Source organism: Taudactylus pleione, unplaced genomic scaffold (genome assembly GCF_031769625.1).
Source record: "Taudactylus pleione unplaced genomic scaffold, aTauple2 ptg000006l, whole genome shotgun sequence".
Lineage (NCBI taxonomy): Eukaryota > Metazoa > Chordata > Amphibia > Anura > Myobatrachidae > Taudactylus > Taudactylus pleione.
The window spans coordinates 5,630,420-5,774,598 of record NW_028284409.1 but is presented as its reverse complement, the minus strand read 5'-3'; positions in this window follow the sequence as shown (position 1 = coordinate 5,774,598).

Below are 144,179 nucleotides of genomic sequence, written 5' to 3'. Positions count from 1 at the left end.
TAAAAATTATTTTTTTTAAATATATTATCATAAGTGACATGTTAAAAACTGTAGGAATTTCTGTAGAATAACTAAACTTATACATTGCCAATGTTGTCTGTATTTTTTACATACTAACTTAAAAAAAAATATTATGTTATTATCTTTTGTAGTTATATTTAAATTTATTTTAAAAATAAGTTTTTTATAAAAGAAATTTGTCCTCTCACTAGATAGTATGGCTCAGTATGGGCATGCTGACTTTCAGATTCCAAGAACTGTGCAGTTGCACCATTATGGTTTAAGGTATTGGAAATCTGGTATTATAGCTAAATTTGTGTGTGGAAACAATTTTTGGAAATATTTTGGTGGCTATTCAATATAGAGAGTCAAGAGAAGTATGACTGGACCTAGAAAAGACTGCCAATAGAAGTACAGTAGGTCCTGGCTGTGGCTATAATGAGGCCTTTCAGAAAGTCCAATCAGAGAATCTTGTATGACCTTTGTCTAGGGTGCTAGTGTCAGCCTCAGGGGGAGGAAAAAATGGGTTTATCATTGTCAATAAGGTTAGAGCTTGTCGAAGATTTATAAGGCTGGTTTTCCTTCTGGTTGGGCCAATCGATTCTGGGAAAGCTGGCTGATATAACAGACAGATAGCCTGTGTTAGGTCAGTTCTAGATATTGCAAAGGGGAAATTGTTATGTTTATATGAAAGTTGTTTAACATCTTTATAAATCAAGCAGATGGTTATACTTAAAATACATGTCAACTGAAGATGCCAGTGTCACAATATAATATGTGTATCTATCACTTGATCAGTATGTGTGTGTGTGAACCAAATTGCAGAAAAATTTTTAGCTTATTTGTTTAGTTATGTTTCCGTGGTTCAATATGTTCCTCATTGCCATTGGTTATTCCTGAAGTCCTCCAGAAGGAAGGTATGGATTGTATGAAATAACACATCTCCATTGACTACAAAAGAATGTATGTTAGAAAAATAAAATCATAAAACAATATTTTATTCAGATAATTCTATTTATTTTGGTGCCAAACTGCATGTTATTTATTAGTTTGGCAACCTAATTGTAGAATTATGTGTAATTGTAGCTTATATGAATTTATGTGTGGTCCTCTGTGTCCATTTGTAATCTTGCCAGGCTGAAAGAGAAGTTAAGTACACAAAAACTACATATCGTTGTAATTTAAAATTGATTGCATAATAAAAGAAGAAAAGAGAGCATATCTGAAATATGTAATAGTGCCAGCCTGTACTTGGATCTCACTTCCTTAGAGGTCCTGGGATAAAAGTTTGTCCATTGTAAATGTCCAAAGTGCTTGAACTTCATAAGGGAGGAAGTTACCAAAGAATGGAGAAGTGGACAAATGAAGAAGTTGCCCATAGCAACCAATCACCTGCTACCTATCATTTTATAGAATGTTCTTGATAAATGATATCTAGCAGCTGATTAGTTGCTATGGGCAACGTCTCCATTCTTTAGAAAGTTTTATACATTCCCACTAAGTCCAGTAGTAGCAATAAGGTGCACAATCCCTATACATTGCATCTATAACAACACTTAATCAGTGAACTAAATGTATCTGTATATTTTCTTAGTGGTTCTCAATTCCAGTCCTCAAGTACTCCCAACAGGTCATGTTTTGTGGATTTCATTTATTCATGCACAGGTGAGTAAATCTATTTTGCTGTCAGTAATTACACCACCTGCTTCCACAGACAGAAATCATCAACACATTACCTATTGGGGGTACTTGAGGGTTGGAGTTGAGAACCCCTGGCCTAGATAACACAAATAACTTTTATGCACCCTTACCATAATGACCGTAGTGCTCATGAATCACTTAGAAATCACAGAGAAAAGGCACTCATCACAATAAAGTTTTATGAATAGTGCATGCGCACTTATATGTTTAACATATTATGGGACATATTATTGGTGAACAGTATGGACCATTGTCTGAAAACAAAAAAATATATAGAACCGAATGGAAAATTAAACAGAAAGCAACAGTGAAAATGCAATTTGTAATGCAATGAAATTAAACTAAAGATAGGATTATGATTATTATTGATAATAAAATCAAATAATGTTTTTAAGTTTTCAGTATTACCATTCCAATTAAAAATATATTTATAATCCCAGCTTTTAACCAATGAAATATCATAGCTTGGGCCAAATATTGTGCCCATAGTTGTTCCGCATGTTTGTAGCTAAAAGCTGTCTAAAAATGTTACGTAACTATGAGTCAGGATAAAATACTTATTCTGTTCTGTCAATGCGTTGTCTATTAGTAAAATAATTTGCAAGCTGATATTCCTTTATGATACTAAACTGGATGTGTACAGTGAATGAACATTGATGTCCACGTAAACTTATTTTGCTTTGTTATATATTTGCTTATTTTCAGTATGCTGGTTGTGTCTTTCAATCAGGGAATGATTAAGGTTCCAGCTACCCTAGGCTAAAACATTAGTAGCTTTTTTGCTGCTGTACAAAACCTCCTGATGGTAATACATAAACTTCAAACAATTAAAGGCAGGAGACACGATTCATAGACATGAATAATAAATAAAATGTATGCACAAATTAATGAATTGCTGCCCAATTAATGGATAAAATGTAAATAGAGATGTAGAAAGGGAGCAAAAAAAGTTTCAGATTAATTGATGTATTATAGAAAGATATATGCAATACTGGATACTTCTACTTATGATTCTGGAGAAAAAATAATTGTGATGATATGCCACATCGGCAAAACGCACGTCGGACCCAGACCTTAGGGTACCCCACAGCTGCGCAGTGCTGGGACACTCCTACTCCCAGGTTGTGTGCCAAATGTATGCTTTTTAGAGAGCATTTATATGATGAAGCAATGTTCTATATGAACTAACTTTAATACTAGCCAATAGATGAGTGATGTCTCTTTTGTGGTCAAATAAGAGACTGAACATTTGATGTAAATAAAAGTCATTATAAGCTGATTCCTGTTAGGTTCTAAATGACTACAGATGATTAATTAAATGTTGTGGCCATTTTTCTGATACTGAAACTGTTTAACTTTTATGAGACAGCAAAGCATGATATACAAGCAAAGGCAAGATGTGTATATTCTGTGTAATTTAATATTTCATCAATACTGACATATCAAATGCCACTGTTTTGATACTGCACGGGCCCTTTTTTCTGCACTTTGCACTTTACTAGGGACTTCTCATTTTCAAATGGTTTCTATTTGCTGATATAAGTAATTGACATATCCTCACAATTAATTGTTCTCCGAAATAATACTGTATGTAGCAAGTAATCAGTATTGCATATATCATTCTATAAAACATCAATTATTCTGAAGCTTTTTTTGCTGCCTTTCTACATCTCTACTTACGTTTTATCCATAAATTGGGCAGCAAACCATTAAATTGTGCATACATTTTATTTATTATTCATGTCTATGAATTGTGTCTCCTGACTTTAATTGTTTGAAGTTTATGTATAACCATCAGGAGGTTTTGTAAAGCAGCAAAAATTGGAACAAGGATAAATTTGTTTGAGTGAATATTCTCTATTCAAACTAATCCTATGATGTGAATCTTAAAGGATTATTATTTACGTGAACAATGATTATGTTTATATTTTGATTGATTTATTATTTATTTTTCTTTCCAATTTCCTATCAGTCCCCACAACAGCTTAGTAACTCTCTCATCAATTGTCCTATGGGCACGACAGTTGAAATCAGAAGTGAACAGCTGTACAGCAATACTGATACTAGCTGTTGTGTCTAGGGGTTAATGTATAACAGGGGTCTCTCACTCCCTATCCAATACCTTGGAAAGATAGGAAGCAGAAGAATCTCCTATACAACAGCTCTCAATTTCCTTGACCTTACTCTAATCTCACTAACAATTAGGAGTGGAATTCATACTGATGTATGTATCTTGATTATTTCTAATTAATGAGTTTGAGATTAAATTAACCCTTATTTTCCGGACCCTGGGTGTATTTTATTTCTTATTGTATGTAACAATTGTGTGTGATTTTTATAGTATTTTTTCTAATATTTTGCCACTTCAGAGGTACTTAGCAACCTACTCTATATGGTCCTTTTACCTTCATATTTCTGCACTCAACCATACCTCCATTTTTGTATATTTGTTAGTCTATTTTAATTGCATCGTAATTGTAATTGTAATAAAGGTTATATTTTAACTACTTCATTAATTTTGCAATAGAGTGCTCTCCTTATAGAGCCTTTGGTGGTCTCCAAGACCTCCTTCTCTTTTCTTTCTAAGAAATATTATTACAAGTGATCATTCTAAAAAAATAAAATGATTAATCAGTTTACTAATTTTGCAGTAGCATCTTTATCTGCTGGAATGCACATATTACCTGAAATATATGATGAGAATAAAACATAGTTTGGGGCAGATTCAAATAAAGCAGGATCTGCAGCTGCACAGATTTTCAGCCTTTGCAGTATGGATAGCTCACTTGTTCTTGCTTGCACCTTTCTGGGGCTGGGGTGCGAGCTGAAACAAGCAAGATATCCCTGAACTGAAATCCAGCAATATGTTGGTCTTAATTGAATTCCTCACTTTGAAACTGAGGGCCTGATTCAGGGCCGGACGCTCTGAACGAGCGCTCGCTCTGAATCAGGGCGGGTTTTTTTTGTGCGGCCTCCTGGCTGCTCGCATAGCTGTGGGTGACCACCCACAGCTATTGCGAGCGGCCAGGTTGATGATCGCGATGGTCAAGACCATCGCGACCATCGGGCTTGCAACGAGACCCTTGTGGTAGGGTCTCGTGGCCGCAAGCCCCAGAGAGCTTCTGGCTCTTATAGAGCCGGAAGCTCTCCCACTAACATCACTGGTGATGTCAGTGGGGCCGCCCCCAAATGGCAGACATTCCTTCGGGAACGCCTCCATTTGGCCACCCAGCCCCCCTGCCCGCCTACCAAACGGGGCGAGCTGTCAATCACCATCGACAGCTCGCCCCCTTTGGTGCAAGACCCGGAGTGACGGAGCACCCATCGCTAGCTGGGTCTCGCGCATGCGCACGTCGGAGCCGGCTCTGTCATGCGCATGCCCAGTGGGCAAACATAGACCTGGTTGCGAGCGCTTAGCGCTTGCGACCGGGTCTGAATCAGGCTCTGAGAGCACATGAAAAATCTTAAAAACATTTTATTATGCATCACAACTCAGACTCAAAAGAAACCTAAATGTCAAAGCCACTGAATACATACAAACTAATGAAAGAGGTTGGGACATCCAAAATAAATGATCACAGCAAGAAATATACTGTATTAGATATTTGTGGGTATATTTACAAAGGTTTGATTTTGATTTTAGTTTGATTTCACATTCAATTTTCATTTGATTTTGCATTTGGAGATTTACTAAAGGCAAAATCGAATGTCACTCAAACCCTACTCAAAAGTGAACATCGGAAGAACATCGGTACTTTTACTTAGACCAATACACAAATCCCTTATTTACTATTATTTGATTTGAAATCGAACATAAAATCGAACTTCAAATCGAACTTCAAATCCCCAAATGAATAGACCTGCTTTTTGCTTTCGATCATAGCATGAGCAGTTCGGATTGACACAGATACATGCATACATCTGTGAGATGCATGCATATATCTTACTGTAAAAAGCTTAGAAAGAGTTAAAGTTAAAAAAAATGATGTGGGGTCCCCCCCTAAATACACAACCAACCCCGAACATTTCATAGCCAGTCCTGGTTGTGTAAGTACAGAAATTTTTTTTCTTAGGGTTCCACTGAACTTAGCACAACCAGCATCAGGCTCTGATCTGGTCCTGGTTCTGGAATTACAGGGAAAAAAATGTGCAGGGTTCCCCTGTAATTTCCACAACCAGCACCCGACCCTTTCTAACGGGGGGGGGGAGTAATGTCAAAGCCAGGGAAACCCTAAACATTACTCCCAATAAAGGGGTTCCCCTCTCCAGGGCACCCCAGGCCAAGGCTGATAGCCCGAGGCTATCCCTGCCACCCCTGGGCGGTGGGTTGATAGTGTAAGTGTAGTACAAAAAAAGCTAAGTGTAAACATTGTCTTTACGAGTAGAACTGCAGGTCCCAGCAAGCCTCCCCCGCATGCTGGTACTTGGAGAACCATAAGTACCAGCATGCAGGGCATTAAGGGCCCGCTAGTACCTGTAGTTAACTTGTTTAGAAATGTTTAAATTAACACAATACACACACACCATGATAATATAGCTTTAACACATACATACGCACACACTCACACATACTCACCTACATTACCTGGACTGGTCCTCTTCTCCCTGTAGGCATCCATGGTCTTAGTAAAATAAAAATATGAAAATACCAACCCACGCAACAGGTAACAACCATGATGGTTGTTACCTCCCAAATGAAGCTCTAAGATGCGGCTTTTCTCTTTGAAGGGTCGTATCTGAGCGTTCATTGGCTGAAAGAGGTCAGCTCCAGAATCACCAGAACCGCAGAATCACCTTTAGTAACTCGCGGCTCTTTATTGACTTCAATGAAGGGAGCCGTTCATTGGCTGAGAGAGGCGGGGCTGACCTCTCTCAGCCAATGAACGCTCAGACATGGCCCAAATCGAATTTTAGTAAATGTGAGATTTGAAGAGGGATTTGTACATTCGTTTTGATTAGATTTGAGGTGAGCTAAATCGAACATCAATCCGAAAGTAAAACCGAACTTTGATAAATATACCCCATGAAGTCTAAGTGATACATGCGCACTAGAGCAGTAGTGGAAATAGTGCATGCATAGAATAAGTGTTGTTATTATTATCTATAGTATCATTAGAAGTATAAAAAATATGAAAAGAAGCCATATTGAGCTTCCTAATTTACTCCTTTAATTAAGTCTTTTGATAGAAGAAATGTGTAGGGAGAGAGCAAATTATTGTTACTACTGGACTAAGATTGGTAATCCCCTCCCTAGTGCTGTTCATGTACCTTGGAGATTTATTCAGGACAAACCTTTATCCCGACATTTCTAAGGGAATGAGATAAGCCATTTGTTTTGTATGTATTTTATGTTGTTACTGTATATTTTCAAGACCGTTTAAAATACAACTCTATGTAGATTTTCTGTCATTATCTCTCCATGATCCTGGCAAGATTAGACAGGCTAATTCAGACCACAAGTAATTTCAGATATATATGGTTACACTTCATTCTGGACTGCAGTTTTGCAGAATAATAATAAATAGACACACATTGTCATTAACAATATTATGCTGTAGTTTGCTTTTATTTTTCAAATGAACCTTCTTCTGAAGGTAATGGGGAATTCTTGCTCCAAACAATACACATTTGCCTTCTAGAAGTCTAAAGGAATAACAGGTAGAACCATGGAAATATAACTAAATAGGTAAGCTTTATATTTTTTCACAATTTGGTACGCAAGCACTTGGCTCCTTATTAGTATCCTAAATAACTATTATTTCTAAAATAATGCTACTGACTTTTATCACTTTACACTTTCCAGATCCATTCCACCTCATGTACCACCTGATTCACCAATGCATGGTAGTCACTTAGATGTTAACGGGAGTGTGTTTTATATAGTATACTGTTATGTATATATTGTTTTATTCCGCTAATGTTGATTTAATCACTAAATGTATTATTTATCCTGACATCACATACAAATTGTCATATATGCTTGAACAATATGTAGCAAATCAGACCATTAAGGTTAAGAGGAATTACATAAACAATTTGTTCCCAAGATGTATGGGATGTCTACTGCAATCACAACCTAACACCCTCCATGTGTACATTGTCATGGACCAGGTTGGGGTTTCCGAATAAGTAACACAACAGTAATGTCTAATGCTTTTTACTTTTTTTAGGGGGATGCTGTGCTCTCCAGAATGACTTCACTATAATGTTTGCTATGGAGTATGCCTAAGATTACAAGGTAAGAGGCATCTGATGCCTCTCAGCCCATCTGGCACTTAGAATTTGACACCTATTCCAGATGTACATGTATGACTTGGTTAAAAAGGTTTTTATAGTACATCTGTATTTCAAGCCATATGTAATAATAAAAGAATTTAAGTAACAGAAACAAAAGACTGATTGAGATAGAAAAGTAATAATATCAGAAAACTGTAGCCAGATATGCTGTTTATTGCATTTTAAATTAATATCTTATTATTTAATCTTCTGAAAAGAAAATGTAGCATTAGTATATGCTACTGTGCTTTACCTTTGCTATTGCTAGCTCATGACAATATCTGGTCTAAAGATTTGCTCTAGTTGTTACATTTGTTTTTCCAGGCTACAAATACCATTTAATTGGTCTTTCCTAAATTAGTCACCATGACTGAAATGTCCTTTCCAGAATCTTTATGCAGACTGGTAAAAGTCTATTATCATAAAATATATTTATAAAAACTGTTCTTATGAGTTCACGCATCATTTTAGGACACATAGTCCATCAGTAGGGGCAAACATCCCTATGCTAATCTACATATGTATAATGCCAAGTACTTCATGTGCAGAAGCTGATTAAGTTTTGATTTGGATTCAGAACTATACAAGTATAGAATGTTTGACTAGGGTCAGGTTTGGTTCCCTGTAAAATTTGAAAGGTGGTTCTATAACTTATTCCAGTTAAGCATACTGTTAAGAGCCCTTGGTTACAAGCTTTAGATTGATTTTCAGCTTCTACCATACACCAGATTGAGTGATCATTGATTTATGATACAAAAATAAATATTTTACCAAATTGAAGCACAGAGCTAATATTCCATTAAAGTGTATTTTATATCTGATTTTACACTATTTTAGGGTAACTTCAGTTCCCATTTTGTATTGTTTACAGAGCCTCACCCATTAGAGTAGCTTGGATAGTAAATGAGTAAAGAAAAATTAGGAAAACTGCATATGCAAATATGTTCTTTCTATGGGAAGTGAATGTTGAGATGGAAGCTCCTACAGGTGGTGTATACATATACGTTTGTATCTTCTGATGGGCAGAGTATGGAGATCAGTGTGTTCCCAACCATAAAGAACCCAAATACGCTAACACAATTTTGTTTTCAGGAAACAAGGCTGTAGGATGAATAAAAAAAAACATTCTAACTAACAAAAGTGGTACTCTGATTAATTTAAGACACAAATAACGCTTGTCTAAGCAGTTTTTTAGGTGCAAACCAAATGCTTGCAATATACCCTTTAGCTGCCAGATGTATGATGATATTTGCATCTCAAGTGACTGGGCCAATTTTCAAGATTTTGTCATACCTCAGCTTAGGCATCATATCGGAGAATGGATTCCTGTTTACACATTACAAATATAATACAAAATACAATAAATTGGGAGTTTATTTGGGGAGAAATTCATCGTTCTAATAGTATCCCACATAGGGGGAGATGTGCTAAGCCTTGGAGAGTGATAAAGTGAGAAAGTACCAGCTGACCAGCTCCTAACTGCCATGTTACAGGCTTTGTTTAGAAAATTACAGCTAGGAGCTGATTGATTGGTACTTTATCTCTCTCCACTTTATCACTCTATATTCCCCTTAAACTGAATTTCACATTCTACTTATATACAAATGAATAAAGAAAAAACAATAAAATTATCTCATATTAAGTTGAACACAATGAAACAAATTACATCTACTGGATAAAGCTAACGTTTTAGAACATTGGACAGTTCTGAGTAAATCAATACCAGACAAGTGTAGCGCCCATAACATGTGTGACCAGCATAGCCACTGTCAGGGAAATATCATATCACATGGGAATGCCACAAGTAAATCTGTGTATTTACTTGATTGTTTTTCAAATGTATTGTTTCTCTCCCCTTACCTGCTTGGAAACAGGAGGGCAGGAAGATATAGGGAGATGCTCAGACCAGGAGAGATATAACAGTTTATGGGGAGGTCATAAAGTTTTGTATGGAGACTCTTGTCACTAATATGTCAATGTTCACATGACATGTTACCCTACTCCACAAATTCCTCACAGACCCTGACCCTATAGCAAAGACCCCTCTAGCTATGACCAAAATTCAATTTAGGCAGAAGGAGTAAATGAGTAATATTATAACTTTTGAAACCCCCCCCATATAATATATCCACATATCCAGTTTATTTGTTGGTAATGGTATGCTGTATTATATGAATCCGATCTTCTCATTCCCTGTAGAGGGATGATGGGTTTAACCATGCTCTGAACAAGGGGCCAATAAAACCTAATTAGCATCTATCCAAGCCAGTGACACAGTAGAAGGGGAGCAACCTGACACCCAGATAGGGATAAATACAGTACCATATCCCACATGCAGAACATTATACAATTCTTGGGAGCCAATCTGACATTGGGAATTGCTCCATCTTCCTCGGTCTCCCCGTAAACAGATTCATATAAGTGAGACTGTTCTGTTAATTTTTTCTTTAAGGAGAAAATTATTTGCCTAAGACTATCTTTGTAATTCATTCTTATTAAGTGTTTTTGTACGGTATGTACTTTAAGCATTGTGTCTTTTTCATATTAAATTTAATTTAATAAGATTGATCTCTGTGATTCTTATTAGATCCATTTTGCCTGTGTACTACAGGTTATTATTTGGGTAATGGTAACTTGGATTTAATTGTAATTTTATATGGAGATCAAAAACTTCCAACTTGGCATGTGGTGCTCCTAAACCAACTTCTGTGGGGGCAATTATAAGGACATTAATAGTGAATGGGAGAGATACTGAGGAGTGTAAGTTTTTCTGTAGACAGAGCAGATGTTTTTTTTGGGGGGTTTTGCTCTGTTTTTTTTGTTTTTTGTTTTTTTATTAACTGTGTCAGACCCACAACACAAAGACTCAAGTGAGTACTGATCTTGATGAAGTTATGGAGAGAGATTAGAGATTTCAGTATCTGGGAATAGGGTCCATGACAGCCACTAAGCACAACACTGCTTACATGCACAATGGAGCCTGATTCAGATTGGACTGCAATGCTGAATTTGCATGCAACCGGCCACTGCGAAAATATGCTAATGAATGCATTCACACTGCCATCGCAGCACAAGATGCAGACGCACAGAACTACATTATGCCACCTTCTAACTCTCTTCACACATCCGTACTAATGTGCAAGTATGCAAAATCATACGTAACATCGAGTAACATCAGAGCTGCACGCACACGTGTGGTTGACATGACCCTGCCGCAGAAGTTGCTAAACTTCCTGCAGGCAGTGAGTACTCAGGCTGGGTATGGGTTCACTGTGAATAATTTATGCACGCCCCTGTAACGGCATTAAAACGTACTGACATGCCGGCGTTCGCATGACCACCCCCGTCACCACCCACAAACGGCACTTCCTGTCAATCACTGAGTGATGGGTCTGTGTAGTGCCTGCGATCGCATTCTCAATCGTAGCACCTGGTTTCCGCATGTGCACTGTATCTTATACGCATGCGCAGATTGCAAACATCGGCCGGCATTGCAATCCAACCTGAATCAGGCCCAAAATCCGCAAATAATCCACTAGAATAAAAGATTAAAACTACAACTCTAGAACTCTTATCACCATAGCCCCACTGCACAAAGCTGTGATTTGTCATGGTAACACAAAACACACTATCATGTCTTCTGCACTTGCCCCTGGACCTCTCCTTCATGGGAGGTACAGAATGTCAGAAAGTATGAATATATGTGGTTGGATATTTACTTCAAACCCTTTGTACAAACAAAAAAACCCACAAAATATAAAAACCTCAGATCCTAATAAGTACAAAAATTGGTTATCTATCTTGATATATATGGACAAAACTGGAAATATCACTTAGGGATTGGTATCAATCGCAATGATTTATAGAATATAGTAGTTTGTGGTGGACATCAAGGATGGGAAGACAAAATTCATTGTATACAGGGACAATTTAGTGCACTATGCTAAGATATGGAGAAAGAATATATTTTAGGCATAATCAGCTTGTGCCTCTCACCACTGAATATCCTGCAGGCCACTGGTTAGCTACCACTGATTTTAAGGCCCATTGCAGAAATAGTCAAGCTGTGGTCTTATCTGCAAAACCCAGGAGATGCCCTCAGCTGATTGAGATCTGCAACTAGTGGTGATCACTGGAATAAGAAAAAAAGATATATTGGTCCTACACACCATCTATGTTTCTTATATGGGCACAGCAGTCTGAATACTGGGATTTCACCCTACCAAGTTAACAACACATATTTTAACAAGTGGTTCCACAATAATTGAATTTTTTGCTAATTCAAAAATCAGAATCAGAATCAACTTTATTGGCCAAGTATACAAATATATACAAGGCATTTGACTCCGGTAGCCTCTCACTTAGCACATCAGACATACATTCACAATATACAAAACCACAATAATTGACACAATAAAAACATTTAAATAGAACAATATTGCACAGTATGTCCTTTGATTTTATAATTAGGATTTTAGCAGCGAAATCACTTGCGGAAAAAACTCTTGAGCTGTCTGGTGGTCTTAACAGGACATGATCTATATCGCCTACCCGACAGGAACAGTTGAAACAGATCAAGACCAGGATGAGCTTCATCCGCCACGATGTTACCAGACCGCTTTCTAACCCTAGACAGGTATAACTTTTGAATAGAAGAAAGTTTAACTCCAATTATCCTTTCTGCAATCCTAACTACTCTCTGTACTCTGGCCTTGTCTCATGCACTAACTGCACCAAACCACACAATTATCGAGGTACATAGGACAGACTCATTTATTGCCGAATAAAAGAGTCATCAATTTCCTTGAGAGGTCAAATTTCCTGAGTTGCCGTAGGAAGTACAACCTCTGATGAGCCCTCTTAACAATCGCATCAACTTTTTTTTCCCATTTCAAATCTCGGGAAATTATAGAACCCAAGAATCCACTACCGATATGGTAACATCAGCAATAATCACAGGAGATACACTGATAGAGTGTATTCTAAAGTCACTAATCATCTCGATAGTCTTGGATGGATTTAGTTATAAATTATTCTGGATGCACCACTTCGCCAACCGGTCCACCTCTCTCATATAAGCAGACTCCCCATTTTTAATCAGACCAATGACCGTTGTGTCATCTGCAAATTTCAGGAGTTTGACCGATGGATCCCCAGAGGAGCAGTCATTTGTATAAAGGGTAAAAAGCAGTGGAGAAAGAGCCTTGGTGAGCCCCATCATTAATCTTCCGTACACTTGAGGTAAACTCCCCCATTTCTACATACTGCTTACTGTCCAACACAAAATCAACAGTCCAACGACAGGTGGATACCGGAACCCCCAAAAACAAAATTTCTGGAATGATTGTGTTGAATGTGGAGCTGAAGTACATGAACAGGACCCTCACATAAGTACCTGGCAGATCAAGGTGCTGTAGAGTATAGTGGAACCCCATATTGACCGCATCCTCCACCAGATAGGCAAACTGCAGTGGTTCCAAAAGGGTACCTGCCGACCTCTTCAGATGGTTCAACACCAATCAGTCAAATGCTTCCATGACTACAGACGTCAGAGCAATCGGTCTGTAGTCATATAGACCCATAATAACCCATAACACACCATCTGGACCAGGTGCCTTCCTTGGCCTCAACCCTTTGAACAACCCAGCCACCTCATCCTGACTAATCTGCAACCCTGGTAAAATACTCCTGGGTCCAGGTATAACAGTTTGAGGGGGTTCTTCCGCATTAAAGGAGTAGTCAGAACCAGTACGAAGAACAGGATCTACTTTTACAAACCTACAATAAAAGACATTCAAATCATCGGCCAATTTCCGACTCATGACAGATTGGACAGGTGCTGGCGTATAAAAGTAGTAGCCTGCATACCCCTGCATACTGACACAGAATTAGTAGTCGAGAATTTCTTAGTCAGCTTACCTGAGAAACCTTTCTTTGCAGCTCGGATCTCTTTGGTTAATGTATTCCTGATCTGCTTATACCAAATTTTGTCTCTGCTTCCATATGCCTCCTCCTTGACATAACGAAGCTGCCTAAGCCTCACACTGAACCATGGTTTGTTGTTATTAAATGAGCAGAATGTCTTTGTTGGCACACACAATTCCTCACAAAAGCTAACATACGATGTCACAATGTCAGTTAGATCATCAAGTCAGAGGCTACAGACTCAAAAACACTCCAATCGATACATTCGAAGCAGGCCTAGAGATCCGATTTAGCCTCATTGGTCCATCTCCTCATAGTCTTAACCTTGGGCTTAATGGCCTTCAGCTTCTGCCTATAGGTCGGGAGAAGGTGGTCAAAACAGTGATCAGAGAGCCCCAGCGCTGCACGAGGAATGGAAAGATAAGTCCTTTAGAGTGGTATAACAGTAATTTAGTGTGTGTTCATCCTTAGTTTGACACTAAACATGCTGTCTATACCTGGGTACTTCTCTACTCAAATTTGTTCTATTGAAGACACCCAGCACAATTAACAATGAATCTGGGAATTTAGACTTCAGATCATATATCTGAGTAGCCATATGATGCAATGTTTCATTAACACATGCTTGAGGGGGAATATATACCTCAACCAAGATAAATGAGACAAACTCACGTGGGGATAAATAGGGTTACAATTAATGATAAATAACTCCAGATCTGAACTACAAAATCTGTGCAGCACTGTAACATCCTTACACCAACCTTCATTTATATAAAAACAGATCTCCCCCTCCTTTTGTTTTCCCAGAAAGTTCCAATATGCAATCTGCTCTATACAAACAAAAACCTTGCAGGTACACTGAGTCATCAGAAATAAGCTCTGAGAGCAAGGTCCTGGTAAAACACAGGACATATGATCCAGAAATACCAGAGCTAGCTCTTTCCAGAAGCAATGAGAGTTTGTCCATATTATTGACCAAGGAGCGGACATTTGATAACTGCACCGCTGAGAGAGCAGACCGGTGCCCCATCAGTCTCCAGCTTACCAGCGCACCGGCTCTCTTACCCCACCTCCGATTCCCTTCAGGACAAGCCACAGCTTGGTACACTCTTTCACATTCAAAGATTCACTTATTATGTCCAAACTGTCAGGATAAGTGGTGCTCGTACTTCATTGTTGTAGCTGTGACTGGAGTAAAATGTAAAGTTTGCAAATATTATAGCAGTGTTTTACATTTTATTAACATTTCTGTTTTGTAGTTCAATATTCAAGGTTTGTTGTTCTTCATTTGCATTGGAGGGTTAGTGTTCATGGCTTACAATAAAAAAACACTAAAATAATTTCCAGTCATATGTAGAGATGTGCAGTTCATTTTACCAGAAAACCAAACACACCAGAACTTTGGGGTTCTGAGTCGAATCAAGTCCCAGCTCAGATCACTTTTGGGGTTTTGAGTAGAACCAAGACCTGGCTTGGGTCTGCTGTACTTACGAAACTCGGATTTAAAAAAATGTATCTTGGATTTGGATTGCAGGTTAACAGGTCCAAATGACATGATTTTAACTGTTTTTATCAATTTTAAAGAAATCCAAAATCGAATCCGATCCAAAACACTTGAGGGTGTTTTTTTTCAAAACTAAAAACAAAACATGGGGTTCCGCACACATCTCTACTCATATGTGATTAAGTGTATAAATTTGATGAGAATCATACACTGTTGAATGGTATTACTTTTTTAACTGGTTGGAATATTAGACACATTCAGATTTGATTTAGATTTTTTAAACCAATTCAGAGTGACTGGCGTGAGCCACCTACTTACTATTATAGAAATATGAAAATCAATAAATAGATTACAGCTTATCAATTAATTCTTCTTTAAATTCAAATATACTATGTGTTTATAAAATGTGTATTTGAAACATAGTAGTGATTCCCCTCTGATGGATAGAAGGACATGTAGGGCCGGCTTCAGGTAGAAAAGCGCAGTGTGCAAAAATTTATGTTGCCCCCAACTCTAGCAGAGGGTGAAGGACTGCGGGGACCAGGAGGGAAAAGGCACAGTTCAGATGGGAAGTGGAAGGCTGTGGGGACCCAGAGGGAGAAGGCACAGTGCAGGCAGGGAGCGGAGGGCTGTGGGGACTGAGAGGAAGAAAGCGCAGCGCAGACAGGCAGTGCAGTGCTGTGGGGACCGCTGGGAGATAGAAGGCGCAGGCGAGCAGCGAAGGGCTGTGGGGACCCCCAGGAGGGAGAAGGTGTAGTGCAGGCGGGCCGCAGAGGGCTATGGGGACTGGGAGGGAAAGTGGGTGGAGAAGAGCTAGGCGGGTGGAAGAAGGCTGGCTGTAGGCATGCCTGGCATGCCCAGTGCTGCCCGGTCTGTCACTCAGTGTAGTGGGTGTGTCTGTGTGTACACTACACTACACTACGTCTAGGAATCAGGGTGGGCGCCGGGCAGAGGGAAATCTGCAGCTAGCTAGTAGTAAGGGTTGGTGCGCCCATATAGGGTGGTGCCCTCCTGCAGCCGTACTGGTGGAACAAAAGAACATTCATTGTGCAAAGAGCACTAGAAAAATGATTGATACACATTTCAGCAGCCACAGCTATGGAAAAAGTTCATTTTTGTAAAGCTCTGAAATGTATTTTCTATACTGAGCTAGATTTACTTGTTGCATCATTATTGACTGACTGTTAAAAATATAGCTAAGCAGCTGGGAATGGCGTTTTTAGTCACTTTTCACTTGCCAAGTAAATGAATTCGAACCAGACCTCAAAACTCTTAGTTCAATGTGAGCTGAGTCACAGCAAGCAATAGACTGATATTGTCTAATTAGAAGTGTGTCTTCAATAATATCTAAGCTGAGTTGTCTTGCTAGAAATGATATATAGCCATAGATTCCTGCAATCTGAAAAGGTTAAGCTGTTGTTACTGAGATTTTACCCGTTTTTGATATTTCTTCAGAAAACAGCCATGGATAACACATGCAGACATTTGCTTTCTAATTGCTACAGCAGGCTACCACTGTGAAGAACAAAGGGAATATTTAGCACATCGTAAATTCTTTTGGAGCCCTGCAGAGTGACTTGAGTTCAGATTACACGTTTATAACCAGCATTTGAGAGTAATTTCAAGTTAACTTTGAAAAAGTGGGTGGGTAGCTGCTGAATGCTTTTTTTCCCCAATTCCTACTTTCTAAGGTACTATTGTGTTTAGTCCCATAGTCTTCCCTCTCTGATTACAAAACTTTTGCCCATTGTATTTCAAATTCTTGTAACTGTGACAGCACATATTTGAAATTGCAGAAAAATAACAGACTTGCATAATGTAAAATTTTCTTAAATTATATCACCTATGATGCTCACAGATGAGTGAAGTATAATTCAACAACAGGAAAAATCAAGACTGACTATTATATGTCATATCCAATGTCTCCCTGTGGTACTGATGGAAAATGTAGTTCAGGAGCAGCTGGATAAAGAAGGCTGCCATTAGTATGCTAAACATATCTTTGGTGGTGTGTCCAGGGGTGTAGCGAGGGCAGTGCCTCATGCTCCGGGCGCATTATGCTCCTGTCCAGGTTGAATTTATTATTTTTTTGCCCCTCATAGCTACTACTGCCACTACTGCCCGCCATTGACAATTCCTCTCTAAATCCGTCCCTCATCCTTCTGGTCCATTCCTCCTTCCCCCTGACTCTGTCCCTCCTCTTTCTGGTCCATTCCATCTTCCCCCTAGCTCTATCCCTCCTCCTTCTGACCCATTCAACCTTCCCCCTGGCTCTCTCCCTCCTCCTTCTGCTCTGTTCCGCCTTTCCCCTGACTCTGTCCCTTCTGCTCTCTTCTGCCTTGGTTCCTCCTCTCTTCTGCTGCATTCCACCTCCCCCTGCCAACCAGCGATGCATTTATCAGGCAGTGGCTGGACTGGTGACTGGAGAGTAGAATAGTATCGACATAATCAATGTCCATAATATGTGGCTGGGGGGACGCAGTAAGAGATGCATGCATGGTAAGTGTTTGTAGTGATCCCCTAGCAGTGGGTGAATGGAGGTTGGGGGCTGTAGTGCATGCACAGTGGTGGTGAACAGGGCTGAGTGAGCCCACTAAAGAAGGGGTGCCTGCCCAGTTGGCATACCACAGTGGAGGGAAGGGTAGGCTGCAGCACATACATGAGGAATGGGATGTAAGTGTGCCTGGCACACATACACAGTGAAATGTGAGTGTGCCCAGTAGTGGGGAGTGATGGCCAGTGTGTCCTGTAGGAGTGAGAAAAAAGTATGCCCAGTAGGAGTGGGAAGTAAGTGTGCCCAGTGGGGGGGGATTAAATTTGCTCTGTAAAGGGTGGTTAAGTGTGTTCAGTGTGTGCGTGTGTGTGTGGGGGTGGGGTGGGGGGTCTTTTCAAATTATTGTTCCGGGTGCCGTGGATCCATTCTACACCTCTGGGTGTGCCGGGTGGGTTTTTTTTTATCCAATTACTGGCAGTACTCTCAGAAAAATACTTACCCTATCTTGCATGATCCTAGGTGTGGATTCCCGGCATCTCATTACATCACAGCAGGAGTGGCCAACCTGGTTAACGAGGACCCCTAACAGTTTACATTTACTAGACCACCTAGCTAGTGCACAGGTGTAGTCATTATGTAACCCTTATTCTCTTCTTGCAAGGCACATGAATATATATGCACCAACAGTATGCATTTGAAATGATCTGCAGGTATTTGGATCTCCGTTTCGGTGCAACTTAGTGCCTCCAAAAATTATAAATTATTCTCGTAATTAGTGCCAAGGATTGACTTGGGTAACCCTCATAATGGGTTGTGTATGGGATTGGTGGTCAGATTCCCAATGTCGGCATCCTGACAGGGATAGGATACCGAAACCTGTTGGTTGGTATCCGAAGCCCTCCCCCTCTCCCTACCCTAACCCTAACACTCCCTCACTAGTGTCTGAACCTAACCTGCCCTACTAGTACTTAAGTCTAACCTTTCCCTCCCCACACCCTAAACCTAATCCTCCCCTCTTAGTGTAACCCTCCCCTTAGTGCCTATGCCTAACCTTTATGCTAACCCTCCCCCTAAACCCACTACTTATCTGAGGGATTCCGGTGACCGGGATGCCGGCGCCAAGATTCTGACAGGTGTCGGGATTCTGGCACCGGCATTCTGAGCAACGGAATCCCACCAGTCAGGATTATGACCACATCCCCCTAATAACCTATATGGCAGGTTAGCAAAATTACTTCCCCATAGACCAAACCCAGTAGTTTACAACACACAATGGAATTACCCAAATAGAGTATATACTTTATTAAGCAAGAAAATTTTTAGAAATATATAAGTAAACCATGGCTTCAATGGATTACATAGTCAGCAACGGTAATGTATATATTGCAGCACAGATGGTGTAATGGTTAGCACTGAGGTCATGGGTTTGATTTCCACCACGGCCCTAACCGTGTGGAGTTCTCGTAGTGGTTGCGTGGGTTTCCTTCACATACACCAGCTTCCTCCCACAATCCAAAAATATACTGGTAGGTTAATTTGTTCCTGACTACATATTAACCCTAGTGTGTATGTGTGCATACATGTAGTAGAGAATATAGATTGTAAGCTTCACTTGGGCAGGTACTGATGTGAATGGACAAATATTCTCTGTAAACTGCTCCAGAATATGTGTGCCCGGGTAATAGGGGGCGTGGCCTAATCGCGCCAGCGTGGTCACGTCCCCTTCCCGGTAACAAAAAAAAAACCCATTTTGCAGTGCCGCATGCTGGGGAGGGTGGGGGGGCGTTCTGAGCTCCCTCAGCCCTGCTCAAAGCAAGGGGGGCGTGATCAGTGTGATCGCTCCCCCCCCACAGGCATAGGAGACTGATGTGGCAGCCACGAGCAGTCTCCACTGCAGCTCAGCACACGCTGTGTGCTGGGCTGCCGTGAGGGAGGGGGGGGGGGTGCGGCGCCGGGCCCCTCAGGAAGCCCGGGTCCGGGTAATCTGTACCTGCACCCCCCCCTCTTGGCGCCCCTTTCTATATAAAGACTGGTAATAAATAAATAAAGTATAGCTTAATGACATATAAATATATACATTCAGTATATCTAAATTAAAACATTTTACTCTAAATTGATACTACTCCATTGATCTACAACTAGAGATGTGCGGGTTTGGATTCCTGGAATACGAACACACCTGAACTTAGGAGTTATGAGTCAAACAGAGCCCAGGCTTGGGTCTTCCCACCAACTTGGGATCTCAAAACGAGGCAAAATGTCATCTTCCTGGTGCAAGGTCTCGCATGTTCTGGATTGCGTCATGTTCCCGGGATCAGATCTCACATTCTTTTAATTGAATATAAAAGTCCCTCCCTATTTCACACAGGAGATTGGAGGAACAGGGTGAGGAATGTAGGCTGCAGAACTTTGAGGCACTGTCCTTTCACTGTCAGGCACTAAAAAAGCCATTAGGAGCACTGTGTTAAAGAGGCACTGTGCTATTTAAAGAATGGCCAAAGGAACACTGTGAGGCACTGTGTTGTGTGTTCAGTGCTTCAGATGCTGTGTTAAAAAACACTGTTGTGCGTTCAGGCACTGTGTTAAGAAAAACACTGTGTTGTGTGTAAAGAGAGGCACTGTGTTAAAAAAAGCCATTAGGACACTGTGTTAAAGGGACACTGTGTTAGCTAAAACAAAAAATTATAAAAACGCCATAGGGTGCCACTGCCATAGGAGCACCGTGAGGCACTGTGTTTATGTTCAGGCACTGTGTTAAGAAAAAAGTCAGGGCACTGTGTTATCTAAATAAAAAGGATAATGTCATTAGGGTGCCATTACTAGAAGCACTGTAAAGCCTTGTGTTGTGTGTTCAGGCACTGTGTTCAAAAAAATAACGTTAATAGGGTGCCATTACTATGAGTGCTGTGAGGCACTGTGTTATGTGTTCAGGCACTGTATTAAAAAATAACGTCATAAGGGTGTCATTACTAGGAGCGCTGTGTGGCACTATGTTGTGTGATCAGGCACTGTGTTCAAATATTACATCATTAAGGTGCCATTAATAGAAGCGCTGTAAAGCACTGTGTTGCGTGTTCAGTCACTGTGTTAAAAAATAACATCATTAGGGTGCTATTACTAGGAGCGCTATGTGACACTGTGTTGTGTGTGTTAAAAAATAACATCATTAGGGTACCTTTACAAGGAGTGCTGTGAGACAGTTTTAAAACAGCCAGGATCCAGAGGTGCGTGAACCATAAAGAGTGGAACTTTTGTTTTTAACCAAAATCTTCTTAGTACAATTCTTCTATTAATTTTAATGGACCTTTATTACCTATTTTTAACCCTTAACAACACCAGCTACTGTGCCAATTAGGCTCTATCTCAACTGTCTATCTATTTTATATGATATGTTTTTATTATATTGTGTGAAATAAATGTTTTATTAAAATTATATTTTATCTACCGCATTAGTAGAATTAAGTTTTATCACTTGCTGCGCCAAGATTAGCACATTGCACCTTTTTACTATAGTTCTATATTGATGGTAAGGGAAAGACCACCAATGCTAGAAACCACATAACATATTTACCAACTTCCTCTTGTCAGCATTTATAACTACTAAGGAGCACAATAAACCACTTCACAACTCTCCACTGTGAGGCACTGTTTTGTATGTTCAGGCACTGTATTAAAAATAACATCATTAGGGAACCATTACTAGAAGCTCTGTGAGGCACAGTGTTGTTTGTTAAGGCACTGTGTTAAAAAATATATATAAAAAAAACTGTTGTGTGGTCAGGCACTGTTAAAAAATTACTCCATTAGGGTGCTACCACTAGAAGCGCTGTGAGGCACTGTGTTGCATGTTCAGGCACTGTATTAATAAATAAAGTCATTAGGATGCCATTACTAGGAGCGCTATGAGGCACTGTGTTGTGTGTTTAGGCACTGTGTTAAAAAAATCTTGAAATAAAACTGTTGCGTCTCTTATGGGTTGTTTGGGGCATTGGTGACAATTTCTTTGCATAGACAACATTTTTATTGGTTAATGCTCTAGCACAATTTGCCACACATTTTTAACCAGAAATAATGTGGGTCCTCATAAAATATAAAAAATTAACAGAATTATGGAGCATATTAAGTAATATTTGGTAATACGAACAAGAAGATACAATTTTGATTTTATTATTCAATCAATGAATCAATCGGTTGATCAATCAATCATTTTCCTCTCTTCCACTACATACATATATACATACTCCACTTCCATTTCCCTTTACTGCCCTCGGGCCTCTGAGCTATTTCCCCTTATACTCAGTCTCCCTGGTGCACCTCCTAAGTGTACTACAGGTTTGTGTTACCCAATTATAAAGGAGGGAGGAGGGGGCATTATGGCCAGCTTCTCTTGCAACCATGTCAGGAATACTTGGCTGTTAACATTGTATTCTTTTATGGCCTTTTCTCTTCTCAAAAACAGCTTTCGCAAGGCCACATCTCAATTAAACTTTTGTTAATTCATCAATAAATCGAACAATCGATCATTCCTTTGTACCTGCCTTTGACTACATACTCCGCCTTAATTTCCCAGTACTGCTCTCGTGCCTATTTCTGATCTAGTTCTTGATTAATGAAAACATTCTTTCTGTGGGGTCGTATAGTTTATTAAACTGCCATTTGGTCTGCCACTGCTGTATCTCAATGTTTCATAGATGTGCTATATTCTTTTAAACAGCCGTGTGTTTGAGCTGCTGGTCTGTTGCATAGTTTAGCCAGCCAGCCTTTGGCCAATATTGGTGAACAATATTATGAGCTGTGAGGTGGTCAAAATTGACTACAAATGACTGGAAATTAATGTTATAGTAAAAAAAACAGGCCCAAATAATATACTTTTATCTGTTTTTATCATTTAAAGAAAAAAAATCCAGATCCAAAACATGTGAGGGTGGTTTTGGCAAAAATCAAAACACAATGATGCATTAGAACCAAAAGTAAAAAGCAAAACATGGGGTCCGCGCACATCTCTACCTACAACATTGGTTGTTTGTTTTACATAAGATACACTCCAAATACTACACAATGGAACTGATTCAGCAAGGATTGCAACTGCAATTATGCACGCATGCAATTGGCCGATTGATGCGTTCTGCGCATGCACATGCATCGCAGCCTGTGTGCATGAAGATTCCACTGCAATTGGGACTGTGATCGCAGTGACTACACAGACCCATCGCAGAGTGATTGACAAGAAGCACCATTTGGAGTGGTGACGGGGGGGGGGTTAGTCAGCGTAACGCAAGTATGCCAGTGCATTTGAATGCCGTTACAGGGACGTGCATAAATTAGCCACTGCGATGCCATAGGCAGCTTGGGCTTTCACTGCGTGCGATGAGGTTAGCAATTCCTGAGTAAGATCAGACCTTGTGCAAGCGTGCATGAGGCTGGTCCTCAATGTTACCGATGGTTTCCCAGCCTTGCTAAGTATTACGGATGTGTATGGAGGTAAAAGTGGGCGTCCTTATGTTAGGTTGCGTATGGATTTGCTATTGCAATCATTAGCATATATTCGCAGTGAGACTGCGTGCGTAATTGCTATTCGCAATAGCGATACTTACTAAATCAGGCCCAATATCCCTCAGGATATTATACAGTTAGGATAAATATTACTAGAAGCCAAATTTCCTCCTCATAATCCAATCCCTTTCCAAAAACACTGAACAAATACACTATCACACTAACAAAACTAAGCCTTAAATTCAATATTTTATGAAAAAAATATAAATATAATATTCCTTCAGAACAAGCATAAATCCATGGTTTGGTTTAAGGCCCTTTTGGTGCACATTAAAATGAGTTGCAAACCCAGGTTTGATTGTAGTATAGCCTTAGTAAAGTCAAATATCTGTTATAGTGTTTACATTCTTATTAGTATAGCTCACTAAGTTAACTGAGTTATAGCAGTGAGTAAAGTTATGTGCAGGGTAGATGAGGACACTTCCACTATTTGGTATCCCCTAACCTCCTAGTTAGGATTCTCATAAAGTGAAGAATTATTATTAGTCCAAATGAGCTTGAGGCTCCATATAATGGGTTTTACTCCACACCTGTTTAATTTCAGTATGTATGCATGTTTGTATGTATATATATATATATATATATATATATATATAATCAGTCCAATTAGCTGCACTCACTGTTCTAATCCTTCAGTGCGGGGTGGTGCTCCATTAAAGACACTATAGTCCAACTAATAAGTCCAAAAAAGGAAGGGCACTCACCAATCTGTATTATAATGAAGCATGGTGTTAATTACTCACAGCCATCAATACAAGTGGTCCACTTGTATTGATGGCTGTGAGCAATTAAAACTTTGCTTCATATTAATACTGATTGCTGAGTACCCTCCCTTTTTTGGACATATAGGAAGCCCCAGAACAGGCTCCCCGGGTCAAAGTTCTGCTCAGCGTACACCAATGGGAGGTCTGACCAAGACTTAATCTTCAAGTTATTAAGCAAGGCATCCCAGACCAATTGGCATGCATCTCAGACCAATTGACACCCCTCTGTGAAGTTTTCATCCAAATCCATCCAGTGGAAGGCCCAGAACAGGCTCCTGGGTCAAAGTTCTACTCAGCACACACCAATGGGAGGTCTGACCGAGACCTATTCTTCAAGTTATTAAGTTAGGCATACCAGACCATTTGCAGTCACCCCAGACAAATTGCCACCCCTCTGTGAAATTTTCAGACAAGTTCATACAGTGGAAGGCCCAGAACAGGCTCCCTGGGTCAAATTTCTGCCCAGCATACACCAACGGGAGGTCCAACTGGGACCCTAATCCCCCTAAAACCTGGCCAGGATCAAACTGAACCACCTCACATTGGTTTAACCTCTGTGAAGTTTTCATCCAAATCCATCAAGTGGATGGCCCAGAACAGGTCCCACGGGTCAAAGTTCTGCCCAGCATACACCAACAGGAGGTCCGACCAGGACATAATCTTCAAGTTATTAATTTAGGAATCCCAGACTAATTGCCAGCATCCCAGACCAATTACCACCCATCTGTGAAGTTTTCATCCAAATCCATCCAGTAGAAGGCCCAGAACAGGCTCCCCGGGTAAAATATCTGCCCAGTGTACACCAATGGGAGGTCCAACCAGGATCTTAATCCTCTAATATGTCTTCTGGGATCCAATGTTACCACTCTGTGAAGTTCTCGTCAAAATTATGTGATGTCATCCAAATCCATCCAGTGGAAGGCACAGAACAGGCTCCCTGGGTCAAAGTTCTGCCTGGTGCACTCCGCCGTGAGGTCCGACTAGGACCCCAATCACTTCATTAGGAATCTCAGACCAATTGCCATCTCCCTGTGAAGTTTTCATCCATATCCATCCAGTGGAAGTCCCAGAACAGGCTCTCCAGGTCAAAGTTCTGCCCAGCATCCCTGGGTCAAACTTCTGCCCAGTGTACACCAATGGGAGGTCCAACTGGGACCTTAACCCTCCAATATGTCTTCTGTGATACAATGTTACCACTCTGTGAAGTTTTCGTCCAAATCCATCCAGTCGAAGGCACAGAACAGGCTCCCTGGGTCAAAGTTGTACCCAGCGTACAGTAATGGGAGGTCCAAACAGAACCTCAACCCCCTAGTATGTCTTCTGGGATCCAATGTTACCATTCTGTTATGTTTTCATCCAAACTATTTGATGATGTCCAAATCCATCCGGTGGAAAACCCATAATAGGCTCCCTGGGTCAAAGTTCTGCTTGTCGCACTCCACTGTGATGTCCGACCAGAATCCCAACTATTCCATTAGGCATCCCTGACTAATATCCACTCCTCTGTGGAGTTTTCATCCAAATTTATCCAGTGGAAGGCCCAGAAAGGGCTCCCCAGGTCAAGTTCTACCCAGTGTCCCCAGGTCAAAGTTCTACCCAGCGTACACCAATGGGAGTTCTGACCAGGACCTCAACCCCCTTCTGGAATCCAATGTTACCACTATCTTTGATACTACCCTATATTCTGTTATCATATTGTGTTGGAACTCAAACTCCCACTACAAGTGTTGCACAACAACAAATTGGCATCATTGTCCCCTGTATCTAAAGATTGTCTTTTGCGCAATTGTTGGGCCTTATATTGCATATATTGTTATTTGTTTATCACACTTTTTTGTTTAGATGCATTTACACTGCAATATAAATAGTCAGTCATACTTTTGTTTAGCTAAATACTTGGTAATGTACAATTTTTTGGCTAAATAGTTGTTAGAGTGTGTATATTAATACAACCATTTGTAGACTAATAATCTATCAATATAGATAATATGAATGACTTATTTTATATACAGCTGTGGTCACATGGTGGGATGACTTGCTTGTCCCAGAGCCCAGAACTGGTTTGGCCAGATAGTTTAACATATCCTTAGATGGAGCCAGATCTCACACAGCAATCTAATTACCGTTCAAATGCTGTGGTCAGAAGGCCTTGACTTTTTTTGTAAGTCCATTAGTTTCAACTGACCAAAAGTGTCCTCTGGGCATGAGATCCTTGCAGGCAAGTACAAATGCCCTTTTATAGGCAAGACGACATGTGGACATAAGGCCTGGTTCCTGTTGTAACACAATAAGATGTTCACTGCATACACTGCACAAGAGGCTATTTCCTCTTGAAGCCACTCCTCACAGGTGACAGGATGGGAAAAATAGCAGATCCTGGGAACACGGGCAGAGACAAACACACTTGCAGAGGAACACAGAGAAGGGCAGATGTCCTCTCAGGAGGCTGCAAGGATGCAGCTTCAAACGCCAGGAGAAAGTCTAAGGGCTCTATTTATTATCATTATTTTTACAAAAATAAAGTGAAAAATGGTGTTTTCACACCCATTTCACATTATTTTAGTATCACCTATAGTCATTACAGGGCAATTGGAGTAGAATTCGTAAAATTCTACTCCAACCCCTAAGTATCACTTATTTTTAGTAATCAGATCGCATTTCCCATAATTGTAATGGGAAATGTGATCTGCCTGGTAGTTACTAAAAATAAATAGTGAAAAAAATACCTAGGGAGGCCCTTTGATAATAACGCCACCTGGAGGTAGCGTTATCCAGGGTCTCCCCAGGTTACCGGGCTCCTACTCTGCTGTAAAAAATTTACTTACCTGACTCCAGGGACCGGTGGTCAGGGCTCCGGTGATGTTCTCCCTCCGGTCAGCTGGTCTCCCATAGTGCACTGCGGCCCGGTTATCAGGTGACCACGTCCCAGTGCAGTATGGGATGTCAGCTGACCGGAGGCATGGAAGTCATCACCGGAGCACCAATGACTGCAGGTAAGTGCTATTAAGGGAGGGGGAGGGTCACGGGGTGGTCCGCGATCACGGTGCTTAGCGCCAGGGAGCGGGGCTTAGCACAGGGGGGTAGCAGCAATGCTTGGTCGGCGCATGCGTCGGCACTTTGTCACAGTATTTTTTGCGAATATACCATGACTAGTGTGCGGTGGGGATTCGCAGGGACAGAGCTTTATCACAAGCTCTGTCCCTGCAAGGGATTTGTAGTAAATCCCTGTGATATTGCCTGAATTCGCAATGCGAATTCACTCGGTAATATCACACTACAATCTGCATTACAAATGCGGATTGTAGTAAATAGAGCCCTAAGTATCAAGCTATGTAGAAGCATACAAATGGCTTAAATGGCATGGTTAAGGATTGATTTTATAATGGATTTCATGCTTGGTTTGTGCTCTGACATGCACTGTCAAGTGTGGGACCTTATATAGACAGGTGTAACAGGTGTATGCCTTTCAAAATCTTGTCCAATCAACTGAATTTACCACAGGTAGACTCCAATTAAGCTGTAGGAACATCTCAAGGATGATCAGTGGAAACAGGATGCACCTGAGCTCAATTTTAAGCTTCATGGCAAAGGCTGTGAATACTTATGTACATGTGAACTTTTTACACATTGTCATTATGGGGTATTGTGTGTAGATGCAATGTTTGCCTGATGATATCACACAGTTATGGTGTGTAAGAATGATCAAAAATAGTTTTCAAGGTGAAATAAGTTCCACATCTCACTAATAGGTATCATATCTGCGAAAGAGCATTGTAAAGTCAAATTATGTTGTGGCAAGCGGCATACAATATTCAGTTTGCATATTTATAATAGTGGTAGGAATTTCTGATGAAGTTTTTGTAAGGAAGGAGTTGTATGGATAGATGTGTGAATTACTAGATGCATTACGTTGGTATTACAGAATTATAGCATTATGGTAGTTTTCTATGGGAGTTTCAAAATGGAGTTTGTCTAGGGACCATGAAGCTTAGACAAAAGCACATGTACCCTCCCATCCCCCCACAATCCCATACACACTCTCTCTCTCTCTCTCTCTGTTGTCTTTTCCTCTGTCTTCCGCTCTCTCATAATCTCTGCCAATCAGCTCCCAACTGTCATTTTTCTAACACTTGACAGTTGGGAGCTGATTGGCTGGAGCACCATTTATCATACACAGTGAAATTGATCACTTGTTTTGGTGATAAAACTCGTTAGTAAATGAGGCCGCTAGTGTGCAATGTCCTTATTCAAATTAAATTATACTAATGATCCAAAAAGGTATATAATCCTGGGCAACACTTTGCGAGTTCTTATATATTAATAATAACCTGATGTTAGTTGAAAAAAAATAGAATATTTGCTTCCGATATATGAGGAATTGCCTGCATGTACAAACAGATGGAACAAGCAAGGGAAAAGGAATTAACCACCCCTTATCAATAGTCATATCCAAAAACATATTTCCTGCACTAAATTGTTCGAGGTATTAAAATTATTACGCCAGGTACCAGACATTACTCTGCTTCAAATTGCTCCAAATACCAAAGTAAAGGAACAATCATTATAGTCAGCGGCGGCTCCGTCCTTTTTTCTCCAGGGGGGCTGCCCGTGCTGCCGTCCAAAGCCCCTGCTGTGCGGCTGTCCTCATGCAATGCGCGTGCGCATTAAGAAAGATCCACACCAAAAGAGAAACAGCGCATGAGCAGAATAAGGTCATTGGCTAGGAGCTGCATCTTCTGTAGCCCCAATAAGACAAATAAGATTGCCGTAATAAATGCAGAAGTGCTTAATATTGAAAGCGCTCTCTGCTAATAACAGTCCGGACTGGCAGTCTCAGGGGGAGGAAACACCTCCCTGTGGGACTACCTGTCTGACGTGATTAGCAGAGAGCGCTTACAATAGGAAGCGCTTCTGCATTTATTATGGCTGCAGTGCTAATTCACATGCAGGGAGACTTGGGGGTATCACAGGAAAGTGTTGAATTTGACTGGTGGGGCTCGGTGCCCTCACTAGACGTTTTGGTGCCCTGAGCATAGGTGCCCAAAGGATAGAGATTATATACAAAGAAAAAAAAAGCAGTGCACAACACCCACCTGGCCAATGTGACCAAATTGACAATGTTCACCCCCCCTCACCGGGGACATCTGTCACAGATGAAAAGCACAGCACTCACCATTTGTCAACACTGACAAGAAACTGTGATCTCTCAGCACCATAGCTAGCCGCCGCTTTCCCGCGCCCAACAGCTCCTCAATCCATGCACTGGGTCACTGGAGAGATGTCATGACATCTCCCTACAGCCAGTGTGCCGTGCAGGAGTCGGGGGAGGTGGAGCTCACAGCAGTCAGGAAAGTCGGGCGCACCGCTGCTAATATATATCGCAGCGGGTGCCTGGCAAATGCAAATAGAGATTACAGCTGTGGCTGGGGCTGTCCCAGATCACCCTGCACTCTGTGCAACGGCACCGGCCACACTATCCTCATTAAACCCCTGCTGCAGCCCCTAGGTAAAATCCGACACTGATTATAGTGTATGTAAAGAAAACCTGCACCATTGTGGGTTCACGTCTTTGTGATTTAAATCCTTTTATTGCGGCATTATAATTACAGGAGATTCAATCACACAATCCTAATGAAATGTATCACTAATTCCTTAGAAAAATGATTACATTGTATGATTGAGGATTATATAGACATTAAAAATATATATATTTCACCTACTTCTTGCTAAAATACTGGGCCTGATTCAGAGCCGGACGCTCTGACCAGAGCGCTCGCTCTGAATCAGGGCTGGGCTACCTAAAATTGGAGCGGCCTTTTGGACGCTCGCATAGCTGTGGGTTACCACCCACAGCTTATGCGAGCGTCCATGATGATGGTTGCGATGGTCAAGACCATCGCGACCATCGGGTTTGTGATGAGACCCTGCGGTAGGGTCTCATTGCCGCAAGCCCTGGAGTGATTTTGGCTCTATCAGAGCCAAAATCACTCCCTCTGACATCACTAGTGATGTCAGTGGGGCTGGACCCAGACGGTAGGCGTTCCCATGGGAACGCCTCCGTCTGGCAGCCACGCCCCCGGCATGCCCACCAAAGGGGGCGTGCTGTCAGTCACCATCGACAGCACGCCCCCTTTGGTTTCGAGACCCCGAGCGACGGCTACCCCGTCGCTCACCGGGTCTCGCGCATGCGCACGACGGAGCTCCCTCCGTCTTGCGCATGCGCATTTGGGTACCATCGACCCGCTTGCGAGTGTCCTGCGCTCGCGAGCGGGTCTGAATGAGACCCTCAGTCTTGATATTCGTGAAGGGGATGCAGGTCCTGACAGTGTAATCCCAGCAAGGGATCTAACATAGGCGTCAAAATACCAACGCCTATGTGAATCCCAATCTCGGGACCTCGACAGGACGCTGGACTGATCGTACAACGCCGGGGGTAAGTATCCACGTAGCTGGGTATGGGGGGTTAGGTTTAGGGACCATCGGGGGGACATAGGGTTAGGCACCCCCCTGGGGAGGTTAAGGGTTAGGCTAGGGGAGGAGGGGTTATGGTTAGGCACCCCCGGGGGGAGGTTAGGGTTAGGCACCAGAGCCATAACTAGACTTTTTGGTGCCCTGTGCCAGACAGAGCATTGGCACCCCTCCCCTACACAATTTTTAAATAAGGACATAAGATAGTCACCTGAAAAGGGGCCGTGGCCTCATGGGGAAGGGCCAGGGAAGAGTTGGAGAGGCCTGGAGGTGCTGGGGATAAAAGAAGAAGAGGAAGTTACAAATGACAATGATAATAAACAAGAAAATTGTCAGGCCCAAACAGCTCCCCCTGCCCTGCGGTGCCCTGTGCCCTGCCCTACCCTAGTTACGGCCCTGTTAGGTACCCCCCCGGGAGGGTTAGGTTTAGGGCGCTGGGAGGGGGGGGTTAGGTTTAGGCATCCCTAAAGGAGGGTTATGGTTAGGGGGTGGAGAGGTGAGGGTTAAGTAATGTACTTACCTCCGTCGGGATCTGTTGATTCTTTGTGAAGGATATCTCCTTCTCACTGAGTAATTTATTTTCCCTGTTATAATTACTTTCATGGCAATTACTTTATCAGTGACTTATTTATTCTTTTTTATAAAAATAATTTTCAATAAATGTTTGTGTTATGATGTTTGACACTAACTCTCAGGATACTAATAATAACTAATTAATAAAAGTTACATTGTAATTACACATATATGATTTAAAGAGTGCCCCAGCAAAAAGAGTCTACTTTTCACTCTCGACTTGCATTAAAGTACACAATGCATCAGTGAGGTCAGAGGTACACAAGTCACAGGAGGAATCAGTTACTGCAATACTTCTGATACATAGCAGCCCTATCATTTCCTGTATCATTGAGATAAACAGTGATGAAGGATGTATCTTAGTGCTTAAATAACTCAGTTCTTGATACCTTTACCCCTTAATCTAAATGCTGTTCACTATGGGGCTGATGCACAATCTTATACAAGTTGCCCCTAATTGCACCCACATTGAAAGCATGGATCAAAATGTGTCAAATCACCCATAATGTATGTATAGTTGTATGCATCTATGTAAACGCACTACCCTTTTCCATACATTCGGTGTCATTGTCATTATCATTATCTGCGTACACTAGCAACAGCACTAACCTTGGAACAATAGATACATCTTAAAACAGGTGTACATTTGCATACACTCAACTCTGAATAGCCCACACTTGTGTCATTATGCCCTAGCTAAACTGTGTATTACTGTTTCCTAGGTTGTAAACCTCTATAACCCAGGCTAGCAAGGTCTTCTGCCACTAACAGCCACCCACTGTTCCCTTAGAACTGGAAGACGTTCCCGGTACTTAAGTGGCCGCATGGACTTAACACTCAAAGTAGTAGAGGTTTACACTGGTTACCTTCGGAAACCAGAGAATAGCAGAAGGTACTGGAAACTGGGAAAAATGTAGTACGGCTGAGAAGCCGATGGTGTGACTAAGAGTGCCGATGGTGTGGCTAAAATCTGGTAGTACAATTTGAAGAGTTGATGCAGTGGCTTGGAGGCCAGTGATGCAGCTTTGGGAGCTGGTAGTGTGGCTGGACAGCCGGTGGTGAGATGTGACTTTGAGCCGGAAGTGTGGCTGGAGAGCCGGTGGTGAGATGCGGATTTGAGAGCTGGTAGTGTGGCTGGCGAGCCGGTGGTGACATGCGGCTTAAAGCTGGTAGTGCAGCTAGTGAACTAGTGGTGATATGCGGCTTAGAGCCGATAGTGCAGCTTGTGAGCCGGTAGTGTGGATTGTGAGCCGGTGGTGAGATGCGGCTTTGAGAGACGGTAGTGTGGCTGGAGAGCCGGTGATGTGGCAACGAAGCTGGAAGCAGCTTGGGAGCTGATGGTGTGGCTGGGAAGCCGATGGAGCGGCAATGAAACCGGTAGCAGCTTGGGAGTTGACGGTGCGGCTCGGAAACTGATGGAGCGGTAACAAAGCCGGTAGCAGCTTGGGAGCTGATGGTGCGGCTAGGAAGCCAATAACGCTGGATACAAAGCAAAGGAAAAAGCTACAGGAGTGCTGACCATGAAGCCGAGCCGAGAGATCCACAGGGAACGCTATAGTCGGTGAGACGGCAAAGGGTCAGCGCGCACAAATATTCGAATAAACCAATCATGCCGTGTTGTGGATAACACGTGACATCCTGCGGCATCCAGATCGTGTAGCACACAACGAAACTAGATCAACACTGCCATAAGGAGGTTAATCACTGGAAGGCAACAAACGATGACATTGTAATTCTTTGCTTACCATGAATCTCCAAATAACAATTAGTTATGCCCCTTAAGCTGCAAGTGGAGTTGCATATGTGCTAGGAAAGCACACAAGGGGTTAAATGTAATAGGTTGCGATTTTCTTTTTTTTTGCAAGTTTGACATTTAATTTGCATTATTTCGGAACTCTCATATGTAATAGAGTGTAAGAACAGGCTTTTTCGCATGTTTCTCTTCTTTTTCAATTTTGAAACTCGCATCCAGATGTTTTCCAATGGGAAAGATACAACTCTCCAAATGTAATAGAGTGCGAGTTATGAAATCGCAATCCAAACTTAACTAAAAATCGCAAAAACTTTAGACCAGGTTCAGATAGGCGAGCTTAAAGTCAATTTCCTAAATTATAAAAATCTGAGCCAAATTAACCCATGTGAAATCCATAAAACGTAATCACATCCCTATATAATCCACACCTACAGCCAATGCACCTGTGAGGGTTTGAGAAATGGAGTTTGTACAGTCTTCTTTGGAGCTGTATGCTTGTGGCATGTTTTCTATGGAGGAGCTGCACAGGAGGAGGGTGCAGGAGTATCACCAGATTCAGGTCCTTATTCTGTTTTGTGCCAGGCGAGGATATTGACTAAGGATGGACCTGGACTCCCTCTCAGGTCATGACGTGGTTCAGTTATTTAGATTGAACTGCACAAACCTCATGACCCTATATGAGCAGGTGAGAGATGATTTGGAGCCTTTGGCTAGTAGTAACTATGCAGTGCCTGGGCAGCATAAATTAATGTGTGCCCTGCATTTTATGGCACTGGCTCATTTCAGTCAGTGAGAACTAGAGTGCTGGGGATTACATAAGCCACTTTCTCTAGGCATTTATGTGCCCTGAAGAAGTTGTGGCGAACATATATCTCATTCCCTCGTTGTGAGTCTGAGCGGCAGGACCTTAATGTAGCTTTCTATAGGCTTTCAGCATTGTCTAATGTGCTAGGAGCATTGCCTAATGTGCTGGGAGCCATAGACTGCACCCACATTGGCATCAGGTCACCGCACTTGAGGAGGTATGTCTATGTAAATAGACATGGCTACCACTCCCTCAATGTGCAGGTTACCTGTGATGCTAACCTCAAGATTCTCAGTGTGGTTGCATGATGTCTATATCCTGCGCCAGTCAGCCCTGTGGGGGAGGTTTCAAGAAGGACACATGCCGGAGGGCTGGCTACTTGGTATGCTATTTTATCAAGTTACAAATAGTTTACATTTAATTTGGAATATTGTGTGTTTCTCTCTATTGCTGTACTGTTTTTTGTTTTTTTGGCATTGATTTTTATATTACAAAATGCCAGGATTGCAATTAGTACTAAATCTATCTTTACATGTAATTAAAGCATTTGCATTTTAAAAATACTATTTGAGTAGGTTTAATTTAAGTTTTTAAACACCCTCTTCATCATTTAGGTGACTCAGGATATGGCTGTCAGACTTGGCTCATGACACCTCTGTTGCGACCACGAGTCCCTGGTACAACAGCGCACATATTGCTACAAGGTCAGTAATAGAGTGTACCTTTGGGGTTTTGAAAAGCAGGTTTCGTTGTTTGGACAGGTCGGCTGGCATCCTATTTTACAATGTGTGTAAAGTGTGCGACTTCATCCAGTCATGCTGCATGCTCCATAACATAGCCCTTGGGCAAGGCCATGATGACCTTGGGGACATTGCAGCAGCTGTGGAGGACCTGGATCCTTTTCCATCAAAGGGCGTTGTCAATATAGAGGGCGGGAATGAGGTTCGGCAGAGGATCATACAGCAGTATTTTTCATGTATTTGTGACACAATGTAACAGAATGTGTATGTGTATAAGTGTTCAAGTAGCATGCCTACAAATAGATTACTTTAAATGTATGAATATTACACAGGAGACTGGGCTGTAACCATGAAAGATGCTGCATGATATATATAAGTATTGAACACATCAACATTTTTCTCAGTAAATATAATTTTAATGGGGCTATTGTAATGAAATATTTACCAAATATCAGCAACAACCCATGCAATCCACACATGCAAGGAAATCAGACCATAGATGTCCATAAATTAAGTTATGTGTAATAATGTGAAATGACAAAGGGAAAAAGTATTGAACACATGAAGAAAGGGAGGTGCAAAAAGGCATGGAAAGCCAAGACACCAGCTGAAGTCTATCAGTAATTAGAAAGCAATCCTGCCCCTTGTCAGTGCAAATTAATATAAGATGGTTCAGTCCAACTGATGGTCTATATAAAGGTGTCTCATTATTAAGGTGTCACACAAGAAACATCTCATGATGGGTAAAAGCAAAGAGCTCTCTCAAGACCTTCGCAACCTTATTGTTGCAAAACATACTGATGGCATTGTTTACAGAAGGATTTCTAAACTTCTGAATGTTCCAGGGAGCACTGTTGGGGCCATAATCCGAAAGTGGAAAGAACATCTTTTCACCATAAACCGGCCACGAGCAGGTACTCCTCGCAAGATTTCTGACAGAGGAGTGAAAGAATTATCAAAAGAGTTGTCCAAGAGCCAGAACCACTTGTGGAGAGCCTCAGAAAGACCTGGAATTAGTAGGTACAATTGTTTCAAAGAAAAAAATAAGTAATGCACTTAACCGCCATGGCCTATATGCACGCTCACCATGCAAGACTCCATTGCTGAAGAATAAGCATGTTAAAGCTCATTTAAAGTTTGCTGCACAACATTTGGACAAGCCTGTGAAATACTGGGAGAGTATTGTCTGGTCAGATGAGACCAAAATGTAACTCTTTGGATGCCATAATACACATAATACACACAAGGAGAAATGGCACTGCACATCACCCCAAAAACACCAGTGAAGTTTGGAGGTGGGAACATCATGGTGTGGGGCTGTTTTTCAGCATACGATACTGGCATACTTCATATAGCTGAAGGAAGGATGAATGGAAAAATGTAGACATTCTTCATAAAAATCTGCTGCCATCTACCAGGATGCTGAAGATAAAATGAGGGAGGACATTTCAGCAAGACAATGATACCAAACACACAGCCAAGGACACTCTCAATTGGTTTCAGAGAAAGAAAATTAAGATGCTAGAATGCAGTGGCAAATGCAGGATTTTGAAAGAGGGGTTTCCAAACACCGAATACAGAGCCAATGAAAAAAATCCACAGACATATATATATATATACAGACCTATATATACAGTATTGTATATATACACAGTATACATGCCAATAGCCTGGCATTCGCACAATCTTACTAAATGTCCAACGGTGCCCTCTGGACAGATTTGATATAAAACCAGATGAAAACAAGCAGCAGCACTCGTTGTTTGAAATATATATATATATATATTAGGGGTGAGCGGGTTCGGATTTCTGAAATCCGAACCCCCCCGAGCCCCCCCGATCCGAGTCCGATCCGAGTCAGGCTCGACTTTTCCCGCCTGACTCGGATCTGACATCGAGGCAAAACGTCATCATCCCGCCTTCCGAGTCTCGCGGGTTTTGGATCCTATATAAGGTACCCGCGTCGGCGCCATTTTCTCACTCGGCTGTGGACAGTGAAGAGGGAGGGTGGGAGTTAGTGCTGTGTAGTGTAGTGTAGTGTAGTGCTGCTGTTGTCCACTACTTCAAAGTCCATAGGGGCTGGCTGTGTTGTGCTGTGCTGCTGTTGTTAATAGGGGCTGTGTCCACTACTTCAAAGTCCATAGGGGCTGGCTGGACTGTGTTGTGCAGTCAGTTCTCCATAGGGGCTGTGTCCACTCCAAAGTCCTGTGCAGTGTCCCAGTCCTAAAGGGGTGCTGTAGTGTTGTCCAGGGGGTGCTCTGTCCATCAGGGGTGCTCCCCCCAAGTGCTAAAAAAATAATATATTTTCTGTGTTTGTGAATTGTGTGCGCAGTAGCCGCACGTGCATCAACAAAGTAGTGCCAAGCGTGCGCCTGTGTCATAAGTAAAGGGCCGGCTGGCTTGACCGTTAAGGGTGCTGTAACCCCCGAAAGTACACTCCAGTCCAAACCTAAAAAAAAATTATTTTCTGTGTTTGTGAATTGTGTGCGCAGTAGCCGCACGTGCATCAACAAAGTAGTGCCAAGCGTGCGCCTGTGTCATAAGTAAAGGGCCGGCTGGCTTGACCGTTAAAGGGTGCTGTAACCCCCGAAAGTACACTCCAGTCCAAACCAAAAAAAAATTATTTTCTGTGTTTGTGAATTGTGTGCGCAGTAGCCGCACGTGCATCAACAAAGTAGTGCCAAGCGTGCGCCTGTGTCATAAGTAAAGGGCCGGCTGGCTTGACCGTTAAGGGTGCTGTAACCCCCGAAAGTACACTCCAGTCCAAACCTAAAAAAAAATTATTTTCTGTGTTTGTGAATTGTGTGCGCAGTAGCCGCACGTGCATCAACAAAGTAGTGCCAAGAGTGCCCCTGTGTCATAAGTAAAGGGCCGGCTGGCTTGACCGTTAAAGGGTGCTGTAACCCCCGAAAGTACACTCCAGTCCAAACCAAAAAAAAATTATTTTCTGTGTTTGTGAATTGTGTGCGCAGTAGCCGCACGTGCATCAACAAAGTAGTGCCAAGCGTGCGCCTGTGTCATAAGTAAAGGGCCGGCTGGCTTGACCGTTAAAGGGTGCTGTAACCCCTGAAAGTACACTCCAGTCCAAACCAAAAAAAAATTATTTTCTGTGTTTGTGAATTGTGTGCGCAGTAGCCGCACGTGCATCAACAAAGTAGTGTCAAGCGTGCGCCTGTGTCATAAGTAAAGGGCCGGCTGGCTTGACCGTTAAGGGTGCTGTAACCCCCGAAAGTACACTCCAGTCCAAACCAAAAAAAAAATTATTTTCTGTGTTTGTGAATTGTGTGCGCAGTAGCCGCACGTGCATCAACAAAGTAGTGCCAAGCGTGCGCCTGTGTCATAAGTAAAGGGCCGGCTGGCTTGACCGTTAAGGGTGCTGTAACCCCCGAAAGTACACTCCAGTCCAAACCAAAAAAAAAATTATTTTCTGTGTTTGTGAATTGTGTGCGCAGTAGCCGCACGTGCATCAACAAAGTAGTGCCAAGCGTGCGCCTGTGTCATAAGTAAAGGGCCGGCTGGCTTGACCGTTAAGGGTGCTGTAACCCCCGAAAGTACACTCCAGTCCAAACCTAAAAAAAAATTATTTTCTGTGTTTGTGAATTGTGTGCGCAGTAGCCGCACGTGCATCAACAAAGTAGTGCCAAGCGTGCGCCTGTGTCATAAGTAAAGGGCCGGCTGGCTTGACCGTTAAAGGGTGCTGTAACCCCCGAAAGTACACTCCAGTCCAAACCAAAAAAAAATTATTTTCTGTGTTTGTGAATTGTGTGCGCAGTAGCCGCACGTGCATCAACAAAGTAGTGCCAAGCGTGCGCCTGTGTCATAAGTAAAGGGCCGGCTGGCTTGACCGTTAAGGGTGCTGTAACCCCCGAAAGTACACTCCAGTCCAAACCAAAAAAAAATTATTTTCTGTGTTTGTGAATTGTGTGCGCAGTAGCCGCACGTGCATCAACAAAGTAGTGCCAAGCGTGCGCCTGTGTCATAAGTAAAGGGCCGGCTGGCTTGACCGTTAAAGGGTGCTGTAACCCCCAAAGTACACTCCAGTCCAAACCAAAAAAAAATTATTTTCTGTGTTTGTGAATTGTGTGCGCAGTAGCCGCACGTGCATCAACAAAGTAGTGCCAAGAGTGCGCCTGTGTCATAAGTAAAGGGCCGGCTGGCTTGACCGTTAAAGGGTGCTGTAACCCACAAAGTACACTCCAGTCCGAACCAAAAAAAAATTTATTTTCTGTGTTTAGCCGCACGTATATATCAAATCGATATAACATAAATGGAGGACCAAACTTTCTCCGATAAAAATAAAATAGAGAAAGATCAAGAACCACTTCCTCCTAGTGCTGAAGCTGCTGCCACTAGTCATGACATAGACGATAACATGCCATCAACGTCGTCTGCCAAGGCCGATGCCCAATGTCATAGTAGAGGGCACATACAATCCCAAATGGCAAAGTTCAGGAAAATGACCTTGAAAAAGACATTTAAATCAGCTGAAGAGAAACGTAAACTTGCCAATATGCCATTTACGACACGGAGTGGCAAGGAACGGCTAAGGTCGATCCCTAGTATGTTCATGACTAGTGGTTCAGCTTCACATGACGATGGAAGCACTCCTCCCACTAAAAAAATCAAAAGAGTTAAGCTGGCAAAAGCACAGCGAAGAACTGTGCTTTCTAAGAAGATATCACAAATCCCCAAAGAGAGTCCAAGTGTGGTGGTGGTTGCGATGCCTGACCTTCCCAGCACTGGACGGGAAGAGGTGGCTCTTTCCACCATTTGCACGCCCCCTGCAAGTGCTGAAAGGAGCACCCACAGTCCACTTGCTGATATGCAAATTGAAGATGTCACTGTTGAAGTACAACAGGATGAGGATACTGGTGTAGCTGGCGCTGAGGAGGAAGTTGGCGAGGAGGATTCTGATGGTGATGTGGTTTGTTTAAATCAGGCTCCGGGGGAGACAGTTGTTGTCCGTGGGATGAAAAAGCCCATCACGGTCATGCCTGGGCAGAAGACCAAACATTCCACCTCTTTGGTCTGGCAATATTTCTATCCAAATCCGGACAACAACTGTCTTGCCATATGTACCATATGTAAAGGTGAAATAAGTAGGGGTAGGGACGTCAACCACCTAGGAACATCCTCCCTTATACGGCACCTGCAGCGCGTTCATAAAAAGTTACTGTCAAGTTCAGAAACTTTGGCTCAGACCGTAAGCAGTCCAGGGACACCTAAATCCCGTTGTCCTGTTGTATCCAAGCGCCTGCAAACCACACCGTCAACTCCCTCCTCGTCAATTTCCTCCTTAGTCAGGATCGGAAGTAGTCCTGCAGGCCATATCACTGGCATGACTGACTCTCCTATCCGGGATTCCTCCGGAGGATCCTGCATTGCTACGCCTACTGCTGCCGCTGCTGCTGTTGCTGCTGCTGCTGGGAGTCGTTCATCATCCCAGAGAGGAAGTAGGAACACCACTACTTTTACTAAACAATTGACCCTCCAACAGTCCTTAGCGAGGAGGATGAAGTACGACAGCAGTCATCCTGAAGCAAAACGTATAACTGAGGCCTTGACTGCTATGTTGGTGTTAGACGTGCGTCCGGTATCCGCCATTAGTGCAGTGGGATTTAGACAATTGATGGAGGTAGTGTGTCCCCGGTTCCAAATCCCGTCTAGATTCCACTTCACTAGGCAGGCGATACCGAGACTGTACAGAAACGTCAGAAAAAGTGTCCTCAGTGTCCTGAAAAATGCCGTTGTACACAATGTCCACTTAACCACGGACATGTGGACAAGTGGAACAGGGCAGACTAAGGACTATATGACTGTGACAGCCCACTGGGTAGATGTATCACCTTACGCAGCAACAGCAGCAGCGTCACCAGTAGCAGCATCTCAGAAACGCCAGCTTGTTACAAGGCAGGCTACGCTGTGTATCACCGGTTTCAGTAAGAGGCACACCGCCGACAACCTCTTAGAGAAACTGAGGGAAATCATCGCCCAGTGGCTTACCCCACTTAGACTCTCCTGGGGATTTGTGATATCTGACAACGCCACCAATATTGTGCGGGCATTACATCTGGGCAAATTCCAGCACGTCCCATGTTTTGCTCACACAATAAACTTGGTGGTGCAGAATTTTCTGAAAAGCGACAGGGGCGTGCAGGAGACGCTTTGGGTGGCCCGAAAAATTTCTGGCCACTTTCGCCATTCAGCGACTGCGTGCCGAAGACTGGAGCGCCAGCAAACACTCTTGAACCTGCCCCGCCATCACCTGAAGCAAGAGGTTGTGACGCGGTGGAACTCAACCCTCTATATGCTTCAGAGGATGGAGGAGCAGCAAAAGGCCATACAAGCCTATACATCCACCTATGACATAGGCAAAGGAGGGGGTATGCACCTGACTCAAGCGCAGTGGAGAATGATTTCCGTGTTGTGCAAGGTTCTTCAGCCCTTCGAACTTGCCACACGTGAAGTCAGTTCAGACACTGCCAGCTTGAGTCAGGTCATTCCCCTCATCAGGCTTTTGCAGAAGCAGCTGGAGAAAGTGAAGGAGGAGCTAAGACGGAGCGATTCCGCTCGGCATGTGGGACTTGTGGATGAAGCCCTTCATTCGCTTTGCCAGGATTCCAGGGTGGTCAATCTGTTGAAATCAGACCACTACATTTTGGCCACCGTGCTCGATCCTAGGTTTAAAGCCTATGTGGTGTCTCTCTTTCCGGCCGACACAAGCCTGCAGAGGTGCAAAGACCTGCTGGTGAACACACTGTCAGCTGAAGCGGAACGTGACACGTCAACGGCTCCTTCTTCATTTTCTCCCGCAACTGGGGCTGCCAGGAAAAAACTTAGGTATCCTAAGCAACCCGCTGGCGGTGATGCAGGGCAGGCAGGACCAAGTTTGGACATCTGGTCCGGACTGAAGGACCTGGCAACAATTTCTGACATGTCTACTGTCACTGCATATGATACTGTCACCATTGACAGAATGGTGGAGGATTACATCGGTGACAGCATCCAAGTAGGCATGTCAGACAGTCCATACCTGTACTGGCAGGAAAAAGAGGCAATTTGGAGGCCCCTGTACAAACTGGCTCTATTTTACCTGAGTTGCCCCCCCTCCAGTGTGTACTCCGAAAGAGTGTTTAGTGCAGCCGGGAACCTTGTCAGCGAAAGGCGTAGGAGGTTGCTTCCACAGAATGTGGAGAAGATGATGTTCATCAAAATGAATTATCAGCTCTTCCAGGGAGACCAGCCTCCAGAAGGTACAGAGGGACCTGTGGTGGTGGATTCAAGTGGGGACGAGTTAATACTTTGTGAGGATGAGGATGTACACACTGAAGAGGGTGAGGAATCGGTGGATGAGGAGGATGAGGATGACATCTTGCCTCCGTAGAGCCAGTTTGTGCAGGGACACATTAATTGCCAGCTTGTTTTGTGGGGGCCCAAACGAACCAATCATTTCAGCCACAGTTGTGTGGCAGACCCTGGCGCTGAAATGATTGATTTGTTAAAGTGTGCATGTCCTGTTTATACAACATAAGGGTGGGTGGGAGGGCCCAAGGACAATTCCATCTTGCACCTCTTTTTTTCTTTGCATTATGTACAGTTTGGGGCCTAGTTTTTCTAACTGCCATCCTGCCTGCCACTGCAGTGTCACTCCTAGATGGGTCACGTGTTTGTGCCGCCCACTCGTGTCGCTTAGCATAGTCATCCAGCTACCTCGGTGCAACCTTTTGGACATAAAAACACTATTGTGAGGTGTGAGGTGTTCAGAATAGACTGGAAATGAGTGGAAATTAAGGTTATTGAGGTTAATAATAGCATAGGAGCAGAAAAACCTACAAATTCTGTGATTTTAGCTGTTTTTATGCTTTTTTTCAAAAAAATACAGATCCAAAACACAAAACCCAGAACCCAAAACACGGAAGGGTGGTTTTGGCAAAACCAATCCAGATCCAAAACACGAAGAAAGATCCAGATCCAAAACCAAAACACAAAACACGAAAAGTGGCCGGTGCACACCCCTAATATATATATTAGGGGTGTGCACCGGCCACTTTTCGTGTTTTGTGTTTTGGTTTTGGATCTGGATCTTTCTTCGTGTTTTGGATCTGGATTGGTTTTGCCAAAACCACCCTTCCGTGTTTTGGGTTCTGGGTTTTGTGTTTTGGATCTGTATTTTTTTTTTAAAAAGCATAAAAACAGCTAAAATCACAGAATTTGTTGGTTTCTCTGCTCCTATGCTATTATTAACCTCAATAACCTTAATTTCCACTCATTTCCAGTCTATTCTGAACACCTCACACCTCACAATAGTGTTTTCATGTCCAAAAGGTTGCACCGAGGTAGCTGGATGACTATGCTAAGCGACACGAGTGGGCGGCACAAACACGTGACCCATCTAGGAGTGACACTGCAGTGGCAGACAGGATGGCAGTTAGAAAAACTAGGCCCCAAACTGTACATAATGCAAAGAAAAAAAAGAAGTGCAAGATGGAATTGTCCTTGGGCCCTCCCACCCACCCTTATGTTGTATAAACAGGACATGCACACTTTAACAAATCAATCATTTCAGCGCCAGGGTCTGCCACACAACTGTGGCTGAAATGATTGGTTCGTTTGGGCCCCCACAAAACAAGCTGGCAATTAATGTGTCCCTGCACAAACTGGCTCTACGGAGGCAAGATGTCATCCTCATCCTCCTCATCCACCGATTCCTCATCCTCATCCTCACAAAGTATTAACTCGTCCCCACTTGAATCCACCACCACAGGTCCCTCTGTACCTTCTGGAGGCTGGTCTCCCTGGAAGAGCTGATAATTCATTTTGATGAACATCATCTTCTCCACATTCTGTGGAAGCAACCTCCTACGCCTTTCGCTGACAAGGTTCCCGGCTGCACTAAACACTCTTTCGGAGTACACACTGGAGGGGGGGCAACTCAGGTAAAATAGAGCCAGCTTGTACAGGGGCCTCCAAATTGCCTCTTTTTCCTGCCAGTACAGGTATGGACTGTCTGACATGCCTACTTGGATGCTGTCACCGATGTAATCCTCCACCATTCTGTCAATGGTGACAGTATCATATGCAGTGACAGTAGACATGTCAGAAATTGTTGCCAGGTCCTTCAGTCCGGACCAGATGTCCAAACTTGGTCCTGCCTGCCCTGCATCACCGCCAGCGGGTTGCTTAGGATACCTAAGTTTTTTCCTGGCAGCCCCAGTTGCGGGAGAAAATGAAGACGGAGCCGTTGACGTGTCACGTTCCGCTTCAGCTGACAGTGTGTTCACCAGCAGGTCTTTGCACCTCTGCAGGCTTGTGTCGGCCGGAAAGAGAGACACCACATAGGCTTTAAACCTAGGATCAAGCACGGTGGCCAAAATGTAGTGGTCTGATTTCAACAGATTGACCACCCTGGAATCCTGGCAAAGCAAATGAAGGGCTTCATCCACAAGTCCCACATGCCGAGCGGAATCGCTCCGTCTTAGCTCCTCCTTCACTTTCTCCAGCTGCTTCTGCAAAAGCCTGATGAGGGGAATGACCTGACTCAAGCTGGCTGTGTCTGAACTGACTTCACGTGTGGCAAGTTCGAAGGGCTGGAGAACCTTGCACAACACGGAAATCATTCTCCACTGCGCTTGAGTCAGGTGCATACCCCCTCCTTTGCCTATGTCATAGGTGGATGTATAGGCTTGTATGGCCTTTTGCTGCTCCTCCATCCTCTGAAGCATATAGAGGGTTGAGTTCCACCGCGTCACAACCTCTTGCTTCAGGTGATGGCGGGGCAGGTTCAAGAGTGTTTGCTGGCGCTCCAGTCTTCGGCACGCAGTCGCTGAATGGCGAAAGTGGCCAGAAATTTTTCGGGCCACCCAAAGCGTCTCCTGCACGCCCCTGTCGCTTTTCAGAAAATTCTGCACCACCAAGTTTATTGTGTGAGCAAAACATGGGACGTGCTGGAATTTGCCCAGATGTAATGCCCGCACAATATTGGTGGCGTTGTCAGATATCACAAATCCCCAGGAGAGTCTAAGTGGGGTAAGCCACTGGGCGATGATTTCCCTCAGTTTCTCTAAGAGGTTGTCGGCGGTGTGCCTCTTACTGAAACCGGTGATACACAGCGTAGCCTGCCTTGTAACGAGCTGGCGTTTCTGAGATGCTGCTACTGGTGACGCTGCTGCTGTTGCTGCGTAAGGTGATACATCTACCCAGTGGGCTGTCACAGTCATATTGTCCTTAGTCTGCCCTGTTCCACTTGTCCACATGTCCGTGGTTAAGTGGACATTGTGTACAACAGCATTTTTCAGGACACTGAGGACACTTTTTCTGACGTTTCTGTACAGTCTCGGTATCGCCTGCCTAGTGAAGTGGAATCTAGACGGGATTTGGAACCGGGGACACACTACCTCCATCAATTGTCTAAATCCCACTGCACTAATGGCGGATACCGGACGCACGTCTAACACCAACATAGCAGTCAAGGCCTCAGTTATACGTTTTGCTTCAGGATGACTGCTGTCGTACTTCATCCTCCTCGCTAAGGACTGTTGGAGGGTCAATTGTTTAGTAAAAGTAGTGGTGTTCCTACTTCCTCTCTGGGATGATGAACGACTCCCAGCAGCAGCAACAGCAGCAGCGGCAGCAGTAGGCGTAGCAATGCAGGATCCTCCAGAGGAATCCCGGATAGGAGAGTCAGTCATGCCAGTGACATGGCCTGCAGGACTACTTCCGATCCTGACTAAGGAGGAAATTGACGAGGAGGGAGTTGACGGTGTGGTTTGCAGGCGCTTGGATACAACAGGACAACGGGATTTAGGTGTCCCTGGACTGCTTACGGTCTTAGCCAAAGTTTCTGAACTTGACAGTAACTTTTTATGAATGCGCTGCAGGTGCCGTATAAGGGAGGATGTTCCTAGGTGGTTGACGTCCCTACCCCTACTTATTTCACCTTTACATATGGTACATATGGCAAGACAGTTGTTGTCCGGATTTGGATAGAAATATTGCCAGACCAAAGAGGTGGAATGTTTGGTCTTCTGCCCAGGCATGACCGTGATGGGCTTTTTCATCCCACGGACAACTGTCTCCCCCGGAGCCTGATTTAAACAAACCACATCACCATCAGAATCCTCCTCGCCAACTTCCTCCTCAGCGCCAGCTACACCAGTATCTTCATCCTGTTGTACTTCAACAGTGACATCTTCAATTTGCATATCAGCAAGTGGACTGTGGGTGCTCCTTTCAGCACTTGCAGGGGGCATGCAAATGGTGGAAAGAGCCACCTCTTCCCGTCCAGTGCTGGGAAGGTCAGGCATCGCAACCACCACCACACTTGGACTCTCCTTGGGGATTTGTGATATCTTCTTAGAAAGCACAGTTCTTCACTGTGCTTTTGCCAGCTTAACTCTTTTGATTTTTTTAGTGGGAGGAGGGCTTCCATCGTCATGTGAAGCTGAACCACTAGTCATGAACATACTAGGGATCGACCTTAGCCGTTCCTTGCCACTCCGTGTCGTAAATGGCATATTGGCAAGTTTACGTTTCTCTTCAGCTGATTTAAATGTCTTTTTCAAGGTCATTTTCCTGAACTTTGCCATTTGGGATTGTATGTGCCCTCTACTATGACATTGGGCATCGGCCTTGGCAGACGACGTTGATGGCATGTTATCGTCTATGTCATGACTAGTGGCAGCAGCTTCAGCACTAGGAGGAAGTGGTTCTTGATCTTTCTCTATTTTATTTTTATCGGAGAAAGTTTGGTCCTCCATTTATGTTATATCGATTTGATATATACGTGCGGCTAAACACAGAAAATAATTTATTTTTTGGTTTGGACTGGAGTGTACTTTGTGGGTTACAGCACCCTTTAACGGTCAAGTCAGCCGGCCCTTTACTTATGACACAGGCGCACTCTTGGCACTACTTTGTTGATGCACGTGCGGCTACTGCGCACACAATTCACAAACACAGAAAATAATTTTTTTTTGGTTTGGACTGGAGTGTACTTTCGGGGGTTACAGCACCCTTAACGGTCAAGCCAGCCGGCCCTTTACTTATGACACAGGCGCACGCTTGGCACTACTTTGTTGATGCACGTGCGGCTACTGCGCACACAATTCACAAACACAGAAAATAATTTTTTTTTGGTTTGGACTGGAGTGTACTTTCGGGGGTTACAGCACCCTTTAACGGTCAAGCCAGCCGGCCCTTTACTTATGACACAGGCGCACGCTTGGCACTACTTTGTTGATGCACGTGCGGCTACTGCGCACACAATTCACAAACACAGAAAATAATTTTTTTTTTGGTTTGGACTGGAGTGTACTTTGGGGGTTACAGCACCCTTTAACGGTCAAGCCAGCTGGCCCTTTACTTATGACACAGGCGCACGCTTGGCACTACTTTGTTGATGCACGTGCGGCTACTGCACACACAATTCACAAACACAGAAAATAATTTTTTTTTGGTTTGGACTGGAGTGTACTTTCGGGGGTTACAGCACCCTTTAACGGTCAAGCCAGCCGGCCCTTTACTTATGACACAGGCGCACGCTTGGCACTACTTTGTTGATGCACGTGCGCCTACTGCGCACACAATTCACAAACACAGAAAATAATTTTTTTTTGGTTTGGACTGGAGTGTACTTTGGGGGTTACAGCACCCTTTAACGGTCAAGCCAGCCGGCCCTTTACTTATGACACAGGCGCACGCTTGGCACTACTTTGTTGATGCACGTGCAGCTACTGCGCACACAATTCACAAACACAGAAAATAATTTTTTTGGGGTTTGGACTGGAGTGTACTTTCGGGGGTTACAGCACCCTTTAACGGTCAAGCCAGCTGGCCCTTTACTTATGACACAGGCGCACGCTTGGCACTACTTTGTTGATGCACGTGCGGCTACTGCGCACACAATTCACAAACACAGAAAATAATTTTTTTTTTGGTTTGGACTGGAGTGTACTTTGGGGGTTACAGCACCCTTTAACGGTCAAGCCAGCTGGCCCTTTACTTATGACACAGGCGCACGCTTGGCACTACTTTGTTGATGCACGTGCGGCTACTGCGCACACAATTCACAAACACAGAAAATATTTTTTTTTTTGGTTTGGACTGGAGTGTACTTTGGGGGTTACAGCACCCTTTAACGGTCAAGCCAGCCGGCCCTTTACTTATGACACAAGCGCACGCTTGGCACTACTTTGTTGATGCACGTGCGGCTACTGCGCACACAATTCACAAACACAGAAAATAATTTTTTTTTTGGTTTGGACTGGAGTGTACTTTGGGGGTTACAGCACCCTTTAACGGTCAAGCCAGCCGGCCCTTTACTTATGACACAGGCGCACGCTTGGCACTACTTTGTTGATGCACGTGCGGCTACTGCGCACACAATTCACAAACACAGAAAATAATTTTTTTTTTGGTTTGGACTGGAGTGTACTTTGGGGGTTACAGCACCCTTTAACGGTCAAGCCAGCCGGCCCTTTACTTATGACACAGGCGCACGCTTGGCACTACTTTGTTGATGCACGTGCGGCTACTGCGCACACAATTCACAAACACAGAAAATAATTTTTTTTGGGTTTGGACTGGAGTGTACTTTCGGGGGTTACAGCACCCTTTAACGGTCAAGCCAGCCGGCCCTTTACTTATGACACAGGCGCACGCTTGGCACTACTTTGTTGATGCACGTGCGGCTACTGCGCACACAATTCACAAACACAGAAAATAATTTTTTTTTTGGTTTGGACTGGAGTGTACTTTGGGGGTTACAGCACCCTTTAACGGTCAAGCCAGCCGGCCCTTTACTTATGAAACAGGCGCACGCTTGGCACTACTTTGTTGATGCACGTGCGGCTACTGCGCACACAATTCACAAACACAGAAAATAATTTTTTTTTTGGTTTGGACTGGAGTGTACTTTCGGGGGTTACAGCACCCTTAACGGTCAAGCCAGCCGGCCCTTTACTTATGACACAGGTGCACGCTTGGCACTACTTTGTTGATGCATGTGCGGCTACTGCGCACACAATTCACAAACACAGAAAATAATTTTTTTTTTGGTTTGGACTGGAGTGTACTTTCGGGGGTTACAGCACCCTTAACGGTCAAGCCAGCCGGCCCTTTACTTATGACACAGGCGCACGCTTGGCACTACTTTGTTGATGCACGTGCGGCTACTGCGCACACAATTCACAAACACAGAAAATAATTTTTTTTTTGGTTTGGACTGGAGTGTACTTTCGGGGGTTACAGCACCCTTAACGGTCAAGCCAGCCGGCCCTTTACTTATGACACAGGCGCACGCTTGGCACTACTTTGTTGATGCACGTGCGGCTACTGCGCACACAATTCACAAACACAGAAAATAATTTTTTTTTGGTTTGGACTGGTGTGTACTTTCGGGGGTTACAGCACCCTTTAACGGTCAAGCCAGCCGGCCCTTTACTTATGACACAGGCGCACGCTTGGCACTACTTTGTTGATGCACGTGCGGCTACTGCGCACACAATTCACAAACACAGAAAATATATTATTTTTTTAGCACTTGGGGGGAGCACCCCTGATGGACAGAGCACCCCCTGGACAACACTACAGCACTCCTTTAGGACTGGGACACTGCACAGGCCTTTGGAGTGGACACAGCCCCTATGGAGAACTGACTGCACAACACAGTCCAGCCAGCCCCTATGGACTTTGAAGTAGTGGACACAGCCCCTATTAACAACAGCAGCACAGCACAACACAGCCAGCCCCTATGGACTTCGAAGTAGTGGACAACAGCAGCACTACACTACACTACACTACACAGCCCTAACTCCCACCTTCCCTCTTCACTGTCCACAGCCGAGTGAGAAAATGGCGCCGACGCGGGTACCTTATATAGGATCCAAAACCCGCGAGACTCGGAAGGCGGGATGATGACGTTTTGCCTCGATTTCAGATCCGAGTCAGGCGGGAAAAGTCGAGCCTGACTCGGATCGGACTCGGATCGGGGGGGCTCGGGGGGGTTCGGATTTCAGAAATCCGAACCCGCTCTCCCCTAATATATATATATATATATATATATTTGATCAACTGTTCAGCACTACACACACACTGACACAGTGACAGACACACTCACAGACTACACACACATACTGACACAGACTACACACACACATGCAGACACACAGGGCTGCCATCACAAATTGTGGGGCCCAGTATAAACAAAAAAAGCAGGGCCCCCCACCTCCTCTACCCACTGAGATACCCCCTATATTAATTACACATATATATATATATATATCTATACACTATAGAGTTGCCAAACAGCGTCAACATCTCCTGAAAGAACATAGGATATAACCCGCCATATTAATATAACACACAGCACAAAATACTACTACACAACCACCCAGATATACTACACCCCTTAACCCATTTCAATTCCCAAAAAAACTATTAGTATACGACAGCCCCACAATACAATACTACACACCCTAACCTTCCTTCCCTACCAGATAAAATAGGTATATACACCCCTTGAAATATTACATCCTTAAGTCTATCTCAATTCACAGATAATATATAAGTGTTCACCCCCAGATACATTACTATATCTCTCATCCCCCCTCCCATCCCTGAAGCATAACTATATACCCCAGATACATTTACCTCACCCCCTTCATACATTACTATACCCCCAACTAGGGGTGAGCGGGTTCGGATTTCTGAAATCCGAACCCCCCGAGCCCCCCCGATCCGAGGCAGATCCGAGTCAGGCTCGACTTTTCCCGCCTGACTCGGATCTGAAATCGAGGCAAAACGTCATCATCCCGCCTTCCGGGTCTCGCGGGTTTTGGATCCTATATAAGGTGCCTGCATCGGCGCCATTTTCTCACTCGGCTGTGGACAGTGAAGAGGGAGGGTGGGAGTTAGGGCTGGCTGGGCTGTGTAGTGTAGTGTAGTGTAGTGAAGAGTAGTGTTGTGCTGTGCTGTGCTGTGCTGCGCTGTGCTGCTGTTGTCCATAGGGGCTGTGTCCACTACTTCAAAGTCCATAGGGGCTGGCTGTGTTGTGCTGTGCTGCTGTTGTTAATAGGGGCTGTGTCCACTACTTCAAAGTCCATAGGGGCTGGCTGGACTGTGTTGTGCAGTCAGTTCTCCATAGGGGCTGTGTCCACTCCAAAGCCCTGTGCAGTGTCCCAGTCCTAAAGGGGTGCTGTAGTGTTGTCCAGGGGGTGCTCTGTCCATCAGGGGTGCTCCCCCCAAGTGCTAAAAAAATTATATTTTTTCTGTGTTTGTGAATTGTGTGCGCAGTAGCCGCACGTGCATCAACAAAGTAGTGCCAAGCGTGCGCCTGTGTCATAAGTAAAGGGCCGGCTGGCTTGACCGTTAAAGGGTGCTGTAACCCCCAAAGTACACTCCAGTCCAAACCAAAAAAAAAAATATTTTCTGTGTTTGTGAATTGTGTGCGCAGTAGCCGCACGTGCATCAACAAAGTAGTGCCAAGCGTGCGCCTGTGTCATAAGTAAAGGGCCGGCTGGCTTGACCGTTAAAGGGTGCTGTAACCCCCAAAGTACACTCCAAACCAAATAACAAAATATTTTTTCTGTGTTTGTGAGTTGTGTGCGCAGTAGCTGCACATGCATCAACAAAGTAGCGCCAAGCGTGCGCCTGTGTCATAAGTAAAGGGCCAGCAGGCTTGACCGTTAAAGGGTGCTGTAACCCCCAAAGTACACTCCAAACCAAATAACAAAATATTTTTTCTGTGTTTGTGAATTGTGTGCGCAGTAGCTGCATGTGCATCAACAAAGTAGTGCCAAGCGTGCGCCTGTGTCATAAGTAAAGGGCCGGCTGGCTTGACCGTTAAAGGGTGTTGTAACCCCCAAAGTACACTCCAGTCCAAACCAAAAGAAAAATTATTTTCTGTGTTTGTGAATTGTGTGCGCAGTAGCCGCACGTGCATCAACAAAGTAGTGCCAAGCGTGTGCCTGTGTCATAAGTAAAGGGCCGGCTGGCTTGACCGTTAAAGGGTGCTGTAACCCCCAAAGTACACTCCAGTCCAAACCAAAAAAAAAAATATTTTCTGTGTTTGTGAATTGTGTGCGCAGTAGCCGCACATGCATCAACAAAGTAGTGCCAAGCGTGCGCCTGTGTCATAAGTAAAGGGCCGGCTGGCTTGACCGTTAAAGGGTGCTGTAACCCCCAAAGTACACTCCAAACCAAATAACAAAATATTTTTTCTGTGTTTGTGAATTGTGTGCGCAGTAGCTGCATGTGCATCAACAAAGTAATGCCAAGCGTGCGCCTGTGTCATAAGTAAAGGGCCGGCTGGCTTGACCGTTAAAGGGTGTTGTAACCCCCAAAGTACACTCCAGTCCAAACCAAAAGAAAAATTATTTTCTGTGTTTGTGAATTGTGAGCGCAGTAGCCGCACGTGCATCAACAAAGTAGTGCCAAGCGTGCGCCTGTGTCATAAGTAAAGGGCCGGCTGGCTTGACCGTTAAAGGGTGCTGTAACCCCCAAAGTACACTCCAGTCCAAACCAAAAAAAAAAATATTTTCTGTGTTTGTGAATTGTGTGCGCTGTAGCCGCACGTGCATCAACAAAGTAGTGCCAAGTGTGCGCCTGTGTCATAAGTAAAGGGCCGGCTGGCTTGACCGTTAAAGGGTGCTGTAACCCCAAAGTACACTCCAAACCAAATAAAATATTTTTTGTGTGTTTGTGAATTGTGTGCGCAGTAGCCGCACATGCATCAACAATGTAGTGCCAAGCGTGCGCCTGTGTCATAAGTAAAGGGCCGGCTGGCTTGACCGTTAAAGGGTGCTGTAACCCCCAAAGTACACTCCAAACCAAATAACAAAATATTTTTTCTGTGTTTGTGAATTGTGTGCGCAGTAGCTGCACGTGCATCAACAAAGTAGTGCCAAGCGTGCGCCTGTGTCATAAGTAAAGGGCCAGCTGGCTTGACCGTTAAAGGGTGCTGTAACCCCCAAAGTACACTCCAAACCAAATAACAAAATATTTTTTCTGTGTTTGTGAATTGTGTGCGCAGTAGCCGCACGTGCATCAACAAAGTAGTGCCAAGCGTGCGCCTGTGTCATAAGTAAAGGGCCGGCTGGCTTGACCGTTAAACTGTGCTGTAACCCCCAAAGTACACTCCAAACCAAATAACAAAATATTTTTTCTGTGTTTGTGAATTGTGTGCGCAGTAGCCGCACGTGCATCAACAAAGTAGTGCCAAGCGTGCGCCTGTGTCATAAGTAAATTGCCGGCTGGCTTGACCGTTAAAGGGTGCTGTATCCCCCAAAGTACACTCCAGTCCAAACCAAAAAAAAAAATATTTTCTGTGTTTGTGAATTGTGTGCGCAGTAGCCGCACGTGCATCAACAAAGTAGTGCCAAGCGTGCGCCTGTGTCATAAGTAAAGGGCCAGCTGGCTTGACCGTTAAAGGGTGCTGTAACCCACAAAGTACACTCCAAACCAAATAACAAAATATTTTTTCTGTGTTTGTGAATTGTGTGCGCAGTAGCCGCACGTGCATCAACAAAGTAGTGCCAAGCGTGCGCCTGTGTCATAAGTAAAGGGCCGGCTGGCTTGACCAATAAAGGGTGCTGTAACCCCCAAAGTACACTCCAGTCCAAACCAAAAAAAAAAATATTTTCTGTGTTTGTGAATTGTGTGCGCAGTAGCCGCACGTGCATCAACAAAGTAGTGCCAAGCGTGCGCCTGTGTCATAAGTAAAGGGCCGGCTGGCTTGACCGTTAAAGGGTGCTGTAACCCCCAAAGTACACTCCAAACCAAATAACAAAATATTTTTTCTGTGTTTGTGAGTTGTGTGTGCAGTAGCCGCACATGCATCAACAAAGTAGTGCCAAGCGTGCGCCTGTGTCATAAGTAAAGGGCCGGCTGGCTTGACCGTTAAAGGGTGCTGTAACCCCCAAAGTACACTCCAAACCAAATAACAAAATATTTTTTCTGTGTTTGTGAATTGTGTGCGCAGTAGCTGCACGTGCATCAACAAAGTAGTGCCAAGCGTGCGCCTGTGTCATAAGTAAAGGGCCGGCTGGCTTGACCGTTAAAGGGTGTTGTAGCCCCCAAAGTACACTCCAGTCCAAACCAAAAGAAAAAATATTTTCTGTGTTTGTGAATTGTGTGCGCAGTAGCCGCACGTGTATCAACAAAGTAGTGCCAAGCGTGCGCCTGTGTCATAAGTAAAGGGCCGGCTGGCTTGACCATTAAAGGGTGCTGTAACCCCCAATGTACACTCCAGTCCAAACCAAAAAAAAAAATATTTTCTGTGTTTGTGAATTGTGTGCGCAGTAGCCGCACGTGCATCAACAAAGTAGTGCCAAGCGTGCGCCTGTGTCATAAGTAAAGGGCCGGCTGGCTTGACCATTAAAGGGTGCTGTAACCCCCAAAGTACACTCCAAACCAAATAACAAAATATTTTTTCTGTGTTTGTGAATTGTGTGCGCAGTAGCTGCACGTGCATCAACAAAGTAGTGCCAAGCGTGTGCCTGTGTCATAAGTAAAGGGCCGGCTGGCTTGACCGTTAAAGGGTGTTGTAACCCCCAAAGTACACTCCAGTCCAAACCAAAAAAAAAATGTTTTCTGTGTTTGTGAATTGTGTGCGCAGTAGCCGCACGTGTATCAACAAAGTAGTGCCAAGCGTGCGCCTGTGTCATAAGTAAAGGGCTGGCTGGCTTGACCGTTAAAGGGTGCTGTAACCCCCAAAGTACACTCCAAACCAAATAACAAAATATTTTTTCTGTGTTTATGAATTGTGTGCGCAGTAGCTGCACGTGCATCAACAAAGTAGTGCCAAGCGTGCGCCTGTGTCATAAGTAAAGGGCCGGCTGGCTTGACCGTTAAAGGGTGCTGTAATCCCCAAAGTACACTCCAAACCAAATAACAAAATATTTTTTCTGTGTTTGTGAATTGTGTGCGCAGTAGCCGCACGTGCATCAACAAAGTAGTGCCAAGCGTGCGCCTGTGTCATAAGTAAATTGCCAGCTGGCTTGACCGTTAAAGGGTGTTGTAACCCCCAAAGTACACTCCAGTCCAAACCAAAAAAAAAAATATTTTCTGTGTTTGTGAATTGTGTGCGCAGTAGCCTCACGTGCATCAACAAAGTAGTGCCAAGCGTGCGCCTGTGTCATAAGTAAAGGGCCGGCTGGCTTGACCGTTAAAGGGTGCTGTAACCCACAAAGTACACTCCAAACCAAATAACAAAATATTTTTTCTGTTTGTGAATTGTGTGCTCAGTAGCCGCACGTGCATCAACAAAGTAGGGCCAAGCGTGCGCCTGTGTCATAAGTAAAGGGCCGGCTGGCTTGACCGTTAAAGGGTGTTGTAACCCCCAAAGTACACTCCAAACCAAAAAAAAATATATTTTCTGTGTTTGTGAATTGTGTGCGCAGTAGCCGCACGTGCATCAACAAAGTAGTGCCAAGCGTGCGCCTGTGTCATAAGTAAAGGGCCGGCTGGCTTGACCATTAAAGGGTGTTGTAACCCCCAAAGTACACTCCAAACCAAAAAAAAATATATTTTCTGTGTTTGTGAATTGTGTGCGCAGTAGCCGCACGTGCATCAACAAAGTAGTGCCAAGCGTGCGCCTGTGTCATAAGTAAAGGGCCGGCTGGCTTGACCGTTTAAGGGTGCTGTAACCCCCAAAGTACACTCCAGTCCAAACCAAAAAAATATATATTTTCTGTGTTTGTGTGCGCCTTAGCCGCACATATATATCAATATAACATAAATGGAGGACCAAACTTTCTCCGATAAAAATAAAATAGGGAAAGATCAAGAACCACTTCCTCCTAGTGCTGTTGCTGCTGCTGGGAGTTGTTCATCATGCCAGAGAGGAAGTAGGAACACCACTACTTTTACTAAACAATTGACCCTCCAACAGTCCCTAGCGATGAGGATGAAGTACGACAGTCATCCTGAAGCAAAACGTATAACTGAGGCCTTGACTGCTATTTTGGTGTTAGACGTGCGTCCGGTATCCGCCATTAGTGCAGTGGGATTTAGACAATTGATGGAGGTAGTGTGTCCCCGGTTCCAAATCCCGTCTAGATTCCACCTGCATCCTCAAAGCAGCAGTGACAAGCGTGCGTCTGTCTGTTAAAGGGTGGTGTAACCCTCAAAGTGCGCTCCACAAACAATAAAAAAATTCTTCTTTTTTTTCTGTCTTTGTAAATTGTGTGGGCTGTAGCCGCACTTGCATCCTCAAAGCAGTAGCGACAAGCGTGCGTCTGTCTGTTAAAGGGTGGTGTAACCCTCAAAGTGCGCTCCACAAACAATAAAAATATTCTTCTTTCTTTTTCTGTCTTTATTTATTTATTTATTTATTTATTAACAGTTTCTTATATAGCGCAGCATATTCCGTTGCGCTTTACAATTGTAAACATTAATAGAACAAAACTGGGTCATAACAGACAGATATATAGGTAGGAAGGCCCTACTCGCAAGCTTACAAACTATAGGGAAATAGGCATTGATACACAAGGATAGGTGCTATATATTGCATTTGGTCCAGCCAGAATGCACAGTTTCTTGGTTGGCTGCATGATCCAGTCACACAGGAATGTCAACCAAATGTCATGAGGATGTGAGAGAAAGACAATGTGTGAGATTGTGTGTGGACTGTAAAAAGGGGATGTAATTAGATATGGAAGCTATGAAGGTTATGTGGGAGGTTCTGGAATTTGATAAGCTTGCCTGAAGAGGTGAGTTTTCAGGGATCGCTTGAAGGATTGGAGACTAGATGAAAGTCTTATTGTGCGAGGTAGTTCATTCCATAGAGTGGGTGCAGCGCGAAGAAAGTCCTGTAACCGTGAATGGGAGCAAGTAATGCATGGGGATGAGAGATGCAGATCTTGTGCTGAGTGGAGAGGTCGGGTTGGGAGATATTTTGAGATGAGTGAAGAGATGTATGTTGGTGTGGTTTGGTTAATAGCCTTATGTGTAAGTGAAAGTATTTTGTATTGAATACGGTAGAAAACCGGCAACCAATGGAGGGACTGACAGAGCGGGGCAGAAGAAGAAGAACGTTTTGCAACAAAGATAAGACTTGCAGCTGCATTCATAATGGATTGTAATGGTGATAGCCTGTTTTTGGGAAGACCAATAAGGAGGCAATTGCAATAGTCAATGCGGGAAATAATAAGTGCATGGATTCGAGTTTTTGCAGTGTCTTGTGTGAGATATGGTCGAATTTTGAATATGTTTTTTAAGTGTATGTAACATGATTTTGAGATGGATTGAATGTGGGGAACAAAGGACAGTTCAGAGTCAAGGATGACACCAAGGCAGCGAGCTTGTGGGGCGGGGTGGATGGTCGAGGTATCAACAGTGATAGAGAGATCAGGTTGGTAACTGTTATTGGCCGGTGGAAATATAATTAATTCTGTTTTAGAAATATTAAGTTTCAGGTGGCGAGATGACATCCAAGATGAAATGGCAGAAAGACATTCAGTGACACGGACCAATACAGATGGAGATAAATCTGGAGAGGATAGGTAGATTTGAGTATCATCCGCATACAGATGGTACTGAAATCCAAAAGAGCAGATTAGTTTGCCAAGAGAGGTGGTATAGATTGAGAATAGCAGAGGACCTAAGACAGAGCCTTGCGGTACTCCAACTGATAGAGGTAGCGAAGAGGAGGCAGAATCAGAAAAATGAACAGTAAAAGAGCGATCAGATAGGTAGGAAGAAAACCAAGAAAGAGCTGTGCCCTTAAGACCTATGGATTGTAGTGTTTGTATGAGAAGAGAGTGGTCAACAGTGTCAAAAGCAGCAGAGAGATCTAGAAGAATTAGGAGTGAGTAATGGCCTTTAGCCTTGGCAGTGACAAGATCATTTACTACCTTAGTCAGTGCTGTCTCTGTGGAGTGTTGGGAACGAAAGCCGGATTGAAGTGGGTCCAATAAGTTGTGTGAGTTAAGAAAGTGTGTGAGGCGGGTGTAGACAAGTCTCTCAAGTAGCTTGGAGGGGCATGGGAGCTGGGAGATAGGAGAGAGTACTAGGGTCAGAATTTTGTTTTTTCAGAATGGGAGTAATCACTGCGTGCTTGAACAGTGATGTAAGGTTGCCAGTAGAGAGAGAGAGATTACAGATTTTAGTTAGGGTTGGGATAAGCACAGGAAACAAAGCTTTACTGATTTGTGACGGTATAGGATCTAGAGGAGAGGTAATAGAGTAGGAGGATGAGAAGAGTGTAGATACTTCATCTTCGTTTGTGAGATCAAATGAGGAGAATGTGCCAGAGGGTTCAGGTAGGGAATTGAGCAGGTCACTAGCTGAGGAAGAGCCTACTATTTCATTTCGGATCTTATCAATCTTGTCCCCGCAAGGTCTTTGTGAATTGTGTGGGCTGTAGCCGCACTTGCATCCTCAAAGCAGCAGCGACAAGCGTGCGTCTGTCTGTTAAAGGGTGGTGTAACCCTCAAAGTGCTCCAAAAAATAAAAAACTATTTTTTTTATGTGTTTGTGACTTGTGTGCGATGTAGCCGCTCGTGCATCAACACAGTAGCAGCGCCAAGCGTGCGCCTGTGTGATAAGTCAAGGGCCGTTTTGGACATCTGGTCTGGACTGAAGGACGTGCCAACAATTTCTGACAAGTCTTCTGTCACAGCATATGATACTGTCCTCAAAGCAGCAGCGACAAACGTGCGTCTGTCTGTTAAAGGGTGGTGTAACCCTCAAAGTGCGCTCCACAAACAATAAAAATATTCTTCTTTTTTTTCTGTCTTTGTGAAATGTGTGGGCTGTAGCCGCACCTGCATCCTTAAAGCAGCAGTGACAAGCATGCGTCTGTCTGTTAAAGGGTGGTGACACCCTCAAAGTGTGCTCCACAAACAATAAAAATATTCTTCTTTTTTTTCTGTCTTTGTGAAATGTGTGGGCTGTAGCCGCACCTGCATCCTTAAAGCAGCAGCGACAAGCGTGCGTCTGTCTGTTAAAGGGTGGTGACACCCTCAAAGTGTGCTCCACAAACAATAAAAATATTCTTCTTTTTTTTCTGTCTTTGTGAAATGTGTGGGCTGTAGCCACACCTGCATCCTTAAAGCAGCAGCGACAAGCGTGCGTCTGTCTGTTAAAGGGTGGTGTAACCCTCAAAGTGCGCTCCACAAACAATAAAAAAATTCTTCTTTTTATTCTGTCTTTGTGAAATGTGTGGGCTGTAGCCACACCTGCATCCTTAAAGCAGCAGCGACAAGCTTGCGTCTGTCTGTTAAAGGATTACATCGGTGACAGCATCCAAGTAAGCATGTCAGACAGTCCGTACCTGTACTGGCAGGAAAAAGAAGCAATTTGGAGGTCCCTGTACAAACTGGCTCTATTTTACCTGAGTTGCCCCCCCTCCAGTGTGTACTCCGAAAGAGTGTTTAGTGCAGCCGGGAACCTTGTCAGCGAAAGGCGTAGGAGGTTGCTTCCACAAAATGTGGAGAAGATGATGTTCATAAAATGAATTATCAACTCTTCCAGGGAGACCAGCCTCCAGAACGTACAGAGGGACCTGTGGTTGTGGATTCCAGCGGGGACGAATTAATACTCTGTGAGTATGAGGATGTACACAACACTGAAGAGGGTGAGGAATCGGTGGATGAGGAGGATGAGGACGACATCTTGCCTCCGTAGAGCCAGTTTGTGCAGGGACACATTAATTGCCAGCTTGTTTTGTGGGGGCCCAAACGAACCAATCATTTCAGCCACAGTCGTGTGGCATACCCTGGCGCTGAAATGTTTGGTTTGTTAAAGTGTGCATGTCCTGTTTATACAAAATAAGGGTGGGTGGGAGGGCCCAAGGACAATTCCATCTTACACCTCTTTTTTTCTTTGAATTATGTTCTGTTTGGGGCCTAGTTTTTCAAACTGCCATCCTGTCTGCCACTGCAGTGTCACTCCTAGATGGACCACGTGTTTGTGCCGCCCACTCGTATCTCTTAGCATAGTCATCCAGCTACCTTGGTGCAACCTTTTGGATATAAAAACACTATTGTGAGGTGTGAGGTGTTCAGAATAGACTGGAAATGAGTGGAAATTAAGGTTATTGAGGTTAATAATAGCATAGGAGCAGAAAAACCCACAAATTCTGTGATTTTAGCTGTTTTTATGCTTTTTTTAAAAAAAAATACAGATCCAAAACACAAAACCCAGAACCCAAAACACGGAAGGGTGGTTTTGGCAAAACCAATCCAGATCCAAAACATGAAGAAAGATCCAGATCCAAAACCAAAACACAAAACACGAAAAGTGGCCGGTGCACACCCCTACCCCCAACCCACTTCACCCCCCCAGACAATGTTTACCCCCCATACATTACACCCATTAACCCCCAGACAATATCTTTAGCCCCCATACATTACACCCCTCAACCCACCTCACTCTCCAGGTAATATAAGTATATACCCCCACTTCACCTACATAACATGAATAAGTACATCACCCTAAGGTACTTAACTCTGATTGCAGCATTATGTGTCCCTCACACACCGGCTCCTGCTTTCATGGGACATGGACAGGCCCGTCATAGCAGGAGGGGGTGGGGCCTTGTAGAGGGGAGTATACTCTGGAAGAAGCAGGGAGAAGGGACCTCACACTTCACCTGCCATAGAGACAGACAGGCCAGGCAGAGCAGGGGAGAGGAGGGGGCTGGACTCAGTTAGGGGGCAGGGAGAGGGGACTTAACTCATCCCCTGCAGGGGAGAAAGAAGAACAGGTGGCCTTGCATAGACGCATTATCGCAGATTGTAAATGAAGCAGTGCTGGAGCCTTTGCTCTGCCCTTCTATGAGAAGGGTGCCGGCAGCTGCCTGCATGCCGCTAGTCACAGTAACAGGGGGCCTGCAGGGCGCCGCTGATACTAATAGCAAACTGCTCTGTACTTACTGGCAGACATCTGCCTGTAGCAGTTCACAGGCAGGATCATCTGCACTGTGCGGGGCCCCCTCTGAGCCCGGTACATAAGTTCCGGCTGTACCCCCATGGCAGCAGTGACACAGGCTACACACACACACTGACAGACACTCACAAAGACTACACACACACACCGGCACAGACTACACACACACATACAGGCAAACAATGACAGCATCATTTATTAAAGAGACCCCCCGCACTCTCTCACCTGCGGATAGAGTGCCGGGAATGGAGATCCTCTCACCATGCCGCATCGGAACTGCCTGGGAGGAGCAGTGCACTGCTGCTACAGCGCACCCTACATTCAGCCAGCAGCCCAGCCCTAGCCAGTTGCAAGTTAGCTGAATTCCGGCTGCTCCTTCTCTTTAGAAAAAAAAAATTCATTCAGCTGCGTGGCAATGGAGCAGCGGCCAGAGGGAGTTTCTAGGTACCCGGGAACCCCCCTGTGTGCGCGTATGGAATGACCCAGCCAATTACCTGACTTGAATCCAATTGAAAATCTACGGAAAGAACTAAAGATCAGAGTTCATAGAAGAGGCCCATGGAACCTTTAAGATTTGAAGACTGTTTGTGTGGAAGAATGTTCCAAAATCGCACCTGAGCAATGCATGCGACTAGTTTCTCCATACAGGAGGCGTCCTAAAGCTGTCATTACCAACAAAGGCTTTTGTACGAAGTATTAAATACATTTCTGTAAGCGTGTTCAATACTTTTTCCCTGTGTCATTTCACATTATTACACATAACTTAATTTATGGACATCTATGGTTTGATTTCTTTGCATGGGTGGATTGCATGGGTTGTTGCTGACATTTGGTAAAAATTTCATTACGATAGCCCCATTACAGATATATTTACTGAGAAAAATCTTGATGTGTTCAATACTTATTTTATCCGCTGTATATTTGGGACCATGAAAGTGTCTGGTGAGTTTTTTAAGAACAAAAATAAAAACACGCTTCAATTAAATATTGTATAAAGATACTTAGGAAAACAATTGAACCAAATCACAAATGTATCCTTTGTCACAGTTACTGCACTGTAACATGTTTTTATTTCAAAATAAAGCAATACTCCAACATTGGAATAATATGAATGAACATGTCATATATCTATATATGCTGCATTCAAATGTGCAAAACAATCCAAAAGTGCTGTAATAACATTTTCAACATAGTGTAACATGTGTAACATTTAGTTTTTGTCCGCTGAACCTACTCTACCTCTAACTATGGCTTTAAGCACAACACCACGTGTGCGTAGACTGCGCCGTGGTCAAGTGGTAGGTGATGGACTTAGTGAAGTTGTACACACACTACTAATAGTAGATGATGATGTTGCCTTTATTAGGCCCATCTGCCTACTAACTCTCTGTGAAGGTTTATAAGTGCCTCAGTCTGTGCCCGAATAACCTGAGTGAGGTCAAGCAGCCTTAAATCAATATTGTTAGCCATTCTAATTCGTGTAACATAGAGACATAGAAAACTTTGAATTTGACAGCAGATAAGAACCACTTGGCCCATCTAGTCTGCCCCATTTTAAACATGTTGTTACCTCAACCCTTATTGAGCCTTACTTCTTCTGAAGGATATCTTTATGTCTATCCCATACATGTTTAAATTGCTCTACTGTCTTAGCCTCTACCACCTCTGATGGGAGGCTATTCCACTTGTTCAGTACCCTTTCTGTGAAGTAATTTTTCCTCAAATTTCCCCTGAACCTACCACCCTCCAGTTTCAAAACATGTCCTCTTGTTCTAATACCTCTCTTTCTTTGAAGAATGTCTCCTTCCTTGTTAAATCCCTTTATATATTTGAACATTTCTATCATGTCCCCCCTTTCCCTTCTCTGCTCCAAACTACACATATTTAGATCTTTTAGTCTTTCCTGGTACGTTTTGTGGTGTAGACCTTGCACCATTTTAGTTACCCTTCTTTGTACAGTCTCTAATGTATTAATATCCTTTTGGAGATATGGCCTCCAGAACTGAACACAGTATTCGAGACGAGGACGTACTAATGACCTATGCAGTGGTATTATCACTTCTTTCTTTCTACTACTGATTCCTCTCCCTATGCAACCAAGCATCTGAATTGACTTCCTCATTGCTTTGTTACAATGTTTGCTTGCCTTTAAGTCACCTGAAATAGTGAATCCTAGATCCCTTTCCTCTTCAGTAGTTTCCAGTATAGTGCCATTAATACTATATTTAGCCTTTGGATTTCTGAGACCCAAGTGCATGATCTTGCCTTTTTGGCAGTAAACTGTAGTTGCCACATTCTTGACCATTCCTCTAGTCTACCTAGATCATATATCATTTGTTTTACCCCTCCTGGTGTGTCTACCCTGTTGCATACCTTTGTGTCATCTGCAAAAAGGCATAGTTTCCCTTCAATACCATTTGCAATGTCACAAATAAAGATATTAGAAAGCACTGGTCCAAGTACAGATCCCTGAGGTACTCCACTGGTAACATTTACCTCTTGAGACTGCACTCCGGTTACTACAACTCTCTGTTTCCTATCCTGCAGCCATGATCTTATCCATTCAACTATCTTTGTATCCAATCCAATGCATTCCAGTTTATTTAACAGTCTGCAATGTGGAACAGTGTCAAAAGCCTTACTAAAGTCTAGATAAGCTATATCTATGGCCCCCCTATATCTATTTCCGTAGTCACCCAGTCAAAAAAGTCAATAAGATTTGTTTGATATGATTTCCCCCCAGTAAATCCATGCTGTTTGGGATCCTGCAAATTGCTGGATTTGAGATAATCTACGACTTTCTTTTAAGAGTGTTTCCATCAATTTCCCTACTACTGATGTAAGGCTCACTGGTCGGTAGTTGCTTGCCTCTTCCTTGCTTCCACTTTTGTGCAGTGGGACAACGTTTGCTTTTTCCAGTCCTCTGGAATTACTCCAGTAGCTAGTGACTGGTTGAATAATTCTGTTAATGGTGTTACCAGCACCCTTTTAAGCTCATTTAGTATCCTTGGATGTTTCCCATCAGGCCCCATTGATTTATCCACTTTCAGTTTTGAGAGTTCTGTTAGGATCTTCTCCTCTGTAAATGTGCTTGTTCCTACCTAATTTTTCTGGTTACACCTGCAACTTAACTGTGGCCCCTTGACCTCTCTCTCAGTAGTGAATACTGAACAAAAATAATTATTAAGATGATCAGCTATTACATTGTCTCCCTCAACAAGACTCCCTCTTTCTGTCTTTAGTCTTTTTATTCCACCTTTTGTTTTTCTCCTTTCACTTATATACTTAAAAAAAGTTTTGCCCCCTTTACCCACTGACTGTGCCATTTTCTCCTCAGCTTTTGCCTTTGCACATCTGATTACTTTCTTAGCCTCCTTCTGTTTTACAAGATACTTCTCTTTGTCTTCATTATTTTGTGTCTGCTTGTATTTCCTAAAGGCCATCCCTTTTGTATTCACAATACTTGCTACCTCTTTCCCAAACCACACTGGCTTCATTTTCCTTGTGGTTTTCCTAACCCTTTTGCTACAAAGGTCTGTTGCCTTTAATATTGCACTTTTTAAATTTCCCACCTCTCCTGCACTCCTTTCAAGTTCCTCCACTCTGCCAAAGATTCGCTTACACATCTTCCCATCCCTGCAAAATCAGCCTTCCTAAAATCTAACACCTTTGTTTTTGTATGGGGTGAGTCAGTATCTGTCTTTATTCTGAACCATACTGCTTGATGATCACTGGATCCCAGGTTTTCACCCACTTTTACATCCGATATTCTGGACCTCATTTAGAGTTGGTCGAAGCGGCCACACGGTCGTACGGGAAAAGGGGCCGGATATGAAAATGATTCCCTCGCAAGTTGCGTCCCTAAGTTCGGATCGGCTGCTGGCCGACCAAGGGGAGGAAGCGGCCGGAAGACAAAAAAATACGCCCCCTTCTCGTACGCATTACACGTCATCTCCGGGCATATAAGGATCAATCGAGACCATCGGGAACCATCGGAACTGGTCGTAGAGGTTGACCATACCCTCTCTTAACTTCTACGATCATGTCAGTGTAAAAACCTCCCATGTCACATGTGCCATGACGCTACTTTGTTAATTATGCACTCCCATAAACCGTATGCACTCCCATAAAACGTCGTTCGCATAATTAGGCACGCCTGCGTTCGGATCTCTACTCCCCCGTTTTCAAGCACCTTCCCCTGTTACCACCCACAAACGCCTCAATCTGTCACTCAAACTACCGACCTGGCTGTGTTCAAGGAGAGAGAAATTTCTGATCGTAGTGGCTAGTTTGCACATGCGCATTGCGAACTTTACGCATGCGCAGTATAGCGAACATCGGTGGCGTACGACCGTGCGGCCACTTCGACCGACTCTGAATGAGGTCCTCTGTCTCCATTTGTAAGTATTAAGTCTAATATTGCGTCTTTCTGAGTGGGCTCCCTCATCAATTGCTGGAGGGAGGCTCAGTGCAATGAATTCAGGATGTCCCTACTTCTAGTGGAACTTGCCACAGACACCTCCCAGTTTATATCGGGTAGATTAAAATCTCCCATGATTATAACCTCTCCTTTTAATGCCATTTTAGTGATGTCCTGCAATAGTTTATTGTCCAGTTCCCCCTCCTGACCTGGTGGTCTGCAGATCACCCCAATACGAAGAATCACTTTCTCCCCTGTTTCTATAGTCACCCATAGGGACTTGTTTTTTTTTTTCAATACTATGTATTAATGTAGTATTTATGCTTTCCTTGACATACATTTCTACTCCTCCTATTCTTCCCATTCTGTCCTTCCTAAATAAAGTATATCCCGGTATATTATTATTATTACTATTGTTTATTTATATGGCGCCACAAGTGTTCCGCAGCGCCTTACAAAGTCCCACTCATGATTTTCATTGCGCCATTACTCCGTAATAGCCACAATATCCAGATCATCCCTTGTCATTATTGCAATTAGTTCAGGGATTTTATTTCCTAAACTCCCAGCATTTGCAAACATTGCTCTTATAGTTTTATTTGTTTGCTTATTTCCCCTGTTCCTAGGTATGTTCATCTCTCTGCCTGTGTACCCTCTGCCACTCTGTTAGCACTTGATATTTTTTAACAGATGATTTAAGGAGTGTAGGCTCTGGTGATGTGCGGTTCAGTTGCTGGTTGTTGTTAGTAACCACTTCTGAATTGTCATCCACAGCCATGCCAGGATCTACTGCGACTTAAGCTGGCCACACACATAGCAATTTTTTACCCGATTTGGCCGATTTCGACGAATCCTGAGGACAAATCATGTAAAATATGCCCAAATCGTGAGTTTCTACTCACGATCATGATACCAATGCGTATCCCCACTCGTCGTACCTCGCATCTCCAAATCTGCCATGCTGTAGGGCAGATTTGCCATCTGGGACACAATCCACTGGATGCGCAATAGATCTTAAGTCAGAATGGACATTTTTTGCTCCAATTCATGACCACGAGCTGCCTGGCTAGAGTTCAGGGGAAATCGTACACATCGTGGGATTGAGAACACATCACTACGTGTGTGGGCACCTTAAGACGATGTCGTGATCATCATCTTCCGGACGATGGAGTTGTGGAGTTGGTGGATGTGGACGTGATGGACCTAAAAAAGGTAAGGATTATTATTTTTACTTTTTTAATTCTGGGGGGAAGGCCAGACAGTTTTAATGCTTCTGCATTGTTTGCAGATTGTGACCACATTAAATTATTCTAAAGTTATGTGTATTAAAATGTAAGGGTAATGGCCCTCATTCAGAGCCGTACGCTCTGAATGAGGGCCGTCCTCCATAACTATGGAGCGTCCCCCTGGACGCTCGTATAGCTGTGGGTCACCACCCACAGCCTATACGAGCGTGCAGTTTGATGGCTGCGATGGTCGTGACCATCGCGACCATCGAAACTGCGAGCCGGAGCCTGTGGTTGAGGTTTTCAACGGCAAGGCCCGGAGTGATTTTGGCTCTATCAGAGCCAAAATCACTCCCACTGACATCACTAGTGATGTCAGTGGGCCGGGTTCTGACGGGAGGCGTTCCCTTGGGAACGCCCCCGTTAGGGAGGCACGCCCCCGGCACGCCCACCAAAGGGGGCGTGCTGTCAATCAACATCGACAGCACGCCCCCTTTGATCAAACACAACGAGTGAAGGACTTTCCTTCGCTCGTCGCGTCTGGCGCATGCGCACGACGGAGCTCCCGCCGTCGTGCGCATGCGCAGTGCACAACATCGACTCACTTGCGAGCGGACAGCCGCTTGCGAGTGGGTCTGAATCAGGGCCAATGTCCTCATTAAAGCATGTTTGCCTTGGGTCTATTTCGTCATTAAATGTTCATGTACATACTAATTTATTGTTTTTCCTACATTTCTAATTTAGCACATACCTGCACCATATTCTCCCACACGTGGACGAGCCCTTTTTGCCATTGAATTCTTCCTCCCTGGTGCAGCTGCGGAACAATTCCAGACATTATTATTTGCCCCATTACATGTGTTTACAAATTATTTGGAGCAGTGACCAAATAAAATAAAAAACATAGTGCAACAAAAAAAAGACTGTGGGTTTTAAGCTAACAGTGCAATGGTCTTTCTGTGCTAGCTTATCCCAAAAAACATATTAGTGTTGAGTTCAATTGTATTTTACTTGCTAACATTATTCTTTACACAAACCCAAAAAAAGTGCTGTAGCACAACACATCCCAGCATGCCCAAACATTGGAATCTTTGTACTCTGTGCAATCTAGGACACAGCATACTTGTATGTGTAGTTGTACAGCAGCAGCTTAATGTATAGTAATAGAGCAGTACTAACACCCCTGAAACTTAGGCTAATACAAATATGTAATAAGAGTATTGTTATGTTACTCACCAATAGGGGCCAGGTTGGGAGGTCTGGGCCTGATTCAGAGCTGAACGCTCTGACCAGAGCGCTCGCTCTGAATCAGGGCCCTCCTACCTAAAAATGGAGCGGCCTCTTGGACGCTCGCATAGCTGTGAATTACCGCCCACAGCTTATGCGAGCGTCCATGATGATGGTCGCGATGGTCAAGACCATCGCGACCATTGGGCTTGCGACGAGACCCTGCGGTAGGGTCTCGTGGCCGCAAGCCCTGGAGTGATTTTGGCTCTATCAGAGCCAAAATCACTCCCACTGACATCACTAGTGATGTCAGTGGGGCCGGACCCAGACGGTAGGCGTTCCCATGGGAACGCCTCCATCTGGCAGCCGCGCCCCCGGCACGCCCACCAAAGGGGGCGTGCTGTCAGTCACCATCGACAGCACGCCCCCTTTGGTGCGAGACCCGGAGCGACAGCTTGGCTGTCGCTATGCGGGTCTCGCGCATGCGCACAACGGAGCTCCCTCCGTCGTGCGCATGTGCATTAGGGCACCATTGACCCGCTTGCGAGCGTCCTACGCTCGCGAACGGGTCTGAATTAGGCCCTCTGTCTGTATCCACAATCTGAGTTCCAGGTAGGATATCTGGTGGAATGATCTGTTTGAGCTCTTGTTCATAAGTTGCATAGTGTATGGGGATGTGACGCCCACCACCGGTCTTGCGGGACTGCTTAACTTCATCCGCCATTTTCCCCTTTAACACACGTTTGATATCGCTGAAACATTTTTTAACGTTGTAAACGTCACGTCTGCAGCTACTAACAGCATTAACAGCTCCTGTGATGCCAGCCCACATTTGTTTCTTTCTGGCCAGGAGGGAACAGCGTGCGTGTTCTCCCAGGAGACGTGTGAACACTGGTACCATAGCATGTACCAGTGCAGAATTTTCTTCATAGGTGAAACACATATTGCGCCCACATCACGTCTTCCCAGGCAAAGGACCAGCAGACTCAGCCTCCTCCACCTCCTCCTCTTCATCCTCCCCCTCATCTTCATTTTCCTCCATCACCTGTGTATCATCAGCCTCTTCCTGCGCTTCCTGGTCAGACAAACCTTCCTCCTCCTGATGACTGTGCTCTGCCTGACAAACACCTCCAGATCCTCCTCCTCCTCCAGCCTCTGCTGAGTTCCCCCAGCTCTCCTGCTTGCCATGCTGCCTCACTGTCTCTGCAGACCACACCTCTGCTCTCATTCACTCAGCACCTCACTCCCTATCAAAGCACAAAATGGTGGCTCAGGGGTTTATATAGTGTGTGTGATGCCTAAGTCATGGGACTTTGCCCTGCCAATGGGTGATTCTCTTTGTGTCAGTATGCTTGCTGAAATGAATTTCGGATAAGGTTGGTCTAAAATTTGAGTGTTTTCCTGGGAGTTTCCACGTGAAACATCTCATGCGAGCAGTGTATGCGGCTGAAATATTGTGACCTATTACATACGCGATTTGAGAGTGATACTCGCAACTAAAAATCATGCGATTAGGTGCAAATCCATATCTGCGAATAAACTCACACCCTATTACATTTACTCCCAGATCTTTACACAAAACTGACATGCGTTCAACTTTACCCCCATTTGTATGTACAGTACCTTGGGCATGATCTGTGCTACCACATGGCAAAATTAGGTGGTTACCTAGTGCGCTAGGGTGTAAGGGGCAGCATGTTTCACGTAAATTTATAAAACAGGTTTTTCTGCAGTGGTTCAGAAATATCTTATGAGTTTTAATCTGTGACCACCTGCTTGTTTTTTTTACATATTCTTTTTTAATCAGTTATATTAATCTTATGGAATCTCCGAGCCAGTATTCTAATGGGACACTGAACTTTAATATGCAGCATTACTGTGCAAAAAAACCAACAACTAATACCCCTTTCAGACAGAGAAAACAACCCGGTATTTCCCGGTTCTAGCCGGGTCGACCCGGGTCCTTTTTCTGTCTGATAGGGTCAACCCGGGTCCAAATTCCCAGGACCTTAGTTTTTCCCGGGGCCTACATGGGTTGATAGATGTCTTAAATGCTCCGACACAGGTTTTTCAACTCAGGTCACAGTAAACAGCGCTTATTGGCTGAGATGGTGGGGCACTGGCTGATTGGCTGAGCGGCAGGATCTCCCTGAATGGCTGAGTGCGCGGGGCAGTGGGCTGGCATCTGATGTCACAATTGTGCTGCAGAAAAACAAAGAAAGGCATGTCGCACTGGAAAGAGGAGGAGATCCACAAACAGATCACTGGCACAGTCAAGGATGCGACAGTCTACACAAACATTGCCAAGATACTCACCTGAAGGGGCATTGTGCGGACCCAGCAGCAGCTAGTGAATAAACTGAAAGCTCTCCAAAAGTACTACAACAAAGTTCACAACCATAACCAGCGGAAAAGCAGTGCTGCCAAAATGGATTGGGTTTACTATGATCAGTGTAATTAAGTATTTGGCAATTCTGCACTGGTTAATCCCATTGCCATATCATCATCCAGTTGTGCATCCTCACGAAGCATTACCCCGGAGAACAACCAATCAAGCCCACTGACACCACCAATGCTTTTTGATGACTTCACAGAGATCAGTGACACCGATTCGATGGCTGCCATGGGTGTCTCAGTCACCAGTACAATTGAGGGTGTGGTCAAGGCGAGTGGAAGCAGTGCAGGGACACCGATTGGGATACTAACTCCTGCACAGACTGAGACCCCGCCGTTGCGTAGGAACAGTACGTTTTTTTATTTACTATACACCCACTTATTTTTTTATACATAAAATCCAATTATACATTATGACCCATATTGCACAATATTATTGTTAATTGCACTTGTTATTAATTGTAAATGCTGCTGTAAACATACAGTTTCTGCCTGTCATGTCTTTGAACAATGTCAGTAGGCCACATTAGAAAAATGGTAGGCCACCATTTATGACTAATAATGAATGCTAATAACAACGTTGGCCGGATACACACCTCCATGGTAATAGCACCAATGGTCCGTGATGAAGGGATTTCGACGTGACCATAGTGCTGTTTGCCTGTCATTATAGTGTGTACTCGGACTCACTCTACAGACTCATAATATATCTATTGCAGTGTCAAGCTATGAAGGAGAGAGAAGGTCTCAAGCACATACAGTATATGCTGACATTACTGCTATTTGATTTGTCATTTTTTGTTTTCTTTTCCTCTATTTCTAGTCTTTTGGTGCATACACACAGTAATATTTTCCTTGCATTATGATTTTTCTGTAAAAAACACAAGAAACAAAAGAGATCAATTTACCTCTCCAGGGAACAACCAGCCATCTTGCTTCTCCTCCACAATCTGGAACAAGTCCGAATTGGCAAGTACCCATGAGTCGTGAGCACGACCAGGCCAGCCGATAAATACATCTGTGAAACTAAATAGTAGACATATTAGCTGTGTTTAACAATACACATTATGGGCCCAGCATATCACTCACATTAAAACACAACATACCACTTACCAATATTTATAGTCCACTGCAGCCTGCAGGATGATGGAGTGCCAGCCTTTACGGGTGTGGTAATCCACTGGGTTCTCTGTGGGGACAATAATGGGTATATGGGTCCCATCTATGGCCCTACCACACTGGGGATATCCACGTCACAGGAAACCTTTTATGGTGTCATCCAGCCGGTCACCTTGCGGTAACGAAATGAAGCAGTGGTAAAGGGTCTCCAACAATACCTGTGTCACTTCCTGCACTAGCACACACACCATTGAAATTCCAACACTGAACAAACAGAAGATGTTACGGTATTTCCCCGTGGTTTCGTTCCACCACAACACAATTCCCAGTCTCCTGCATGGCTCGATGGTCTTGCGGTAGTTGGTGTGTCCCCTGGTGAGTGCTGGCGTGAAAAACTCCAGCAGATAGTTGAAGGTACTACACAGCATACAAAAGTGTGCCATTCACTGCTCCGGCGTAAAAGCTTCCATGGTCGCCTAGAAAGCTTCTCCACGCCTATGGTCTCTGGTCCACAACGAGCGATTTGTCGCACTGGTAAAACTAAATAAGACTGTGCCAGGTTGCACAATGTAAGCACCTGCATCAGCAGGGCTGACCTGGGTCCAGTGTGAAAGGGGTTGACACGGTATTACCCGGGTCTACTGTGCTGTGTGAAAGGGGGTTAGGCGCAAATACCTGTGTCATTCCCAGGTTGAAAAATATGGAAAAAACACAGGTTTTAGTGATTTTTCTGTCTGAATGTGGTATAAAATAGTTTTCTGCAAATCTGAACTGTACTGAGCACATTGTTGTGGTTATTTTGAGCTATTTTTTAAGTAAGATATTTCAGCCTCAGCGCTCAAAAAAGGCATGCTGCCTCAATGAATGTCTTACCACATATATAACTTAATGAGAACAACTTGTACTGTACGTGCCAAACTGATTTTTTATTTGTTGCCTGTTATTCAATTTTCTATTTAAAGATGTTAGATTAAATAAACAAACAACTTTTCAAACTGAAAATAGACAGACAGTGTACTGTGGGGATTAACATACTTCTTGTCACACTTCTGCAGTGCAGCCTTGGGCACATGACATTTGCCAACCATTTAGCTGTATAACTCATCAGGTTTGAAGAATCTCAGGTTTGAAGAATGTCAGTAAAAAATATGTTTTTCAATTTACTGATGCACGTCACTAAGCCCAACCGTTTTGTAAGAGCCATGCCCAAATATTTATATTGTATAGTCCTACACTACACTATCCACCATTCTTACTATTATTACAAGTACAGATTTGCTGTCTCTTTGTGTACTGTACACTGTAATTGTGTGTATATATATATATATATATATATATATATACTGTGTATATATACACAATACACACAAAGTACGCGGGCATGCTTTACCCATTTACAGTGGGTCTCAATTATTAAATTGATCAGCTCACTTTTATTATTATTCGAGTATATTGCTCTTTTCACAATTATTAAACCAATAAGAACTAAATTAAACCAATGAACTAAACTGTAAGTGGACATCAGAGCTACGCATCAATTGTTTATTACAAGTGACATATGTCTATCTTTAAATATAAAATATATTCCCATGTAGTGCAAATATAATGGACATGCAACACTGCACTAAACATACAGTATCTGCTCATAGTCAGACAGGGTAGACTATAGTAAAGGTTCTTACATTTAAATTGTCTCCTCCCTTAGTATCATGACAATTTAGTACCTGTATGTAATAAATAGTTTATAACATTTTACAGCTAACTTAGAGGAAAGAACATGTGGTATATGAACTAAAGATCGGCTTACCTTTTTTGGTAATTTTTGCATTGGGTTTACAATTTATTAATTTACTGTCAACATAGTTCAAACTGTTGCAAGGCAACATGTTGACATCCCCAAAATGTCTACATTGTTGACATTGAAACTGTTGGCATGTGAAATGTTGACATACTGAGGATGGCAATGGTTAGGATTAGCCGCTTCTGGGAGGGTAAGGGTTAGACTGTGGTGGGAGGATAGAATTAGACTAGGTGGAGGGTTGGGGATTAGGGTTAGGAGTAAAGGGAGAAATACTTACCAGAACGCTGGAGCATCACAGATCCATGTTGGAAGTGACTGTCACATGGCCGTCGGGACATGGAAGAAAGTGCTGGAGCTGCCGCTGTCATCGGGAGAAGGTAAGCAACCACTTGGCTATGTCTACATTATCATGTCAACCTGCTATGGGCAACACCTCCACTTCTATAAACCTGCACTTTAGTAAATATACCCCATGACCTGGATCATGCAGGTGAACTTTTTGAGGGCCTCATAAAATTGCCAAAACAATTAATAGGTAGGGTGAAAGTATATTTCTCAACAACATATACAATAACATAAATGGTATTAAAGTCATCAAATTTGTGTAAAAATGCTAATAAAACTTACCATCCTTATCGTACAGGCCGAGGACCAGTAAGCTTTCTTTCCTCCGCAACATCATCGTTACAGATTGGGAAGGATGATTGACTGGTCCCAAGTTGCTACATAGTTTTTACTGACGACCACATACTCATTGCCAATATGTCTGGCTGCACTCTTTTTTTATAACGTAGTGCTTTGCTGGCCAGATAACAAAAACAGATTTCAAGAAGTGGAATCAGATCTGGGAGCAAAGGATTTAGTCCCAAATACATAGGTGATCTTAAAATTTCGTTTGACATTAAAGAAAATGTTGTGCTGTGGAATAAAATGCCTGACTTGTATTTGAAATGACACATGTGCTGGCAAACATGTTTGTTTTTTTCACTTTCTCATAAGGTCTCTTTATGTTGTGGCTTTTTGTTGCCATTCATTCCCCCTCCTACTCATTTGCAATATTTTATCTAAATATAACACTGTGGATAGCTCCAGTGGGTTATGCAATTCAGAGTACGGTGAAGAAATCAAATGTATCTTTTAAAGGCTATTCTACTGAATTGACTGGGTTAACAATAACCTTGGTTACCAATACATTAAAAACTACTTCCTAAGGAAGAAATCTCAGTCCTTTCAATTATTTTTCGATAAAAGAACCTATTGTCCCTTTTATTTGGCTTTGTGGTTTTTAACGAGTTGTTTATGTATCTGAATGGTCTGAAAAGACAGATGTATTTTATGTAACTCTCTGTGAGCTTTTTTCATTTCCTTTATAAATTACTTTTCCATATTTTCAGGCAGTTATGTTTTCAAAAAATATTACCCATGAGCCATTTTTACCAGGCCACCATGAATTATTCATATAGTTTATACTGTATATATGTTATATATGTAAGAACACATACAGACTTGCAGGAACATTGTAAAGAAACGGTTGTCCACATTGTGTTGTCTACATTTTATCATAGCACAATCAAACATGCTGGGATTATAAATGAACAACAGCTAGTAAACAGATTGAATATTCTAATTCCCATAGCACAAGTTAATTTTACAGTGACTTGTGCTATGGACCTTTTTGCACAAACAGATTTATCGCTATTACCAGTATTGTTTAGTAGTAGACGTAGTGTGCCACATGTTTAATTCCCCTGTTGCGGAGATAAGTATAATTTTACCGGGAAGGGTATGGGATGCTGGCGCTCGGGATCCCGGTGGTCAGAATCCTGACACCGACATTTCGACAGGGTTAGGGTACCGACACTTGTCGGTAAGTATCCTAACCCTCACTAACCCTAAACCTAACCTCCCCCTAGTGCCTAATCCTAACCCTACCACCCAGTGCATAACCCTACCCACCCCCTAATTCCTAGCCCTAGTCCCTAACCCTCCCCATAAACCCACTACTTACTGTTGGGATGCCAGCAATCTGGATGCTGGTGCCAGGATTCTGATACCGCTTTTGTACCTAAATTCTGGGTCTGACCCGGAGGTTGGAACAGGGTTCCAAATCGGATCAGACCCGGAATTTAGCCAGCGCCAACCCAGGATATTTCTGAGTCGGCGCTGTTCACACTGTAGCCGGGTCTGCAGTGACATGGCTCTTCCGGCATCATCTCCAAGCACCACTGAAGCCGGCCAACCAGCCGGCATGCGTCATGCGTCATGAGTTTCATGGGTCATTCCCGTGTTAAACCCTGCAAGTTACCTGGATTGGATTGCCGGGTAACTCGACCCGGGAATCCAACCCTGTCCCCTTTTACACCAAGGAGCTATCTGGGTTAGCCCTGCAATAACCCGGGTTTTAGCTCTGGTGTAAAAGGGGTACAACTGGTGTCGGGATTCTGGCGCCAACATTCTGAGCGCCGGCATCCCGACAGCCGGGATTTCAACTACCTCCCCATTTATCATGGTGATAACTATTTTTCTCTGGTAATACTGGGCTGAAGCAATAATATTTAACATAATGCATTGCTGTTCAGTCTGCATTGTATTATATGCGTAAAGGAACTGATGGCCTGATTCAGAGCCGGACGCTCTATCAGAGCGCTCGCTCTGAATCAGGGCCAGCCCTCTGGTTTTTTAGAACAGCCTCCTGGTCGCTCGCATAGCGAGCGGCCATGATGATGGTCGCAATGGTCAAGACCATCGCGACCATCGGGCTTGCAACATTTGTGATGTCCCATGGGAACGCCTCCGTCTGGGCAGCCACGCCTCCAACCCGGCCACCAAAGGAGGCGTGCTGTCACTCAACATGGACAGCACACTCCCTTTGGTACGAGACCCGGAGCGACGGTTTGCCCGTCGCTATCCGGGTCTCGCGCATGCGCACGACGGAGTCGGCTCCGTCATGCGCATGCGCACTGGGCCACCATCGGTCTAAATCAGGCCCTGAAACCCATGTTTGAGTTCAGTTCCATTTGTTAAAAATCAATTTTGACCACCTTACAGCTCACAATATTGTTTTCAATAAATATTGGCCAAAGTCTGCAGTGACCTGGCTGCCTAAATTTAGTGACAGAGCTATCATTTATCTAGTACACTCTACAAAATGATAGCTAGAATCTGATTGGTTGCTATGGTCAAGTTAGGGATTTTTTTTGTCTATTTTTATAACTTCATATGTATTTGGAGCTGATTACCCATTGTTGAAATGGCAGAAGCTTAATTTACAGGTTCTCATTTTCATAATATATGGCCATAGCTGCTTTTGCTTTACACATGTGCAGTTTAGATGCACCCATTAATTTTATGGCGTTCCATATACTTCTGGTTCTGGTGATTTATGCTGCGCATGTGCAATTAGAATGCTGTTTTCCAGGGCAATACAGACTAGTTTACTTAATAATGAGATCTGCATTAATTTTAGGGTTTAAAGAAGACTTTCAGATAAGGTCAGACTATACCTTCTGTTTCCCAGTAACTACAGTGGACTTTCTATTTCTGAAAGTCAGATAAGCTCTATTGTTTTTCATCTAAATTATTCATATTACCATAAATGTTGATTTGATAATATGTGTATGTTTAATAATATACTATGATGTGTCTTTGTATTGTTCGCTTCCTTGGCGAATATAAAGAGTTCTTATCGAAAAGAAGACCAGAGCTGTACAGGTAAGCCTTAATTACTTGTATTTTGGTATAGAGGCATTTTTTATTCCCTTTCACTATTTGGATTATTCTGAAAACAATATTACACTGTATGCTGTTTACTTCTTTTTGGTTTTGGATTTTCATGGTTGGTTCACATTCACGGGAGATACCTACGACATTCATGATAAGAGATTATTTGGGGTTAAATTGGTGTGTAGGCATTTTTTGGTGATGGGCTCACACAGATGTATATACAGTATATTATCCTAAGATCTACACTATTATCTTTGTATTTTGTTTACCTCCATACTGGATTGAGTAAATGGAAAGGAATTATAGGATAATTTAGCAATTTCCAATTAAACAGTTTATGATGAGCAAGTCTTTTATTTGGCATATGGTTTGCATGTTCATATAAGATGATTTTAAACCTATAGAATATTACAGTAGCTGGATAGAGGAATTGATTTGTTGCAACACTTTGCTCCAACTGAGCAATTTGCCATTTTTGTCCACCACCCTGTGTAATACCTAAGGAGATTGTGAACTGTCACCTCGAAAAACTGGAGTTCATAGAGCTAGAGCTGTAGCTTTAGTAGGGTCTGATTTTTTCACTGAGGCATAGGCTATCTCCCTGAGCAGAAGCCTACTTCTCAGATATAGAACCGGGTGTTCTCTTTTTTTATGTACCTAAATGAAGACAGCACATAGGCCATAGGCACTGGTGTCCAAATGCACCTCAAAGTGACAGCCTAAATCAGGTGCCTGCAAGATGGGAGAGCTAGTCAAAGCAGCTTTAGGAGCTCAAAGTCTGTGGTCCTGTTCACTATTTAATGCTGTTTCTTCTTTGTCAGTTCTATCACTGGCTTCCCTAGAGTGCTGTGTTACGGCACAAACTTACTGTAATACCCTGCTGTTCAGACTATTGCTGCTCAAACTAAGTTACCTCAATAGATTTTTTTCCCGTGACCTGCATCTACTAACTTTACTAGGGGGTAACTGTCCCCTTCAGATGTCAGGTGGGAAATAATTGATTGACAGTCCTATGTGCTGGGAATTAATAATGTAATGCTGGTATTATTTTAATATTAATATTAATACACTGAAGTTAAGAAAATCTGAAGAAACACTACAGCTTATGGACAGATAATGGTGTCAGTAAACCTCATGTAGTACTTTTGGCTGAAAGTGTGATCCGTGCTGCTGATGGAATTGTAGCTGAAAAGTACAATCAGTTATTCATTAAAAATTGTGAATTTGTTGTGATTTTAGAAAAATGAACCAATAATGGATAACTCCAATAATGGACTGGAGCACGAAGGGCCCACAGGGGAACGTAATAATAGAGGCCAATGAAGGGGTGTGGCCAGTCACTGGAGGGGTGTGGCCAACTATAATGGGGAAAAGTATAGGTAGAATTTATGACTCCTTTATATTCTAAAAATAGAATACTGTAAAACTCTATTTTATGGTCATGTACAGCAGAATTTATGACTCCTTTATATTCTAAAAATAGAATACTGTAAAACTCTATTTTATGGTCATGTACAGCAGAGTGTTTGGTATGGAAGGGTCAAGGGAATAGTGCAGTTAGGTAGCGGTGAGTATGGAGGGGTCAGGGATGAAGTGCAGAGAGACAGTGTTTGGTAGGGAGGGGTCAGGGGGTAGTGCATATAGGTAGTTGTGATTATGGAGGAGTCAGGGAGGTAGTGCAGAGAGATAGTGTTCAGTAAGGAGGGGTCAGTGGTGTAGTACAGATAGGTAGTGGTGAGTATGGAGGAGTCAGGGATGAAGTGCAGTGAGATAGTGTTTGGTAGGGAGGGGTCAGGGGGTAGTACAGATAGGTAGTGGTGAGTATGGAGGGGTCAGGGAGGTAATGGTAAGCCACCCAATAACCCTTGCAATGCTGGTCAGTTGTGGATAAATGAGACCACTACATGTGTACTAACATTATGCCACACTGTAGTGTCCCTCATATTATACCACAGTGTAGTGCATCTACATTATGCCACTCTGTAGTGCCCACACATTATACCACTGTAGTGCTCACACATTATGCCACCAATAGTGCCCATACAATATGCCACACAATAGTGTCCTCCACATTATACACACTGTAGTACCCCCACATTATACCACACTGTAGAACCCACATATGTCACATGTAGCACCCACACATTATGCCACCTGTAATACCCACACATTACACTACTATACACTGTAGTGCCAACACATTATCCCACCTGTAGCACCCACACATTATGCTACACTGTAGTGCCAACACATTATGCCACCTGTAGCACCCACACCTTATGCCACTTGTAATGCCCACACATTATGCTACACTGTAGTGCAAACACATTGTGACACCTGTAGTGCCCACACATTATGCCACCTGTAGCACCCACACATTATGCTACACTGTAGCGCCAATACATTATGACACCTGTAGTGCCCCCCACATTATACCACACTGTAGAATCCACATATAATGCCACCTGTAGCACCCACACATTATGCCACATGTAGTGCCCACGCATTATACTACACTGTAGTGCCAATACATTATGCCACCTGTAGTGCCCACCCCTGCGTGTCTGTCACAGCTTTGATAACTGCCTGGCAAGCAGCTGCACTGCACCTGCTATGAACAAATGGTGCCATAGATAGAGGGCATGGCTACAAATTCCCGGGGCCTGGATAACCCCTAAATTCATCCAAAAGCAAAAGAAAGTCCCAATAACAAAATGTTACTGTACCATTCTACAGTAGGTATAACATTACATTTTGGTTTTGCTGAAAACTGAACACACTATTTTGGATTGCATTTACTTCCCTCCCTTGTGATTTCAGGTGCTGTGGGGTGGTTAAAATTGACTGGAAATGATATATTGTATATGTTATTGATGTTAATAATACAATAGGAACAAAAACAGGTCAAAGGCCCTCATTCAGAGCCGTTCGCTATTTGTGGTCGCTCGTTTAAAAACAAGGGGTGGCTATTCAAATGATCCGTACGCACATTGCAGTCTGTTCACACCTCTAAGTCTGAACGAGCGAGCAAAACATACGCTCGTTTATTTGTTAAAAACGCCCCCTGGCCGCTCGCATCCTACGTCATGTCCGCTATTTATTAGATTAATCGAGTACATCGACCAGCGTATGAACTGCTCGCTATTCTTGTGGTTGGTGTTTGCTACCACAAATTTGTGAGCAGTTCTGGCTATAAAATAACCCAGTGACGTGGTCAATGACGCTGCTGTTTTAAATATGCACACCCATAAAACGCCCGTTTTGACCTTTAAGCACGCCTGCGTTCGGATCTCCACTCCCCATTTTCATGCACCTTCCCCTGTTACCACCCACATACGCCTCATTCTGTCACTCAAAATAGCAGGCCCTCGCTATATTGCGTACCAACGATTTTCGGCCGCACTGACTGGTTCGCGCATGCGTACTAAAAACCGTACGCATGCGCAGATGTGCAAACATCGCTCGGAACGAGCGTACTGCCGCTAACGAGCGGCTCTGAATGAGGGCCAAAGTTACATGATTTTAGCTGTTTTTAATTATCAATTTTTAAAGAATTTCAAAACCAAACTGAACCAAAACACTTGAGGGTGAGTTTGACAAAACCAAAGCACGACGATGTTTTTGAATCAAAACCAAAACATGGGGGTCAGCGAACATCTCTAAATTAAACATTCTGAATCAAGTAGAATCTAATTTCTGTAAGACATTACAATGCAACACTGTTGAAGCAATTTCTATTTTCAGTAGACCCATTTGCACTTAACACATTTGAAGTCATTTTTGACCCCTGGAACTGTCCTAGAGCTGTGCAAAGTATTTAGTGACATCATGTACTTCCTTTTATGCTGGTGTGCCTAGTTTGCAGTAGTTTTCCCATAAGTCAATGGGCTTTCAGCACCTGCAAAGGTGCAACATTAGAAACAGATGATGGGAGGAGTTGGGCAGAAGGTGTTCCATGCTAATTGCAAACTATCGGCACAGTTCTCAAATTAAACTTTGGGCATGATTCAGCTTTGAAAATAGAGTGACATATAGCACTTAACTGATCATGTTGGTGAAACCATGTTGCACTGCAGGTGGGGCAGATTTAAAATGTATACAACAAGTAAAACACTGTGCACTGGAGTTACAACTGTGAGGTGGGATGTGCTGCTGAATGGGGGGGGGTGTCTGCCCTCCCTCGATAGCAGGTAAACAACAAACACAATGTATTCAGCGCACTATCCCTCTATGCAAAATGACTGAAAAGCAAGTGTATAATGTAGTCAAAAAAATTTCATTTATTGTATTTGACACTAATAAATAGCATGCATGAATAAAAATAGAGCTTGGCTGTTAATTCTCCCTGGGTGGGTGAGAAATATATGGCCTGTGGTAGGGCTTGCTGTCTTCAAGATAAATGGGAGGTTTGTGTGGATGGGACTGTCTCTTATAGACAACGCGGCGTCCCGCTGTTGTCTGAGTGAATATAGTCACTGGGTGGCCGGATGGGTCGGTGCCCAGGTGGTCTTCAGTGCAGGTGGGAGACCACTGGGGCCGTGGGGCTAGGCACTGGACCAGTAGGTCAGAGCTAGATCCGGACCCAGGTGTCCTCTGGTGAGAGAGGAGACACCGGGGTCACAGTGTGTAGCCTGTCACTGACGACTGTGGGGAGGCTAGAGCCGGTCTGCGACTGTTGCTGGTCTCAACCAGGCTGACCCCTCCACTCCAGATTGTTATGTTCTGGGTTGTTTGTGGACCCAGGGGGGTAGCAGGAGCGATCACAGAAGCAGATTTGAAAATAAAACTAGGATTTTTAATAAGTGCTTGAGCAGGCATATAATGTGGCAGTAAACAAAAGTCCAGGAATATATAAATGTGCACAAGAGTTCTGTGGTGGGAGTAAAAGGGTTAATGTCCAAGTAGAAACAATTAGAGCTGTCCAGGTGTGCAGGTAGAGAAACTGAAAATAATCAAACCTGGTATGCAGGTAGTGAACTGAAAATAAACAAGCCAGGTATGCAGGTAGTGAACTGAAGCGCAGGATGTCAACAGGCTCAGGCACTCAGGTATGGGCAAGGGTGATGGAGGAAGCGGGGTAGTCCAGTGGGAGCTAGGAGCTGACAGGCAGACTGGCAGACAGCGAATTCACAGGTACAGGATAAGCACAGAGAACTCCCTCTCAGCTAGGCTGAGATACACGTTGCACTGGCAAAGAAGAAAGGCACTGACCCTTCCTAAATACCCCATGCCGTGCTGTTACTGGCCGGAGGGAACATGTGACTCACCAGGATTGGCCAGCCGCATCACATGGCCAGAAGGCAAGATGGCGGCGCCCATGCCAAATGGAACGGAGACGACGCCAGGCCTCACCAGCGCAGAGTGACAACAGGGCCGCACAACAACGTATGCAGCCAAAGCCCCCCGCCAGACACCAGCTCCGCCACCAGACAGCCCGCGCCACAATGACCTCACAGGTAACACCCGCCTAGCGCCATGCTGAAATACCCTGGCCGTGACAGTACCCCCCCTTTTGGGGTGGCCTCAGGACACTCACCAGGCTTCTCCGGATGGGCAGAATGGAATCTCCTGATGAGCGTGGGAGCGTGGACATCACGAGCATCGGTCCAGCAACGTTCCTCTGGACAGTAACCTTTCCAGTCCAACAAATACTGAAGATGACCTCTGCGCAGACAAGAGTCCAAGATCTGGGCGACTTCAAACTCAACTCCTCTCTCCGTCTGGACTTGAGGAGAAGCAGGTAGAGCATTATGGAACTTATTCAGGACTAGGGGCTTTAATAAGGAAACATGGAAAGAACTGGGAATTTTTAGATATGGGGGTAACTGTAAACGGTAGGCACTGGATTAATGACTTCTGTTATGGTGAAGGGACCGATGAAGCGGGGTGCGAATTTCATAGACGGAACTCTTAGATGAAGGTTCCAAGTAGACAACCAGACCTGGTTTCCTAGTTTCATGCATGGAACTATTCTATGCTTTCTATTGGCCTGGGTCTTATAGCGAGAGGATGCCTTCAACAAATCAGACCGTACTTGAGTCCAGATGGCAGCAAAATTCCGCACCGTGTCCTCCACGGCCGGATCATCGAAAACAGGCAGGCTTCGAAATTCGGGAACATGAGGATGAAGGCCATATACAACCTGAAATGGCGTTTGGTTAGTTGACGAGTGGTAGGAAGCATTATGTGCAAACTCAACCCACGGCAGCAAGGCAGCCCAATTGTCCTGGGAAGATGACATAAAAATACTTAAGAAAGTCTCTAGGTCTTGATTAACTCTCTCGGTGGAGCCGTTGCTTTGCAGATGGTAGGCCGTGGAAAAGTTTAACTTCACTTGAAGAACAGAACACAAAGGCCCTCATTCAGAGCCGTACGCTCTGAGCAGAGCGCACGCTCTGAATGAGGGCCGTCCTCCATAATTATGGAGCGTCCTCCTGGACGCTCGTATAGCTGTGGGTCACCACCCACAGCCTGTACGAGCGTGCAGGTTGATGGCCGTGATGGTCTTGACCATCGCGACCATCGCCACTGCGAGCCGGAGCCTGCGGTTGAGTTTTTCAACCACAAGGCCCGGAGTGATTTTGGCTCTATCAGAGCCAAAACCACTCCCACTGACATCCCTAGTGATGTCAGTGGGCCGGCTTCTGATGGTAGGCGTTCCCTTGGGAACGCTCCCGTCAGGGAGGCACGCCCCCGGCACGCCCACCAAAGGTGGCATGCTGTCAATCAACATCGACAGCACGCCCCCTTTGATCAGACACAACGAGCGAAGGAAAGTCCTTCTCTCATCGCGTCTGGCGCATGCGCACGACGGAGCTCCCGCCATCGTGCGCATGCGCAGTGCACAACATCGACCCACTTGCGAGCGGACAGCCGCTTGCGAGTGGGTCTGAATCAGGCCCAAAGCCCTCCAGAATTTTGCAGTAAACTGCACACCACGGTCAGAGACAATTTCAGCAGGAAGGCCATGTAGACAAAATATATGTTGGACAAACAACTGTGCCTGGTCAGGGGCAGAAGGTAACTTCTTCAATGGTATATAGTGGACCATCTTAGAAAATCAGTCTATTACAACCCAGATAGTGTTGAAACCTTGAGAGACTGGCAGGTCTGTGACGAAATCCATGGAGAGATGCGTCCATGGACGTGATGGAGTAGGTAATGGAAGCAATTCCCCAGCTGGAGCTTGTTGTGATGATTTATGCTAGGCACAGGTGGAGCAGGAAGAGATGAACTCCATTATATCTGCCTTCATAGAAGGCCACCAATAGTGTATTTTCAGGAACTCCAAGGTCTTCCGAGTGCCTGAGTCCCCTGCGAAGCAAGAGGAATGTGCCCAAGTGCGAAGCTGCTTCCTTAATTCCGGGGCCACAAATGATTTTCCCATAGGAGGCTGAACTTGTAATGTGGCGAAAACTCTTGATTCCAAGACAGGGGTATTGCTTTGATTTTCAGATTGATCATCACAGAGGAGAGATCTCGATAGGGCATTAGCCTTCTGATTAAGTGCTCCAGACCGGAAGGTCAGGGTGAACTGAAATCTGGCAAAGAATATTGCCCAGCGGGCCAAACGAGGACTCACACATTGGAGGTTTTTGAGAAATAGGAGATTTCTATGGTCCGTAAATACAGTAAATGGAAACTTGGCGCCTTCTAGCAAATATCTCCACTCCTTCAACGCCAACTTTACCGCTAGTAGTTCTTGCTCACCTATGGCGTAGTTCCTTTCGGCAGGTGAGAATTTTTTAGAAAAGAACCCACACGGATGGACTCGGTTGTCCTCATAACGTTGAGACAAGACTGCTCCCACAGCTTCAGATGATGCGTCCACTTCCAACAAAAACGGCCTGTCCAAATCTGGTTGTCGAAGAACTGGTGCTGAGATAAAGGCCTGTTTTAGAAGATGAAAGGCAGACTCTGCCTCAGGTGACCATTGGGCAGGATTAGCACCTTTGCGGGTCAAGGCTGTAATGAGAGCCAGCAGTGTAGAAAATCCCTTAATGAAGCTTCTATAATAATTGGCGAAGCCCAACAATCTCTGGATGGCCTTCAGTGTCTGAGGTCGGGTCCAATCCAGAATTGCTTGTACCTTCTTGGGGTCCATTTCTAAACTGGAGCCAGATATTACATAGCCGAGAAAAGGTACACTGGGCACTCCAAAGACGCACTTCTCCAGTTTGCAGTAAAGGTGGTTTTCTCTCAAACGGGTCAGAACTTCTTTAACATGTTCTTGATGTTTAGCCACAGAGGGTGAAAAAATCAGTATGTCATCCAGATAGACAACAACCGAAACATATAACAGATCCCGGAAAATCTCATTAACGAAACTTTGAAAGACAGCAGGGGCGTTACACAATCCAAAAGGCATTGCTAAATACTCTAAATGTCCATCTCTGGTATTAAAAGCGGTCTTCCATTCATCGCCAGCTCGGATATGAATGAGGTTGTAAGCCCCTCTCAGATCTAATTTAGAAAAAATGACAGAGCCCTTGACCCTATCAAACAACTCAGTAATCAGGGAAAGAGGGTGTCAATTCTTTACAGTAATGTCATTAAGTCCTCGATAATCGATACATGGTCTTAGACCACCGTCCTTCTTGCCAACGAAGAAAAACCCAGCTCCGGCAGGTGAAGTAGAGGGGCAAATGAACCCCTTTGCCAGGTTGTCCCGGATGTACTCCGTCATGGCTTGAGTCTCAGACAAGGACAGTGGATAGGTACGACCACAAGGTGGTATCTTATCAGGTATCAATTCAATTGGACAGTCCCATTCCCTATGAGGAGGTAAGGTATTTGCTTGCTGCTCAGAGAACACGTCGGCGAACATCTGATATTCCTTGGGATTGGCAGAAGAAACTAATGGAACTGTCTTTCTCACAGGTCGAATTTTTGAAAGACAGGATTTCTGACAGTCCATACCCCATGACAGAATCTGCATAGAACTCCAATCAATCATGGGATTATGTTGACGTAACCAGGGTAGACCAAGAACAATTTCTTGAGAGGCCTCTGATATCACCAGGAATTTTAAGGACTCAGAATGAAGTGCCCCAATTCGGACCAATACTGGTTGAGTCTCTTTGGTGACTATCCCATTAGTTAGTGGGCATCCGTCTATAGAGGTAAGGGAGATGGCATGATTGAGAGACAAACAAGGAATCTGAAATTTATCTATGAAACTAGACGTTATGAAATTTCCGGCTGCTCCCGAGTCAAGTAGAGCAGTAGCAAAGACAGGTTTGGGTTTAAAATCCAAGGCTAGGGTAATCATGAAATCTTTAATTTTTGGAGACGGGTTCATAACTCCTAACTTGATGTCTCCAGGGTCAGTTAGGATTTGGCATTTCCCGGTTTACGGGGGCAGGAGATCAGCAAGTGACCGGACTCTCCGCAGTACAGACAGAGTTTCTTTTGCATTCTTCTCTGATGCTCTTCTTTGGAGAGGTGTGTATGATTCACCTGCATAGGCTCCTCTTCAGTAGGAGAAGGAATGGGTCAGGTAGAAATGGAGGGGGTAAATGACCTTTGCCGGTCAGTTCTGTTTTTTTCAGCCTGACGTTCCCTGAAGCATAGGTCAACTTTGATACACAACGAAATCATGTCATTCAGATTAGTAGGAAGCTCTCGAGTGACTAGATCATCCTTTAGTCGGTCTGACAACCCATGCCAGAAGGCCGAGGTGAGGGCTTCCTCATTCCACTTGAGCTCTGATGCTAAAATTTGAAATTGCACGGCATATTGACTGACAGGACGGACCCCTTGTCTCAGTGTCATGATGTTTGATGATGCTGATACAGTACGCCCAGGTTCATCGAAAATCCTCCTGAAGGATGACACAAAGCCTGTGTAATGATCCAGCAGCGGATCTGAGTGCTCCCAGAGTGGGGAAGCCCATTCCAAGGCCTGGCCGGATAACAGAGAGACTATATAAGCCACTTTAGTTCTTGCAGTTAGAAAGTTGTCAGGCTGCAGGGTAAAATGTATGTCACACTGATTTAGGAATCCTCAGCAGAGTTTAGGATTGTCGTCAAATTTACTTGGTAAAGGAAGATGTAAGCGGGGAGATGATCTGCCTCCTGTATTCCCAGACGCTGATGCAGATGTAGATGCTGGTACTTCAGGGGTAGAAAAGGAAGTTTGCAAACTATCCTGTCGCTTGGACATCTCTTGCAGAAATTGAGCCATCTGATGCTGCATGTTTTCCAGATTTTCTAAACGACCAGAAATGCACCGGAACAAATCCACTCCTGACTCCTGATCCGTGGCCGGCTCCATGGGGCCAGTGCAAACTGTTATGTTCTGGGTTGTTTGTGGAACCGGGGGGGTAGCAGGAGCGATCACAGAAGCAGATTTGAAAATAAAACTAGGATTTTTAATAAGTGCTTGAGCAGACATATAATGTGGCAGTAAATAAAAGTCCAGGAATATATAAATGACGGAACATGTGACTCACCAGGATTGGCCAGCCGCATCACATGGCCAGAAGGCAAGATGGCGACGCCCATGCCAAATGGAACGGAGACGCCGCCAGGCCTCACCAGCGCAGAGTGACAACAGGGCCGCACAACAACGCGCGCAAGCCAAAGCCCCCCGCCAGACACCAGCTCCGCCACCAGACAGCCCGCGCCACAATGACCTCACAGGTAACACCCGCCTAGCGCCATGCTGAAATACCCCCTGGCCGTGACACAGATGCCTCACCTCTCACTCGCCACCTGACGTGGCTGGATTCCTCCCAGACCTGTCCTCTTTGTCCGCGCTTCCTGCTGGGCGTTCTCAGGCTGTGTGGCTGGCATGTCTGATCTCCATCCTTGTGCTGCTACTTCCGCATCAGGTGATGCTGTGGACGTCACGTGACTGAATCCGTCTATGGCAGGCTAGAAGGATGTTAGCGAGGCAATGACATTGGGCTGTTGTAACATTATGGGTCTGTAGGATGATATTTTTTTGCTTACCCAGTTTAAAAATTATTCTTTTTTTTAGCGCTAGTTTCCTTGAAGTGAGTATTTATGTATTAAGCCCCTTCAAGTTCTAACTCTGGTGAAAATGGCAGCTTTCGCTGGAATTAGTCTCCTTTATTATTTATTAAGGGCTGCAACCTTCACTGGCTATATTACAGGTGCTAGCCCTTTTGGTGATAGTTTCTTCATTTTTTTGGTGGGGAAACTAGATATTGTTAATTTAACAAGTAATAATACTAATAATAATAATAATAATAATAATAATAATAAGCATAATGTGGTATCTTATGTATAATATTTACTTTGTTTTGTTATTTTACTGTAAGTAAATAATGTCTTGTTCCAGTGTGCTCTCTTAAGGTGCGTACACACTGGGCGATAAAGTGGACGACTGAGCGATAACGATATCGTTATCGTTCAGTCGTCCACTTTATCGTCCATTTTTAACATCAAAACGATGAACGATGACGACGACGCGCATTCCCGCGGGTCGTTCGTCATCATCGTTCATCGAGCTGACATGCAGGCCAACCTGACGATCTCGTCAGGTTGCTGCATGTCGGAATGGGGGAGAGAGCCCGGCGCTGAACGATATCGTTAATGATATCGTTCAGCGGCTGTGCTCAATGACATGAACGACATTGAGCACAGCCTGCTGGGGACAACACTACACGATATCGCTCAGGGAGCATATCGTGTAGTGTGTACCCACCATAAGGGGTCTATTTACTAAGCCTTGGAGAGAGATAAAGTAGAGAAAGATAAGTCCCAGCCATCCAGTTGGAGCATACACACGGTCAGATTTGTCAGATGAACAATTGAACGATTTGAACGATTTTACCAAAGTTTTGAACGATTTGAATGATTTGAGCGATTGAACGATTTTTGACTGCATTAAAATGAATGGAATCGTCCAAGTCTGACTGAAAACACATCAGATGTCAGATATCATTATCTGACAAACGGGAACGCGCATCATTCATCGTCCATCGTTCAGGCATGTCTGATATTGGAGCATACACACGGTCAGATTTGTCAGATTTGTCAGATGAAAGATTTGAACGATTTTACCAAAGTTTTGAACGATTTGAACGATTTTTGACTGCATTAAAATGAATGGAATCGTCCAAGTCTGACTGCAGATGTCAGATATCGTTATCTGACAAAGGGGAACGTGCATCATTCATCGTCCATCATTCAGGCATGTCACATATGTCAGATTTTCCTTCAGATATGAACGACTGAACGATTTTTAAATCGTTATCGTTCAGATCTGAAGGAAAAATCTGACCGTGTGTATGCACCATTACTGTCATTTTTCAAACACAGCCTGTAAACTGACAGTTAGGAACTGATTGGCTGGGACTAATCTTTCTCCACTTTAGTCTCTCCCCAAGGTTTAGTATATAGGCCACATAGGGGTTTAAGTATCCAGCAGTGAAAAACATGGATAAGTGGACTAGTGGAGAAGTTACCCATAGTAACCAATCAGCTTTGAAGTAGCATTTATCAAGTACTGTCTATAAAATAATAGGTAGGAGCTGATTGGTTGCTATGGGCCACTGGTCTACTTCTCCACGCTTTTCACTGCTTGATATATAAACCCCTTAGTATTTTGTATTTGCCTACTGAAACCCTTCCTCCCTGTCCAAGGAATCACAACGTGAAAAAATATTGTTCAATTTGGCAGGTTTTTATGCACAGAAATACTTGGACTCGCGCAGCTGTGCCATGAAGGACCAAGCATCTAGTGTCCAATAAGCAGGGAAAGTTAAAGGAAATTGCACTCTGTCTCTGATTTATGTTACAAACAGAGCAAATCAGTTATTTTTCATATGCAAGGGATTTAAGAATAAAACCCACAGAGAGCTCTCAAGTTGTTCATTCAAATAAGGGTTAGTTATTGACTGCTGTACTTGGAAGGATGCTAATAAGACTGTGTATTTGCAAAGCCTATTTATAGTATAACTTATGAGCAGTTATCCCTATTGAGTTTGTCACCAAAAGAGGTGTCACAGACAGTTTGGATTTAATCCAAGTGGCTAAGCCACTGTCACATTTATTTTTCATAAAAATGAGAGTACATAATATTTGTTTCTGGCTCTGAGACCTGTAATAAATGTATCAATCCACATGGTATATGGATGCTGCTTTTGGTCTTAAGAACATAGGCCCTGATTCAGACCCACTCACAAGTGGGCGTACATACGTTCGGCGTACGTAAAATAATATTTAAATTCAAGCACTCGCTCGTATTTTCGTACGCAGCTAAAAATCCGCCCCAAACTCAGGCGACCCCTCCACTAACTAACGAGCGTGCCAAATAGCGAGCGTACATCCCCGAAATGGCTTGAAGGGAACGCACACACAAGTACAAACCGGAAGTGGGCCTGTCAGATTCCGATTACCTGCTCATTTATTCTGCCTACCTCCCTCAATCGTATCATGGCAATCAATGTATCAATTAGCTTAATTGTTGTTTTTTTTCAACACAATGCAAAAAACTTTAATCTTGTTCGTGTTTGTGTTTACTCGCAGAATACGTACGGCTTAAACATTCGCTTTTATTGTTCAAAAGACATGTTAGCCCCAATTAAACAATTGTTCTATTTGTTTGGATCCCCGCAAATTTTCTGTGGTTCATTTCTTTATTTTAATTTGCTTACGCATGTCACTGCATCAAGCCTATCATAACTCTCAAGAGATTTGTGGCCCTGTCGAACACATGACTCATACACTAACCAATAGAATTTGTCCTGTTAATTTCCCAAATACATTAGCCAATCAAATTTTTTTTAGGTGCTTTATTAAAATTAATTTTCTAAAAATACACCATTGCCATCATGAGATCCGCCGCATTCACCAGGCGCGAACTGCTTGTGCTCACGGAGGTGATCTACAGGCGGATCACCAGTCAGCCTCCACCCATCTCAAATAGCAGAAAGCGTTCCGCATATGCGGAGGTACGTCGCCGCCTGCGCTCCTTCGGCTCACGCCGACATATTGGCCAGCTGGAGCGCAGGTGGTCGGACCTGCACCGGCGTACGCCCCGCTTGCTGGCATGCTTTCGCATGCAGATCGAGGAAAGTAAGTTTTATGGACTGTGGTTTTAAAGTTTATCTTGTGGGCCCTAACTGCGTGTGCATGTTTTCATGTCTGTCCTATTTCTTCATTGTAGTCATATCTGCATGTGCATGTTTTCATGTCTGTCCTATTTCTTCATTGTACTCATATCTGCATGTGCATGTTTTCATGTCTGTCCTATTTCTTCATTGTAGTCATATCTGCATGTGCATGTTTTCATGTCTGTCCTATTTCTTCATTGTACTCATATCTGCATGTGCATGTTTTCATGTCTGTCCTATTTCTTCATTGTACTCATATCTGCATGTGCATGTTTTCATGTCTGTCCTATTTCTTCATTGTAGACATATCTGCATGTACATGTTTTCATGTCTGTACTATTTCTTCATTGTACTCATATCTAGATGTGCATGTTTTTTTTTTTTTGTATTTGGATTCCTGTTGAAACTAACCACAATATTTTTTACATCTTTTAGGGGCACAGCAAAGACTACGGCGTCATCGGCAGACAAGACGCCGGTCCCGGCCCCTCTCTCCAACCCCCAATTCCTCTATTACACCCTCCTCCCCAGACCCTGTGGCCGAGATTTCGGGTCTACTTCCCCTCCAGTCCAATTCCCCCTCTCCTCCAACCGCCCCTCCTCCAAATACCCCCTCCCAGGATTCTGCCCACACCCTGCCCCTAGGTTTGGGGAATGTAGCCACCTCCGAGGTGGTCGAGGGAGTGGCTTCTCGCTCTGGCGTTTTGCAGAACGGTATGTTTTTTGTTTTGTTTTTTTGGGCACCACAAACTGTTTGTATGTAATCATGTGTCGTCCCCATTTTTGTGGGCTTTCTTTCACCTTTGGGAATTTTTGGGGGTTGTCTTTACCTGTTCCTGCTGATTTCACCATACACATATCACACCTGTGTGCATTTTTTTTGGGCCCTTGTATTTTTGGCCTACGACATTTTGGGCTTCTGGGTTTTATCCGTGTAATGTTGTTTTTTGGCACAAGCTTGTACGTTTTGTTTTGCTTTTTTTGTGTTGTTTTTGAATGTTGCTTCATTATTGATGTATTAATCCCCAAACTTTTGTCACCCACAGAGGAACAGAGGCGTCGGGCAGAAATCTGTCAGTGTGTGGCCCGTATGCGGGAGCAAGTCACCGGGCTGCTGCAGGGCCTTGACCATCTGGCGGGCCTCCTTAGGAATTAGATTTTTTTTAATTTTATTTACAAATTGTTTACAAATAAATCAGTTTTAATTCACGCTCTGTCTCATGCGTTTTTAGTAAATCCAAGATTCTTTACACTGACATAAGTAGACTCTTCAAGCAAGGATTGCCAATTAATCTCACTACAGATTGTGTGTTGTATTTTGAAGGCAAACAGGCACAAGAAACACCTACCAGTACCAATGTCATTTTCCTTTTTTGGGGCGGACAACATGATAGTTTACAACATTTTACAGGTTCCTATTTGGTGGGCAATCTTCTTACGAAGTCAACTGATTGTACAGGATTCCTTGGTGTGTTGGTTAGTACCCCGAAAACATATTACATTTTTGCTCCACTTGCTTCATTACTGGGTTACCCCTTAGGTAAATTTAACGTTTGTGAGTTTGGTTACACTTGCTTCTAACGTGCCCAAAAAGGAAACAAATTACACTCTCCAAATATTTATTCACAACAGAAATCAAAAAACAAAGTGGTCACTCAAAAACAAAACACACAGTGATAATCAGAAATACACCACATACCAAGAACAGGAAACAAACACACAACAAATCAAGAACTGGTTGACGAAGGTCCATGCCCACATGATTTCAAAAATATGGCGTTGCAATATGGGTGTCATAATATATTCCAGAAGTTTCCACATAAATGTTTTTGAAGGGTAGCAGGAAGTAGTCATCGTGGGAGTGCCAAAGATTATGCAAACAAACAGAAGATGCGGCAAAAATGAATTTAAAAAAAGATGAACGCAAACAAACTGTAACACATTGGGTATAAACACTGTTGTTTGGTCAATAATTACCTAAAATATCGGGCCACCACATCATCGCGTATGGCCCCCCCACATACTGACCTCCGACCAACCTCGGGGGGGCCATCCTCAGGTAAGGCATCCTATGGCTGCATTGGGACACCACTCCTTATGGCGATTTTGTGAAATATCCCACACAGGACCACAATTTTCGAAACCATATCCGGCAAATACATGAGCTCGCCACCAGAGCGGTGGAGGCATCTGAATCGGCCTTTTAAAAGGCCGATACAGTGCTCCACCACATGCCTGGTGGCTGTAAGTGCGGTATTAAACTCACTTTGTGGGCCTGGTGTGGGAGCCAAATAAGGAGTGAGCAGCCAGGGCATGCAAGGGTAGCCACTGTCTCCTGTGAAAAAGAATAGACAACATCAGGATCACTGTGTATCAAGCTTAACATTGTTATGTACTAAAGGTCTCCACTTACCCAGAAGCCACGCATCACCAGCTTGTAGGTTGGTTAATTTGTGCCATATCCCTGATTGCCGGATGACGAAGGAGTCATGTGCACTTCCTGGTAATTTTGCATTCAGGGACAGGATCTGGAGGGAGGCATCACATACCACCATTACATTCAGGGAGTGATAGTGTTTACGGTTGTGAAATATTGCCTCCAGCCGTGCTGGAGGCTGAAGTGGTATGTGAGTACCATCCACAACCCCTATGATGTGTGGGAAGCCAGCTATTTGGTAAAAATTGGCCTTGGCCACACTAAGGGCACCCATATCCAAAGGAATTTTAATAAAATGATGGAGGTGCTTGAAAAGTGCCTCCATCACTGCCCTCAGGATCCTGGAAAAGGAGGATTGTGAGATGCCCGCCACTATTCCCACCGTTGATTGAAACGATCCTGAGGCACAGAAATGTAACACCGCCATAAATTGCGTAAGTGGTGGTATTGCTGTTGGACTGTCAATTTGTCGCTCAAGATCACTCTCTATTAATGAGAGAGTGTCTATGATGATTTTGGGAGGAAGACGGTAGCGTCTTAAAACCTCATCATCGGGCATTCCAAAAAGGGTGACACGTGTTCGAAATATCTGTGGCCTTGCACGCCTACGATGCCTACGCCGGGGACGAGATTGAGGTTGGTCGGCTTCCGGGAGCATGGCCAGAACAATCCGCCCCAGATCAACCTGAAATGGCAAGATTTGAATGTAAGGCTTTGGACCCACCCCAAAGAAAAATTAAACCAACTTAGCTTGATGATACCATCCATTGCTGCTTACATGCCGGGGTATTGTCATGATACGTCCAAACTGAAAATATTCCCAATATTAATTTTAAAAAGTTTAGTCTTTGCATTTATGTTTCTAAATTTGGTGCAAGACAAAACATAAAATAGGCGAAACACACATTTGGGCAACGAGCAAAACGACATTGCACACAGTACGTCAAATTAGGGTCAAATGTCAGCCAAAAATGCTAAAGGGAAACCACAAACAATTTTACAGGATGAATAAGCATTTAAAAATGCGCTAAGTAGTTCGCAAATACAAGTCACTCTACAGAGAAAAATGCGCTAATTAGTTCGCAAATACAAGTCACTCTACAAACAGAGAAAAATGCGCTAATTAGTTCGCAAATACAAGTCACTCTACAAACAGAGAAAAATGCGCTAATTAGTTCGCAAATAAAAGTCACTCTACAAACAGAGAAAAATGCGCTAATTAGTTCGCAAATAAAAGTCACTCTACAAACAGAGAAAAATGCGCTAATTAGTTCGCAAATACAAGTTAAAAAATGGACTTACCAAGAGCAAATATATAATATTCCCAAACAAAAGGTCTTTGGGGCCGAAAGAAAAAAAAACCTAAAATAGATGAAATTATGGTTAAAAAAATTAAGAACAATAACAAACAGAAGGAGACACCAATTGAACCAAAGTTAGACTTCACAAAACTTACCGAATCAAGAAACGAGGCCAAAAAAATATCCACAAAAAAAGCGACCGGAAAAAAAACCCGCAACTCTAGCAAACAAAATAAACTCCAAACGCCAACTCCTTAATCCGCAAACAAGAAACTCCAACCAAGGTAACCTCCAACAATCCAAAAACGCCACCTCGACTCGAGACATACCAAGCCATAAATAGTGTTTCGTTTCCCGCAAAAATTAAAGAGGGATCATAGGAACGCACAATCAATGATGCGGCCGCAAAATAAGGACGCATGTATAAATACGTCACGAAACAACATTTAAATTCTGGTGTATTTCTTGTTTGGAGCACAGACATGGCTACAGACCAGGGAAACAATGGACAAGAGTCAGGCGGTAAGTCTTTCATGCATTTTGTCTCAATGATTAATTTGAAACATAATATTGGGCAAGTTGTGAAACTGAGAAATCTGCATATTTACACAAATAGGTGAGGAGGATGACATGGAAGAGGTTGCTGGGCCCAGTATTCCGGCCAAAGCTGCCAAAAAGAAAAGGCAGCCACATTTCACAAGAAAGGAGATGGAGATTTTGATTCAGAAGTGTGTGGACATCCTGCCACAGGCAGACAGGAATATGAGTACAAGCCAGAAGTGGAGAATGTGGGAAGAGGTAGCCGTTGCTGTCAATAGGGTGGGTGATTATGTCCGTCTAGCCCGGGATGTCAAACGGCGGTAAGTAAACACTTGCCCCCCTATAAACAAACCCCATTTTAAACAAAAGGATAATGGTTCCATTTTTATCCAACAGATGGGGTGACTTCAAATATCGCCTAAAGCAAAAACTGGCGGACAGGGCTAGGCATGCAAGGGGGACAGGTGGGGGTCCCACCCCTGTGTCATTGGAGTTGATGGATTTAGAAGAGCTGGCACAGGGGTGTGTGCAGCCTGTGGAGGTGTTTGGCGTGTCCAACATGGATACGGACATGCCAGACTTTGCGGCTCCTCATGTTGTCCCAGGTAAATCTTGTGATGTCACCAACTCTGAAATGTTCTTGTGCCAATATGTAGATTCTAATGTGAGTCTTTTCTCATTTTTCCAAACAGAGACACAGGCGGATGAGTCTGCTCCAGAGGGGAGCCTTGGCCACAGAATTTCTGCTGGCTCTGCAGGGGAGGAACCAGTACATCCGGCTGAGGACCCTGCTGAAGCCAGTCCAGGGCAATCCCCCTCGCAGGCAGTGGCCCTCCTCACAGAACTCAATTTCAAATTGGATTCCCATACGGAGATTCTGCAGAGGATGGACGCCAGTCTGATACGGGTGGCTGAGGCCCTGGAGCAAAAAGCTGCGGCCAGCATGACCATTGGTCAGGCCCTGGCGGAAAATACCAGGGCCAACATCCGCATCGCCAATGCCCTGGAGCAGCTCGTTCGCCAGCACATGGTGGAGCCGACCTCCCTTCCTGCCGGAACATCAGGATCCTCCACCTCTGGCACAACATCAGCCAATCCTCCAAATGTGCCTAGCCCTGTGCCTAGTCCAGAGGCCACAACATCTGCCTCTGTGCAGGCCAGCCCGATGACATCCCGGACCCGGTCTGGCGCCCTCCCTCCCCCAGCCAAACGGGTAAAAAAACGGTGACAGCAATGGCGACTTTTCCCACACTCCTTCTGTGCTTGGCTCATATTCCTTTCTGGTCAAAACTTCCCTCTCCTTTCTTGTGAATTGTTTTTAATTTTGTGTTCTACATTTCATAAATCTTTTATGTTGGCCCAATTATTGTAACTTTGGGAATGAACCCTGCAAAAAATGTTTGCCACAAATCGGTTAATTATTTTAGTTTTTGTTTGAGCAATAAAAAAAAAAAAAAAAACTGACATTGTATTCTTACATTATTGTCAAAATGGATTACATTTAATCCTGGGCCAAAAGGCACAAACTGGCAAAAACCACATTTTACATGCCAAGAAAAAAAAGGGCCCTTTAAGGAACGTTTAAAATTTAAAATAACGATGCAAATTCAACAGGCCAAAAGAAAAAGGTAAAAACAAAAAAAACATGATGACATTATTGTTACAATAGGCCCTAACCAAAAAATTGAGCCCAAAAGAAACACCCACAAATGTACGTAAATTGATTGTGTAATCATCACATTAGCAGCTATGATTTCCACCTGCGTACGCTTTTGTGCTAACCCGAAAAACTGCTTTCAAAACACATACCAAGCCGGTTTTCAGTCCAACACTAATTGCTGTTCTGACCACCCGCCATTAATCGCTGCAACATCGTGGAGTGCTGGGATGGAGGAGAAGGCCATCGCCAATGTGGTCGACTAATCCAGACCCTAAGCTGTGCGAGCATTTTGAAGGGAAAGAGGATCATCCAGTGACGTATGAGTCGGTCCGTACACATTTTATGCTCGCATCTGCTAATGCATGTACGCCCCAAAAACGCCTCGCCACGCCTGCGTTTTTCCATCTCCACCCCTGTCAACACCCAAAAACGCCCTGTTCTGTCAATCACATTTGACATGTCACTTCCTGTACGCTATTTGACGAACGAGACAAAAAAAGCTCGCAATCTGCCGTACGCACATGCGCAGTGTTACACCGACGCATGCGCGGTTAGTCAACATCGGAACGCAACGAGCGTACTGCTGTTTGCGTACGGCTCTGAATGAGGGCCATAGTGATCAAATCAAACATATTCGTGTACAGATTCACCAGCAGAAATAAATCTGCCATGATGAATAACATGAAGAGCGTGCCCTATCATCATACAGTATCATCTATTTATAAACAATATGAATCTGAATACATGTTAACAGTAGAGATGAGTAGGTTCGGATCTCTGAGATCTGGACCCACCCAAATTTAGCACATCCGAGTCTGATCCAAGCAGGCTCGATTTTTCCCGCCTGACGGATCTCAAACCGAGGCAAAACTATAGAGTATGAAATCTCGAGGTTCGCGAGCTTTCATCTCTATGATCAATGTAGTATATAAGGGACCACGCGACGGACGCCACTTCACTCCGGCTGTGGAGACTGAACAGGGAGGGTGGGTAGTGTAGGGCTGGTAGAGGTGCTGGTGCTGTCTGCTGTGTCCTGGGCTGGTGCTGATCCATTCTGGGCTGGTGCTGTGCTGTCTGCTGTGTCCATCTGGGCTGTTGTTGATCCATCTGGGCTGTCTGTGCTGTCTTCTGTGTCCTATACTGGTGCTGCTGATCCATTCTGGGCTGGTGCTGTGTCCATCTGGGCCCAAGTTCTGGACTCAAAAAAAAATATATAGTGAAAACATAAATCAACGTGTCTTTTATATATTTCTGTGTGTGTGCTTGTTAGGCTTAACTGCAGTACCGCACAAGATCCAGCCAGCAACGCAATTTGCAACCTAGTGCTGCCCGACTCCAGTCATGCTAAAAAAAAACAAAAAACAATAAAAGTATCTTTTATATTTTTCGGTGTGTGTGTGTGCATGCTTGTTAGGCTTAACTGCAGAACCGCACAAGATGCAGCCAGCAACGCAAGTTGCAACCTAGTGATGCACGAATCCAGTCCTGCTAAAAAAAAAAAAAATCGATCAAAGTGTCTTTTATATTTTTCTGTGTGTGTGTGTTTGCGTGCGTGTTAGGCTTAACCGCAGTACCGCATAAGATCCAGCCAGCAACGCAATTTGCAACCTAGTGCTGCCCGACTCCAGTCATGCTAAAAAAAAACAAAAAACAATAAAAGTATCTTTTATATTTTTCGGTGTGTGTGTGTGCATGCTTGTTAGGCTTAACTGCAGAACCGCACAAGATCCAGCCAGCAACGCAAGTTGCAACCTAGTGATGCACGAATCCAGTCCTGCTAAAAAAAAAAAAAATCAATCAAAGTGTCTTTTATATTTTTCTGTGTGTGTGTGTTTGCATGCGTGTTAGGCTTAACCGCAGTACTGCACAAGATCCAGCCAGCAACGCAAGTTGCAACCTAGTGCTGCCCGACTCCAGTCGTGCTAAAAAAATATTCAATAAAAGTGTCTTTTCTATTTTTCTGTGTATGCGTGTACGTGCGTGTTAGGCTTAACTGCAGAACCGCACAAGATCCAGCCAGCAACCCAAGTTGCAACCTAGTGCTGCCCGACTCCAGTTGTGCTAAAACAAAAAAAATCAATAAAAGTGTCTTTTATATTTTTCTGTGTGTGCATGCATGTTAGGCTTAACCACAGTACCGCACAAGATCCAGCCACCAACGCAATTTACAACGTAGTGCTGCCCGACTCCAGTCGTGCAAAAATAAAATCAATAAAAGTGTCTTTTATATTTTTCTGTGTGTGTGTGTGTGTGTGCGTGCGTGTTAGGCGTAACTGCAGTACCGCACAGGATCCAGCCAGCAACGCAAGTTTCAACCTAGTGCTGCCCGACTCCAGTCGTGCTAAAAAAAAAAAAATCAATAAAAGTGTCTTTTATATATTTCTGTGTGTGAGTGCGTGTGCATGCGTGTTAGGCTTAACCGCAGTACCGCACAAGATCCAGCCAGCAACGCAATTTGCAACATAGTGCTGCCCGACTCCAGTCGTGCAAAAACAAAATCAATAAAAGTGTCTTTTATATTTTTCTGTGTGTGTGTGTGTGCATGCGTGTTAGGCGTAACTGCAGTACGCAACAGGATCCAGCCAGCAACGCAAGTTTCAACCTAGTGCTGCCCGACTCCAGTCGTGGTAAAACAAAAAAAATCAATAAAAGTGTCTTTTATATATTTCTGTGTGAGAGTGTGTGTGCATGCGTGTTAGGCTTAACCGCTGTACCGCACAAGATCCAGCCAGCAATGCAAGTTGCAACCTAGTGCTGCCTGACTCCAGTCGTGCTAAAACAAAAAAAATCAATAAAAGTGTCTTTTATATTTTTCTGTGTGTGTGTGTGTGCATGCATGTTAGGCTTAACCACAGTACCGCACAAGATCCAGCCAGCAACACAAGTTGCAACCTAGTGCTGCCCGACTCCAGTCGTGCTAAAAAAAAAATCAATCAAAGTGTCTTTTATATTTTTCTGTGTGTGTGCGTGTTAGGCTTAACTGCAGTACCGCACAAGATCGAGCCAGCAACACAAGTTGCAACCTAGTGCTGCACGACTCCAGTCGTGCTAAAACAAAAAAAATCAATAAAAGTGTCTTTTAGATTTTTCTGTGTGTGTGTGCATGCATGTGTGTTAGGCTTAACCATGGCATGTATGGCATGTGGTGTACAACTGGGAGGACTTCTCCATTATGTCCCATGACAGCGAGGGGGACAACTACACCAGCTCCGCTGAGTACCTCCTTACTATGTCCCATGGTGCTAAATGTTTCCACGTGAGGAGGCTACTCTTTATACAGGACCTCTCTAAGGGCCATTGCAATGCATACCTGCCACTGGAACCTCAAGAGGTGTCCACCACGCCACCCATACCTTAGCCTGTCTCTGCCTCTCAACTCTTACAGTCTTCACCTCTTCCTGTCCACAAGAAGGCTCTTGCCAAACGTACTGTAAGATACGTGGACATCAAAATGAGGAATCAACTTTAGAATGCGGCAAGAAAATATGCGCATAGTAATCCTGCAGCGCACCGTGCTGCAGTAGCCATGTACTATTAAATAACCTTGAGGTGGCCAGGTACTAGCAAGATCATGCTGGTCAACTGCTTAGTCCCAGCCCGATGTCTGCCAGTAATTAAGTAGCAGTTTGCAGAAGGCATTATTGGTGCCGGTTTGGCTATAGGGCCCAGCGGCACCCTGTGCAGCGCCGCCCTTATGTAGCTCTGTCCCAAAGGTGATCTAGTAGAGTCACCAGTAGCAGGAGAGGAGAGCTGGCAAGCCTGTGATTGGTTCTAATTGTGTGGCCAGTGCTGCAGCCACTTCCTTACTTATTGTGCACTTTGTGACTGCGTTTACAGCTGTCTCTGTAATATTGCCTCCACTGAATAAGGTGAGCTGGGTGCAGGGGTGCAGGTCCTGAAGGTAGTCCGGTTCCCACTGAGCACATGCATGGTGAGAGATGAGGGGCCCGCATGGAGGCTGCACATGGGCTGTCCCTTCTCTTGAACCGCCCCTGCTGTAAACTTTTTAAAAATACAGTTGTTGATAGTATTTGTAGTTCACTTGTGGATAAAGGAGTAGAGAAAAGATGTAGCAATAGCAATAATGCAATTCTGCCACAGCTATCTCAAAGGCAAGAATATGTAAGTAATATACAGTTGTGTCCTCATACACTGTGGCTCAAGTCACCCCAAATAGCCCCTACCATTGCACCAAGATTGATACAACTGTGTCAAGTGTCATTCTCTCAAAATGTTAATCTTATTTGCACTTCTAAAACACCCAGAAATGACAAAGTTACATGTTAGCATGCACTGACCACTGGGGTTTGCAATACTTTGTACATCTGTGGATGACTAAGGGCCTGAATGACTTGGGAATAGAGTAAGATAGAGCAAGTAACTGTGGGAATGGGTATGTAATACAGACAGTCAGGATGCCTCCTGTCAAAATACCAACAATGGCATCCTGATGGTCAGTATCCCGACAGGGGTTGGGTAAGTAGACTTCCCCCCTACTCCCCCTAACCCTCCCTTCTTGTAGCCAAACCCTAACCCGTTAGTGCTTAAACCTAAGTCTCCCCCCTTTGTGACTAAACCTGTCTCCCCCCTTCGTGTCTAAACCTAACCCTCCCCCTTAGTGCCTAACCCCCCCACAGTGGTGCCTAACCCTAACCCTCCACCATAGGGGTGCCTAACCCTAACCCCCCCAAAACTTAACCCTAACCCCGCTACACTGCCTAAACCTAACACTCCATCCCGTGGCTATCATATAAGATGCCTTGGAGTTACTTCATTCGGGATGGCGTCCTTCTGGATTCCGGCATCAGGATTAAGATTGTGGCGGGATTTCGATACCTATCTTAAGTCCCGTGTTGTGCTTCTTCCATCAGGATTTAGACCGGCTAACTACATCTCTGACTGTGTACCTGGACAAACCATGCTGCAATTCAAGGGGTGCAAATACATACATGTTTTTGCATGTGGGATAAATACTGCCTGCTTTTACATGTAGCCCTCAAATAGGGCCGGCTCTAGGTCTACTAGCACCCTGTTTGAGAAATGTTGGAGTGCCCCCCCACCCGGTATTACTTTTGTTAACTGAACAAAAATAAAATATTCCCTATGTTTTAATTAAAGAAATGTAAAAAAAGAATACAAAGTAGTAAATTGAAACAAAATGTTAAAATGAATTGGCCCTCACAGTGTAAAAAAAACACACATTGGCCTCTACAGGACAAAAACACACACACACATAGGCCTCCACATGATAAAAAACACACAACCCCACCAGGACAAAAAAACTACACACTGGCCCCTACAGGACAAACAAACTACACATAGGCCTCCTCAGGGTATTAAAAAAAACAAAACTCATTGATGAAATGAACTATGAATACACCTACAGAAAAAATAAATTTTAAACACACATTGATGCAATTAATGCCCCCACAGGAAAAAACAAACAAACGACATTGTCCTCTAAATTCAATTGCATGTATTCCTTGCTGATCATGGAACATATTTTAATCTGAAATATAGATGTGACCAGGTAGGGTCAATGGGTCACAACTATATTTCACCTTAAGCTGGGTACACACTGACAGATATACTGGGTGATCAATTGATCGGCCAATATATCTGCTGCCCATCAGCCAGTGTGTACCCGCGATATGTCTGTGAACGACCTCGTTAACAGACAAATCACATCTGCTGTGCTGTACAGCCGGTGGACAGACATACCTGCAGATATATCTGGCCATCGGCCAGTGCGTATGGGCAGTCCGCTGACTGCACATACACATGCAGCAGAGGCCACAGGGAGGGGACGGGCATGCCCCCGACCCCCCCCAGCCGCCGAGACCCACAGCTAGAAGTAGATGATTGCCGTTCAGTGTGTATGAATGACCATCATCTGCAGATATATCTGCAGATCACTCGATCTACAGATATATCTGTAAAATGTGTACCCTGCATTACACACCATCACACACACTCCACCTGCTCACTGCAGTCACACACAGTGCTCCTCAGCCAGCCCTGCCTCAGCCACTCTTCAACCCCCTACCTTCAGACTCAGCAAATTCCCACTGCAGTCAGTCATAGACAGTGCTCTTCAGCTAGCCCCCCTCCCCCATCAGCACCATCAGCTCACTGTTATCAGTGTGCACCATACATCCTCTGCCACTGTTCAACCCCATTTCCCCCTCTCAGACTCAGCACCTGACTCACTCCTGGTCCCTCTACAGCTGGGCTCCAGCATCTTTGGCTGTCAGTCACAGTCACAGTCAGTCAGGCGCTTGGCTAAGACTCACTACTCACCAGTCCGTCCTCTGGTCCACCAAAGTCTCCCGGGCCACTAGGTGCCATAGCCTGATTCAGAAGAGAGACAGCACCCACTGCCGCTGGTACAGTGACACTGTCACTGACACTATCTGTCCTCCTGCCCACAACTTCCATGCCTCAGGTGGATTGGACTCAGTGTGTGTGGGCAGGGACAGCTTATGATGTCACATGCTATTTCTTTAAGTGGTCAAGCTCGGCCACCCAAAGCTGCCCAATCCTGGCTGGCTGACAGTACTGTGGGTGTGTCGTCAAACCAGAAAGCAGGGTGGGCAACAGGCAGATTCAGACAGCAGCACACTTAAGTTAAAGGGTAAGTAAGGGGGAAAATGGTGGTGGGAAACCAGCGCGTCCACTGTGGGTGGAGCCTTACCTGGCTGCTCAGGTTGAACATGCCTAAAGCCGGCCCTGCCCACAAATGCTGGACAGCTTTATTTTTACACTGTAATTTAGATTGCCGATTGAACACACCCCTCCCACATCTAAATCTCTCTTCACATTTTACATCTGCCCCACCCGCAGTGCAGCATGGTTTCACCAAGATGCACAGTTACTTGCTCTTTCTTACTCTATTCCTAATTCTAAATTAGGCCCTAAGTCTCAAATCTATGTAAAAAGGGTTATTATATGAGTGGTTCAGGATATCCCTATTGTTACATTCCATTATGCTTCATCTGCAACTTAATACTAATACTAAAATACTAATACTAAATACTAATACTAATACTTAATACTTAATACTGCGAGAAAAAGTCACAGCCTAGATTTTCTGGTACACTGTGAGCGGCTGTGTCTATGGTTGCGATGCGACTATGATGCAAAATTTGGAAAAAGTTTTTAATATGCTTCCCATGTTGGAGCATCAAAGTTGCCCTGGGCGTCTTGCACCGTATGGCACAAAGATCTCACTAGAATCCTTCAAAAACAGACTCAAGACTCTCACACATTTCACTAATGTCCCTTCACAAATGTTTATTTTTTCTATTAAGCTTTCCTTGTGTTTTATGTGCAAAAATAAAGCATGTCCTATTGGGAAAAGTGCTATACAAAAAACATTAATAATAATAATAATAATAATAATAATAATAACCTTTGTTTTATATAGAGCAACTTTCAGTTTTTCAGGTCCTTTCTTTTCTATTCACTTGTGCTTCTTGTATATTTCTGGATGTGATCATCTCCATGGTCTCTGAGCTACTACAAGTTATCAATTTAAATTTAACTTTATGATTAATACACTGTGGAGTCATCTTACACACTTTATAAGTCCCTTGAGTTTTTAAAAAAGATTCATTTATGATTTTAAAAGAATCTCATAAACATTGATTGGCACTTTTGATTACATATACAGATGTTCTTCTTACAAACATTTCCCTCTTTTGGTTTGAGGTAGAGATGAGAACAATTTTCCAATATATTTGCTAAATATTGTCCTCATTCCAAATTTTTCCATAAAATGTTTCAAATCTTTCCAGGGAGGTTGTTACATTTATTTTGTTTGATCTAAACTATACCACGCAGAAAAATAAGATTAACGCCTCCTTTCTATTAATAGTCAAAGGGTGGTATCCAATTAGCCCAAAACATTGTTCAGGTGCTAATGGATCACCCGGGGCTATCCAATTAGCCTCGAAGTCCAGTCCTGCCTAATACCGGCACTTATCGTGGATTTTTTGTTGTGACCTTGTGTGTCCCGAAAAATGATCCCTGAAAAGTGCCATTTTTTCTGTGAGTGCAATGGTGAAAACACATAGGAGCTGATTCAGAACAGGCAGTGCAATCTCACATCAATCTATTAGCACGCCCAGTATTTCTTAGACAGCGATCACATATTGTATGCAGACACCCACCAGCCTGTTTTAAGACGCCCACTTGTGCACGTAATCTCCAGGAAGTGTATGCAACCATCGGTACATTGGGTAACATCGGATGCGATCGCAGCACTTGAGGTTAACCATACCCTGCCGCAAGCACTGCGAGCACTTCAGTGTAAAAACAAGCCAGGTGACGTGTACTATGAGGCTGTCTTATAATTATGCACACCTCTAAAATGCTGTTGAGATGCTCAGGCACGCCTGCATTTGCTCCTCCACTCCCCCGTTTTAAAGGCCAGCCCCTGGCACCACCTACAAATGGCTTCTCCTGTCATTCACTCTGCTGGGCTGTATATGCGCAGAGAGCGAACGCTAAGGTATGCGCACGCGCACTGCGATGCATATGCATGCGCACAATGCATACACACTGCATACCATCGACAGCAGAGAGAGTTTGCATCTTAGCGAGCGGGTCTGAATGAGCTCCATAGGTCCGTGAATTTATTACGGCAAATTATCCTATTTGTTAGCCCAAAAGAAATAGGATAGAAATGAAAAAAAGGAATTATTGGTGAAAAATCCATGTTTTTGCCCTCAAAATAATATTGGGGCTAGTTGGATACCGCCCTGTGAATTCCACAAAATTCAAACTTACACTTGAAGTTCATAATGGTTAATTAAAAATGGAATTTATAGATTACAGTAGGTGAAGATATATTAAGCCTTGGAGTGAGATAAAGTATCAACAAATCAGCTTCTAGCTCTAATTTTTCAAACACAGCCTTCAAAATGACAATTAGAGCTCATTGGTTTGTACTTTATCTCTCTCCATTTTATGTCTCTCCAAGGCTTGATACGTCTCCTCCTACAGTATATTACAGAACTGTGCACCTCTGCGAAGGCCTGTTCTAAAGCTAAACTTGATTTGAGCAAAATTGCATTGTAACTGTACACGTCTCCAATGTTTTTTTTGAGAGGTGTATTGAAATTAATTTATTAATTTAGTTCAAACAGATGTCTTCAACAAAAATAACCATTACAGTATACAGCATATATGCTACATTAAAGCAATAGCACTTCTACTGTAAATTCATATTTTAGTCTCCACAGTGTCTCATAAAAGAATAATGTGGATTTTTACACTCACAAAGATTTGATTTTCAGAGACTTAGGGGTAAATTTACTAAGAGAGAGTTTTTAGAAATTAGTTTTAGAAGAGATGTTGCCCATAGCAACCAATCAGATTCTAGCTATTATCTTCTAGAAGGTGCTAGTTAAATGTTAAGTAGAATCTGATTGGTTACTAAGGGCAACATCTCTTCTAAATCTCACTTCTAAAAACTCTCACTTTAGTAAATTTACCCCTTAAAATGAGTATATCCAATGTGAGTATGCTTCCAACAGTTTTCGTCAAGAATGTTTTTAATAGCCAGTTTTGTCTGCTCCACTTAACATAAATATGGCCTATAGTTACCGTAACTCCTTTAGGGGACATGTTAATATTCCCAATATTGTATAGAGGACCCACCCTGTGACATAAAAAAATTGTGAAAGCATGACCTTGTAAACATTATTACATACTCAACATTATAAAATCAGGAATGGGGACTTCTGTATTGCTAGACCATGCACAACCTCCCACACAGGGCCGGCAGGGCCGATGGCCTCAGGGCCGGTTCAAGGAGTGCGCCTGCTGCTGCACAGTGCAGAAATCACCTGCCCGACTTCGGAGGTGCCCCTGCCCTCCAACCCCTCCTCCTCCCTCCTCCACTGGAGTTCATGGTATGAGCTCAGGAGGCCGATCTGGTCTTAAATGCTAAATGCAAAAAAATAAAAAATACAATGCAATATGGTTTGACCAACAGCAAAATATGTCCCCAGCAAAACATTTGTATCGAAAAGCCTAAAAAAATGCTCCATTCTTATAATTGCTATTTTAAAAAAATATATATATTTTTTTTTACTAAATTAGACAATTTTTAAACGTCATTTATATTTTTTTGTATTTTAATGGAACAAAAAGCCAAAATCTGACAAACTGAATCCTGTGAACATCTGCAGAGGCCAGCCCGGGGAAGTGACATGTTATTGTTAATATTACTATACTACATCGGTGACATTTTCTTTTATAGATGGTGGGGAAAAAGGATTTTAGTTGGATGACTTAAGCATCAATAACAAATTAACCTTAGTGCTGTGATGGCGCTGCAATTCATAAATGTCATTTGAAAAAAAAAAGGAAAAGCCAAGCATCTGTAGATCTTCTTCGCCATACATATGGCAGCCTCTTTTAATAACGTAAAATTATTAGCCTCTTAGTTTTCAATAATTAATTGAGAATTATTTGCTTTTACAGTAATCAAAATTGAAGTTTGTTTAATTATTCTCTTTCACTATTTTGTCCGTTTTACACAGTTACTTTTTCTAAACAAAAATTCTGAAATAAAAATGGGCCAGATTGGCTTCTTTAACATACTGTAGCCTCAGCTTAATTTTTTGAGGGGAGGTTTAGGAAGAACCCACAGACTTAAGGTGACTCTTATTAGAGCGATATATTCATGATCAGTGATATAAAATGCTACTTTAAAAAAAGAGCATTATATCCATGTAACTTTTTTTATTTTTTATTTTCTGCCATTTAATTCATAGAGAGATTTCATCTAGTATAATATCTACACTGTGTGCCACACACATATGCTACGCCAGTACATAGTGAGAAGCAAAGTCAGTTCCCCATAAGTTATATATTTGTATGTCATATATTTCAAACTTTTAGGAGTGCCCAGTAAATTTAATTCAGCTGTTCTCAACACACGAGTAGCTGTGCTAAAGAGTCCTGCAAGTAGAAAGTATGAGTAACAGTCAACTGTAAGTGCCCTGACAGACGTTATAAAGGCTTTGGTGTTAAGTGCCTTTTTCAGGATATTAAACCAACATTACAACAAGTGAAAAAATGAATTGTCACTGACATTATGTTGGCCTATTTGGAGACCCTTTCTGTTTCTTTTTGCAGTCTGGGAACCATTACATTCCATAGATCAATATTCTCCACTGTGCTGGAATTTAAATAATGATTTCCAATAAAATCTATTTCAGACTGTTCTGGCTGAAGGACAGAGACAAGCCACAAAACATAATGCACTTAAAGCTTTTTTAAAGACCTGAATAATGGAAAAGAGATCTAGAGATAAGGCACAGAAAAAGCATTTTGGACTTCACCAATCTGTATAGCTAATGGCTGTAAACTGACACCCCTAATGAAATAAAAATGTCTATGTACAAGTGCACATATTGTTCCCAGCAACAAACTTGTTTGGTAATGGGTGCTAGAAGAGACACTAACAATTTATGTTGCTTGTTTTAGAACATTTTTTTGCGTAGGTAGAAAACACACACACACACACATATATACATATATATATATATATATATATATATATATATTACATTATATGTATGACCTGAAAAATTGTATAATAGTGTGTGCTATTGTATGTAAGAATTAATATTAAATACATACTTTCTGGGAAAATATTTTATAAGGTATGCATGTGCCACTAAAGTTGAGGTCATAAATATCACGCTAAAGATTTTGCTTTCTATACAAATAAGCCTTGTGTTAAACATAACACGATATTTTCTATTTTAACATGCTTTTTAGATACAAATGTGCAACTGTCATATTGAGAATTGAACCAGAGTTTAAAAATTACAGTTCACTTCAAGAAGAGTGTACAGTCTAAAATATATAAATGTACAGATAAATGCCTACAACCCCACTCTCCATAATAAAAGGATGCAGCGCTAGACCCCCTCTCAAAATTCTATTTTATAGGCAGGCATAACTGTGTTTAAGTGGAAGGCTTGTCATATGTCAAAATTTGCTGTCTATTGATATATGTACAATCATTACACATATGTATAGAGCATGAAAAAGGGTGATGGCAGTTAAGAAATTTCTAGATGCAGATCAAAATGAATGTCTTTGCTATAAAGAATGTTAATAGCCTTCAACCTTAGTTTTGGAAGACTTTTCACGGGAGACTTCGAAAATGAATATATACTGTAGTAAAGAATGATAATTCTAAAAGTAAGATTATTTTATGCAAAAGATACAGTATATAGATGGCATTACAATTATATAGACTTGAACTATAGAATAATTCTATTAATTTATGAATTATATACATGAAAATTATTCAAAAGTGAAATATACAAGTAGCATCATAACAATAAAATACATTCACTTGATCTAGTGCTATAGGTAGTCTTAAATTATTATTAATATAATATATGGAAAATCATTACATTTTCTTAATTTTGTGCAATAAAAATAAATTTCAATACTAATAAGCGTGTGACCAACAACTGGAAATGTATTCAAAATATTTATAGAAAGAGGACATTGCTATGACATTGTAAATAGATTTCTAGAGAATGTAGGAATCAATTAAAGAAACAATCTCTTAAAATATAAATATAAGGAATCTAAGAGTAAGTTTATTTAATTTATTCCTGAGTTTTTAAAAACATACAGTATGTGTAGAACATTACAAAAACATTGGGAATTATTATTAATTGTTCCTTTATTAGAAATTAACCTTGTTACAACCCCAAACACACAAGGGAATTAACAAATCACAGATTGTCTGCAATTTTTGCTGTTTTATTCAAATTGGAAATCGTAATTATGGAAATGAAATAAAATTGCCCCTTCAAATTAATTTGATTCAAGGAACCTATGCAGCTGGGGAAGTTTTATTTTGCTTGATAATGGTATGAATTTGCCATTGAGTGATGAAAGGATGTTTTTATTGTGGTTTCTGAGGCCACTGGATGAAAAAATACCCAGAATTGGAAAGATCTGAATCATTAGGGAACTGTTTTGCTCATCTCACCACAAGGCAATACTGGTGAACATTTGGCAATTCTTTCTCTACATTACTTTCCGCAATTTAAGATGTCAATCACTCTCTGCTGGGGGCTTTCTCTGTAGACACTGAGGCCTTCTTGGATTCCAGAAACAGGCAGAATTTCATATAGGTGAACTTTGCCCATGAGATTGAACTAGCTGTGAATATATGAACCACAACACAAGCATTGGTAACCTACAAGTATAGCTAAATGGTTTATGCTTGTTGATTAAAGTTATTGGAACTTACACTTTGTCATCCACATCTCGAAGAGCTCATCCATTTTGGGTTATCTTTAGCTCCAAACACATAAATCAGTGATTGATTACAAAGCTGAAAAGATCGAAAAAAGATACAAATAATGCCAGACTACTTGACTACATATTTTACAGTGAAAGCATCTGCTTATGTGCAGGAATGCTGCCTAGGGAGCCCAAAGGTTTCAGACAGGCATTTGATCAAAAGGAAGTATCACCCCATAGAGATTGGCACTGCCAAATGAAGCTGCAACCAGTCACATGCCATGAAAGTGTAGGAAATAACATGTGTGGTATGTAATGTCGACATGGTCTGAATGTCGTCATGGATGTTATGTTCACATGTGCAATGTCAACATGTTCCAATTGTAAAGCGCAACGGAATATGCTGCGCTATATAAGAAACTGTTAATAAATAAATAAATAAATAAATGATCATAATGTTAACAATATGCTTTTTGACAGTCGGCATGTTGATATAGCATTTTTCCAGTAATAGAGCTCTAATCCTAACTGTAGCCTACCCTAACCTAAATCTAACAGTGATATGTACTGTTTACATTTACAATGTTGACATAATGACCATGTCACTGTTTACTGTTGACATTTTGACAATGTCAACAGTAGTCATTATGTCAACATTCTAAATTTCGACTACATGTCAAAAATAACCACTCTCCAGGGTCTGAGACAAGGATCATAACACTTACATACAGGACATCTTGGAGTATATCTACATCATGGATTCCTGTACCCCAGCCAGTGCAGGGTGGCAAAGAAATTAAGTTCTCTTAGACCCTGCATTGACTTATGAGGGCCCAATTAAATGACTATGAAAAATCTACATCCCATCACACTGAACTCTGAGCACTTCACAATGCTCCAATTGGCCATGGTCTTCCACAAACTGGACCTGACAGGGGTGTTTTACATGATCTATGTCCAGTACAAATGGAAGACAGCATTCAACACATAGGATGGCTACAGTACTTTAAATGCCAGGTCATGATATTTGGCATGTGCAATGTCCTAGCTGTCTTCCAAGTACATGTGAATTCCCTCTTTAGGGAACGACTGAAGACATCTGTCCTCATCCATCTGGATGATATTCCATTAACTCTTGTACACTACGGGAACATCAGAACTACATGTGATAGGTATTGTGGAGGCTCCTTGATAATCAACTATTTGCCAAAATAGAGCATTGTTCTCTCAACTAATTTACAGTGAACTGTCTAGGACACATCATTTCAGCACTGAGAATAAAAATAGAAAAAAGGAATCTCCCACTCAGCTCAATAATCCCGTGACCAGAGGGATAAAATCAATCTATGTTACTTCAAAATCCACCCAGTGTTTAACATCGACCTTCTACCTTCTAAAACTATTGGTGAAAGAAAGTTTTCCAAGATGAAAGATGGGTCCTCCTTTGACACTAGAAATAGAAAGCCACTAGTAATCATAAATTGATAATTGACTCTTGCAGATCAGAGGTGTTGTTATGACCCACGGTTAGAGTTACTGTCTGTCAGTCCTGTGGGTGTCAGAATACAGTAGGGATTCATAGTTTGATAACTATCTTTGAAAGTTCAATATGTATTTAAATACAGTCATACATTGGCACTCTCTTTGATTACATACACTTAAAAAACATGGACACCCAATATGAACATACAATAAAGATTGTGACAGTCCCACCTCCTGAAGAAAAAGAGTACAATAACCTTTTGCAGTGTTATTGGTAGATGCTTGAATAAGTTCACCACCCAATGACTCTTTCAGTTTGTATCTGATGTTAAAAATCTTAGTAGTAAATAAAAGATGTGTCTCAGAATGCTAGGCTGTGAATCTCCATTATCTGCCAGCCTAAATGCCAACTGAGAGGCATTCATTAGTGCTTAGATCCATTCCTTGTAGAATGTCACAAGACGTTCTCTATGATGTTCCCTATGATCAGCTAGTCTTCTAGCATGGATCCCAACTGTATAGCATAAAAAAATTACTTCTCCCAGCCCCAGTATTGCTTCTTTATCCACAAGTCTTTTGTTGATGTATATTATATCATAGATGGTTGACTGCTTCAATATAACTTATTAAGTAACTTGGACAATGAATCTTCCACCTAATTTGGTTAGGGCTGCTTTCAGAGTGGAATATTACACATGCTGTATCATAGTGAAACAACAGAACCAATGTTTGTTTGTTGTGACCAAACCTAATGCACTTAACCAGAGTGTCTGGTCAATAGAAACACAGACATTTAGTTACAGGTTGTGTCTCCCATATCCAAATATTCCGAAATACGGAATATTTCGAAATACGGAATTATTTTGGCATGACAAGAGATAATGAAACCTTTCATTTTTGATGGTTCAATGTACACAACCTTTGTCTAAGGCACAAATGATTAAAAATATTGTATAAAATTACCTTCAGACTGTGTGTGTAAGGGTTATATAACACATAAATGCATTCTGTGTGTATATTTGGGCCCCATTCCCAAGATATTTCATTATGATATGCAAATATTCGAAAATACGGATAATTCCATTATCAAAAATACCCCTGTTCCCAAGCATTTTGGATATGGGAGACTCAACCTGTACTATAACCTAAAAACTTTGAAAACATGAACAGAATGGCACATCTCAATAATAAATTAGGAGCTCTAAATTGCATGATTGAAATGAGTGGAAGCACCTACCTTAATATACTATAAAATAACTAGACATGAATTAATCTATGATGAATAATAGCAGGTAATAACTGAATGGAGTTTGACATGACAATTTGTTCTGGTGAAAGGTTGTCCCCTGGCAGTCATGACCTTTTATACGCTGCTAGGTACACTGCTATTATCACAGGTGTGAAGTACCATACTGGTGCATTTGCTGGGATCAGTCCTAAGGAAGAGAAGGACATTTTTGAAAAAGTTTTATTTTTTTGAGCAGTTGGGTAAAAGGAATTAATGTGTCCAATCATATTTTCTTTTTCTGAAACACCAAATACCACTGATGGTGCCCTGGCAATGTTAGATAACAATCCACTATTTGTTGCAAATGATAAGAATATAACTCAATACTGCATGGTACACTGACTTGCACTTGCATCAAAAACTTTACCAGGGAGTTTTAAACCATTTTTTTTATCTACTGCAGTAAATGTAGTGGCCAGGTGCTTAGTATTCTTCTATGCTTTTTGCAAACAAAGTGGTTCTGCTCATACCCTATTTATTTACAACATGGATGGGATTCATGCTAATTAGAGTTTTGGGAATTAGCAAAGAAATTATTTGGTTTTTCAACGCAGTATTTAGTGCATAACATTGAAAGAAGATTTTTAATAGTTTGATTGGCTTAGTTAGTTGATATGTTTACTCAAAAAAGAGAACTAGAGGAAAGAAACTTTAACCACTATTAAATTATGTAGCTATTTGATATCCCTAATACTGATACATTAAATACATTTATCTAGGACTTACCTTTAAATGTGAATATTGCAATGTAAAGGAAGATGAGCTAGCACTCTTGTGCTAGCACTCCTCCAACCTGCCCCAGGTGATTTGATTGGTATGTGTACATTGCAGTACAAACATTTAAATGGGCTCTATTAAAGGTAAATCCTAGATAAATTTATTTAATGTGTCAGTTTAAGAGATGTTAAGGACCCACTTTTATAAGGTTCACTGTGACGTGGTAGGTGGCAAACATCTTTGGCAAAAACATATACTAAAAAACCTTACTTAAAAAAACCATGCTAATTGTTGGAGTATATTCTAAATATTTTGATCATTAAAATTCTTAGTGCTTGTAGAGTGCACCTGCATCTCCGCCCTTTTTCTGCTGTAGAACTACAGGTCTCAGCATAGTAGCACCTATTATTATGTTTAAGATTAGGATGTGCAGCCCAGCCACCCATTTTTCCTCTATGATAGAGACATTCTAAAACAATGTTTGAATTCAACACAGAAATACTATTATATTCACCTATATTCATTAGTGACAAAAAGTAAAAAAACATTTTGTTAACTAGTTTAATTTGCATGAACTCACTGCAATTGACATAACAAGAAAGAGATGCCTATATGGTTAATGTCTACTTACTTTGACCTCACAAATTGTAAAGATGCCTTGACTCTAAAGACTTTTTTTTGGTCTTTTTCCCAGACATGACAATGTTCTTAATAGTCTTATAACTGACAAGAACTACTGCCACAGGTGGCTGACTTAATTTGACACAAACAACATTCTGCTTCTGAATTTTATCAACTTCTTCTTGTCCAACACATTCATAATCAACATCCTCATTAGCATCACATATACAAATATCCCCCTCATACTGTTGCACTGCCATAGTAGCATCCTCAATTTCTATGTCACCATCATTACTTTTACTACTACTCATCCTCATATTTGCAGAGGGTTCAGAAAAGTTGGATGGATGCTCCTCTATGATTACAGAGTCAGGAATGTCAGACTCACACACAGTACTTGTGTACACCTTTAGACTCACCTCAGAAATCTGTGAAGTTTGTGAACACACAGTTTGTTCTTCAGCCTTAGTGTTCTTTTTTAATGGTGCCACATCTAGACTCATAGTGAGAGGGTATTGCATGCACAGTTAGAGCAGATGTCTGACTGTGTTTGGCCCCAGATTCCGAAATAGGCATTCTAGTGCATGAAACAGCAGTCGCAAGACCATAACTCAGAAAAAAATGCCATGGTCTAAGCCTTTCATTTCCACTGTGTGTGGTGTGTGGCATTTTAGCAATTTTACGTTTAATGGCAGTAAATTTTCCTTTAATAGTTAGAGCCGAGGTAATGTGTTTTTTTTATTATTGTGAAATACTGTGTAGATTGAGATGCCCTTTTTACTTGACCTCCTTTATGTTGATGTTGAAGAAGTTCTATGACTGGCAGCAGCTGCAGCACTAGCACTGGGTTGCTCCTGCTCTTCTTTCAGCTGATCCATGATTGGTTTTATTTTTTATTCCAGGACAGGTGTAAAGCTACTGTTATTGAACTTAACTGCCACCACAGCAAGTGAACATACAATGAGATAGTGAAAGAAAGAACTGTTATCAGTGATGTGTGGTGAGGTAAATGACTGGGGAGGCCCTGGCTAGTATCAGAGCCAGATTTACAGATACATATATGAACCCAAGTGTTCATGTGGGCATTATACAACAGTGCAGCAGAATATAGTGCTGAAAATGTTGTGTGTTTTGATCAGGGATGTGTGGAAAATGTAGACAGGGGAGGCAGTGCCTTACCTGCCATACACCTTTTACTCCAGAGTTTTGACTATAAAAATTATTAGAATAAAACAAAGAAGATATTTAAACTATATTCTTAAAATTTTTCTTACAATTTTTATAGTCAAAACTCTGCCTCACCTAACCGCACATCACTGACTTCATGTAGTTTTATTAACAAACTGGAGATTTTTTTGCAAAACCAACATAAAAACATGTTTTTCCTCTTATGAATTTTGGTGTGCAGATGATGTGGATACCATAGCACAAAATATCTGCCACTGAAAAACACATTTGTACAATTTTTAAAATTCCTGCCAATTTTTTTTATACACAAAAGGAACAGAAAAGGGTGTTTTTTGGGGGGATATTTCCCAAATATTTCTTGAAAAATAGGCCCCTAAGGGTTGTCAGCAATGTTACTTTATATATTTAAAATTAACTACACAAACTTCTAGATAAATAGGGCCGCTTTTCTTTTTTTTAATAAATATGCATATAGGTTGTACATTAATAAGATATAATAAAAGTGCACACACACATCTATCACTATATTTACCTGTACTGTAAGCCAGGGCCGCTGCTAGGTGTCTTGGCACCCAGCGCCATCCCATCATCCCTCCACCCCTTCCCTCACTGCGCCTTCCCCCATAACATAAACTAATATCGGCAGCAGGAGGGCGGAGGGTGGTGATCTTATGCAGCCGGACCCCGGCGCCTCTGTGTTGCTGCATGCACGGAGCGTGCCTGGAGCCTACCTTGCTGTAAGCAGATTTCCAGTTTGCACATTACATTAACTCGTATAATAGCTACAGATGTACGCGCTGCAGGAATGACATCAACCATTTGGTAATGATGTAACCACAACTTTCGTTGTTAGTCCATTTTTTCGTTAGCATAGCAAAGACAAAATCTACAGCAGTATATATATGTGACTACCATGAAAGACAGCAAGACCCACATTGTTCAATATTTGATTTAAGGTATATGCATATGTGTATTCATGAGCAGAATTCATTTTTTGATTTATTCAGGCTGCTTGTATTTTAAGTTGCAGACAGGAAAGCCCTGTCCAAATGTGTAGTGACTAAAGTGCTGTGGTTAAAATGTTTCTTTCTCTGGATCTCCCTCACAGCCAACAGTTGTCTGATTTCAATCAGTGGCAGCTCTCACCACATGTCCAGACATCAATCTTGTCCAGACCGTGGGTGAGTGTGTCACAGCATGGTGCATGTTCCAAGGAAAAAATAGACTCCCTTGCCACTTTCCCTACTTGACCAATAGTAACTGCTTCATTCATTTGTTATTTGATCACAGGAATCACATTATTGATTTATTAACATTATTATTTAGCAGGCTAACCTGGAGTATAGGATATAAATTAGTGACAAGTGTCATTGCAATGCAGTCTGCTTTGCCGTAGTCCAATACAATCTTTAAATTCCATCTTTGCTTCTCATTCCACGGAATGTCGTTCTGCACTGTTGATATAGGGTTGGATGTAAGCATCTCTTTCCTTGCAAAAAAATAAACTTTTTGTGCTGAACAAGTGCCTGAAAAAAGTCTTATGCTTCAAGCCATATAACAGTCACATTTTGTGATTACGGCTCCTAAACTTTAAAAGGCAGAATGGAGAAGGGAGGAGCATGCATGCGCAGCGGAGTACAGTCAGGGCGTTCACACAAATGTGATTTAGCCAGAAGATTACACAAGGGTCTATTTACTAAGCAGTGTTAGGAGACAGAGTGAAAAGTGATAAGAAAGTGATAAGGTGCCAGCCAATCAGCTTCCTACTGTCATTTTTCAAATACAGCCTGTGAGATGACAGTTGGGAGCTGATTGGCTGGCATCTTATCACTTTTCACTCTGTCTCCTAACACTGCTTAATAAATAGACCTCACAGACTCATATGTGCCTCTCAGGAGTCATATATTTTGTGCTTGCTTCATAATCTAATATATAATCTGAGGTTCATATAATGCACATTCATACTTACCGACATGAAATCGCCCCCAATGGTGAAATGTATTGAGGACTTTGTTTTAACCACTCCCCTTTGTTTGGTAACTGACCCAGCCCAGCAACAGTCACCTGCAACTTCTACTACTTGCAATTGCAACAACAGAAACACTGCTACTGTCCATTGACCCACAGTTCAGAGTGGGGATCACACGTGTGAACTGCCACTAACTCATCCTACGATTTGATTTCACTTATTGGGTCCTCAGGCACATAGGAGCAGTGGGCTTTATACTCAGGTACTCTATTACTCCTTTCATAATTGGATGAGATACATTATCTGTTCTTTTGAATTGGTCTTTTCTGAATGGAATCCTTTCCCAAATTATATTAACTGCAGATTATACATTAGATTATGGGTGATCGTACATTCATAAGAATGTTTTATTCTATGATGTACATTGATTGCTACTGTTGGTGACATCACAGTATGTACATTGCAATCTTTTTCTTGTTACTAATTGTAACTTTTTTTATGTGCTATTTCTATCACTACCGGGAGTGCGCTTTTTACAGTATATTCACATTACCAGCGTGATTTCATCTGTTCCCCACAGGCTGTTCCCCACAGGCTTCCAGTTCCCAGTGCTTGATATATAGTAGCACCGTTTACGAGATGCCAGAGGCAATGCACCACAGCGGCACTACAGTGGCCGGCTAATGAGCAGCCAGATCAATAGCCACTGGTGCCCAGCTCCCGGCATCCGATACAGAATGACTAACCAGCACTCCATAGCCACCGGAGACCATACCTACAGTGGCAGCACAGTGGCAGCGAACAAAGGGCCTGATTTAACAGTGCACGCAAGTACACTGCTGATCGCAGATTCCTGATTATCGGGAATCTGCTCATGAGCAGGACCCATTCTGCTAGTGTGCAGAATGGGTCCTGCATAGTCGCACACAGACCCTTGAATGCCTCTGCCTTATTGACAGGCGGAGGTTTTTAAGGAGAGGTGTGGGGGCGGTGGGCATTCCCGGAAACGGGGTGTGTGCACCCCGTTTCCTGGGGGTTGCCAGCCCAGGATCTGCGTTGATCAATGCAGTGTCCTGGGTTTGCAAGCTGGCCAGCCTGAGTAAGCTGAGCCTTCCACCATCGTGACCATCGACCACCGATGGTTGTGATGGTGATCCAAGCCTGCGACCTCCATCACAGTGCTGGGATCGCAAATACAGTAGGGGGTGTCTAACACCACCTGCTGCATTTGCCTAATAGCAAGGATCGCAATTGCAAAGCACTACAGTATATAACTGCGTGCAGCTTTGCAATTGCGTTCCTTGCTGAATCAGGCCCAAAGTTCTAAGGTTAAGAATAAAACCAGGCAATAGAGGTTCAAATAAGGATGGCCACCCCAACAACCAGTAATATCTGCCTATTATTACAGACTATTTGATGTGCAGTAAACTGAGCAATTCAGTGCACAACATTACAAAGTGTCTATTAGTAAAACCACATGGTGATTTATGAAAGTACTTTTATTTGGATTTTGGATAGTAGATCCCCTGTACAATTTATAGGTAGTTTAGACATTTTACCATATCAGGAGATGCTGTTACGTTTATCTCTGTAGAAAGCTGCTTAATTCCCAGCAGTTGAAATTGGATCACACTGAGGTCCTGATTCATTACGGATCGCAACTGTGATCGCAGCTGTGATTACGCACGCAGTCCCATTGTGAAAATATGCTAATGCTTGCAATTGCTATGCCATCACAGCCCAACATAAGCATGTCCACTTCCCCCTACTCACATCCATAATACCTTGCAAGTCTGCAAAACCATCAGTAACATCGAGTAACATTGGAGCCTCACGCACAATTGCACAAGGTCAGACCTTTCTCAGAAATTGCTAGCCTTCCGGTGTGCAGTGAGAGCTCAAGTTGCGTATGCCATCGCAGTGGCTAATTTATTCATGCCCCTGTAACGGCATTCAAATGCATTGGCACGCCTGCGTTTCGCCGACAACCCCCGTCACCACCCCCAAATGCTCACTTCATGTCAATCATTATGCAATGGATCTGCGGGGTCTCTGCGATCGCAGTGGTGCCTTTGCGCATGCGCACTGTGATGCAGTACGCAACAATCGGTGGTCTGCGTGCGTAATCGCAGTTGTGATCCTTGATGAAGTAGGCCCTGAGACAGCCTCCTGACTTCACTGGGCAATTCTATCTAAAGAAAGGATACCAATTTCACAAATAATTTCTTGCAGAGAAACATTTGGTTCAGTATCTTTTTGGCAGGGGAGTTGGGAGTGGGAGAGGGGCAGGTAGAAAGTTCTCAGGCCTCTTTTGTGGCTGGGTCTGCATGGAAGGCTTAGCAATACTTCAATAAGGCATAGTGGACCTAATTCAGACCCACTCGCTAGGATGCGTTTGCACGCAGCCAGCTGATTGTTTGCATTCTGCACTTGCGTATGCATCGCAGTGTACGTGCGCGAACCACTGTGAAAGATCAGAATGCTTTCTCTCGCTGCGCATAGACAGCCCAACAGAGTGAGTGACAAGAGAAGTCATTTGTAGGTGGTAACAGGGGCTGGCCATTAATAACGGTGGAGTGGATGTGCGAACGCAGGCATGCCTGAGCGTCATAACGGCATTTCAAAGGCATGTATAATTTAGAAAGAACATCATTGTACACGTCACCTGGCTGGTTTTAACACTGAAGTGATCACAGTGCTTGTGGCAGGCTATGGTCAACCTCAAGTGCTGCGATCGCATCCGATGTTACCCGATGTACCGATGGTTGCATACACTTCCTGGAGATGACGTGCGCAAGTGGGTATCTTAAGACAAGGTGGTAGGTGTCTGCATAAACAATGAGATCGCACTCTAAGACATAGTGGGCATGCTAATGCCTTGCAATCGCCCTGCCTACGCAATTTGCATTTGCATTGTGCGAGCAAACGCATCTAGCAAGTGGGTCTGAATGAGCTCCAGTGTTTTCACAGTGGGCTGCTTTGAGATGGAGCCTCTGTCTCCATGTCGTACAGAGGGCCTAATTCAGAGCCGCTCGCTCTGACAGAGCGCTCCCTCTGAATCAGGGCTGCACTTTTTTTTTTTTGGAGCGGCCTCTTGGCCGCTCGCATAGCTGTGGGCCATCGAGACCATCGCGACCATCGGGCTTGCGACGAGACCCTTGTGGTAGGGTCTCGTGGCCGCAAGCCCCAGAGAGCTTTCGGCTTTAACAGAGTCGGAAGCTCTCCCACTGACATCACTTGTGATGTCAGTGGGGCTGCCCCCAAACGGCAGGCGTTCTCATGGGAACGCCTTTGTTTGGGCAGCCACCCCCCCACCCTGCCCACCAAAGGGGGCGTGCTGTCACTCAACATCGACAGCTTGCCCCCTTTGGTGCGAGACCCGGAGCGACAGATTGCCCGTCGCTAGCCGGGTCTTGCGCACGCGCTGTGGGCCACCATTGCCCCGGTTGCGAGCACTCAGCGCTTGCGACCGGGTCTGAATCAGGCCCAGAGCCTCCCCTGTCTTACTCTTAAGATTTGATATAAAAATGATTAGAATAATACAAAGAAGATATTTATAAATTATAAACATCTTCTTTATTTGTTGTAATCATTTTTATAGTTCACGCTCACCACTTTGTGGAGCTCCCTGGGACTGCACGGAGACAAGAGATGAGGCAGCAACAGCTCAACTTGACTTATGTATAGTCAGACACTGCTTGCAGAGCTGGGGGCGGGGCCACAGCACAGGCAGTAAACTGCACAAAAAGAGAGCTAATAGAGGCATGCCTCTGAGTATGGGGGTGTGCCTTGAACACTGATGGACACCTTGAATGTGTCATGTGACCAGGAGGTGCACTGCAGTGTTTAGAGATTTGTGACTCAGTTAGCAGCAAGAGAAGACACAGCAATGCAGGTAGGAGACTCAATGGACACTGAAGTTTAGTATAGCGAGGGGAGAGCTACAGTGAGTAGGGGGTGAGACAGGCTACCAGCACTTAGACCTATCTCCATGTGTGCCTCCCCAGCTATTGACCCCACCGCACGTCACTGCACTGTACTGACTGTTATTTTTGTCTAACTAGCTGTGCATTCCAGTAGAATTAAGGGCCTGATTCAGAGGCGCTTGCTATTTACGAGCTCTCACTCTGAATCAGGGCATAGCTGTGGGTGACCACCCACAGCTTTTGTGAATGGCCTGGCGATGGTCATGGTTATCGCGACCATCGGGCTTGCGGCGAGACCCTTGTGGTAGGGTCTCAGTTCTCGCAAGCCCGAGTGAATTTCCTGGTCTAATATCAGGAAGTTCACTACTGATATCACGAATGATGTCAGTAGGGCCGCCCACAAACGGAAGGCGTTCCTTTGGGAATGCCTCCATTTGTCCAGCCACCCTCCCTCCCTGCCTACAAAATGGGGCGAGCTGTCTTGATCGACAGCCGCCCCGTTTTTGTAGCGAGCCCCGGAGCGAGTGGAGTTTGGTGTACAGCACAATACTAGTGAGTAGTGGCTGTTTATTGATTCCTTGAAGAGTAGTCTGAAAGTAGTGTTACTCCATAATGGGAACAAATTCCCTTCAGTACCCCTGCCCGAGGCAGTAGTTATGAAAGAAACTTATGAAAGTATGGCTATGTTGTTGGATGGCATCAAGTATAAGAATCATGGATGGAATCTCTGTTGTGACTTAAAGGTAGTTGCACTGTTGTTGGGTTTGTGGATTTACAAAGTATTGCTGTTTTTTGTGTTTATGGGACAGCAGCAGGGCCAGCGCCACCATTAGGCAGCTTTAGGCAGTGGCCTAGGGCACCGGCCACTGGAGGGTGGTGCTGAGTATGCCAAACTAACGAGAATGTCTCTGAAAGAGACACACTACGCTGGCGGCAGCCCCAGGTGTAATCAGCTGCAGCCGCCGCTGTCACCCCACACATGATCTCAATGCACTGGTCACTGCCAGTGCGAGATCTCAGCGAGGCTGCCGTGTCTGCCCATGGTTGTCAGCACCAGTGACATGTGCTGTTTACAAGTGTGAGTGCTCTCCCCTTGGCCAATCAGCTCTCTCCTACCTATGGGCAGCCGGGTTTGTCCTATCCTCATCTCCTCCACTTCTTTGTAAAGCAAAACGAGGAGCAGACTGCCAGGTACCGTAGGCATCATAACCTCACTATATATATATATATATATATATATGCACAGTATATATATATACTGTATATGTGTGTATAAGTATATATTTGTACATATATAAATATATATATATATATATATATATATATATACATGTGTATCATATATGTATAAATATATATATATACTTTACATGTCCATCTCACCTGGGTGCCTCCCAAATTGCATAATACAAAATCAGTCCAAAATGGTGGCACTCACAGGGTTTGTTAAACAGATAAAGGGTGGTGTATATACACCTAGCTCACAGCAGGAACCTTACTCAGGTCAACGTTTCATTTACTGAAAAATTTCGTCAGGACCCCACCCTTTATCTGTTTAACAAACCCTGTGAGTGCCACCATTTTGGACTGATTATATATATATATATATATATATATGTACAAATGAAAATTATAGCGCCAATCTAATATAGAGACTTCATGTTATGGGTCACCTCTGTGTATATATTTTTACTGTTTATATAGAACCATAATATATCAAGCACTCCCCAATAATATGGGTGTCAGCTCAGCCAGTAAAAAATTTACCTGATGGTCTGATACACGTAAACAAATGCAAATAACGGAACTGGAAACTGAGCACCAAAATGTGCTAATATAACCTTGTATAAATATAATGATAAACTTTAACATATAAAGTGCTGAATAAATGTAAAGTGCCAAGTGTATAAATATAATAAATAAAAGAAAACTCTCCAAGTGGCTAAATATTCACAATATTTCAAAAAGTAATAATACAATGCATAAATATGTGAAATCTTAGTACACAATAAATTGATATATAGCAGTGTATAATAAATATGTGCAAAAGGTTGATTAGTGTATATAATGTATAAAACAATTTTTATTTTAAACAATAAACAATATATCCCAATGCAAGAAGAATAGTATATGAAAAACCATAAATAAATATGCAAGTACAGGAATAATTTTTTTTGAAAAGTATAAGTAAATGAGAATGGAATTGGCTTATCTGATCATAAAACTGGTAAGTTCATGCTCTCTACCTTCTTTCATGAACTTACCAGTTTTATGATCAGATAACCCAATTCCATTCTCATTTACTTATACCTTTTAAATTATTTTTATTCCTTTACTTGGATATTTATCTATTATATATATATACACTTGGCACGTTACATTTATTCAGCACTTTATATGTTAAAGGTTATTATTATATTTATACAAGGTTATTTAAGCACATTTGGCGCTCAGTTTCCAGTTCCGTTATTTGCATATGTATATATATATATATGTATAGATAGATAAAATAAAATGGGGGGTGGGCAGTGGATGGAAGACTTGCCTTGGGCACCAAGAAACTTTGCACCGGCCCTGGACATCAGAGACAATAAAATTCCCTGTATCACAAAGAAGTGACTAGAGGGAGAAACCTATGTTGCTGGAGAGAAAAATTTCAAGTACATTCCATTTTTTGAACTGCATAAAATTATTTTATATTCGCTTCACATTAAGTTAGGCCTAATAAAGCTCTGGATAAAGAAGGCCAGGCTTTCTGTTATCTGAAGGAAAAGTATCCAAAATTAAGCAAAGCAAATATAAGAGAAGGCATATTTGTTGCCCCCTAAATAAGGAAACTTTCTGGATTAAATATTTAATAATAAATTGACGGAAATTAAGTCTATTGCTTGGTCCTACGTCAAGCGTGGATTCTAATGGAACAGAAAAGAGGCCAACTACGTGTCCATTCTGAAATCAACTACAAGAATATGGGTTGTAGAATGTCACTTAAAATTCACTTTTTACATTCCCATCTAGACTTTTTCCATGACAAGTGATGAACAGGGGGAACGTTTAACTTTTCACCATGACATTCTGACAATGGAGTATCGCTACCAAGAACAATGGGACCCTGCAATGATAGGGGATTACAGCTGGTTCCTTTTTAGAGAGACCAATGAGACACTTTACAAACAAAGACTGTCAACATCATATTTCCCTAAAGCACAGTGACTTTACATTTTATCTTTTATTAACAATTTATTAACAATTACATTACAGCTAATTTGGATTGTTGACTTTGTGAAGTTCAGTCTCTGCAACTTTTAGGCATTTCTATTGTTTTATTAGTATTTTATAAATGAATACGATGATAATATTTCAATTCTATTGAGATTAATAGAATATTACACACACACTGTGCCCCTGCTGCTGCTGTGGGTGTACATGTCAGGACCACATTCAGCTCCTCAGTCAGTGGGCCCCAAACTGGCGAGGATTATTCCCAAGGGTGGGACTGGGTGACTCAGTGCAATGTGTACAGGACATTATATAGTGCTGTTGGGACTGGGAGCCTCTGTCTAGGCCATGCTGCTATGTCTGAGGACGTAATTGGCCCTAATCTCCGTCCATTTTTATTACCCAATGCGGTGACACAGTCATTATTCCGCGGGTTACTAAAAAGTCACCTACAGTCAGATACATAGGCTAGGACAGGATGCTGCACATGATACCTATCATGGAGTGAAATCTTCTGTTGTAACTTCTGGGTGGGTAACCCCCCACCTCTGCTGCTGCCCCCCTGCCGCTGTTTCATTGCTGCTGGGGGCATTAATGCTGGAGGATGTATTTATAGTAGTGTAGCAGAATATGACTATTACAGTGTAGCTAGTGTGATGGACAGGATGCACGGTGGGGGTTCCATTCCTTGTATCACATATCATCCATCATCATCACGACATGGAAAGAGAGATATGAAAATGATGTCAGGATGCTTCATACATATGATTTTGGGCATCTCTCCTATGAGTCCCTTTCAGCAATAACATAGGGTTACATATAGTGCATTATACAGCAGCAGTGACATTGTATACTACTAGTCAACAATGACATATACAGTATATGTAAGACTGTCGCTGAATGTGCTCTGGGAATTGATCTGCCGGCATCTAGGGATCATCAGTGGGACAGAGTTCTCAAAGCTGCTGCAGAGACATGGAGCTGATTGGGGCAGCATCTGGGGGATGATCAGGGGAACACCTGTGTGAGGGAGTGATCAGGGCTTCCGTGGCGGTAGGGAGCTGGTCGGCTGCTGGAGGGGTTTGTATGATAAGGGCAGCAATTAGTCTGGAGGACTGGACATCTATGACAATGATGCATCTTCTACACTGGGAAACAAGGTGCTGCTTAAAAGCCAGACCTGTGCACCACCACCTACAGTAGCACAGAGTACCCTTTTAAATTCCTTGGTAGTTGAGCGAATAAAATGAATAAATGACATAACGTCACTTACTGAGCTAATGCTCTAACAGCTGGCTCTGGCATTATATAGATCGTATTTAACTGTTTAATTAGAGCAGTGCTAATAAGCACACAGTATGCCTCACTTAACCCCAAAACACCCCTTAGTCCAGTATATGATACAAATACCACTAATTCCCCTTTAGCTTACAGTGTAAATTCTGTTAGTGAGGAGAAGTCAGCCATACAGTATACGATACACAGTACTGTGCAAAAGTTTTAGGCAGGTGTGGAAAAATGCTGCAAAGTAAGAATGCTTTAAAAATAGAAGTGTTTATAGTTTATTTTATCAATTAATACAATGCAAAGTGAATGAACAGAAGAGAAAGCTAGATCAAATCAATATTTGGTGTGACCACCCTTTGCCTTCAAATCAGCATCAATTCGTTTAGGTACACTTGCACACAGTTTTGAAGGAACTCTGCAGGGAGGTTGTTCCAAACATCTTGGAGAACTAACCACAGATCTTCTGTGGATGTAGGCTTGCACAAATCCTTCTGTCTCTTCATGTAATCCCAGACAGACTCGATGATGTTGAGATCAGGGCTCTGTGGGGGCCATATCATCACTTTCAGGATTCCTTGTTCTTCTCTACACTGCAGAATACATTTGGAGCCAATCAGACAACTCCCCAATAGTACTGCATGATGGGTAAGTACCTGCCTGTATTTCTCAGCATTGAGGACACCAATAATCATGACAAACTCTCAAACTCCATTTAATGAATGCAGCCCCAAACTTGCAAGTAACCTCCACCATTCCTCACTGTTGCCTGCAGACACTCATTATTATACCACTCTCCAGCCCTTCGGCAAACAAACTGCCTTCTGTTGCAGCCAAATATTTAAAACTTTGACTTATCAGTCCAGAGCACCTGCTGACATTTTTCTGCAACACAGTTCCTTTGTTTTCATGCATAGTTGAGTCGCTTGGGCTTGGTTCCAAGTCGGAGGTATGGCTTTTGGCTGCAATTCTTCCATGAAGACCAATTCTGGACAGACTTCTCTGAACAGTAGATGGGTGTATCTGGGTCTGACTGGTTTCTGCCAGGTCTGAAGGGAAGTAAGCATTATGTGGCTTTCATCTGATACACTAAGTTTCCTTGGCTGACCACTGCACCTAAATAGACACCTTCAACCTGATGCGTTTTGTCCTTTGGTAGGACTTCATCAGGGCTAATTGTTTAGTAGATTTAATGTGAAGGTCACATATGAAAAATACAGCTGCCAATAGTCAGCAGCAGCCCGCCCGACGACTGTTTCAACCAAATCCTAACTGGTTTTCCTCAGGATTTGGTTCAAACGGTCATCAGACGGGCTGCTGCTGCTGCTGACTATTGGGTGCTGTATTCTTCATATGTGACCTTGGCATCATGATGTCTTTCCCATAGTTCAGAGAAGCAGCCAGGCGGACCAGACGGCAGCGGACACGGGAGCGGGGCTTAAAAGTATTAGGTTTTTTTTGTGTGTAAGCGGTTTCACTACAACAGGGGGCATTATTCAGAGGGCACTACTACTCCTCTTACCTCCTTGAAGAAGGCAGAGCCCCTGCCGAAACGCGTTGGAGACCACCTATATTCTGACACCACAGCCAGCTTACACCAGAGCTCTTCATTCCTGCGGAGAACTCGGTTGAGCCTTGCTGCTTCCAGAACCCTCTCTACCCACCACCCACAGGGCCGCGCTGGGCATCACACCTAGCAAAACCCTTCGCACCCCTCTTGATCACCACTCCACCTGCTAGACCCAGGCGACCACGCACCGCCCCCTGGGAGCAACCAACACCAGCTCCACTCACAGCTGTTCATCCAGCAGCAATCCCTAAGCGATCCACACCAGCAGGCACCCACCAGGCAGCGGGAACAGAACGCCAGCAACGCGGTGCACCAAGCCCCACAGTGCACCAGCAAGCCACTACCACACACAGTGCTTCCTCCATCCGCTGACACCGCAGCAGCCATCCAACACCGCATCTGCAAAAGGAAACTAACACCAGCTACCAGCAGCCCAAGCCTTTTTCATCAACAAATCCTACCGGTAGGTAAGTGACTCCGAGACTTATACCCCTGCGCGGGACGCCGCCAGGGTGTACATCCACAACCGCCAGACCCGCTGCCAACCCACCAAACCCCTCCCCCCGAGACATCCTAAGACTGTTGACCAAAGGTCCAGCAGGGGTAACGTGCCGGTCTATTGAACTGCACGGAAAGGAGCCCCCTAAAAGGGTCCACTCACCTCCCCAGTCTCCACCCACACACACCCCCAAGTGGATCGCTCACCCCACCTGGGTGCCTGGGACCGAACAGGATTAGTACTGTTTTTTTCCAATAAACCCTTTGGCCCCCATTTCTGCCTCTGTCTTCATTTCCTCACCCACCACCTCCAGTCCATTAGACCCCATTCCCTCCCTACACCCCATCACTCCACAAACAACATCGAACACAAAAGACCACAACACACTATTACTCCAGCATTACACCCATAGGGCGAGCGCACCCTCCGCACCCTCTACCCCATTATATCGTTACACAGGACCCGGTACTCCTGCTTTTAAGAAGGTGCAGCACCCCGACACAAACAATACATCTCACATCCCATCTGCCCATACAGCAGAGCGCAGTTCTAACCCATCATTTGCGACTATTGGATGCTGTATTCTTCATATGTGACCTTGGCATCATGACGTCTTTCCCATAGTTCAGAGAAGCAGCCAGGCGGACCAGACGGCAGCGGACACGGGAGCGGGGCTTAAAAGTATTAGGTTTTTTTTGTGTGTAAGCGGTTTCACTACAACAGGGGGCATTATTCAGAGGGCACTACTACTGGGGGCATTACTGAAGGGGCACTACTACTGGGGCCATTACTATTGGGGGCACTACTACTGGGGGCATTATTCAGGTGGCGATACTACTGAGGGCACTACTACTGGGGGCATTACTCAGGGGGAACTACTACTGGGAGCATTACTCAGGGGACATTACTATTGGGGGCATTACTCAGCCGGCACTACTACTGGGGGCACTTGTATAGGGGGCATTACTAATAGGGGCACTACTTTTGGGAGCACTACTACAGGAGGATTACTAATGGGGGCATTGCATAAGGGGTACTGCATAAGGGGCACTGCATAAGGGGGACACTGCATAAGAGGCACCACTACTGCATTATACAGCAGCAGTGAGGGCACCGAGGGCACTGCATATAGTACACCAATACTGTGGGCTCTGCATAAGGGGCACTATCACTGTGGGCACTTCATAAGGAACACTACCACTACTGGGGGCACTGTATAAGAGGCACCACTACTGAGGGCACAGCATGAAGGCACCACTACAGTGGGCATTGCATAACGGGCATCACTACAGTGGGCATTATGTGTAAGGGGCACAACTGCTATGGACATTGTATAAGAGGCACTACTATTGTGGGCATTATGTATAAGGGGCACAAATGTGGGCACTGTGTAAAAGGGGCACTGCTGTGTGTCATACATGAATAAGGGACACTACTATATGGCGTAATGTGAATCAAGATTTTGCTACTGTGTGGCATAATTTGAATTGGGAATACAATTGTGTGACCGCGCCCATCTATTTTTAGACCACACCCCTTTTTGTCATGCTCTGTCCCTTTATTGAGAAAGCACTAAGGGGGGGCAGTGAGTTCCACCACTTCTCTTGGACCACTTTAAGCACTGGCTGTATATATGGTATGTAGTCAGGAAGCTGGTAGTCGAAATTCTGACCGCTGGCTTCCCGACTGTGAGATTCCAGCATGGGACTAATTATAGGCATCAAAATACTGACACCTATCATTATCCAGATACTGAAATCCCGACGCCCGGCATACCAAACGAAGGTAACCCGGGTGTCAGGACCTTTAGCCGCGGGAGGGGGAGATTAGCTTTAAGGACACCTGGGGGGACTTAGGGTTAGACACCCCGCGAGAGGGTTAGGCTAGGGGAGGGGGGTTAGGGTTACGCACCCCTGGGGGGAGGTTAGGGTTAGGTACCCCCCTGGAAGGGTTAGATTTAGGGTGTGAGGAAGGGGGGTTAGGGTCATGCACACCTAAGGGAGGGTTAAGGTTAGGGGGGAGAGGAGAGGGCTAGGGTTAGAATTGACCTTAGTCTGGATTTTCAGCTTCCTGCCTTCCGGTGTCAGTATTACATCCGTAGGGTTTAAGTTCGGCAGTATGTCATACTGATTTCATATATATATAGATATATATATATATATATATATATATATACAGCTCAGGTTGGTTGGTCCTACTACAGCATTTATTGGTTTACTGTTATAATCGCTGGCCATGTATAAATCTGAAGTATTACATACACTGCACTTTGCATGGGGCAAACTATAGTTAATTTTGCCCTCTTCATGTGCTGCCCAAACTTGCTCTGAAATCAACCATTTCCAAATTTTGGAAACCCTCCTCTAGAGTTCCTGCTTCCAGACTACCCCTCAAGTTATATATAGTTTGTCAAAAGTTGGTTTTATTTATTGAAAATGTGTTTTAGTTCACTTGAATTGCTTATTTGTTTATATATATTGCGATATCAAAATAAAAAGATTAAAGAAAAAAAATCCTATAATTTTGAACATTGGCTCTTTTACTCCAAGTTAGTAGCCCTCTGTTTCTTGCCTGGAGCTTTGTCCTATTTACATTTTTGTTTTATCTTGCACTCTCAAACCAAGCGAAACAGCTTAAAACAACACAGCCAACCAAGCAAAGCAACAAACAGATGTACTGTAATTTGGCAGGGTACCATACTTGGAAAAGTTTTGGACCTATATTAGGAACCAAATACAACTCAGCGCTTCCCTTTTAGTCAGATAAAATGAAAGATACTGGATTCATTTTTTAACAATTTGTTATTTAAAAATATGATTTTTTAAGTCAAAGTAGACAACTCAAACTGCAGAATGCTTTCATCTCCACCCAGGAGTATAATTATTTAGCTAAACAATACAATATGATTCATTACTTATCAGAGAAAAGCCCCGATAAATGACAAGTACAGTATACTCAAAAATAACTATATATTAGTACTGATACGTATAGTTTGTTCACTCACCTTATAGTTATAAGATATTCTAATTAATGTTTTATGAATGATTACTGTATATAAATGTATATATTATATAGTATTTTCTTTATTATGATTAAATTGTGGTATTTATTCAATCACAAAAGCAAGGAGGATATTTTTTTTAGTAAGGTGCCAATAGGGATGCAGATTATGCTACATAATCAGAAGGTGCTGTGAGAAAGAGAAACAAGTAGGTTTTAGATATAATATGTGTCTATTTGATAATCTAAGCAATTTAGCTGGAGAGCCATAAGTCACCCATAGTTTTATTATTTTACACAACACTCTTAAGCTATAACTTAACTAATAAATAAGACACAGACAACTGTATAGAATTGGTAAAAAGAGGTCACAGCCAAATTTATTATATGAAATTAGAATTGATTAATTAGTCCTGGTGGCGAAAAAAGCAGTGCTACCTCGGTCCACAGCTCATAATTAATTGAACGCTTTACCAAAATGGGGTGGAGTTTTCCCCACCCCCTGCGCGAGCTAACCTGGGTAGAACCACCCCCCCTTAACTAGCATAGTGCTGGCCCCTCCCTAGGATGAAGACCTGGTTCTCCCTTAAGGTAGCAACCGACTCGCTTTTTTCAAAGGGGTGAATGCTAGCCAAGCTCTGCCGTGCTAAATTGAGCCGCCGAGGAGCACTGCTTTCCGCCTGCTGCGCCTCACCTGTTGGAAAAAGAAACATAGCATATTCCAACGAGAAACGTATTGGCACACACCAATTTTCTCATCTAATAACTATTGGTACAAACCAATTCCTCACCATAAATAAATATTGGTACAAACCAATTCCTCAATATGCCGGGTGGGTGGGAGGGATCTCAAAAATGGCAAGAGGCAGTTGACTCCTCCTCCAGCCTTAAAATACAGATGTTAAACCCCGCCTCGACGGGGCAGCTAATAGGCTAATCAAATAATGATTGGCAACTGACCTCAACCAATGCAAACTATCAACAAAACCAGCTCTAACTAGTACTGTACCAAAATAACAAACAGTGTGCTTATATCTTCTCAAGCTTATTCAAGCATTCGAATATTCTAAGTCACCCATAGTTTTATTATTTTACACAACACTCTTAAGCTATAACTTAACTAATAAATAAGACACAGACAACTGTATAGAATTGGTAAAAAGGGGTCACAGCCAAATTTATTATATGAAATTAGAATTGATTAATTAGTCCTGGTGGCGAAAAAAGCAGTGCTACCTCGGTCCACAGCTCATAATTAATTGAACGCTTTACCAAAATGAGGTGGAGTTTTCCCCACCCCTTGCGCGAGCTAACCTGGGTAGAACCACCCCCCCTTAACTAGCATAGTGCTGGCCCCTCAATAGGATGAAGAACTGGTTCTCCCTTAAGGTAGCAACCGACTCGCTTTTCTCAAAGGGGGAATGCTAGCCAAGCTCTGCCGCGCTAAATTGAGCCGCCGAGGAGCACTGCTTTCCGCCAACAACGTGGACAAAATGAATGGACACGTAACGCCACCAAACAAAAAACACAGCCCCTACTAACTATTCCAATGAGGCTAGAATGTCAGATATGAAAAACCCTAAACCTTCCTCAGTGAGGTGCACTCCATCTCGCCTATATAAATGTACCTCCTCATATCGAAGACGAGGGTGCTTGATAGCACGCCCGCCCAAGCCAACCACAAACCGAGAGACTGCAGCATTCAGCTTCCTTCTTACTCTGTCTAGGGCCGCCCCACCTTGTGTACCCCGCCAGAACCTCCTTGGAATCATCTCAGACCAGCAAAGTTTAACTAGTGGCCAACGTTCTGCTACTAATTTCAAATCGTGCTTAATGGCAATGATCAATTCCACTCCTTTACATGTGCCAAGGTCATTACCACCCAAGTGCACGACCAGACAGTCAGGGGTCCCCCACTTACTCTCTGACTGCCATAGCAGGTCCACCTGAAACCTCTCAACCCTATCCAACGGACCTTAAAATGGGCTAAACTGGCCCCATTATGCCTGCTAGCCCAGTAAACAAAAGAATGCCCAACAATCCACACCCGGCAATCTTTCTCCAAAAAACCTGTGATGGGAAAAAACAGTATAACATAACGTTAATAATTTTGAATTAACTTTTAAACAAAACTTGAAAACAGAACGAAAACATGGAAGGGGAAAACTGAGTTGTCTAGGTGACCCAGATGGAGGTGAACAACACCAAACCTCTTTCTTTGAGGGCAAAGGTGAAAAGAACTCCAATCCCCCCTAGCGGCGGGTAGCATAAGGCACTGGGTTTCCTAAATAACAAACTCACCAGGGGCGCCACTACTTCTGTAACTTATCGCCCCTTATATAACCCTTATAAGCTGCCGACTTCCATCTACCCAAGTGCTTGATTGCCTCAGCGGAAGAACCAGATGCCATAACGCAAGTTGCCGCCCCAATCCTAAACGAATGGGTGCCAAACTCTTCAGTCGGCACATCCAAAGCTATCAAGCATCTATCGAAAACACTTGCAAACTGGAACTTGGATAGAGGGGATAGATCTTCATGAATAAGCCATTGAGCTCCCCCTTTTGGACGCTGCTGATTATATCTGTTGGCTAGAGTGACCGGGCAGATGGATGGCTCAGGGTGCGAGGGAACAGAAATCCAATGCCCCCGACCCATCTGATCCATTTTTGATTTTTGTATTTTTAACAGTATGGCACTTTATTTTGCTACAACATTACATAGAAGCAACCCTGAGTTGACGGATGTTTTATTTTTGGCGACTAACTCCCCAACCCGTAAAGCGCCAAAAAATGCCAGCACAAAAGCCAAGCTAAACAAATTTGCCTCAAATTCACCTTTAGCTACTCCTGAGACTGCCAAAACGAAATCCCTCAACATGCACACATCTATCGGCCTACGGGAATCGCCCGGAGTCGCCTGTTCCCTCGCCCAGCCTCTCATCACCTTAGAAATGATGAATGACTTCGTAGGATCATTCAAACCGTACATTCGCGAGAAGTACGAAATGCCAGCTAAGGCGCCAGACATGGAAGATTTTGAATGACCGCTCTCATGCCCCTGCCACACAAATTCAGACATACTGACATGCAGCTCCTTACCCTTCTCGGAATTTGCAAGAAAAACCTGCCATTCATTCCAAGCTGCGGAGTAAGACCTAAACGTACCTGGAGCGAGTGCCCTCAAAGCGAGTCCCTCCATGCCGGATTTATGATCTGCCAGACAAAATCAGGACAAGGCAAACCATGAATCCTGGCAGCCGGTGCCAATGCCCTAAACCTACCCCACTGGAACCGTGACAAGGCATCCGCTATCTCATTCTCCACACCAGGAACGAGACTGGCCTTAAAATAAATGTTTCTCAACAGACAGACAAAAATTAAATGCCTAAGCAGCCTGAGAACTTGGGGGCAGACCGACCTCTGATTGTTAATGGCTTGGACCACCCCCAAGTTATCGCACCAAAATACTATTCTCTGATTGCTAAACTTTGAAGCCCAGAGCTCCACCGCCACCACAATCGGAAATAGCTCCAACAGGAGTAAATTGCGTGTCAAACCCTCCAAATGCCACGACTCAGGCCAAGCTGCCGCGCACCACTCCCCGCCAAAAAATGCTCCAAAACCTAACGCCCCTGACGCATCTGTGAACAATTGAAGCTCGCGATTGGCTACAGACGAAGCGAGCCAAATGTGAACCCTATTGAACTCTCGTAGAAATCTTAACCATACCTTAAAGTCTTCCTTCATGTCCGCCGAAAGGCGGACCATGTGGCAAGACTTTTTGACGCCTGCAGAGGCACGCTCCGGCCTGCGGCAAAAAACCCTACCCATGGGAATGACGCGACAAGCAAAATTTAGCAAGCCTTGCAGCGACTGCAGCTGCTTCAAAGTTATTTTCTTAACTGATGTAAAATGCAGTAACAACTCGCTGATCTTCCACACCTTTTCACAGGGGAGCCTGCATAAACTCAAATCAGTGTCGATTTCGATACCCAGGTAAGATAAACTAGTAACGGGGCCCTCGGTTTTTTTGTGTGCAATGGGAACGCCCAATGAACTGAAAAGCGCCTTCGCCGAAAAAAGCAGGTCACTACAGACTGCGCTATCGGCCGGCCCTACTAACAGGAAATCGTCAAGATAATGAGTGACGCCCGAATGGCCAGTGCCTGCTTGCAGACACCACTGCAAAAAGGTGCTAAAACACTCAAAAAAGGAACAAGAAATAGAACAGCCCATAGGTAGACACTTATCTATGTAAATGGAATCGCCTATCCGAAAACCCATGTACTTAAATGATTCGGGATGCAAAGGGAGCAACCTGAAGGCCGATTCAACATCAATCTTTGCTAACAAAGCCCCTTTACCAAAATCCCGAATGATACCAAGTGCATCCTCAAATGACTGGTATGTGACACTGCAATCGCCCGGATGTAAAGCGTCATTAACTGACCCTCCTTCTGGGTAAGACAAGTGTTGTATTAACCTGAACTTTCCCTGTTCCTTTTTTGGTACCACGCCCAGCGGGGAAATGCAAAGATTTTCCACAGGCGGTGAGGCAAAAGGGCCACACATGCGCCCCAAACTCAGCTCCACCTCTATCTTTTCCGCCACAACCTCTGGAAAATCCCTAGCTGACTTAAGATTTCTTCTAGCTACAACTAAAACTGGACGAACTAGTGGTAACCTAAAACCTTCTTTAAAACCTTGTAGTAGGAAGGCCGCGTCCTCCTTAAGAGGATAACGCCTCAACCAACGCTCTAATATCTCCAACTTAATTGGAGACACCGCTTTATTTAGCACCTGTACGCTGATCCCCTTTTCCTGCTGCGGAACCACCGGGGCGATTGCAATCCTTTGCAGTGTGACTTCCCCCACAAAGCATGCACACATGCCGGTAGCGGCAACTGGCCCCTCTGCTACACTGGGCATTATTGAAAGCGTAGCACTTCCCCTTGCCTCCGGTATTATAACTGGGGTGGGCTGGAAAGGGATGTTTACATCCCAGCGCAGGCTCGACAGCTGATCGGGCCTGCTGCATCACCTCCAGCCATACCTCTACGTCCTTGAACCCAAAACTTAAAATTTTTTGGCCATCCTGTTTTTTCCTAAACAGTTCATCATACTGCCTCCAAACATTATGCCTAGCTGCGACCTGCATACCCTGTACTAAATGCAGGTACTTCAGCACATTCAGACATTCAGCTGGGCGTGTCTCGATATAACATGCAGCAAACACATATATACCAGTCAGCCAATTCTGATAGCTCCTCCTGGCCTCCTCAGCTGCCACTCCCCCCTTTTTTGCTGCGTCTAACGCCTTCTTAGCATCATGAGTAATGGCGAACATGTCAACGTAATGACCCTTACGAATTCGCTCTCTGATTTTTGACCTAACTCCCCTTAATATTGCCATGTTTGAGCAATGGACCGCATCCCCCGAAGCGTCTGGAGCCGAACTGGCCGCTAGACTACCCGCTTTTTTGGGACTCTTGCCCTTACCCTTCAACTGCTGCACAAAGTATTTCATGAGCTTGCGCGGCCTCTCACCAGAACTAGAGGAGTCTGAAGACTCATCAGAGTGTGATAACTGCGCAATTGAAGGAATTCGTCTCACCTGCTCCAGACGTCGACGGGACCTCGGGCAGATGTCTAGAGGAGGAGGCTTGACTCTCGTTGTGCGGCGCGCCCACTGCGCTTACATCAGTGACGACATCCCTTGAAGATGACCCGGATGCTAGAGGCTGACTTAATGTAACTTGCGGGCTCGAGACATATGCGTTAGCAACGGGAGCCGAAGGAGGACATACAGCAACAGGCGCGGGGCTTTTGCTCTGTGGCGGGGAAGATAATGGGGGCTGTGCAGGAGGAGGAAATGCTGGGGAAGGTGGTAGGGGCGGGGCTAGAGTAGGGGAAGGTGGACGCACCACTGGGGTGGATGGCGGGGGCGGGGCATGTGGAAGGGGGGTTGACGCACCAGCTGCTGGCTTGCATGCTGCCCAGGATTAAATTGAAACTGCTGGTGCATGGGTGCAAAATTGCCTGGGGCGGCGACCGATAATGGTCTGGCCGCTTCAGCAAGGAGGCGGGGAGGAGGGCATTACGGCGGGGACGGGGCATTCTCAGTAATAAGGAGGGGGTAGTATAGAGAAGACAGTAATGAGGAAGAAGTGGAGGGTGGGAAGAGAAGAAAAAAGAGGGTGAAAAGAATAGGAGGAAAGAGACAAAAGCTGTGTGAAAGGGAAAGAAAATATAGATAGTGAAAGCTGAAAATGAAGAAAATGCTAGACTGGAACTTATCACTCAGATCACAAAGGTACTTGTCACTCTGATCTCAAAAATGGCAAGAGGCAGTTGACTCCTCCTCCAGCCTTAAAATACAGATGTTAAACCCCGCCTCGACGGGGCAGCTAATAGGCTAATCAAATAATGATTGGCAACTGACCTCAACCAATACAAACTATCAACAAAACCAGCTCTAACTAGTACTGTACCAAAATAACAAACAGTGTGCTTATATCTTCTCAAGCTTATTCAAGCATTCGAATATTCTACTTTTGTTTTCTTGTCTATATTTTTTATTTAGGTAATTGAAAAGTGTGAAGAATCACTGATGTCTCCACCTTTTAATTTCTCTATTCTAATCCTGCAGCCCCCATTGGTTTTAATGGGGGCTATTTAGGAATCCCGCGTGTTTCGGGATCCCGCTATCTTCCACTGCTGCTGCCCGCAGTGCATCTTCAGGTGGCCGCTGCTCCATGCCTGCGGAAGATAGCGGGATCCCGGACCACGCGGCAAACGGAACAGGTCTCACCGCAACAACCATCTCGCAGCACCAGGGGAGCAAGCCGAGAGAGGAAAGCTCCACTTACGGACTTCAGCGGCTGAATTTCCAACGGTGACCATTCTGACCCGTGACGCCAAGAGAGAGACCGGAGTCTCTGCAGCCCAGGAAGGGTAAGTCACCCACGGGGCTATTAACGGCCGGACCCCAGCGGCTATATTAACTTTGCAACAAGCATTTTACCACTGACTCAGCAACAACCACCCCGGGTCCCCATACAGGACAATTTTTTGGACCAAGCATATTGGACGAAATTTGGACATTCTATAGACCCATCCCCACCACCCATTACCCCCAATACCCACACCTAGCACCATTGTATGTGTCTAAATCACTTATTCCCACACATTCACCCATCCCAATGTCAGTCTGTGTTGTACATGTACCGTGATGTTATATGTGGATGTCCTAGAATTGCATAGATATAGCAGGAGATTTCAAAGCACCAATTATATATGTTCTGCATCATTCTAACATATGAATTCAATCAATATTTGCGAACAGTTGGTTTCTTCATTGATATCCTGTATATATAGTTTGGAATAATACCAAACTTTACTTACCTGCAAATAGAACTTTAGCTAGTATTGTAGGTATCTGTTAACACTATCCATCAACTTTTGATGGTGTCAACATAAATTGACAAATAAACGTTTTTAAACAAAAAGATTCATATCAGTTTATTTTATACTAATATATCACATACAGGTTGAGCACTGAGGTATCATTATCAAAATTAAAAATAAATTCAAACTTGCTCTAAATTTTGGCAAAAATTACAGAGTAGAACCGAATCGCTCATTTCTAATTTATATAGTTGAGAGAAGCAAACCTTCTCTCATCTTTTCTGACAAATGTAATGCCATCTCTAGATAGTGTTCTATGTCTATTTGCCTAACAAAGGGGAGAAAAGAAACGAAAATACAACATTTACCTGCTTTCGCTAAAAGTTCAATGTCTCCCAGCCGACTCTTTGATCAGCGTCTGATGTCACCGATGATGAGTCCCCGAACAGTTGCATGTGCAGTGGCAATAGATCTGGCCTCTTTTGTAAACCTTCTACCTACCAGGACAGTCCTTTATAGCATGGACTGTCCCGGGATATGTTTTCCATAAATAAACAAAAATAACTGCAATTTATCAAATGTAAATTAAGTTTATTAAATATACCCCTTATTGTATAAAAAATGTAAAACTAAAACTTGCTTGTACATTACTGAAGTCTGCACTCTACTCTTTTACTATAGGAAATATTTTCTCATATACTGATGTGATACACATGCAAATCTTACTTCTTTAATTTTAATATTAAAAATCAGCTCAGTTGAATGGAACAGCACTAGAATTTGGTGGAGGAGTAGATGCATTTACAGTTGTTAGCACTGCTGTCTCACAGCACTTGGGCCATGAGCTCAATTCACAGCCAGGGCACTATCTGATTGCAAGTTCTCCTTGTGTTTGTACTCTCACTCCAAACACAAGCTCCAATGGACCAGGGACTCCAATGGACCAGGGACTCATGTGAATGACAAATATTCTCTGTACAGTGCTGCCGAAGGTGGCACTATATAAATAAGCAATGATAATAATAATCATGGGTAACAATTAGAGATGTGCTCAAACCCCCTTGTTTTGGTTCTAAGTCATCATCATGTTTTGGTTTAGGTAAAATCACCCTCAAGTGTTTCATTTTTTATAGGGATTTCTTTAAAAATTTATAAAAACAGTGATATTGGCCAAAGTCTGCAGGCAGCTGGCTGACTAAAGTAAGCGACAGAGCAAAGGCACAAATACATGGCAGTTTTAAAGATTATAGAACATCTATGAAACATCTATCACAGCACTGGCAGTCTTGATGGCAGTTTTAGTATATGACCCTATAGCATGTTTTCATTAATCAAGAACTAATACCCTAAAAGGTAAAAGCCTAGAAAGAAAAATATAATATTACCAATACACTTCTCCAAATAGCAAATCCCAAGAGTCATGCTAATAGAAATTGATAATTGTAGAAAGTAGACATTTATGACAAGTAATTAACAAGTTAATCACAAACTTCTCCAACCAGCAAATCACAGGCCTCAGGTCAATATAAGTTATTGGAGGTGGAGTAGTTAGTATTAGTGAAAGGTAAAGCATTTATAAAAGGAAAAGGAAATTGGAAACATGGAAACAAAAAGACTAAAGAGCAAGTGTCCAAATGTGAGTTTTCAAACACTCTGAATCCAACCAGCAAATCATAACCCTTAGGATGATAGAAAAATATAATTTAGAAAGTAGGAATTAATAATTAACTTATAAGTTATGGGAGCATAGTGATGATAATCGCATGTATTCATGTGGTCAGAATTTTGTTTTGTATTCTTTACAAGAACACACTGGAGGCTGGGCAGCATAAGTACATCATAGCAAGTATAGCCAAATTGCGTTCTTTTTCATCCAGTATTCCAAGAGACTGTGTGAGTTGTTAATATGTACATTATCATTAAAGTAATCCTCCTCCATTCTATTGATGTTTACTGTATCAGATTGAGTCATGGCATAGGTGTCAATATATGTAGGCAATTCTTTTAAACTTGACCAGATGTCATAATGTTTCACTCTGGTACACTGAGTTAACTCATCAGCACCACCAGTGTTTTTTTTTCAAAAAGGCCATTTTTTTCCTGGCACCAGCATTTAAAGACAAACAGAAGTAGGAGATTTTGTCTTTTCTTGTGCCACTTGAACTGACAACTTGCTCACAAGGAGCACTTTACAACTCTTAAGATCTGTGTCAGTTGGAAAGAAAGACATTACGTACAACTTAAACATGTGATCAAGCATGCTTGCCAAAATGCACTGATTCAACTGCAAGATGTTGTAAACCCTTTAGTCCTAAGCAAATAAAAAACTACAAGCCCAATATCCTTAGCAAAATTACTGTTTCATCTACTATAGCTTATCTAGCTGCTTTTGCATTAGTTTAAGGGTATGACCTTACTTAGGCTGGCAGTGTCTGAACTCACTTCGTTGTTTACAATTTCAAATGGTTTCAGTAGTTTATATATAATGATGTATAAAGGCATATATTTGGTAGTAATAATGAACTTCTGTGTCAAATATATATGTATTTAGAGTAACAGAGTACAAGGCACAGGTACAAGTAGGTTCCTCTGCTTCTGCTGTCCCCCTGTGTGCCTTAGGCAGTGAACAAAGGAATGGGAGAGTGGAGTAACCAGAGCCCTGATACAAAAAGTAACACATCTGCTAATGGAAAATACTCACTCAGCACAGGACTACTGATATGATGAGTCCCAGTGAGGTATAGGTATTATAGAAGAACAGTGTGTTTGTGTGAAGGTAGTAGATATGACCAGGCATCAATGCAAATAACTTTTGTAAGATGTAGATCCACAGTAAATGTATAGAAAAGCCAAATTCATACTGTATAATAAAAAATCCAGATCAACAGCAGATTCACACACACACATACCAGAAAAGCTGGATCCATACTAAATATATAGAAATGTTAGATGAACACTAAGGGGGGAATTTAATCTGCAACCATTTTTTATTCAATAGACTTAGGGGGGAATTCAATTAGCCGCATTAATGCAATAACTTTTCGCGCCCTAAGTTTTTGCACCATTCGCGTGCAAATTTCACATCTATTTGCGCTCCCATTTTTCATGCAATTCCAAAAGTTACGATGTGGCATTTGTGTGAAAAATCTTCCTGATTTTACCCGTGATAAGTATAGGTGAAAATGGGGAAATCTGCCGGTAACCCAAGAAAAGGCAAAAGTGATATAGGATAACAATATAGAAGTATATTAGTGGTCCTAATAAAAGTATTAAAATCCATTTTTCTGTTTGTGTGGATCTGGTTTTTATGATTGTGCATGTGTGTGAATTTATGGCCTGATTCAGAGCCGCTCACTAGATGCGATCACTCGCACAATGTGTATGCAAATTTTGTAGGCAGCGGGGGAATTCAATTGTTGTAGTCAGGGCGTCTTATTTCTCCGCCCTGTATTATTCGCCATCATCGCGGCTAATCATCCGGCTGGTCAGGCCCGGATTCAATTGTTTTTGTTGTGGCTATGTAGAATGAGTGAGCGGTGATGTGTGCTTCCCAACAAGAGCCATGTGAGTGCCCAGCAATTCTTCATGCCCACCCACCAGCAGAGCTTCCCTATTGGCCCAGGTGTCAGGACGCATGCCTTAAGCATGCTCCCCGTTGACAGTCAGCAGTGCCAGCCAATTCCCTGGCCATCCGTGACAGCAACTTGTCAGGCCGTTTCAGTGAAGAGAGCCCTGAAGCAGGAGGGGTGGGATCGTGGCGGGCTGCTGCTGGTAAACACTGAGCAGCGGATCCCAGATGAGATGAGTGTTCCAGGCTTCAGCATGGGTAGGAGGGGAGGCAGGCTTGTGTGTGCTGGAGCAGTGTTGGGTGGACATGGGCCCCCTATAGAATGCATGGTGCACTTGTGCACTGGGAGGGGGCATCCTGACCTGGCCTTCCAGGGTTAATGTGTATATATATATATATATATATATATATGTATTTATGTATGTGTGTGTGCATATATATATATATATATATATATATATATGTATATGTAAGTATACACACACACACATATATATATATATATATATATATATATAAATATATATTGTGACACAGTTGGGATAGAGGTCCCCCTCCTGGGGTAGATGGACTCCCTCTTTACACACACAACAGCCAAAGAAACAGGACATAAGTCTGGGGTTCTCGTACAAACTGGTCGGCGCCAGTCTTTATTGTGCCAAATGAATATAACAAATCATAAACCAAAATCCTAGCCCATCTGGGCAATAACTAAACAGTAGGTACCCTTACTACCTGCACAGAAGGGCCTACTGCCCACACCGTTAACAACAGCACATGCACAGTACTTACAGGATTGTCATAACAGTGTCTCTGGACATGCTAGCCTGCATGCCTACTTCCCCAGGTGTGAGAGACTCAGCTACAATTGAACACAGCTTATATCAGCCAGTTCCAGCTGTAAGTCATAATGAGCCTGCTACCAGGCTGAAAGGCCCAAAACCTGGAGTGGCCTGTGGATGGAGCCCTGCCTCTCCTCATATCCACACCCCCAGGACCCAAACCGGCTTTTCCAGAAGCCGATACTCTGGTCTGCTTACAAAACAGGCTCATCCTGGGGTTTTTTAGAACACATAGGCCAAAAACCTAGGACAAATGTACCTGCCATTGGCCACTTTACCAGTGCTTCTATCACAATATATGTATATATATATATATATATATATATATATGTGTGTATACATGTATATACAGTTTATATATATATATATATATATGTGTGTGTGTGTGTAGCCCCTGACCTTCCGCCGAACCCCGACACTTACCTTTGGTAACCAGCACCGGCAATTTAATCCACAGGAATCCCCTTTCTTTGAATATTATCTACAACCATCCTCACAGCTGTAGTTTCTTGTAAGAAACCTTTCATTCCCTGCAAAAGAAGGGGATGATAAAGGCAAAAAAAAGTATTTTATTGAAATATTTGATGAATAATTGAGAATAACCCTTAACAATTACATACCAGTTAAATATAAATAAAATTAAAATATTTTAATACTTTTTATTAAAAACTCACACCCCTTAGGGGTGGTGAGAAATGACAGGTGATAAAGTGAAAAATAAGTCGACCAATATTTTTTACCACGCCTAATTTCCAACAATTGAATAGCCCTGGCCATGTTACAGATAGGCTGAAAATTAGGCGTGATAAATCACAATTATCTCAACCAAAAAATATTCAATTGAATAGCGACTAAATTTTATCACACCTAAACACATGTTTATCACGGGTAAAAACACAGTGATAAAACAATTGAATTTCCCCCAGATTGTATGCAGACAAGCACCAGCCTGTTTTAAGATGTCCACTTGTGCATATCATGTCCAGGAAGTGTATGCAACCATCGGTACATCGGATGCGATCGCAGCGCTTGAGGTTGACCATACCCTGCCACAAGCACTGCAAGCACTTCAGTGTAAAAACAAGCCAGGTGACTTGTACTATGATGCTGTCTTATAATTATGCACACCTCTAAAACGCCATTGAGATGCTCAGGCCTGCGTTTGCACCTCCACTCCCCCGTTTTTAATGGCCAGCCCCTGTTACCACCTACAAACGGCTTCCCCTGTCACTCACTCTGCTGGGCTGTCTATGCGCAGTGAGCGAATGCATTGTCAACTTTCACTAAGGTATGTGCACACGCACTGTGATACATACGCATGCGCACATTGCATACACACTGCATAACATCGGCAGCAGCGAGAGTATGCATCTTACTGAGCGGCTCTGAATCAGGCCCTTAGTATGCAACCCACTTTTTCAATATAGTGAACTTTTCAATATAGTTTGTATTAAAGAACAAAGATGTCAATAAGACATATGAGAATGAGAGTTCTGTGACTCGTGACATGGCCTGTGAGACAAGGCCATGCCCCTTTTGTGCACAGGGGGACTGCCAGGGCTGCTTAGCAGCCCCAGTCTGTCCCTGCTTCTAATTAAAAATATACATAACCATGCAATATTACCAGATGAGTCAACTTTACCGTAGTATAGGCGAGGGTAAAATTTGCTTGCATCAAGAAAAGCTTGTTGGTTGCGCACAGAAATGGTAAAAAGTAATTGGCAGGAAAGGGGGTCCAATAGACACTAAGAAAACACATCAAGGGAAGGGGGACGGAGGAAAAATATACTTATGAATATGAATTGCATTTACTATGCTTGTATATGGATTTGTAGATAGGAGCTCAGATAATATATAACCAGATCGGAGGCCAATTAGGGGAGCGCCTGTGGTCAGAAAACCTTACAAAATGTAACAAAGAAGGAATAGCA